The 144,179-nt window shown below is 39.7% G+C and overlaps 1 long non-coding RNA gene across 2 annotated transcripts; it reads right to left on the reverse strand.

The window, feature by feature from the left end:
* Window positions 1-27,907: 27,907 nt before the first annotated feature.
* LOC309699312 lies at window positions 27,908-107,721 on the reverse strand. 2 transcript variants are annotated; one of them, XR_014274300.1, is made up of 5 exons: window positions 107,700-107,721; window positions 33,001-33,088; window positions 32,244-32,322; window positions 31,269-31,323; window positions 27,908-29,090 (listed from the first exon to the last, which is right to left on the reverse strand). It is a non-coding gene; the product is annotated as an uncharacterized lncRNA (long non-coding RNA). The 2 variants fall into 2 exon arrangements; XR_014274301.1 differs by lacking the exon at window positions 107,700-107,721 and adding an exon at window positions 33,288-33,360.
* Between the last annotated feature and the right edge of the window lie 36,458 nt (window positions 107,722-144,179).

Here is a 144,179-nt window from a genome sequence, read left to right on the forward strand (position 1 = left end):
ATGATGAGTTCAAACAGGTGCCATTCATACAGGTAACGAGTGGGGGACAGAAAAGCTTCTTACAGAAGACGTTACAGGTCTGTGAGAGCCAGAGATTTTCCTTGTTTGAGGTGACCAAATACTTATTTTCCACCCTGATTTACGAATAAATTCTTTACAAATCCTACCATGTGGATTCATGGATTTTTTTTCACATTCTGTCTCTCACAGTTGAAGTGTACCTCTGGTGCAAATTACTGACCTCTGTCATCATTTTAAGTGGGGGAACTTGCACAATCGGTGGCTGACTAAATACTTTTTTGCCCCACTGTATATATAACAAAGCACACTCTTGTAGACAACTCACTTTGTGATATTCATAACTCTATTAGCCTAAAAGCATTATCTTTTGCCCCAACAGCAAGTGCTAATGACCTTAGAACCAAAAAACATCCGTGTGTCGTGAGGAAGTGAAAGGATTTCCCATCATATATCTCTACACATTATGTGCTAGAGTGCCTCTTGACATTAAGTCTTCTTGAGAAAGACTTTATCTGTAGTTAAAGCTTGGTACATTTTGCAGAATGGCGGCTGTACGCAGCTGCTCTTGGCCTTTTACACCCACTCTGTCACCCAAGTTTAAATGTCAAGCCAACATTAGCTTGTGAAACCCTGCAAGGATACAACTTGCTGTCAGACAGTCAGACTTCAGCCTCACTTACACACAAATACACACAAACATCACATCACATTTGCACTGTATATATTGTCTTTAAAACAATACCAGACAAAAAACATGAAATACATTTGCATTTAGGGGGTGAATTATGAAGATTTTGGTGATAAATCAAACTACATTTTGAAGTGTAGTTATTAGATTTGTTCTTTAGGTTACCAATGCAAACATGTACACCCACACATCTTGTCCTAGACCAGCCACCTGTCACGGTAAGAGCAGGCAGAAATCATGCGGAACAACAATGCAGGAGCACCATTCCTAAACACACACACACATAAATATATATACAAGGAGAAAGAGTATGAAAACACACACAAAACCACAACACAAACACTGCTTAAAACCACATGTCCTCTGCGCCAGACGAGATGCCTCACCTTGACTTGGCATATCATAAGTCAGCTGGCAAGGCTGGGGGGTCGGGGAGGAGGGGGGAGCGTGTAATGAGGGGCTGGTGAGATGAGGAAGGGAAGGCAGGTAAAGGGTAGAGGAGGCAGGGGAGGAAAAGGGGAGTGGTGGAGCATGATAACCCAATTTGTTAGTGGTGGATAAATAGAGGTCTGGGAGGTAAATCATCACGGGTAGAGCAAATGAAATAAGGATGGAGAGAAGGAAGGAGGGGGAGAAGAAGAGGAGGAATGGGGAGGAATAAACAACCTAAGCTAATGTAAATAATGCCATGCATGCTTGTTGGTGAAAGGCTATATTTCAATATTGAGTATAAAAAAGGCTACAAAGGGGAATTAGAACTCTCTCCAACCGTACTATGACTCATAAATCACTCTAGTGTAGCAGCTGACCTATTTCGAAGACACAGACAAACTTGTTGTCCATTATTTATTGGGTTGAATATTTCTTAGTCAGCTTGGTTTCATTTGTCATTAGCTGTGTGTGTTTGTGATTTACATTTTGTTGTCTGTCCCTCACTATTAATTTAAAGCCCTTTTATACCTGGCTCTAAATTGGAGCTATAAACGATCGATACAGTTTTATCCGGTGGACTGAACATTAAACAGCCTATTTAACAGTTTGCACTCACACTTATTAAGGAATCAATAACAAAATGGAAAGATCTGGATAAAGTCACTCTTTCAACTTTGTCACTGGGTGCTTCCTAATTAGCCTTCCAAAAAACATTGCTCAGCACTTTACACTTTGTTTATTGTTCATCATAGTTGTTTGCCAAAAACCTTTACTGAGAGCACTTTGTTGTGTGGAATTTGCATCCAAATAATGGCTTATAAGGGATGCACTGCTGAATTAAAAAGGACAGGGAATTTACCTCCGGCTAGCTTGCCTCAGAGCATCAGAGAAAATTGACTTTCTCTCCGTCTCTCATCTTTCACACACAAATCCAGCGTATGCCAGGAAATATTAAATATCTACTCAGCTTCAATTTGACATTTCATAAGAGAGTACTGGTCATTCGCAATGACTAGGCCGCTACTGTCCATTCAAGACTGTGATTTATATATTAAGGTTGTAAAAGGGTAGGTACTTGACTTTGACATGTGGATGTAAAGTTATGGAGTTGTGAAAACAAGAGACTATGATACATAGTATTTTGGATCTATTGTCTTTTTGTATATGATATGATCATCATAAAACAAGATGGCGGCACGCACGGGTGCAGCGGCTCTTAGCTCTCCAGTTTGGTGCTCGTTTTTACTTATAATGTGGGTATTTTTGAATGTTTGCAACGCCGCCATCTCTTACAGTCGCCAGAACCTAATTGACCTAGGTTTTAAATATAGTTTGTCCGTTTCTGGTGACTATCAGCGAACACACAACATCCTGGTGGAGATAGCGAGACCGCCAGGGTCACCTTGGATGGTCTGCCCGCCCAGCAAGCGTAGAAGGCGATGGAGGGAAAGAAAGCAGAAGAGGGGATGCCGGTCGGGCTCAGACGCTAGGCTACGCAAACATCCACACCGGCCAGCACTTCCGAGCCTTTTCCTATCGAACGCCAGATCCATCACCCACAAACTAGACGAATTGGAGCTACAGATAGCCAACACAAGCTTTGCACGTAACTGCAGCATTATTCTTATTACGGAGACGTGGCTTCACCCGCTGATTCCCGACGCTGCAGTCGAGTTAGTAGGCCGCACGCTACACCGGCATGACAGAAACAGCAACTCAGGTAAAAGCAGAGGAGGGGAGCTATGTGTTTACGTGCATAACGAGTGGTGTTGTAACAGCAGGATCATTCACACACACTGTTCTCCTGATTTGGAGGTTCTGGCAGTCTCGTGCAGACCTTTTTACATCCCGAGGGAGTTTACAGTAGTTATTGTGATAGCTGTTTATATACCGCCGGATGCTAACGTTAGCACGGCTCTCAGCCTCTTGTTCAACACCATAAACAAACAACAGCTTGCCCACCCCGATGGGGTTTTTATTGTCGCCGGCGACTTTAACAAAGCGTGCCTAAAGACTGTGCTTCCTAAATTTGTCCAGTTTGTGGACTTTGCTACGAGAGGAGAACACACTTTGGACCATGTCTATTCAAACATCAAGCATGCTTTCAGAGCGACACCCCTCCCCCACCTGGCTGGATCTGACCACCTCTGCATGTCCCTCACCCCCACCTACACCCCCCTGCTGAGAAAAACAAAGCCCCAGACAAAGACAATAGGGCTTTGGAGTTGACGTCACGCCGCAATGCATTGTGGGAGTGCGGCACCATTTTCGGGGTCTACGAGTCAAAACAAACACAGTGTGTTGGAACGACGATTACAAGATGCTTAAAAGCAGCTCAAAAGAGAATGGACTGTATAGAGACCGATTGCGTCCAGAGGCGAAGCAGCTGTACTTGCAGAAAATAGCGTGCATTGGAAATGTGGACCCGTATGACATACGAACTTGGAGTAGAAACCCTGAAGACCAAGCGCTATTGACGTAGCCTGATATGTTTCGTACCTTATCTGTGGAGTCAGCGCGTACAAGTCGTCATTCAAACAAAGGTAAGTCAGCTCGAGTACTGCGAGTGAAACGCGTTTGATTTCCCTGCAAACATTCAGATTAGTGCAGCATAAATTCATTCATGAGGGGAAATTACAGTGAGAACATGTGGAGGCTGTTAGGTGGATAACATAGTGAGTTCAGTGCATTGATGTGACATTGTCCTGAAGGATTGTTATTCTTTATGGTTAAAGAAATTGCAATGATTTATTAATGTTTATTATAAATAATTCTAATTATACATCTTGCTTCCATATTTGTATCTTGTGTCACTAAAAATACATTTCATTTTAATTTTATACATTGATTAATGACCTGCAGAATCTCCTTATCATATTAAGTGATTCATAATTGTCACTTTATGCTTTCTCCATCTTGAAAATGATTACATCCTTGCATTACATACTTTAGGTTCATTTTCTGCAGGCAGGTTTCTGACAGAACAGGCAGATTTACACTATAACATGCAGCGTTCTATAGATGGACACATAAAGAAATGCATAATTACATGTGTGTGCTGACTTTCTAGACACTTTGTTACATTTATGATAAAGTAGATTAAACACATTTACGTCGGCCTTGGCTCATAGTTCTTGTCTTTAAATGAACTTTGTGTGTGTTTCAGGTCCTGCACTCTCAAAGACTGAATGAACCAGCATTGCAGCCATGGGTCACTGTGAGCATCACAGGGAAGGTTGAAGCTGCCCACAGCACCTGTAAGGCCGGAGTCGCGGAGACCTGCAGCCATGTCGCTGCTCTTCTGTTTAATGTAGAAGCAACAGTGTTGATCTACGGCACAACGACTGTTACAGATGAACCTGCATACTGGGTTTTGCTGGATAATATGACCAAGATACAGCCAGAGGTTGGCCATAAGATAGACTTCTCCTCTTCAGCTGCCTAAAAAAAGGCTCTTGATCAAAACATAAACAGACCATCCGTATTGAAAGGTAAAAGGAGCCGTCCTCAAAAAAGAAAAATCCCACCTGCTACTGTGGAGGAGTTGTCACTGCTATAATGCCATAATGTTTTATCTAGGGGTCTAGATTTATGCCTGTAGTGCACTGCCATGTAAATAATTTGCATTTACTGAATATCTACTGACTGAGTCCCACTGTTCAAAAGTTGAATAAAGAAACAAACTAATTTTTGCCTCTTTTTTATTAAAACCACTTTATAGAACATCACATCAGTTACAGTGTAGAATCCATGTCCTTTATAGTTTACAAATGACAAAATGTTTACATAAAATCATGTGTTTACATGATATCACCCACTACTAACATTACTTTATTTACTGTATCTTTTGAAAAAATACCACTATTTATACAGCAAAAGACTTAAGAATATTTAACAGGAGCAGGTTTCATTTTCCCTGGTTTTATTATCACACTGTTCACCAAACGCAGCAAACCTTCACCATCTTATCCAGAAGGGTCACCTCTTCACCCTCACATGGAAGAAGTAATCTGATTGGCATGGTGGTATGTTTGAAGCAGGTCCCTTGTGTAGCGCTGGAACCCAGTCCCGATGTTTCATCCATTTCATTGGCTGGTTTGCTGCAATAATGCCAAATAATTAGCAACTCTATAAATAGAAGGTAGTTCTGCAAAATCACTCAATAGGATCTTTGTTCTAATTTGTTATGACCTCAGAGCGCATCGAAAATAAAACTAATAGGCTATAAAGACTGATATGAACATATTTAGAACTTACCGGAATGAAAATGTCTGGAGCACCGACAGATATTTGGAGATGGAAGAGAACTGCACGTCAGCTCGTCTCACAGCTGCTATCCAGGCTGGACGCCTTCGTTTGAGCTGCCTCATGTTGCTTCCAGGTTGGGAAAGAATGAAAAGACAAACCCTTTTCAAGCTTATTCTCTTGCCGGTTGTGCGATCGAACATTGCAGCCGACCACACAGCAAGAACGAACCATGGCTATGCTTTTGCTCCTTTTTCACTTAGACCCCCAAAATGGCGGATCAGGCCAAAATCCTTTCCACGCCCACCCCCGTGACATCACGCTCCAAAGCCCTATAAAAACCTGGCCTGAAGGAGCCCTTTCTCAACTGCAGGACTGCTTCTCAACAACTGTATGGGATTTATTCTCCAGCCACAACCTCCAGGAGTACACGGACACTGTACTCTCGTACATCAGGAACTGTGTTGACAATGTCACCGTCAACAAAAGGGTCAGGGTGTTTCCAAATCAAAAACCCTGGATGAATAGCGAAGAGCAATCCCTCCTAAAAAACACTGCCTTCAAGTCAGGGGACAGGGCTGTGTATAGGGCGGCCAGGGCAGACCTGAGTAGAGGCATCAGGAAAGCTAAGGCTGCCTATAGGAGGAGGATTGAAGATCACTTTGCTGACAACGACCCCAGAAAAATGTGGCAGGGGATCAATCACATTACCAACTACAGAAGCAATAACCAGGCAACATCTAGGACTGATGCCTCACTGGCTGAGGATCTAAACCGTTTCTTCGCCCGCTTTGAGACGACCAGGCCCTCAGCTGTCACACCACTTCCACCCGCCCCCAGCACTGGCACACTAACACTTAGGGAGCACCAAGTGAGGTGTGTTCTAAGGTCAGTGAATCCCAGGAAGGCGGCAGGTCCTGATGGAATACATGGAAAGGTTCTCAGAGCATGTGCTGACGAACTGACCGGAGTCTTCACTAAAATCTTCAACCTTTCCTTGTCATCAAACACCGTCCCGCCCTGCCTCAAAACCTCCACCATCATCCCCATCGCCAAGAAGACAGCTGTGGCCAGCCCAAATGACTACAGGCCTGTTGCACTTACGCCTGTAGTGATGAAGTGCTTTGAGAGACTGGTCTGTCAGCACATTAGGGCCGGTCTGCCTCCCACTCTGGACCCCCACCAATTTGCCTACAGGACAAATCGTTCCACCGAGGACGCTATCACCATAGCGCTCCACACTGCGCTGAGTCACCTGGAGCACCGAGGAAGCTAAAGCTAAAGCTTCCTGGACTTTAGCTCAGCATTCAATCATATCATCCCAGAGATCCTGGTCCAGAAACTGTCTCACCTGGGACTCTCCACCCCCATCTGCCTCTGGATCAAGGACTTCCTGACAAATAGACCACAGTCCGTCAGACTCGGCCCCCACCGGTCCAGCACCATCACACTCAGCACCGGGTCTCCACAAGGATGTGTTTTGAGTCTCCTCCTGTTTACGCTCTACACATCCGACTGCTCCCCTACCCATCTCTCAAACACCATCATAAAGTTCGCGGATGACACCACAGTGGTTGGACTCATCTCAAGGGGGGATGAGTCGGACTACAGAGATGAGGTCAACAGACTGACTGAGTGGTGTTCAGTTAACAACCTCCAACTGAACACCACGAAAACTAAAGAACTTATCTTGGACTTCAGGAAGGGCAGAGCAGACCCAGCCCCACTTTACATTCACGGGAGCTGTGTGGAGAGGGTACACTCCATGAGGTTTCTGGGCGTGCAGATATCTGATGACCTCTCCTGGATTGCAAATACTACAGCGGTGGTTAAAAAGGCCCAGCAGCGTCTCCACTTTCTGAGAGTGCTCAGGAGGAACAACCTGGAGGAGAGGCTGCTGGTGACATTTTACAGAGCCACCATAGAGAGCATCCTAACGTACGGCATAACAACATGGTATGCAGGGTGCTCAGCTGCGGACAGGAAAGCACTGCAGAGGGTCATCAACACAGCCCAGAAGATCACTGGCTGCTCTCTGCCCAGCCTGGAGGTCACTGCAAACTCTCGGTACCTCAGCAGAGCTGGCAATATCATCAAGGACCACTCTCACCCCAGCAACCAACTGTTTGAACTATTACCGTCAGGCCGACGGTACAGGTCACATAAAACCAGGACAAACAGATTCAGGGATAGCTTCTTTCCCAGAGCTATCACCGTAGTAAATAAGCACAAAAACAATTGAACCTATTCCATACCGTCACTGTCATTATATTATGCTGCTATTCATACTGTCATTATATTAATGCTGCTATCCTGTATATATTGCACATACTATTGTTTGAGTACTTACGATTGTGTTTTTGTACTTTTTATATTTTACATTTGTATTTATTATTGAAACTTGCACCAAGGGAGTGGCACTCCAATTTCGTTGTACTCTATACAATGACAATAAAGGCTATTCTATTCTATTCTATTCTATTCTATTCTATTCTATTTGTTTTGGGTAGTTCTTTTTCCTCGTCTTTTGTTCTTTTTTATTTCTTCATGTCTCGTGCCCACATCCAGTAATCAGTGTCCCATGTTGTGTCTCCTTTAACTACATATGTAGTCCTGTCCCTGTGTTTTCTCCCTTCAGTTTCTCATGTTCAGCCCTGCGTGTTATGTCTGTTCAACCCCAGACCCAGTGTCAACTTCACATCTTAGTCTGAATTTCAGTGTGTGTATGTGTCACTTCCTGTTTCATTGTGATAGTTTCCTGTTGCAAGTGTGATGTTCAATTTTGCTTTCCCTGTCTCAGTAGCAGAGTTGGGCAAGTTACTTTGAAAAAGTAATTAATTATAGTTACTAGTTACTTCTTCAAAAAAGTAACTGAGTTAGTAACTGAGTTACAAGATTCTAAAAGTGATTAATTATTTCAAAGTAATTATTGTGTTACTTTTTAAAAAAATGTTTAACCCTCTGGGGTCCAGGGTATAATTGGTCATTTTTGACTACTTTTGATGTTTCCTCTACATTTCACCTTTAAAAACTGTTTACTTTGCCTTGTTTGGTATCATTCTTTTCAGCACAACCTCACGTGTCTGAATTTACAGTTATGTTTTCATTTTGGCATATTGTATTAATATGATTGATCTAAAATCAGACAAAAAACATAAAATCCTAGTAGTTATATTTTTTACTGTAACAACCACAAACATGTTTATTGAATCATATTTCATAACTTTATCTGCAAATATAAATTGTCAATTTTTGTTATTTGCAGCCATTTACCTTTTACCCTTTTTTAATCAACCATTTCAAACTATTTGCATAACAATCAGCTGTTCTGTATTCAATAAGATGCCACACAAATTATTTGTGCCACTCCAAAAATTTCTGTCCACTATAAAGGAGAACATCACAGCCTGATACCTGCAGGTCTGACAGCAGCAGATGTATCACTCCTCCTGTTCTTTACCTGGAGACAGCAGTCGACTCATTGTTCGGACACACAACACAAAACTATCCACAACACTACAACATATTAACTACACACTCCAAACACGCTAAACGTCACAAATCTCTCACATCTCAAAACTCGTCTCTCTCTCTCTTTTTCCGCTGTCTCTCTCTCTCTCTCTCTCTCTCGCCATCACTCCTAAAACTTCCCCCTCTTCCTAAACAACCAAATGTCATGTTGCCAAATCATTTTTGATTGGTTGACTTGGTGCATTTTTCCACCAACATGAAAGGGCAGTTTTTTCTTTTTATTTTTTTTGCTCATAAGCAGCGAGTGCTTGTTGGCGCTGTCCTTAGACAGTAAACGTGACGAAACTATTGAGGAAAAAACGCTGTGTATATATTGTTTATGATGACTTTGGTTTTACGTGGCCTATCAACACAATTTAAAAACTGGTATATATCACCTTGTTGGTTTGTCATCTTAAAGTGGTCATGTGTTTGGCTTACCATGACTATTTTATTCTTCCTCAGTCAAACAGCAGCACTCATGCGATTGTTTTGCCCCCTTAGCTCCAGGTGTTGTGCCAAAAAGTGATCGTCAGGCAGAAAGTGATTGCCGTCCGTGGGAGCGCGCGCAGCTGCTCAAAGCTGTAGCGCCCAGATTACTTACGTAGACAGCTACTTCTGTGCAACTGATATAAGATGCAGTAAGCTGAACACAGCTTCAACCGTCTGTTTGTTAAAAAATAGTAACGCGACCGCACTGCAATTTCTTGTTAGTAATGGTAATGGCGTTGTAAGGATAGAAATAGTAATTAGTTCGATTACTTGTTACTGAAAAAAGTAACGACGTTAGTAATGCCATTACTTGTAACGCCGTTGTTCCCATCACTGCTCAGTAGTTATGATCTAGTTCAGCTGTGTTCCCATGTGTCTTCACTTCCGTTAATCACCCTCTTCTGTATATATTGTCTGTGTCTCTCCCAGTTTGTTGCTGTGTTCTCCCTTATTGTAGTTGTAGTTTCCGTTTGTCCAACACTTTGGGTTGTAGTCAGTCTGTAGTCAGTCAGCTGGTTCATTCTGGTTTTGCTTTTTTTGTCAGCTGTGATTTTAAGTTGCTCTCTCTCTGTTGAGTCCTGCCTTCTGGGTCCACTCCCTGCCTCCCTCTCTCCCCTCACAACATGACACTATTTCTGTATTTTTTGTGCAATAAGCTCAGGCTTCAAGTTACTTTTGCATGTTTTTACCTTTGTTGCTACTATGCCAGCGAAGAAGACAGGAAAGGAGGTAGAGAGAACAGGAGGAATTACATCCAAGAATTGGTCTGGATCAGACATAAGGGTCTCTGTAGTGGCCTAGACATATGGTTCACCTACTCCACCAAATGAGCTAAACCAAGCAACAAGCTGAGACCTTTAGCCTTAATATATGGAATCAGGAACCCGGCCCTGATTGTTATTCATGCCTACTGGAGTGCCTACAGCACTGGAGCCCCCCAGGGGTGTGTTCTGAGCCCCCTGCTGTACTCTTTGTACACATATGACTGTGCCACTACCAGCTCCACCACCATCATCAAGTTTGCTGACGACACCGTCTTGGTGGGCCTGATCTCTGATAACAACGAGACGGCCTACCTGAAGGAGATTAGGAATCTGGAGAACTGGTGCCAGAGGAACAACCTCCTTCTAAACGTCAGTAAGACAAAGGAGCTGATAGTGGACTTCAGCACTAAGTAGGAGAGGAACTACCAGACCCCTGTCATCAACGAGTGCCCAGTGGAGAGAGTGGACAGCTTCAAATACCTCGGAGTTCACATCACGCAGGACCTGTCATGGTCCTGTCACATCAACACCGTGGTGAAAAAGGCCCGTCAGCGTCTCTACCACCTCAGACGCTTGAGAGACATCCAACTGCCCTCCAAGGTGCTCATGAACTTTTACTCGTGCACCATAGAGAGCATCCTGACGGGAAACATCTTAACCTGGTTCAGAAACAGCACCATGCAGGACAGACGAGCTCTACAGAGGGTTGTGCGGTCAGCTGAGCGCACCATCCGCTCCGAGCTCCCTGACCTGCACTCAATCTACAGCAGGCGGTGCTGGACCAAGGCCAGGAAGATCGTGAAGGACCTCAGCCATCCCAACAACAGACTGTTCTCTCTGTTGAGGTCAGGAAAGCGATTCCGCTCCCTGAAGACCAACACAGAGAGACTGAGGAGGAGCTTCTTCCCGCAGGCGATACCGTCTCTCAATCACACCACCACACAGTAATGACCCACACATACAGTTCTTACACACACACTGGACTTTCTGGACATTGTTTTCACTTCATCACTTAAATCACTTTAAGCATATTTGCACTGCAGAAGACATAATGTGGATTGCACAACACTGGACATTATATTCTTCATTTCCAGTTAATACTTGTACAGCTGCTGTTATTGTGTATATATTTATTTATATTTCTTCATACATTCTTATATAGTTCTATATTGTGTATTTTGTTGTACAGTTATTTTATTTTCAACTTTAATTTATATATTTTATCTTATTCTTTCCCAGTTAAAGTTACCCTTCATTCTAATTTGTGTTGTACAGTTATTTTATTTTCAACTTTAATTTATATATTTTATCTTATTCTTTCCCAGTTAAAGTTACCCTTCATTCTAATTTGTGTTGTACAGTTATTTCCTTTTTAACCTTAATTTATATTTTATTCCTTCTTAGTAAAATTTACCCTTTTTAATTTTTCATATTTATTTCCTATCTTATTCATAGCCTTTTCCTTTTTTGTTTTCTTTAGGTCACGAGCAGTTGTCCAAGCATTTCACTGCATATCGTACTGTGTATGACTGTGTACGTGACAAATTGAATTTGAATTTGAATTTACTGGTTGAAGGCATTAACAGCACTCCAGGAGCACCTGGCAGCATAAATAGAAGGGCTACTAACAACAGGTACTCACCCAAACTGGTTAACATAGAGCAGAGGAATGATGATCATGAAGGATCCCCATAAGGGTATGATGTTGTCAAACTACTGACTGATTAACTGCGTAAGGTAAAGTCCAATTGGACACAGTGGAAATAGAAACTTGGCGACGTCTGTGTAACCTACAACCTATAAGACTGGCTCTATCAGATTCTAGGTATAACATCCGTGGTCGTTGTCTAAAGGACTGCATTCTTGGGAACCACTAAGATTTCCCAGAAGACCTAACCATAAAAAAAAAATACAAAGAAAAAATCACTGTAATTATATGTTGTACAAGTGGTACGCATGTATTTAAAGTTTGTGATGTAAAGGAAAGCACAGTGGGGCATGCACATTTATGTTGATTATATACTGTTAAGGTTCAAATATTGGGGAAGGAGAGTACAAACAACCATGATCCAGAACTTGGTCAGACAATTGATTTTAATGAAATACACGCGTGGGAAGACCAGCTCCGTTCGCAGACAGGGCTGATCTCCGACTTAATCAAAGCATAAACAGATATTTTATACCATCAGGGCTTAAATTTAATGACGCCCCCTCAACGTCAGATCCATTTCATACATAGGTCAGATCAAAACCACAATGACTTTTAACACAGTTTGAAGAGAACATTGTCTTTGTCTTCATAGCAGATGTTTCCTGTCAAGCTTTCTGATTAGCGCTTCTTCAAAACTGCAGACAATGTTTTGCAGTGAGCGAGCACTTTTGCAAGCCCACAATTACAAGCAAACATGATATGTCACGACCTTACGTGGCCCTCTGTGTCACCTCTCACCTACTAACGCTCACAGTCAAACAGAGGCCACTGTCAACAATTTACTAAAGCTATAGCTGTAATATAAATTGAATAAATGTTTTAACCAACTGATACTACTTACCAGTCTTCTAGCTTGCTTACTTGCCACAAGTGCACTGTGCCACCTACCAATAGAAAGGAAAAAAATTATGTGCACACTTCCGCGAGAGAAATCCCACGCCTGGACCGTCATTGACCGCCGCATGATTCTAGCCTGCTTTTTACATCCAACACAAAAACTGCTTTCGATTGTACTCAGAACTCGGAAATTCTGCCTTCTGAATAGGAAGATGTAGGTAACACCAGACTGAAGATGAGCTGCTTACAGGGCTGGACTGGGACAAAAAAAAATTGTCCCAGGGAATTTGACTAGATTATAGGAAAAATCATAAAGCCTTTGAATGAAAACAAACGCTGTTGTGACAGTGATGTACACTGTTCTGATGGTATATATGCATTAATCTATCAATCGTTTGTTGTAAGACTCGGATAATTATTTTTTTAAAAGCGAGAAATTTTAAATGAGAATAAGAAAGAAAAGTATTTCCTTGTGCCCACCTCTCCCTGTTAATGCCCTACCTGCCCCCCTGGCAACACTTTGCTAGACCCGCCCCTGCACAGTTACCAGCTGTCAGCTACATAAAAAAAGGATCCTGGTGTTATTTGTCTCTCAGAAACAGTTCATAACTTCCCTTCAACTCATTCATGTCACCTAAAAGGTGACATCATGACCAGCAGCTTTACAGCTGTGGCTCCAGCAAACATCAGCTGATAGCAAAAAGTAATATTAAATAAATTCTAACAACAGCTGATCAAGCTTAAACGTGCTGCTGTTTAGCGCGACATCCGCTGGTTTCCTCTTTCTGGCGCAAAGTGGGCGATAAATAAACAAGAGAGAAAAGCCGATCAGCTGATCATTGATCAGTTTCATGATTGAAGTAGAAACAGGAGAGGGAGGGGCAGAGAATGAGAGGAGAAGAGGCAGCTGTGCAGCAAAGACAGAATAACTCCAGCTTTGTGTCTTTTTCATTGTAGCTGAAGTCCGGGACAAAATGTTCCTTTTCACCTCAATACGAAACCCGTAATATTTTCTCTGAATACGAGACGATTCTGTTTTTTACGGGACAGTAGGCAACTCTAATAATTAACCTTATGAACAAAATAAAGTTCAACACCCACCCAGCTGTATAGAAACTCCGTCATGCTAGCTAGCACGCAGTACGAAAAAGTCAGCATAACGAAAATAAACTCCACCTAAACTTGGTTCATATCTGACTCAGATAGACTGCAGGTCATAACTTCTTACCTGAAGTTCAGTTCACCTGACACTCGGACCGGCGGCCGCTTCGGGTCTCTCCTCTTGCCTCCCTTTTCCTTCATCCACCTGCTGGCTTCCACCACTTGCTAATGTTATTGAATCTGTGGAAGCTCCGCAATAGCCACCACACGAAGTAACGAATAACGAGCCTATTCAAATCCCAGTAACGAGTAACGCGTTCCTGGTTTTGGCATAACTAGTCACCGTGCTCGTTACCACAATAATAACGTAGTTACTGTAACGCGTTACTTAATAACGCGTTAGTCCCAACACTGGTGATCAATCCAGAGAATGGATTAATTTAACATTGTTAATATGCCTCTAAACTAGTTCTAGAAAATATCAACATTAAAATGATGCAAATGAATAAGATAATGGAAAAATAAGAAATCATATCCCATGCACATCAACCCTTGCAAAAGTCAGTCCAAGGTTTGCACACCTGGATTTCAATAAGGAGATATCATTTGGAAGAACTGAGCAATAATTATTTTGATTGAGAAATTAAACTATTTAGCTTTTAGACTCCCACTGACTCTTCAGGGGAGAACGGAATCCCTACAGTGATAGGATTTCTCCCCGAGTCTAGCAGCTGGAGGTGGTGACAATCCAACACTAAGGCTTGGCTTGAGCTCAGGGTGACTCAGGTGAGGTGGAGATAGGGGAGGAAGTTTTTTGTTAAATGAATGAGAGTGTGAAAGGGGAAAATAACTCAAGAACATGGAGATTTAAAGTACGCAGAATGGAAGCTGATTGGCTCAAAGAAGGTGGGCAAGAAAATGGTTGGACTAGTGATGTAAAGGAAAAAACTAGCAGCTGAACTTATACTTTTGCAAGATCTTTATTTGGTCAGTTTAAACGATTATTAGTGGCAGATCCTCTCAAACTTTCCCAGACTGAATGGTGTCCCTAGCTTGCCATTTTCAAGTATATTGACAGATGGATTGTGGAGCTTAGTCTGAGCTTCATCGTTGAGTCCATCAAACATGGTAAAGTCTTGATTATACTCTGCTGGGGACACAATTATAGACAGTAAACACTATAGCCAATGAGTGTTCTTTGTTATACTCCTTTAAAATTTGCTTGAAGTCCATCACCTGCTTGCACAGTTGGTGTATTGTAATGTAAAGTCCCACCAAATGACTCTGCATCGTCAAAAAACATGGCAGGCATACAGATGTCCCCACAGTCTGATGCCAGAATTTACATTTCCAAAGGGACCCTAGTGGACTTGTTGAAGGGAAGGAATGAAGGCTTGAGAGACTTGTCCTAAACTCCCTCCTGTATTTGGCTGCATTCATCATTCCTTAAGCCTTGACTAGTGTTTCTGTCCATATGGATGAGAAGCAGTGCCACCATACTTCACTGCAGGAATGCTATTAACCAGCCAATGATTAGTTTGCCAGCTCAATGTGTTCTCCTCCCTGTGTGTCAAATGGGGCTCTTTTGTCAAAAGCCACTGGTGTTCAAGATGTATCCAAGGTTTCCTTAAGTAATAGTATCTGGTTGTGGCAATATTAGATGCTAACTCAAGAGTGCTGTTAGAAAAGATCATTACGTTGTAGAACACCTTTCTGACCGAGGACCTTCAGGTTACTTAGCCAGCTCCAGGAGGGGTGCTTGTGTTTCTGTACTCCTTTCATTTCTTCCATTTCTGAATACTTTAGAAACGGTTTTATACGATTGCCCTGACCTATTTTTCCAAGAGAGTTCCCTGGATTTCATCAGTTGGTTTCTTTTCTGACATACAGTTGGAACTGAGGTACCTTATTAAATAATGTTTTGGGCACATGTCATGGATAATAATGTGATCACATGTGAAAGTGCAACAAAAAACTGTATGAATGAGATTATTAGACATGTTTTAGACTGAGGGCTATTTAAATGCCTATTACAGTTTTTCTCAGTTGCTTTGGTGCATTTCTCACAACAGAATTGATCTCTGCACCACTACTAAGGCTCTTCTCAAAACAATTAGTGCAAACTGCAAAACATGGTGGATAACTTGCAAAAGTGAGTCACTTCATCAAAAAGAAAAGTCAGTTGTTCAAAATAAGTAGTCAATGCTTCAAAAGCAAGTCCCTTAATCAAAACAGATAATATATTCATCAAAAGCAAGTACTTATATCAATCAAAGTGTCAGGGCTGTCACAATTACAAGTCATTACACCAGCACCTTTGGTCACAAAATCAAATGGTTTGAACATGTTCTCATTGTGACAGATTTCTTTGTAGGTGCTTCCCAATGACATGTCAAGTCTGGACAGCATGCATGGCATGTTGAAAACCATAAATTGTAAAGGAAAATCAAGACACTTCATATGCACTCTTGATAATATTTAATTGAAACTGTTCACAGCATTGTATCTACTCTGGTCGAAAGAATCCACGCTTCGTACTGATGTCCACAATTCTTTTATTCCTCTCAAAATCATGGAGCACCGTGAAAACTAGAAACAAGTAAAATAATATCAATAGCACATACAGTGGGGCAAAAAAGTATTTAGTCAGCCACCGATTGTGCAAGTTCCCCCACTTAAAATGATGACAGAGGTCAGTAATTTGCACCAGAGGTACACTTCAACTGTGAGAGACAGAATGTGAAAAAAAATATCCATGAATCCACATGGTAGGATTTGTAAAGAATTTATTCGTAAATTAGGGTGGAAAATAAGTATTTGGTCACCTCAAACAAGGAAAATCTCTGGCTCTCACAGACCTGTAACGTCTTCTGTAAGAAGCTTTTCTGTCCCCCACTCGTTACCTGTATGAATGGCACCTGTTTGAACCCATCATCTGTATAAAAGACACCTGTCCACAGCCTCAAATAGTCAGACTCCAAACTCCGCCATGGCCAAGACCAAAGAGCTCTCGAAGGACACCAGGAAAAGTATTGTAGACCTGCACCAGACTGGGAAGAGTGAATCTATAATAGGCAAGCAGCTTGGTGTGAAAAAATCAACTGTGGGAGCAATCATCAGAAAATGGAAGACATACAAGACCACTGATAATCTCCCTCGATCTGGGGCTCCATGCAAGATCTCATCCCGTGGGGTCAAAATGATCATGAGAACGGTGAGCAAAGATCCCAGAACCACACGGGGGGACCTGGTGAATGACCTGCAGAGAGCTGGGACCAAAGTAACAAAGGTCACCATCAGTAACACACTACAACGGCAGGGAATCAAATCCCGCAGTGCCAGACGTGTTCCGCTGCTGAAGCCAGTGCATGTCCAGGCCCGTCTGAAGTTTGCCAGAGAGCACATGGATGATACAGCAGAGGATTGGGAGAATGTCATGTGGTCAGATGAAACCAAAGTAGAACTTTTTGGTATAAACTCAACTCGTCGTGTTTGGAGGAAGAAGAATACTGAGTTGCATCCCAAGAACACCATACCTACTGTGAAGCATGGGGGTGGAAACATCATGCTATGGGGCTGTTTTTCTGCCAAGGGGACAGGACGACTGATCCGTGTTAAGGACAGAATGAATGGGGCCATGTATCGTGAGATTTTGAGCCAAAACCTCCTTCCATCAGTGAGAACTTTGAAGATGAAACGAGGCTGGGTCTTCCAACATGACAATGATCCAAAACACACCGCCCGGGCAACAAAGGAGTGGCTCCGTAAGAAGCATTTGAAAGTCCTGGAGTGGCCTAGCCAGTCTCCAGACCTCAACCCCATAGAAAATCTGTGGCGGGAGTTGAAAGTCCGTGTTGCTCGGCGACAGCCCCAAAACATCACTGCTCTCGAGAAGATCTGCATGGAGGAATGGGCCAAAATACCAGCTACTGTGTGTGCAAACCTGGTAAAGACCTATAGTAAACGTTTGACCTCTGTTATTGCCAACAAAGGTTATGTTACAAAGTATTGAGTTGTATTTTTGTTATTGACCAAATACTTATTTTCCACCCTGATTTACGAATAAATTCTTTACAAATCCTACCATGTGGATTCATGGATTTCTTTTTCACATTCTGTCTCTCACAGTTGAAGTGTACCTCTGGTGCAAATTACTGACCTCTGTCATCATTTTAGGTGGGGGAACTTGCACAATCGGTGGCTGACTAAATACTTTTTTGCCCCACTGTATGATATTCATCTCAGCCACTTATTTCCTTTCACAAAGTGCACAAGTGTTAAACAAATAACAGCATAATGATTTTTACCGTGTACGCCTTGTAAAACCAGCAGTAGAAAAGTTGTACATTCCGAAAAGTCCGCCGTGTTACCGTTCTGTCTTGTCTCTCCCGCGCACAACTTCTGGTTCCCGCAACTCACAGGAAGTGACTACTTCACAATAATATTTTAACAGAAACATTTCTTATAAGAAGGATATATCACTGGATTCATAGATTATCTTTCCTACTGCAAATGTACACAAGCATGAGAAGCAAATAAAGAAAACAAATAGAAAACAATAACGATCTCAGATTCACTTTGGTGTTGTCATGGCAACCCACACAAACATTTCAGCATCAGCTACAAGCATTGTGCAACTGGGGAAATACAGTAAATCAAACATTTTACAGCAAACATAAACTCACTTAGACAGTAAACCTTACTGCAGTAGTTATGAAACAAAAAAACCCCTGAAAAACAGACACTGCTGCATATCAATCATTGATATCTAGACGCTCCCGTCTGTCTGCCCACAAATTTGCATCAACATCACAGCGAATGTCAGCTCTATCGATGCATCGGGGAAAGTATCTTCTGGAGTGTCGAATCCACCCTCTGCAGGACTCTGCTGTGATGTCATCACAAGCTGCATCCATAGCTGCTAGCAGGGTCATTTGGGTATGTGGATGCCTGTCATATACCTTCCACCACCAGGTAGAGAAAAACTCCTCAATTGGATTTAGGAATGGACTGTAAGGAGGAAGAAACTCCATAAGCATCCTGTCGTGTGCTGCAAACCACTGCCTGACTACAGCAGAGTGATGGAAGCTAACATTATCCCAAACCACTACATACATTGTCCGATTGTCACCAGGATCATCCCTTTCATTTTGTGGGATTAGGTCCCTATAAAGAGCGTCCAGAAAAGCCAACAGGTGTTGTGTATTGTATGCACCAATACGAGGAATATGGGTGTGAACGCCATTTTCTGAGATTGCTGCACACATTGTAATATTTCCTCCTCGTTGGCCTGGGACATCAATGGTGGCTCTTTCTCCAATGTGATTTCGTCCACGCCGTCTGCCTTTTGCGAGATTGAATCCCGCTTCGTCAAGATATACAGGGAGTGCAGAATTATTAGGCAAGTTGTATTTTTGAGGAATAATTTTATTATTGAACAACAACCATGTTCTCAGTGAACCCAAAAAACTCATTAATATCAAAGCTGAATGTTTTTGGAAGTAGTTTTTAGTTTGTTTTTAGTTTTAGCTATTTTAGGGGGATATCTGTGTGTGCAGGTGACTATTACTGTGCATAATTATTAGGCAACTTAACAAAAAACAAACCCATTTCAATTATTTATTTTTACCAGTGAAACCAATATAACATCTCCACATTCACAAATATACATTTCTGACATTCAAAAACAAAACAAAAACAAATCAGCGACCAATATAGCCACCTTTCTTTGCAAGGACACTCAAAAGCCTGCCATTCATGGATTCTGTCAGTGTTTTGATCTGTTCACCATCAACATTGCGTGCAGCAGCAACCACAGCCTCCCAGACACTGTTCAGAGAGGTGTACTGTTTTCCCTCCTTGTAAATCTCACATTTGATGATGGACCACAGGTTCTCAATGGGGTTCAGATCAGGTGAACAAGGTGGCCATGTCATTAGTTTTTCTTCTTTTATGCCCTTTCTTGCCAGCCATGCTGTGGAGTACTTGGATGCGTGTGATGGAGCATTGTCCTGCATGAAAATCATGTTTTTCTTGAAGGATGCAGACTTCTTCCTGTACCACTGCTTGAAGAAGGTGTCTTCCAGGAACTGGCAGTAGGACTGGGAGTTGAGCTTGACTCCATCCTCAACCCGAAAAGGCCCCACAAGCTCATCTTTGATGATACCAGCCCAAACCAGTACTCCACCTTGCTGGCGTCTGAGTCAGACTGGAGCTCTCTGCCCTTTACCAATCCAGCCACGGGCCCATCCATCTGGCCCATCAAGACTCACTCTCATTTCATCAGTCCATAAAACCTTAGAAAAACCAGTCTTGAGATATTTCTTGGCCCAGTCTTGACGTTTCAGCTTGTGTGTCTTGTTCAGTGGTGGTCGTCTTTCAGCCTTTCTTACCTTGGCCATGTCTCTGAGTATTGCACACCTTGTGCTTTTGGGCACTCCAGTGATGTTGCAGCTCTGAAATATGGCCAAACTGGTGGCAAGTGGCATCTTGGCAGCTGCACGCTTGACTTTTCTCAGTTCATGGGCAGTTATTTTGCACCTTGGTTTTTCCACACGCTTCTTGCAACCCTGTTGACTATTTTGAATGAAACGCTTGATTGGTCGATGATCACGCTTCAGAAGCTTTGCAATTTTGAGACTGCTGCATCCCTCTGCAAGATATCTCACTATTTTTGACTTTTCTGAGCCTGTCAAGTCCTTCTTTTGACCCATTTTGCCAAAGGAAAGGAAGTTGCCTAATAATTATGCACACCTGATATAGGGTGTTGATGTCATTAGACCACACCCCTTCTCATTACAGAGATGCACATCACCTAATATGCTTAATTGGTAGTAGGCTTTCGAGCCTATACAGCTTGGAGTAAGACAACATGCATGAAGAGGATGATGTGGACAAAATACTCATTTGCCTAATAATTCTGCACTCCCTGTACAAACGTGTGCAGGGGTTCCCTGGCCTCCAATTCCAGGATACGCTATACAAAGGATGAGAATACAGAAGTCTGTAATGGTGCATTTGACACAACAGATTGTACAGTTTGAATTGTAAATAGGATTACAGTAACATGCATAAATGTAAGTGCAGTACATGGCCTAAACTTTTACAGTAAACAGAGGTACATATGCAAACATGTTTTACCTGTACATACTGGTGACGGAGCTCCTTCACTCGATCACTGTTCCGTTCAAATGGTACTTTGTACAATTGCTTCATGGACACTTAATTCCGTCTGAGGACTCTGTCTATGGTGGAAGTTGATATTGACTGAATATTTCCGAAGATGGTGTCATCTTCTACGACAGTTCTTTGTATTTTTCTCAGTCTCAAAGCGTTGTTTGCAGCCACCATTGCACAAATTCTTTCCTCTTGCTGCGGAGTCAAAAGTGGACCTCTTCCACCTCTTCTAGGTTTTCTGGCAGTCCTTTTTGAGATGCAAATGAAAAAACACAAACATAAATAAGCGCAAACATGCTTACAGTAATTGTTACAGGACTATCCTTCAAAACTCCTTTCTTTACAGCATTACTGTATTGTACCACAGCACACTATGCCACACCTAGGCCAAGTCTGCGCTTCAGTTACAGTACGTCTATATGTAAAGATCTATAAGGTCATGTCCTAATGCAAGTCTCCTGTATGACTATGAAAGTGCAGAGCAAATTAGTTTGTGCTGAATAACTACATTACAGTATGCTCACCTGTTTTCCCAACGAAATGTCTGAATAATAGAACTTACAGTAGTTCTCCCAAAATTTGGCTGCACCCTTCGACCAGCCTCGGCCATTGTGAGGCCATGGTTTATCACATGATCCACAAGTGTTGCCCTGATTTCGTCAGGAACGTGTCTATGTGGTTGGCCTCTTCTTACCTGGTTTTGTCCTCGTCCTCCACCGATCCTCACCCCCTGCTATCAGGATAAACATGCTCCATCATATGATAAAGATGATCACACAGAACAATTTTATACTGAGAGACAAGTTGTTCCAAAATATGCTGGAAAAATAACCCTGCAGCAAAACAGAGTAACAAGTCCCCTCACTGTATCAAGGGTTGTGATTATACCTTTGGTTTGTCAGCTTTCTGTAAGTTTCTTGTCTTTTTTGTGTTCACACATTGCAAAAAACTTAGAAAATGACATTTCCCTCTTCAATAATATGGTGGTCAGAGGAGACTGAATGGCATTTTGACAGCATAGACTAAAGTTTCACCATAGTGAACACAGACAAGATTGACTGACATCTCAGTGTTATTTTCTTTTGTGTGTGTTGAGTCCGAGGCTGTCTGCCTTGGGGAATAAGTGACTTTGTGTCCTGTTGCTGCATTTCTGACATGGGTGATGAAGAAAGCTGGTGGGAGTTCAGCCATTTCCTGTCTTTACCAGTAGGCCAGGCATGGATGCTATAGGTTTGTGGTGCATTTAGAAGAATAAGCAGTGAATTAGAGAGTAAAGGGACAAAGAGAGGTGCTAGGATGTGTGTGTGCGTGTGTCTTTGTATGGGGCCTGGTAAGGGAATATATTACAGTACAGTGAGTACAGTTAACGTAAAGGATTTAATAGCAAGGAAAAGAAAACAGACATACAGAAACCAAAATGTATATATGTCCATACGCATGGACTCAATGGACTACACACAACTGTCCAAACACATGCACTTAAAGTATATTACCTCTGTAACAATAGGGACTGTGATGTTTAACTGAGAAGGGCTACTAAAAAGTATTTTCTACTTTATAGATGAGTCCCAGAGTCCTTAAAAGCAGCTCAGGTACACATTATGAATCACATCAGAAAAAAGCAATCTCTGACTTTTTGCTGAATGTGAAATTTAGATTATGGATGCATAGAAAATCTGGGAGCACAGACAAATAAATAACTTAATAAATAGCTTGCAGCATTTCAATGAAAAATTTAGAAGACTTCCAGCAGATTGAAATAGTGAGTTTAGCATATGCAAGATGCACAATACTAAATGCTCAGTTTCAGACAGAATTTTTACTCTTTACTCACGGATCTGTATGCGGTCAAAGACAATGGCTATATGACTGATATATATGTGACCATGATGGGTCCACCTTAAAAGACAAATGTTCATGTCTTTCTCCAAGCAACTGGGGTTTGCAAATATTTGGTATCTAATTTATTAATGGAGAATCCCATCATAAGTCCCATAATGTTGCTTTCAGTATGAGTTAGTCTGCACAGATGAGCATAACACGTTCACAATGCATCTCTTTAAAGTAGGAAACTTGAGACAGCTGCTTCCTAAGTGGTTGCGTTACAGATATATTCCTGTATAAAAACCATATGCTATTTTCCATTATAAAAAGCTGTCCTGCAACAACTGCTTCATTGTTTGTGCGAAGACATTCTGATCTTCCCATCTATGATTTTTCTGGCTGGCTAATGTGAATTTCTGTTTATGTGAATTGTATGTAAATTGCAACAAATTCCACTGATTTATTGGTGTCAACATTCATATTATTACACAAATATTAACTTCCAGATGGAACCCACTCAATTACAGCCTGATAGCATAATTGCTGTCTTTTTGCCATTTTATCACTTTAACACACTAAGTAACTTCACAGCTTCAAAACAACCATTAAAAAGGAATGAGATTACAAATTCTTTGCGCATTTTCACATTAATTTTATTCATGAGATGGTCTCCAACTACTGTTTTTCCTAGTGTGACTGTAGCATTAATAGCACTTATTAGCAGTAGGGTATATTCTGATTACAGGTTGCACCTCAAGTCAGTATTGGGCAGTTTTTAAAGCAGGTAAGTCCAAGCTAAATAAAAACAAGATTGAGACAAGTCGCAAATAATGTACAGTATGAAGAAAGTGTTGTTGCAAAGACTGGACCTCTGTAGCCCATAACTGTCAAACAAATAGTCAGTGTAGAGAAGCTCCCACGTATGAGGTAAGTTCAACACAATTGTGGAAAAAATATTTTGTAATCTCTTTACAATGATTTTATTTCGTGACACAAAGATTGACACCATAAGATTACAGAGAGGAAAACCATCAAGGATAGAGCATTATATCTGAATATTTTTAATTTAAACTGAAATAAATTTTATGGCCTAGAGATATGACATTGAAGATTTCACAAGATTCAGTATCAAGAAGACCAACTCAAGGCATAGACTTATGAAATATATCACTAAATACCAACTATCTAAAGCGTTGCCTATAACAAGAAGACACGTACACAAGGTTATTACTCACATCAATATTGATGTGAATACTGTGGTTGAACTCCCAAAGCAATAATGTAGACAAATGTGGGGAAAAAAGAAAAAGGGAAAAAAAGATGGATGAAGTGTTTCAATATCTGCGAGACATTTTTGAACAATAGTGGTCAAGCTACAATCATTCACGAAGGACATCAATGAAATTAGACCCTTCTGGATACAGTAAAATACACACATAATGTTAAGGTTAAACAACACTGTGGAACATCTTTTACAAACATTCAATATGTGTATTCAATCACTTGGCATTGGAAGGATTAAATAAAGGAGGCAAAATCATTATGTGCTGGCTTCAGAACTGCAGCCAGGATGAGGTTTGACACAAGATGCAGATATCATGTTTATCTGTCACCGGGGTTGAACCTTATTGCCTATTCCTCACTCGCTCGAACATATTATCAAAACTGAATCATCCCAGCTCTTTATAGATTGTTCTTGTTCTACCTTGAGACCAGTACGTCTTTGCAGTTTGATACCATCGCACTCAATATTTCATGACTTCATGAGTTACAGGGATAAATTTCTCTCAAAGTCCCAACAGTGTGCTATATCTTCACAATATCTCCTCCCAGATGATTTTTGGCAACAAAGCAACCTAAAGCTTTTAGCACTGCAGCCACATGTTACTGCAGTGCAGAGGCTTGTAAGTCAAAAGCTAAGCTGAATGTTGTAAATTCATTTCTGGTTATGTGGGTCAAGGTAAGGTCATTTCAGATATTTATATGTTATTTCACACAGGCCTGGATGTCGTTAGAGACTCTGTGTGTGTGTGTAGGTGTGTGTGTGTGTGTGTCCAATGACCCACTTCCCTGCAGGGATGGCACGGGTCATTTGTTCTGACCTTTCCTGTATGCACAAGCAAACAAACAGCTACAGACTGATGACATGGCAAACAGCCTCATATTCACCTGTGCACAATAAAATACCTCATTCCAATCACAGCACTGTCTCCTCCAGCGGGAAACTGCGACAGAATATCTTCAGTCTGTTGAGTTTATAAGTGAAAATGAGTCCCAAAATTCAGTAAAAACAGTATGTACTGAACACTTGCCTACAATGTACAACTTCCAGAATAGTCCAACAGAAGAGTGAGAGAAAAGAACAGAGATTGAAAAGTTGTTTTTGTTTCAGTGTTATATGGCTGATGTATTTAAAATGAATCAGTTGTATAAGTTCACCCATCCGCTTAACCTTTTCAGGGTCACGGGGGTGCTGGAGCTTATCCCTAAGGCAAGAGGCAGGATGCACCCTGGACAGGTCGCCAGTCTGTCGTAGGGCGAACACAGCGAGACGGACAACCATTCACACATGGGACATCAATTAACATAACCCCACATGTCTTTGAACTGTGGGAGGAAGCTGAAGTACCCAGGGAGAAAATATTTGTTTGATTGTTTTGGGGCCCCTCTGATGGATCATATGATATATAATAATAAATATTTACTCAAAATTTTGAAAAACAAGGTAAGTTTTGTTCAACACAAGTCAGCTAGAGGGACCCCAAGCACAGTCAAAGATTGATAAATTGCAAGTGATAAACATTCAAATCCCGGGTTTTGTGACCCACCACCATGCTGGCTATTGGTAGGTTTGCTTGATTAAATCGACAACTAGTTTCATTAACAAAGACTCAAAAGCTGTGATTGCACTGCTATAAACTCCGCCTTCCCATAAAGTCAAGGTACAGCACTGCTGAACATTATATGCTTCATAAAATATTAATATCTATTATAAAAGGTACGGTACTGGATGTTATTAAATAATGTGTTTTCATGTTTGTATCTACCAGTAAATTTCTTTCCTAGGGGTATAGCTCTGTATATGTGTGTGTGTGAGAGCGAGATTGTTCATGAAATGTAAAGTTTCAAACACCAAGTATATAAAAGGAATCCCTCTTGACAGCTAAATTTCTTTTCCCTGATTAGCTAAATAAGCCTGAAGGAAAAGATGTTTAAGCAGCTATATTTGGTTGAATTAGAGGAGAGCCTCCTTGGAGAGAAACATTTGTACCTGAAAGTTTAATGTATTCTTTATTTGGAAATAACAAGCTTACAAAGAAAGGCCCATTATACAACTAGCAGAATATACTCGGGCAGTGTAAACAACACAACCTTGGCTGTTATTGATAATGATGCACTGCAGCAACCAGGTGCCATGAACTATGTGACTCTCTCCTTTCTTAGACTACATCACCTGCATACATGTGAGCTTATGCATGAGTGTGTAACGTGATGAAGCAAGAAACCAGAGAGGAAACCAACATATAAACATGGGGGAATGACTGCATATAAAGCAGGGTGGGTGATATCAACTAGCCAACCAAGTGGAAACCTGATGTGAGCAAGCTCAGAAAACATTCAAGGAAGTCTTACACCCAGAAGGCAATGTAGATTAGACGAATCACAACATTTGGAGAAAGCATTAGTCATGTCCCAAAGTGCCCTGCTCGGGAGTGTGGTGTTTTGGTGTGGAGAGTCAGGTATCATGACTGAAATGATAAGTCAGAGATGAATAAGTGTTTGCCATGTGCACCTGGATCTTTCAACCAGCATCCTGTGGGAAGATGAAAGGACGATTGCAGACACCGAGACCAAATGGAGACCATGAGAGTCCAGAAACTGGCCTTGACCATTTAGCATCAGAGCCAAGATTTCTGCTATATTTGTTTGCCAGTTTCTACTTTTAAGGTGGAGATCGAGAGATAGACGTGGAGGATTTCAGGAATTTATAGAGAAAAGTAATTGTGCAAAGCTCTAAGGGGATAGAAAGGAAGGAGAGAGTGGAAAAAAATGAGATGGAGGGCAGACGGAGGTGTGTAGGAGGACTTTGATGGTTGGAGCGACAGCTGTGTACCCGGTGAGTGTCTTTGAAGAACAAGAGGAAGCCTAGAAATAAATGCATTAATTGCAGATGAGGGGGAAAAATGAAAGAAGAACAATGATGATGAAGGCGAAGAGAAACAGATTGTGTTTGTTGACTCAGAATACCTCCAGCTGAGACAGATGAAAGGCTCACAATTATGATGTCAGAGGTTATAAAGACACGCATGTAGATTTGGTGATATTGCCTTCTCGTGCTGATATGTGAAGAGTGATTTTTAGACTTTTTTATGGACTTTTTTACCCACTTTATTAAAATTTATGTTTTTTTTTCTTTTGTATGTGTCAAAACTAATTTGTTCTTACATAAATACCTCAGTAGGCACGCGTAAGAGAGTAGACAGTGAGTTATGCTCAAGACATCGGATAGAGATGGTTCTAAGAAATGCTGAGTAAAAATCTAAAGGAGAATTTCTTTGTGGCAAAATGGCATTGCTGTACTGGCACATGAGATCAGCATGTCATTTTGTCTTTCAACAGCTCTGTTGAGTTAAGCCAGATTTGTCGTAATTACACCAGCACTCTGTTTGAGTCTTTAGGGAGGCCTTGACACCATATAACTTTGATTTGTATATGTGCAGCAGAATTAAAGCTTTTAAAAAAATCTAAACTTTTTACCAAGCTAAATAGAAATTCAGATTTGGCTGGTGATTATACACAGGCAGTTGTTAGTCCCAGTAACAATAGACAGTTGTAGCTCTCTTCCCGTTCATTTATTTGGGGGCTTCAGTGTAACCAAATAAGTACCCAAAGGCATTACCAAGATGCAGCCTGCCAAGTGGGAACACTTGTTCCCTGAAATATTTTTGTAAACTGTACTGTGCAAAAGTATCTGCCTCTTACACAGTTCATAATCACATTATGTGAGCTTGGGTCCTTCAAGTTAGTAACAGCTGATTCTAATACTACTATAACACTCCTACAGACGGATTATTAAATCACAGTGTCTGAATAGATAAATGGAACGGCTTCAGTCTTTTGTTGTGAACTTTGTTTTCTCACTAGGGAAAGCTGTCAGTGTTTCATCAGCCTCAAAATTTCATTTCTGCGACACTGGTGCAGCTTCATCCATCTGTTCTCACAGAGAGAAAAGATGGGAGACGAGGAGGTGAGCAAGCTTTATTGGTATTAAAGACACAAAATGGGGAGAAGTGGAACTCTAAATGGGACCATTCTCTTCCTAACTCATTCGGTAGTTCTTCTCAAAGTTTTTAAAGTGCCTGGATTTGTTATTAGTGTCTACAGTTTTTAAAGCGCAGTCGGCACTTTGACATTTTTAAAAACTCTCTTCCAACAGCATAGGTGCAGCTTTATCTGCTTTTTGGGACTGCACTCTTAAAGACATTGAAACAAGTGGGAATGAAATATCCAAGATGCTCCCAGGTGCTTGCCCACAAGAGGACTATACATCTCAGATGATTTCTTAACCAACCTATCTATAGCCTTAATGCTATATTATATAAATATCTCCAACCCGCTGCACGTCTTCCTCCACATGCTGTTCCCCAAAAGGCGATCTTTTCTGTCTCTTCACTACACCTCCTTATTCCAGAGGCCCTGCACGTTCCTATCCTTTTTACCACAGACATTACCATACCTTTGATCGCACTCTCGCTACCTTCTTTCTACTTCATTACCAATGCATACATCTTCCTATCTTTTTTTTTCAAAATATCTTTGTCCTAGTCAGCAGTTAGGAATGTTCATTTAACAATTGCCTTAGATGGAATTATAACATTAAAAGGAGATGGCTTTGAAATGGAAATTGCGCGCATGGGAGACCCTAGTGAGTGCTCCGATGGTCTCCTGGATCCCGATGATGAACACCCGGCTTTCATTCTATCTGACATCAGAAGCGGAGGCGGGCACATGAAGAACAAACGTCCTGGAGAAAGGCAAAGATAAGAAAGATCGACAGACACCCCTGTCCTTGGTTGACAAACAGCTGCATCACCTCTCTTCTTTTATGTGCACTGTGGTTTCGCTTTCATCTGGCTTACAGTTTGATGTGATGGTATTATTTGCTTGTCATTAGAGGAAGAGGAAATTGGGTCTGTCATTAGGTTGATAACACCTCTGCCAGATTAAATGACTGACAAGAAGCACTGGTGGGCTTAGTGGAGGGGGAATAAACCAAGAGTATCAGACTCTGTACCTTACAGAAAGGGAATAAACACAGGAAAAATAGATGAAAAAAGACCAAAATTATATAATAATAATTATATAGCAAATAAAAGTAATATCACTAACATTAGCAAGGAAAAGAGGGTAAGCCCCAAATAAATGGGTAACAATCCCTTCATTCACTATTTCTAGTTGTGTATGTATTTACAAAAATGCACATACTTCTTTTTTCTGTAATAACTTCTTCAAATAAAATGACAAAATCGCGATAATTAGCATAATTCCAGACTTATACAGTATGGTGTGAGCTAGGGCTGCACGATTTTGCATAAAATGAGAATCACGATTTTTTGGCTTAGAATTGAGATCACGATTCTCTCACGATTTTCTTTTCCAGTATAAATATGTATTGCACTTATTAACTGGACATCAACTTCGTAACAGTTGAGACTGAACATAAAAACAATAAATAAACATAAAAACAACAAATGTCTCACGTTTTGTTGTTGCCGCAAAATGTTGTACTGCTTGAAATTCCGTCTCCACCGTTGCTCGACTCTGCGTGTATAGAGCAGGTAGTGCAACAATAGAAAAATAGTTGCGGGACGGCACTGTGTAGCGTTTGTCTAGGGTGTTGATCATTTTCCTAAATCCCTCGTTTTGCACAGTGTTGATGGGAGCCATATCTTTGGTCAGGTGATAAGTGATAGCCTCCGTAATTTCTTTGTGCCTGTGGGAGTTCGACGGGTATAGGGAAGCGCTGTATAAGGTTCCCGTTATTGATGTTTGGGTGGTTCCAGTCAATTTCTCGTCATCCCTGATGTGCTCTCCGTTGTTTTTTCCCTGCTAATTTTAGCATCACACGGCACAGCTTCTGTATCACGTGGTATAAGGCTCCGCCCTTGTCATTTGTTGAGCAGGAAGAGTGAGCGCTTGTTTTCATGCAGATTACGTCCCGGATCAAAATGCGGTACAGTCGTCGTCGTCTTTTTTTTTTTTTTTAATCGTTGTCATTTGGAAATGAGATCGCACATAAGTATGAATCGAGATCGCGATTTTCTAACGATTAATCGCGCAGCCCTAGTGTGAGCCTCAAAGTTGCTGTGAACTTTATTTTGTTTTCTTACCCCTCTCAGTTCAAGTCCATCATCGTAGCTAGACTGGTGATATTATATTGACAGCGAAACTGAGGGGAGTTTTTTTAATATCTGGAACTTTTCTTTTGGTAAAAACTTCTGGTTTTGCTTTAATTCCATGTCGGCCTCTGCTAGCGGCTGTTAGTCAGCATAAGTGAAACTTTCTTTGAAGTGAAACTAATTGTTGAACTCTGATGCTTAGTGTAACTCTCATCAGAATATAATCAAACTCTTTATCAGAGGGAAAATTTGATTTTTTATGACCCAACAAGGTATAACAAGCCTAACATTAGCTGACATAATGCTAGCTTATAACTAGGGATGGCACGATACCACTTTTTTATGTCCGATACCAATATCATAAATTTGGATATCTCCAATACCGATATGAATCCGATATAGTCAATTTTTTAAACAAAACTGTTTTTATTAATGTCGTGCTGCATTTTGTATGAGTTCATACTCACATTTAAAAAGACAAAACACTCCATAGCGGTAGCGATGGACTCTCCTGAATGTGAACCAAACTCTTTAGCAGCACTGCTTTTTGCAAAGTAAAACTTGAGTCTATCCATTGTACAGTCAGACTTAGTAATGACAATAGACAAACATCCGAGCTCCAGATATCAGTTGTTAACCTTAACGTGGGAATGCTTTCCAAACATTCAGAGATGAACTTACACACCTGCTTGTACTTCTCTGGGATAGCTTACTCAGAGATAAAATGTCTGTTTGGCAGCACGTAGCGAGGCTCCAAATGCTCCATTAAGCATCAAAAATGGACAGTATCCACAACAGAAAGGGGTTGGTCATCGAACACGACAAATTCAACAATTTTCTCCGTTATCAGCTTTGCTCTATTGCTTTCTGGAGGGAGTTTCTCACACCTCTGAATGTTTTCCAAAAGTGTTTGTTGATACGGTACACTTTTCTTCTTCTTAGTATTGGAGGCCTAGATAAGTTTTGTGTACTCCTTTCTGTGGTGTTTCTGTAAGTGTTTAATCATGTTTGTGGTGTTAAAGTTCCCAACACTGCTACCACCAAAATACTTGCACTGCATAACTTACATTCGGCAGTCTTGCTTTTTTCTTCATTCTGAAGTAACTCCACACACAGAACTTTCTGTAAGGATAAAACAGAGATAAAACATAGGTTATGAAGTTTCATACCTAAGTCTGACGGTGCAGACACAAATGAAAGGCTTTCCTCCACAGCACAGGAACACATAAGAGTTCTCTTTTCCTCCACCTTAGGCATACTATTTATGTGGCAGGTGTCACATTATATTAGGCAGAACGTTGACGCCATGATATTCAAGGTGGTGGGATAACATAGCACCTTCCACAAACCAGCACTCACTCCTATGTATTTTAATGGTAACTCTACGATCTATGATTTTGTTGGAAATTAAACAACAGACTAACCAATGTATATTCACAAATACATTATTCTTTTTTTCTATTAAATAAACTGGAAAAAAATAACTCTACCTTGAAAAAAAGGGGGGTGTTAGAAATGACTGAAAGACTAATAGGCTCTGTTTTGAGTTTTGTTAAAAAAAAATGACTTCATATAGGGAAAAATATATATCACATGTGCAGGACACCTTAAACTAGTTTTTTAATTAAGCAGCAAAGCAGAACAAAGTCGGGGCTGTATCAAGACACGAGGGTTAAACCCCAATTCAATCAGACCCAGAACTGATCCGGAATTAAAACAGGACTACAACAGTTCAAAATCAGGACTATTGAGGACTTAACCAAGACAGAACCAGAATCAGAACTAGATGATAGTAGCACTAAAAATCATCATAGACCTGCACTACACTTGTTTTTTTAATTCTACCAAAGTACACTATTTAGATTGAGAAAGGTTTATATAATTATTTAGCCTTGTTGTGCAAACAAGCCTGCATAACTTAATAAATATAGAATTTGAAAAATAGCAAACCTAAAAAGAAACACTAGGTACGAGATACATGAGTAGCTATGATACGGTGATACTTTTGGTAAACAACCATTTGACTAACATGTGTGTCTCACCTGCTCTTCCATCTCTGTTCTGTCCTCATTCTCCTCTCTCTCTCTCTTTGTGCTGACAATCATCAACACTTTACACACTCTTCAGATCAAAACACAAACACTTTTTTAATTGTAACATCAAATCAGACTAAATGTTTATTTTTTTAGATTGATAAATATAAAAAACATATTTGTTAACTTTGAGAGTAAAGAGAGAAACTATCTGTATTTCTTAATTGCAAATGGCACCAAATTGTATTCAAAATTGAGCCACACTTATGGAGCTCCACAGTTCTCTTCCTGGTGTTTTGGTTGGCATCTCTTGATTTTCCCATTTCAAAGAAACAGGCTCTGTGTTTTGCCTTATATGCATCCACAGCTGTGCCACCAATTTACTCACATGGACTCTACGAACCTATCAGAAGCTTCTTCAGCTCAGAATGGAATCCTCTGGAGTTTTCTTATTAATTAACAATAAACTTAGTGTACATGTACTCCTAAATTTGATGAAAGTGATAAAAAACAGAAAGCTCTGTCTCTCTTTATTCTGACATTTAACTAATTCAAAATATATTTCAATATTTATCTAAAACAAAAGTTTACTCTAAATTGATGTTGTACAGTAAAAATGTTTTATGTTTTCTCCCTAAAGTGTATGTAAATATCTGGTTACAAATGTGAATATCCTGCTGTGTACTGAAATCCCTCTTGTTTTGCATAGAAATATACTGAACAACATACAAATATATAAACATACAATATATAAAATAACATTTACCTGAGTTTTTTCTTTGAAAGAAGCCTCTAATGTCCATTCTTATATTTCAGTACATAACTGAAACCGATTTAGTCGGGGAGGGTAAGAACTGAAAATATGAAATAAATACACGTAAGCTAAGGCTCTAAAAAAAATAGCATTTGTTCGGCTTTTCATTTCGCCATTTGTTGACTCACTTGAAGAGCAAGTAATGTAATATTGGTCAAGTGATCAGTTTGATATCAATCTTTCGTGATTCACCGTCATATTTACATTATTTGAATGGTACAAATGATTTGCTTTGGTACCTGGTCAAACTTAAGATCTCCTTAGTATGGCTGGCTCCGTTTCTCCAACAGCGCACTCACAGGCAGCAGCTGCCCCGCCCCCTCGCTCAGTTGCTTAGTGCCTGAGCTCGGATCATACCAATATCAGGGGGGATTCACACACAGTCGTAAATTCCCACGGTGTGCACTATGTGCTTCCAATATTTGTGTGTACTTTTTGTTTTATACAGTTGTCAGCCAGGCATCTAACTATGAAAAAATTACACTCCAAAAGACCCCGGGCTTCTTACAAAACAACCCGGGCTTAAGCCCAGTAAGCCACCCCCACGCTCCGCCCCTGGCTGAGAAGCTGCATTTTTTTGGTATTTTTTGATTATTAATCTAGTAGTCAATCAGTTTTCACAGTTATTATGTATCAGTAATTTGTCTGAGGACAAATTGCCTATGTTCAAAGTAACTCGTGGAACCTTAAATGAAAAGAATTAAAGTCTCGAGCATGTGCACATGTGTGGCCCCTTTTCTTCATTCATTTTCCAGTAATTAGCGCGAGCTCGTTAATTAAGCCACAAGGCACTCAATTATATTTCTCCTTTTAAAGCTGACCCAAACCTGAGGGAAAACATGTTGAGCCGTCTAAGAAACAATGGCCCTGCTGATCTTTGAGTAATTATCAATTACTATGCTAATTCATCACTCACCATCAATCCCTTCACAAAAGCCTCATGCAGCCTGACAAATGTCCATGGTGCTGCTAAGAAACTACAGGACAACTTTAAAAATATAAATAAATAACAGGCACTTTAACTTTGAACTTTCGAACATGGGCTCTGAAATGAAACAATATGAACAAACAGATATGAAGCTGCAGAGCATGAAGAGTTACTGAATACAAGTTGTGCTTTGTTCATAACCAAGGTCAAGTTTTTGTCCTGTTTTCCAAGAAGAGTGCAGAATATTCAAAGTTCTTCTCATTGTGACACATTCGTTTGATTAAATGGCTCCTGCATGCATGCTGCAAATCACCAAGTCCCACAGACACACCCACTCAAATTAAAATGAACATAAATATACAATCACACACACTGTAGATGCAGTAGATCAAAGCTTTTAATTCACACTCCATAAAACTGGGCCAAAACACATGAAAAGTATTATATTCACAGATGTTCAATTTATGTTTTCAGCTAATAACATGAGACTTTTGTAAAACTGGTAACTGTGTTCATAATTACTGTTCATTTTTTATCATTTTAACAGTAATATATTTTAGATGTAACTGTACATAAAACTAGAATATATGTACATTTAACACATTTTTCAGTAACAATTGTTACAACTGTATACACTTCATATGCATGTGTTGGGTTTTTTTAAAGTCCAGAAAAATGTTATTGGAATTGTAATATGCTATAAAAAGAAAGCTGACACTTGTGAAACTTTATCAGAGGTGTAAGCATCACAGCAGATGCCTTTGTGTCAAAGTAACAGAGCATAAAACACAGAAAAACATGAAGGAGATTTTCCTGGCCTGTCTTTTTATAGCAGATAACCACCTTAAAAATATTCTGCAGTAGAACAAAAACAGAAGAAAACCATAAATCAACACATAAACATTACCTGATTTTTTTTTTTACTTTACACTTTTTACTTCATACTGTGTTACATTTCAACTTAACAGTTTCATTGATTAAATTAGCATTACATATTTGTGACAATATTTTACATTTGTGACTCTTAAAAAGATTTAAATGTCATGGTTATTCAGTTACTTTTAATTTCATTTTAGTTATTTTAGTTCTACATATAGTTCATGTTTTTAAAAAATAACAGGAAAATCCTGTGAAACTTGTAACAGTTTACAGTCATGTATAACCAACCTAATTTGTGAGATCAGTACCTTATATGCTGAAGGAACAGGAAAGACTTACAACATCTAACAGGAAGTTCCTAAAAGCTCTTAACTTTTCACAAACTAGTGGTCTATATCTTGGCCATGCTTCTTGGTATTGTTCTGGTAAAGAAGAGCTTTCATCTGATACACACTACAATCTGTTCCCCACAAACTCTTCTTCAGCTCTGACCTCTCATCCTTCTTATGTATTGATAAAAGCACTGCCCATGAAATATCAGGTCCTGTCCACTAGTAATTGATTGTTTGCAGTTTGATAATACGTAAACGTGTAGACTCGCGCTTGTCAGCTGTGCTCTAAAATAAATGCAGCCATAGATTTCCAATTAAAGGTGGGTGGCAGGGCTATTAGTTAGCTCTAAAGGTAGCTGTCAGTGAGTGGAATAAGCCAGGGTCTATAGCCAACATGATAAGGTAGCTCTGAGAGGTGTGTTTATCCTGCTCTGGGCAATCTCATAGTGTGAGACGCAGAATGCAACATGGGCTATTGGGTGATACTGTGATATCTACTTGAAACAACAGTGATCTTTTAACAGTATATATTATATAGTTTCTACCAAGGTATTAAAAAAGGTATCTTAAAATAGTCACACTTTAAATGTGAGAAAATTAGAAAAGAGGGACAATGAAAAGCAGGGACATGACAGGGCTTACTGCACAATATGACAGCATAAGGGCATGACAAAGCAATCTTAACTCAAACTCTATTAACTAGATTTTTTGAAAACATTTATCAACATCTTGAAATCTTTATTGGCTTATGCAGTTTGAGCAACTGAGCAAATCTCTTTCCAAATAAAGACTGAGAGATAGAGTTAAACACTTAGGAAACAGACTGTTAAGTGAACCTCGCGTAAAGTTTATTTTATCAAAATACATATCAAGATGATTTTAAATACATACTGTATGGTGATAGATACATAGAAATGGCTGTAATAATTTTGTGATTTACTAACAGGTGTGCTACCCGGTGTTTTCTTTTTGGACATTATATCAAAAACAAGATTTTTTGTTTGTTTATTTTAAGTTTTCCTTGGGTAGCAATGGTAACATGGTTCAACAGGTTCTGTCCTTGTGTACTATTGAGCACACATAACAAGATGGGTTCTGAGAAAATGTGAAATACATTTTCAAGGTTTGTCTATTAATTAACTACTCACATTTCAATAATGACAAAGATATTAGCTCGAACCCAACTTATAAATAAGGAAAAACCTGCCAGGGCAAGCCAAAGTGTAAGAAGAACCTTCAGTTTCTCTAAAGAGACATTGTATGGAGGTTTACATCTCCTGGAGCCCAGAATTGACAAGCTACAAACTAGCATGGATGGGTATTTGTTGCCCTGAAATAGCCTTTCTGCACATCTCAGTTGTACAGAGATATTATCAGCACTTTTTTAGCCTGTGTGTTAGCTTGAACACGTTTTCCCACTCTCCTGTGACCTCTCACATCAAAATGGCATTTTTATCCCCTTAGGATCCTCTACTTAACTGGATATTCTTCGGTCACTGCACTATTTTTTCGTAAACTTTATAGGGTGCTGAGTGTCAAATGCCACAAAATTAAGTATGGCTAGGATGATATCAGGCTCCAAGAATTGAAAATGTGTGACTTTTCAGAGTTGTTTATTTTGAGATTTAGATGGACAAAGACTAAATATTGTATTGGTGCGCTCCAGTTATGGAGAATTATAGAAAACACTTGGCACAGACTATCATGGTACGATGCTAAAATGAATGTGAAATTTATCATTAGATGGTGATGAGGAAAATTCAGAGACACTGTGTAATAAATAAGTTAAGACAACTTTAGACAAGAACAGTGAGCTAACCATGTAGAATCCGAAAGGAGAAAGTAAGAGATGTGTGTCTGCTATTGGGAGAACAACTGTCCCTGATCAATCTGTTCCTTAGTGTTGCCTGCCCCATTTTTGCATAATAAGGCTCTGCTAGTTTCATGTAAGCCATTCCTCAAAAAAGTGCTCTTTGAGACTTTCAAGAAGCACACTGGAAGCTGTCTGGTTATACCCGAGAAGATGGCCTTGATTGAGCAATCTGCCAAACTTAAGTCAGATGAGGTTTTTGATGTTTGTTATGTGAAGATAGACCTAATCTGAATGTTTAAGAATGCCGGAGTGTTTCTTCTTCCTAAAACGGACAGTGAAGGCCACATCAGGTCATGTGTGTTATGATTAAATTAACCAGGGCATGTTTGGGATGGGCAAAACAAGACCAAAGTCAAAAATACTTACAGCATCAACAACTAAGTTTCACAAATTACATATCCTTCATCAGACTGCTGTTGTCATGGAAACTATAAGTTTGAAGCATTAACCCATTTCATGAAATCCACACTACCCTCCAAGCTATCTCTCTCTACTACAAACACACACACACACACACACACACACACACACGCACACAGCAAAAACTAATCACCACTTTCTTCACAAATCCCTCCTCATAGATCTCTCACTGCTCTCTGGGGACTCTCCACAGCATATTAATCAATGTAATTGAAATTACATCACTTCACGCCTCATCCTAGTTTGAGGGACTTTGTGCGCAGTGAGCATTAAAGATGTAGTAAAAGAACACTGAGATGTTGTAGTGCGTTGCACATATCTGTGGCTGAAAGGCATTAGCACAGATGCCATAAAAAACTGCACTAGACATAATAACTAGAACTGTCTCCACTATATAGCCATTACTCAGAGTTCTTTTAAAGGAAAGTGCAAGGGCATTAATACTCTCACACCCACTCATATCAAAATTTACAACCTTTGTATCTTTAACAAAGGCTTCCAAAACTGGCTTTAGCAGCAAACACTTGTATAATGCTCATGTGAGCATTATAGCGTGCCATTAGCCCACAGGCAGCATAGATAACAATATGATATTTAAATTTCTTAAAACTATAAGTGATTTCTTTACTATAGGCTATCGCAAAGACCAGATCTATTTAGCTAATCCCTGTCTTCTAAATTAAACTCGACATTGGTTTTCGTTATGCGTACGTTCATGCACCTTTAGAAAGTAACTGTAAATTACAAAGGTAAGACAGTTGAAGGCCATGTTTTCATTCATGTTGTTAGTGTTGTTTATGTGATGACACTCTGCTCTGATCAGTCTCTCCAATTTGATCCAGGCTAGAATATTTCACCAGCTCGTATATATAATGACAGTTGCCAGTGTAATCCATGATTCCCAGATAATGCTCGCTCATACAATGACACGTGGTAATTTTTACAGAAAGGCAAGCAGAGACAATGACATACTCCACAGTTTAAGAAGGGAGACCAGAATAAAGCATTGTGTCACATGATGCCTGTCTTTTATTCTTTTACAACCTTGTGCAATCTATATTCACATCTTCACCACTGTGAAATCTTTATTGTCTAAAAAAATTGTAAAATAAATCTTAAAATATTTAGCATATATTTTTTCTAGTCATTTTATGTTACCTTTTTTCATCATTTTGGTTGCTAGTTTAGTTATTAGTTTAGAATAGATATGATATAATGATTGTATATTTTATATTACCTTTTTAAGTTTTTTTTGTTTTGCACTTGTTGAGGAGTGAAGGATGCTTTAAAAATGTGTGAAAACTTCATGCATGCATCAGATGTGGTAAAAACTTTATTTTTGGTGCAGTGGGCTTGAAAAATGGCTCCACTGAACCTGTCTGTTTCAGACTCGGGTATGATCGTCATGTGCCAAATTTGGCAGCAGGTGCATTCAGAGCATTCAACAGTCATACCCCGACCCTAGAGGAAGTCAGCCATGTTAAACTAAATGCTTAACGCCATTTTTGCCATTTGGAATATACTTGACTCCAACAGAATTAAGCAGAGCAAGTGCAAACTTTGTTGGTGTCATTCAAAATCCTTCGTGCAAAGGCATCAAGATTGTAAAATTCAGAATTTCACTGATATGGCCATAGAGGCACTTTTATTACTCTATATTGGGGAAGTTTGATTATCATAGCATTGTTTTATTTACCATTTACAATGTCTGATTCTTTTTCAAATGTGTTTGTATATTGTTGTTCAGTAGCACTACGTTAGATGTTGAAGAAGGACTATTAGAATAACAAAATATACCTTGACTGAAAGTGAAACTTGCAAGATGAACTGAGCTACCTTAAATTTATTTCACATATTAAAAGCTCTTCTAGTGGCATGTTTGCCGAGCCAAAAACAAACAAACTGAAAGTAATCTCTCTAGTCAAGGTGAAAAGTACTTCACTTTCCCACTTCAGTTTATCCTCCAATTTGTCTTCCTAATATTGATTTTTGGCTTCATACTATTTTTCAAAGACTGCAGCCACTCAGCCATAACCTCTTGATCTGTAATGTCTCTATGTCCCACAAATACTAAAGTACCTGCTGTGTTTTATACTTATATGCCAAAACAAGGACAAAATAAGGACTGCTTCAATCTTTTTAAAAAGTATACAAGGCAATGTACGTGCATAGTGATTAGGCACTTACGCAAAACATCAGAAATACCAAAAGACCATTCTCCATATCTCATAGTAACAAAGGTTATATGAACATGTTTTGCACACTGAGCATTGCTGCCAGAAAACCAATTTAGCCCACAGCAAACTTGGCAACATGTAAAGGAAGAAAGGTACAAAAAGAGATGTGACTGTATATTGCATGACTTGTAACTAGCATGCCTACATGTTTTTGAATCCTTCAAATGGACTATTTGTGAGACACATCACTATATCAATGTTTTGCCCTTATTTCATTATAAAGGAACCAAACAGAGATTTTGGCCAGAAATTGCTGTGTTAAAGATGCTCAAATACAAAAATGAAAGCTAGAAAAGATTAAAATAGATCATATAATCTATATAAATCTATATAAATAATTAAAAATAACACCAATAAGTACATCATGTTAATATAAATTTTCCATAGTTAAATCATATTTTCTACTGTATGGGTTTTTTTTTTTTCAAATGAATGAACAAGACTGGATGAGCTTTAAGATGTGAGATTCAAAATTCTGCTTTTGTATAGAAATAGCACCAAAGTTCTTACTAAATGATTTCATCTAATGACAGACCTGCTCAGCAAAACTCCATTGTTTTGCCAGGATTAAGAAGGAAGGAATTTGAAGCTTCGACTTATTAATGGCACTGAAACATTCATTGAGGTAGGAGAGGTTGTTTGGCTTAACAGAAAAGTACAGCTGTGTATCGTCTGCATAGCAATGACAGAAAATTTCTTAGCTGTCTTATATAGGTTGATACTTTATTGTTCCATGAAGTGAAATTACTGTTATTTTCAATAAGGTATCTTTCTATCTATACAGAGTTGTAAAGTTTGTTGGCCATGAGGTAGGAGCCTTTTCCTGTGGGATTCTGTGGTGAAATGAATCTTTTGATTGATGCGCTCCTGTGGTGGGTTTAACACATTATCCAGAGGGTGAAAAGGATTATCCACTATGGTCTGCAACCTAGATCAGTGGTTCCCAAACTTTTTTTGCTGGGCCCCCCTTTGTTTTACACGAAAAACATTTGCCCCCCCCCCATCCCCCGCGCTGGCACGCACTAACACATCCTCCAACCACACACACCCATATTTTGCTTCATTGGGGTTTATTTCACACCTCAAACATTTAGTAAACAATTAAGCAAATACAAGTAACCTGCAATAAATGACAGGTAGTAATAAAATACTATTTTACCCTACGTCCGCAACTACACGGGTATTTTTGAAAACGCAGCTGTTTCGTCCACACGTAAACGGCATTTTGAATCACCGAAAACTGAGAATTTTTAAAACTCCTTTGTGGTGGGGCGTGGTCTGCGGTGCTGTGCGGACGCACCTGCACGGCATCCGCAATCACGCCCGCCGTGTTAAAACACGGGGACTCAGGGGTTGGTGTGGTTGTGGTGTGACGTGAATTAAATAAAGATGGCTCTGAACGTTGCTCCGTGGTCCCGCCGTGCCTTATTCACGCCACATCACAACCACACCAACCCCTGAGTCCCCGTGTTTTTTTCGCGGACGAGGAATACAGAGTTCGTCTGGCAACATCAAAAGTATGTGCCTCTTTTCACGCCATGCTGTGCGCCACATTAATGTTTACATGAGATGAATTGCAGAATGGCAGAGAGAGACGAAATACTGTTACTGTTAATCTGACTATTTTCAAGTTTTACATGCAGTTACTGTCCCTCCATTTACAAAGGCAGAGGCGTCACGGTGTGATTATTTTACATGTAGCTGTTTTTTTTTCTTCTGTGTAATAATATTCAACATTGCTATCAATACATTTTTCAAAAAATGCCTCTCTGTGCAAAATAGGTTTAAAAACATAAACAGCTGTGGGAACAAATCGTGGCAGGATTCGCCTGATATTATTTGTATCCTGCTGTAACTTTATTGTATAAAGAGCAAACATCTCCAAAATGTCAGGAGTAGTTATTTATTACAACAAGTGTTTGTGAACTAAAAATCAAGAATGTGGGATACTGTTTGTCCGTGATTTGAAGAGCCCAGCACGTGCTCCCGACAAAGGGAAAACCAATTCTGCAGGGGAGACCTACCTCGGCACTTGTGCATGTGAAACCAAAGGGAAGATTTGCTTCACCATATTTTCTAGTCTTTGGCTTAGAATGAAGTTGGTTTGGAAACATATTCAGCGATGCTTCATCTCCTGCTTTGCGTTTGTGTGGGCGCCCCGTGCTAGCAGTGTCCAAGCGTTTTCTTTTTTTCCTTCTCATACTGCGCCCCCCCTGCCATGACTCTGCACCCCCCCTAGGGGATGGGCCCCACACTTTGGGAAGGTCTGACCTAGATAGGCTCCTCCTTTCTGACACCACAATCAGGGAGTCAGGGCCCATTTGTGTTTCTTGCATTGGTCACTTTGCACACAAACAGGAATGTCATCACTGCTCTTTACCATTTATACAGACACATGAAAAATTAGAGGGAACACTGATCATGTTTACTATCACTGTGTATAGACTATATTAATGCAATCACAACCCGACATTTCCTTATCTTAATAGAGAAACACAGACCATAAATGTGCTTTAATGAAAATTTTCCAAGAACTTAAAAATCAGACAACTTGCTTTTTGTCTTCTGAGCACAGAGCTATTATTATATCAAATCCAGCAATTATGGTCAAGGTCAAGGCCTCTGTGCCCTGATAACATTAAAAATAAAACTGTAAATAATCCTCTTAGACAGAAGTGCCTCAGGAAGAACAAAATAACAGCTAAGTAGAGAGTTAAAGGTTTTTAGAGTAATTAGGGTTATTAGAGGAAATAGGAAGTGATTCAGAGGGGAGATGGGGATATGATGGGCTTTTTTAAGGAGACGGGTTTCAAGCTTAAACAAGATGATGGAGAATGACTTAACTGGCTGACTAGACTAAGGTCATTTAGTACTTTAAAGACGAAACTAAGAATAGAGTGACATTAGATTTCAAATGAGGAGTATACTTTAATCAATGGACACATTTCATCATAACTAAAAAGAAAGACTTCATGAGCGGCCCGGCGCTCTCCTCAACTTAGCGGTTTTCTTTTTATTTTGTGTATTTTTGTTTCACTTTTCCTCCGACATGCAGGAGCACTGCTTGCGGTTCTAAACCACAAAAATCTGCATACCTTCATTGACAATGACTGGGACTCAATTCCCCCAGAGATCTGGAGGGTCACTGACTCTAATTTCACCATACCACCACTGAAATGGCGTAGGCGACGGAGGCACAGGAAACAGAAGCGAGGGAAGCGAGCAGGGCTGAGAGCTTGGCTACGTGCTAACCCACATGGCTATTCCGAGTCTCTTCCTCACCAACTCACGGTCACTAAATAACAAGATGGATGAGCTACGACTGTGGATCACCTCGCGCTGTGGATCACCTCACGCTGTTTGGATTACTGTGTTATGATCATCACAGAGACTTGGGTGGACTCTTTTACCCCAGACACTGCGATTGAGCTAGCGGGAAACGCATACATCTCGGACTCTCTGATCATCTCTCTCTGTCCCTGATCCCTGCTTATAGACCTCTAATTCAAAGGCAAAAAACATCGGTACGAATGTGGACCACCACCACGGCCCTACAAGACTGTTTTGATAACACGAATTGCAGTGTTTTTGCAGAAGGATCAGACTTGGAGGGCCACACATCTGCCGTACTCTCATACATCAGCTTCTATACTGAGAGTGTAACAACAACAAAGACTGTTAAAGTATTCCCAAACCAGAAGCCATGGCTCAACAGTGAGGTGAGAGCCCTACTAAGAGCACGTGACAGCGCCTTCAAATCAGGAGACCAACAAGTCTACAAAGAGGCACGCCAATCTCTGCTTAAAGGCATAAAAGAAGCCAAGCGCAAATACAAACAGCGCATCGAGAAACACTTTAACACAAAGAACTCCAGAAACATGTGGCAGGGGATCAAGACACTCACTGGCTACAAAGACATTTGCACACAAACCAACTCTCCCTACATCACCTTACCTGACACCCTAAACCATTTCTTCGCCCGCTTCGACCAAGAAAACAGGGACACCATCACCAATCCTGCCGTTACAGAGAGGGACGACGCTCCCAACCAGCTGGAGCAGCATCAGGTCAGAGACACACTGTGCAGAGTCAACATGAGGAAAGCAGCTGGTCCTGACAGTGTAGCTGGTAGAGTGCTTAAAGCATGTGCAGATCAACTAGCAGAGGTTTTCACCACCATCTTCAACCTCTCGCTGCTACAGTCTGTAGTACCATCCTGCCTTAAGTCAGCCACCATTGACAGAGGACACCATAATAACAGCTCTTCACACAGCCCTCACACACCTGGACAGTAGTAACACCTATGTTAGAATGCTGTTTGTGGACTTCAGCTCTGCCTTCAATACAGTTCAACCCCACAAACTGGTTAATAAACTAAGCAACTTAGGGCTCAGCCGCTCACTGTGCAGCTGGATATTGGACTTCTTGAGCAACAGACCCCAGAACGTCAGAATGGGAGAGCACAGCTCCTCCACTCTGATTCTGAATGTGGGTGTCCCACAGGGGTGTGTCCTCAGTCCCCTCTTATACTCACTTTTCACACATGACTTCACCAATCCACACCAGTAACACCGTTATAAAATTTGCTGATGACACCACCATCATAGGACTGATCGACAACAACAATGAATCAGCCTACAGAGAGGAGGTTCAGCATCTGAAGCAATGGTGTGACGACAACAACCTGCATCTGAACACAGCCAAGACCAAAGAGATGGTAATCGACTTCAGGAGAACAATGCGATCTGAGCACTCTACTCTCTACATTGATGGGGAGGAGGTAGAAAGGGTAGAAAGCTTTAAGTTCCTCGGAGTCCACATCTCGGCCGACCTTACCTGGTCCACAAACATCTCCCACCAGGTAGGGAAAGCACAACAAAGGCTGTACTTCCTCAGGAAACTACGTCAGGCCCAATTACCCCAAAGACCGCTAGTAAACTTCTACTGCTCCACCATCGAGAGCCTTCTGACTTACTGCTGCACACTCTGGTTCAACTGCTCCACCATCGAGAGCCTTCTGACTTACTGCTGCACACTCTGGTTCAACTGCTGCACCGCGGAGGACAAGAGGAAACTGCAGCGGGTGGTGAGGGCAGCAGAGCGGGCAATCGGCACTTCACTAACTCCCCTCAGAGACATCTGCTGCAGACTTCAGCAGAAAGCCAGAATCATCATTAAAGACCCCTCGCACCCTGGACACTCACTCCCCCCCCCCCCCCCCCTTCCCTCTGGTAAACATTACCATCAGGTCAAAGACAAACAGACTCAACAGAAGTTTTTACCCACAGGCTGTCAAACATGCCCTACCTCCACCCTGATTGGAGGATAACTGCACTGCCAACACTCATGGACATTAAACCTTATTTATAAATCGTATTTGTATTTATACTTCAATGCAACCAACACCCCTACCTCTTTAAACTGTATTTATTATAACCTTATTTAGTATAGTTGGAACAGCATCCCCCCCCCCACTCAATGTGCAATATCACTGATCACACTGCACCTCTCAATGCACCTGCTAGTTAGATGGCATGTATGTGTATGTATATAGATGTAAGCGTGTATGTGGAAATATGTGTGTGTATGTATGTACAGATGCATATATGTATGTATGTGCGTGTATGTTTGCAGGTATATAACTTGCACATATCTTTCTTGTGTAAATGTAAATTTGTCTGTTATTGTGTAAATACTTACGCTATTGTGTACTTCACACACATGAAGAAATGCCAAACTGCCTTTCAATGTTCTTGTAACAGTTACAATAAAAAGATGGCTCTATTCAAAATATCAAGTTTCATTTGTTTATTATACAGTATAAAATTAAATTGTAAAAACAGAAAGCTTTGCATTTTGTAAAGCAAGCTGAAAAAGAAGGATGTTTTCCATTCATATGCATCAAAGACATAGTAACACGACGGTTTAGGGGATTGATTCCTAAATCCAAAATATAATTCTTTATACTGAAATATTTGTTTATCATGAGCAAAGGCTTTTCTCATAGTTGAACCTACACTGTAGTGTAGTTGTGCTTTTTAACTTCTGTGCAAATATGTGAAAATCATACATAATGATAGAGGCAGATTATTTTTTTCTGCATGAATCTGTATACCTACCTGTGATTATATTGTTATTCAGACAGTCTTTGATGGCAGCTTTTGGGCCATATGTTGCACAGTGCAAACAGAAAACATGTTGATTTACAAAATATTATTTGCTATCCCCATCAAAACTGCACAGTTCCCTCTTAGCTATGATTTTTAATGCGTAATGAATCATAAAACATCATGTACTTGCAGACAAGAACACTTTGTGATTCATTTCTGTTCTTCTAATTATTTGCTGCTTCTGCTGAATCAATTAAGAAATAATCAACAAAGCAAAGTTCTAGTTTATTTTTACTCCGAGTGATTAAAAAGATTCACAGGGTCTGGGAAGCATTGGTAAATTGCTCCAGCTCACTGACATACATGACAAACTTTTTGCATGCCCACTCACCAGCCTGACTTTCCTTTTCTGTCTGGGTGTAGCATGTTTCTGTTTCTGTGATACTGCTGGAGCAATATGCCACAGGATTCCAAGGCTCCCCACAGAGTTGAAGGACTGCATCCCCAATCCATCACTTCTTGCGTCAGCCAGCACAGCAGTGGGCTTGCTCATATAGTAGTATGCAAGTATTGGTACGGTTGTCAACAGATTCCTCTAATGTGTTCACTTTACTGTGTTGTATGTTACTTCAAGCCTAGAAGCTCATCCACACAGAGGAAGGCTTTACCTGTGTTCTTCTTCAGGACAGCCATTACCCTCTGGAGCAGCAGACATACTGTGTCTATGACATGCTGTGTGTTGTCTTGCAGGTATTCTCTCAGTTTTAGTATTCAATGTTCCATGCTTACCAGGTTTCCTCTGTTGCACACCATTTCAAACACACTCCTCACTAAGACTCATTTCCACAGACAAGGACCTGCTGTAACTTGTTTACAATTGGTCTGCAGATGGCATACGCTATGAGTGGGTGAATTTTAAATTTGTCAGTCGCAATGCTTTAAATTTGTCAGTCGCAATGCTTTAGATTTGTCCTTTGCAGTACAACTTGCCACCAAAAATATCCAGTGAATATTTACAAGCTCCAGTGGACTTCTGGGGGTGAGTAAGTGGGGGTGAGTAAGTGGTAGGTTTCCTCATGAATGATGTTCACATTAGCCTCACGTGGATTTTGAGTCCACCAGCAACTCAGAGGCCCACCGGTCCGATGACCCATGTGCTATGCTCACAACACCAAGAAAGTATGACCACAGCTGCTGTGTTTGCTCTGTGCTTCATTTACTGCTTTCATGTTTGTACATAGTCTAATGTCCAGCTCTGCTGTTTGTGTTGCATTGAATTTTGGAGCAGGGCAAATTAAATGTTTATAATGCCGCATTTTTCCACACTTTCCCAATTTGTAATCCCAATTTTATATTCTCCTTTAAGATTTTCATGGTGTTTGATGTGTTTGTAGTGATTTTAAATAACTTATATGTGGAGCCTCTCTCTATTGCCTCTTTTTACAAAATACATCAGTGTCTTTCTTGTCTGGTCTATGCACTCACAGAAAGAAATATGCAGTGTATTCCCTGTTGTGACAAATTTGATAGAACTTTACATCCACACTTATACTCAGCTATGCAAAAGAACAAGTCAGACATCAATGTTCTCACTTTTCATGGTGTAGAATGCCTGCTTTCTTTAGCTAGCTTAATAGCAATTCTTAATCTCACAAATTCTCAGTTCAGATCTGACTTGCTGAAATAAAGATTTGTCAGGGGAATTATACTAATTATGACACCTCAAATTCAGTCATGACACAGAGTTACTGAGTCCTCATATAGCGCTTATGAGTTTAATGCATGGCAGTGTATAGCACTATAGACTACCTGTTAGAAAGCCCACTGTTTACACATTATTTGCTTGGTTGAAGTGTTGTGGTTTGTTTATAGATAGTGTTTGCGCTGTGGAAATTGATATGTCCTACGTCATTGAACTCACCATATCTATGCTGACGCTCCTTGAATGCACCACTCTGTGCCGTGTGCTGCTAGTCTGCCTTGTAGCTGCTGATAGCCAAGCATTGCTCCTTGTGTCCTCTCATCAGCATTTCGTGGGTTTTGGTTTATTGCTGTGTGTGAATGCCAGAAGGTGGGTTCTGTTTACATGATGTTGCGTATGTCAGATGCTATTGTGTGTATTTGTTCCCTCGTGACTATGCTAATGTTATCTTATGCTAATGCGCTAATATGCTATGTAAGCTACTAAGCTAGTTAATGCTAATTATAAATCTTGTGTAATTATTGAAGTTGTTATAGATGTGAGTGTTGAATACAGTTCCTTGTGCTATCTCTGTGCTAGAATAATGTCTGGGCATGTTGAATGTTTTATGTGTGCTGTACTGATAGTTGCCTTATGTATCATTACTACAGACCACAGCTGAATAAATCTCTTAAACTTGGAAGCTGCCTCCGTGTTCTTTAACCGGAACACACCCACCATACCTTGCCGCTCTAAATCAAATCAGCTAAACTCCCGGAGACAACATTCTCTCCATTTATGGTCCTTCGAGCCGGATTAGAGTACTGATTAAGGTATGGAACAGACAGATATCCAGGCTGACTCAGCACCCCCACGTGTTTCGCAGAGACAGCGACGGCCACCTGCTTACCTAACCGATTATGAGGTTTCAACACTCCCTCTTGAGGGACAAACTCAAACCAAGCAACCGGCTACTGCTTCCCAGTGTTCACATAGTGGTAAAACACGCTCATCCCAGAGGAGCTCCAGCTCCAGATCCACAAGGGCATCACGCTCGTCGATAGGCAGATTGATAGGTTTGTAGCTTGAACCTATTCGCTGGAACGTTGAAGGCAATATAATTACACCGCAAGCAAGACACGAAGTAAGCAAAGTTCTTCATGTTCCTCGTGCACGGGAGAGAACCGGACAAACGCCGTTCCTTCGCTTGACCCCAGTTGCTCTCGTCCGTTCTCCCGTAACACTGCTCTTTTATTGAGGTTACATGAATATGCATAGGTTCATTAACATATGACGTCTACATACACACAAAGAGTACCTTGCCTTTGTGTGTGTGTGTGTGTGTGTGTGTGTGTGTGTGTGTGTGTGTGTGTGTGTGTGTGTGGCTTGTGTGAGGTGAAGATGTGACCCTGTGAAGACTCCCCAAAGCTGGTGCCAGGAGTCTAGCGGGTCCATCTGAACAAAAGGCTCTTATACTTAAAGAGATATACGTGTGTTTGCTATGCCATATATCAACAAAGAGAAGATACGACCTCTCCTAGGAGGTGTGTGATCTATGCCAGAACACTTTGTAGAGGAGTGAACGCACCCCCCTCTTCATGCTACACAGAGTTGTTACAGACCTCCTAGGATGAGACATTCTTTCAATCTACAAATGATTATACACCTCTAAGCATACATGGTTAAATATTTCTAAGCATAAATGACAATCAACAATACAAAACCTAACACAGATTCCCTTCCCACGCCTTATCAGACCTGGAAACAGCCCAGCTCGAAGAGCGAGTAAAGCAGGTGGAACTTGAGGAATTCCAACAGCACCTAGGAGAGGATCAACAAGTCGAATATGAATGTCAACGACTTCAAGCTCAAGCCAGAGAGGCCCAGCAGCTACAGGAAGAAGCCATTAGAACTCAAGAGTCATTGAGCAGAGAGCTGGAGAGGCGATGACAGCTAAAGAAGAGGGTAAACGAGTTGGAGATAGCCAAGATGGTTACTTCTCTCCTTAAAGAGAAGGCACATGAACCCAGTGGTTCCAGAGTCTCACCATGCCCATCGGAGAATAGTAATTCGAGCACCCATGCAGCTCTACCTTCAGTCGGTCCCATGGGTCAGCCTCCTGTACCGCTAGTCGCTCCACCCTCAGCACTTACTGTGGCTCAGCCTCCAGTGCCCGTGGTAGCTCCACCTCCAGTAACCATGGCCTTGCATCCATTGCATACTGTTCCAGCTGGACCTCGGTCTACTACCTTTGCACCTGATATCTCTTACCAGGCATCTACTCCACAGAGAGGAGACTTGTCAAAGACCCACAACGTGCCGAAGTGTATTGTCAGGAGATTCAGAAGCTGGAGAAGTTGGGCTATGTAGCTGTGGTGCCACATGAGATAGCTAGAACCACTGCAGAATCCTGGTTCATACCTCACCACATGGTGCGACACAATAACAAGGACAGGATCGTCTTTAACTGCTCTTTCCAGTACGAAGGGAAGTCCCTCAACTCTATCCTCCTCCCTGGACCTGCCCTAGGTCCATCTTTGCTAGGAGTTCTTCTTCGGTTTCGACAGTTGCTGTGAGTGGCGACATCAAAGGTATGTTCCACCAGATACGCCTGTTGCCAGCAGACAAACCAGTGCTGCGCTTCCTCTGGCGGGACATGAAGAGGAATGAAGAGCCGAAGATCTATTAATGGCAAGTGCTACCATTTGGCACTATATGCAGTCTTTGCTGCACCATCTATGCACTGCAGCAGCACATCCGGGACACTTGTAGGTCCAATCATGACCTCGTCGATTGTGTAGAGCAGTCGTTCTACGTAGATAACTGTCTGATAACTCCGCAGCACCCACTCCCAAGAGGAGGCTAGTCGACAGTCTGCGCCAGCGGCTCCACACCGGGGGCTTTGAGATACGTCAATGGGCCAGCAACATCCCTGCTGTCATTGAACATCTTCCATCCAATGTCAGATCTGAGAGTAGTGACCTATGGCTCTCTCAGTCTAGCACGGACCTTTGGGAGCCAACTCTGGTATTGACATGGGATTGCCTTCGTGACTCCTTCAAATACAGACATCGACTGGGGGAGAGAACTGAACCCACACTGAGGAACGTCTACAAAACACTTGCGTGTCAGTATGATCCGCTAGGTTATATAGTACCGTTCCCCACACGGGCCAAGATTCTGGTACAGGATCTTTGGAAGGACCAGCTCGGCTGGGACGACGCGATCCAGCCACCTAGCCTTCGTGACAGATGGCTTGCCTGGGAAAAGGAGATTCCTGATCTTATCCAAATGGAAATCCCCAGATGTTATGCACCAGCGTCTGCTGATTCATCTACTTCGAGCAGAGATCTTCACATCTTTTGCGACGCTTCCGAGAGAGCATATGGGTCTGTCGCTTACCTGCGGACAGAAACTGCTCAGAAGGAAGTCTATGTTGCCTTTGTAATGGCTAGATCCCGAGTGGCTCCAAAGAAACAGTTGTCCATGCCACGGTTGGAGCTAACTGGTGCACAACTAGCTGGTCTCCTTCAAGCTGAGCTCACGCTGCCCATTTGAAAGGTTATTCTGTGGTCGGACTCTACTACCGTTCTCCACTGGATCAAGTCAGAATCTTGCACCTATAAAGTTTTTGTGGGCACGCGGGTGGCAGAGATCCAGAGTCTTACAGATGGGAGTACCTGGAGATATGTGGATAGCGCGAATAACCCCGCTGATGACATTACCCGGGGCAAGACCTTGAAGGAGCTCTCACGACCACACCGGTGGCACCAAGGCCCTGAGTTTTTACGTCAATCCGAGGAACATTGGCCGACCAGCCCACCAGTATATCCAGAGCCAGAGGATGGTGAGCTGAAGAAATCATATTTCTGTGGACAGGTTAGGGTTAACGCCTGCCCTCAACTTCCTGAAATCAGAAATGAAGACAACAGCGCGGTCTCTACATGGGGCGGCTGACCCAAATTCAAGCTCGCACAGTGAAGCAGATGATTACATCAAAGCTGAGAAACTCCTCCTGATGAAGGCCCAGTCAGAGTCATTCCCAGATGAGGCTAAGGCACTCAGGTCTGGCAGACCATTGCCAACCAACAGCCGTTTGAACTCCTTATCACCCGAATATGATAAGGATACGGAACTCATCAGAGTTGGTGGAAGGTTACGAAGAGTTGAGCAGCTGGAGCTAGACACCATCCACCCGATCATACTGGACCCAAAACATCCTCTGACTAAGCTCATCATCCAGGATTTTGATGAGACCCTCCTTCATCCTGGAACAGAAAAAGTGTTGGCTGAACTACGTCGCCGGTTCTGGATCCTCCGAGGGAGGGAAGCAGTCAGACGGTATCAGAGGGACTGCAGGCACTGTCAGGCTTGGCGTGCCAATCCTTCCATTCCAAAGATGGCAGATCTGCCACCAGCTCGTCTGCGTCTGTATAAACCACCCTTTTAATCGACTGGAGTCGATTGTTTTGGACCCTTTACTGTGAAAATTGGACGTCGAACAGAGAAGCGTTGGGGCATAGTCTTCAAATGCATGACGACCCGTTGTGTGCATCTAGACCTCCTCGAGAGCCTTGACACTGACTCCTTTCTGATGTCATTAAGGCGCTTTATTGCCAGAAGAGGCAAACCCTTTGAGCTCCTGTGTGACAACGGGACAAATTTTGTCGGTGGAGCCCGAGAGCTCCATGAGGCCTTTGAGACCATGGCGCCTCAGTTGAAGGAGCGTTTGGCAGAGCAGCAGATTGCTTTCCGTTTCAACCCTCCCAGTGCTCCTCACTTCGGTGGCGCCTGGGAGAGAGAGGTCAGGTCCGTAAAAACTGCTCTTAAGGTCGTACTCAAGGAGCAGACGGTCCCTGAAACTGTGCTTCGTACGGTCTTTGTGGAAGTGGAAGGCATTGTAAATGCTAAGCCTCTCGGCTACGTCTCATCAGACATAGCAGATCCAGACCCCATCACACCTAACATCCTGCTGATGGGACGCTATGATGCATCACTCCCTCAAGTGGTTTACAATCCCAGTAACCTTATTGGGAATCGCAGATGGAGACATAGTCAAGTTCTTGTCGACCATTTCTGGTCCCAATTCATCCGTCACTACCTGCCTAACTTGCAAGAGAGACAGAAGTGGCAGAAGGATGCGGAATGCCTCAAACCGGACCAAGTGGTGCTCATAGTTGATCCTCAGCTCCCAAGAGCTTTATGGCCTGTTGGTAAGGTAACGACTACTTACCCTGGAGCTGATGGACGCATCCGGACTGCTGCCGTTAAGGTCAAAGATCAAACGTATATTCGACCAGTAGCCCGCTTGGTCTCACTCCCTATGCTTGAAGATGATAAGGATCCACGTACCTGAGTGGCCTTCTACCTTGGATTCGGGCAGCTGTGTTAGAAAGCCCACTGTTTACACATTATTTGCTTGGTTGAAGTGTTGTGGTTTGTTTATAGATAGTGTTTGCGCTGTGGAAATTGATATGTCCTACGTCATTGAACTCACCATATCTATGCTGACGCTCCTTGAATGCACCACTCTGTGCCGTGTGCTGCTAGTCTGCCTTGTAGCTGCTGATAGCCAAGCATTGCTCCTTGTGTCCTCTCATCAGCATTTCGTGGGTTTTGGTTTATTGCTGTGTGTGAATGCCAGAAGGTGGGTTCTGTTTACATGATGTTGCGTATGTCAGATGCTATTGTGTGTATTTGTTCCCTCGTGACTATGCTAATGTTATCTTATGCTAATGCGCTAATATGCTATGTAAGCTACTAAGCTAGTTAATGCTAATTATAAATCTTGTGTAATTATTGAAGTTGTTATAGATGTGAGTGTTGAATACAGTTCCTTGTGCTATCTCTGTGCTAGAATAATGTCTGGGCATGTTGAATGTTTTATGTGTGCTGTACTGATAGTTGCCTTATGTATCATTACAACAGACCACAGCTGAATAAATCTCTTAAACTTGGAAGCTGCCTCCGTGTTCTTTAACCGGAACACACCCACCATACCTTGCCGCTCTAAATCAAATCAGCTAAACTCCCGGAGACAACATTCTCTCCATTTTACTACCGATATATAACACTGACTGGCTGCTGTCACTGAGGAAGCTTGCAGATGGAATCCCACACCATTAAGCTCCCAGCGCACAGTTTTTGTGCTGATGTTAATGCCACGGGAAGTTTAAAACTACTTATTGATTCAATGGATCACTGTCGACCATACACCTCAGCATTCATTTGGTTCCCAAGCTACTGTGGTTTCTGAACATTTTCACACTGCAGTAAGACCACTTGATGTTGATGGTGAAAAATCCAGAAGGAAAGAAATATGACAAACTTAGCTGCTTCAATTGTGACATCCCATTATAGTCCCACACTCATTCAGTACGTTCTTTACACCAAGCCACTCCTTCATTAATGCTTGCATGCTTGTAATACAGTGTAAATATTTTTCACAATTTAACTAAATCCCAAACAAGTAAAAGAAGAACTCACGTGAGACATGTGGAGATCTTGAGACATCTAAGTCATCATCTTGAGGGTTGCTAAAAAAAATTGGAAACATGTATTAAGGTGGCCATACTAGAATATTCAATTATCGCTTCTGAATTTTATTTTGCTCTTCTGACGTAATAGTTTTACAATTAAAAAAAAAAAAAACATATCACTGACAGAAATTAATTCATAAATCAATATGTTTATTTAAGGGTCCCTCTCAAAAACCCATGGCAATGGATCAGCAGGAATGATATGTTCGTTAAAAACTTTGTTAGTATGTGCACAAAAATCTCAAAACTATACAAATTTTAAACAGAATTGCAAAAGAAGAAATAGAAACCCCCAACATTATGCACAGTATAAGGCGTTCATGCAATGGCATCTTTTTTCCTGTTTGTTTCATCCTTTCAAAGTTACTTACATTGCAACCATTTATTCTTCATCCAAGGCATGAGCCAAGGTGAACGGTGAGGCCTTGGCAGAGCTATACTTTCAGTGCCGTTTGTCTGTATGTCTGCAAGATTATGCAATAACTCAGCCAAAGGAAGAAACCATTAAATTATGCGTGGATCCAGGTCACTTACTTTAAAATTACAAAACGAGGCACTGGCCTTGGTTGAGGATGTGCTAACAAAAAAGCCAGCTAAGCATAGACGGCACAGTTTTAATTGCAAAAACAAAGCTTTTGTCATGGTCCTGGGTCATTTTGGCCCAGTGTTTTGTGTTTCCTTGAAGTTCATTTTTGTGCTTTGTGTTTATTCTGATTTTGTATTGGTTTAGGGTTGAACCTGTAGTTTGGTGTGTGTATTCAGCCCTACCTGTGTCTGTCCTTGGTGCTCTGTTCATGTCCCCGTGTTGTGTTGTAAATCAGCCTGTGTGTTCCTGCTTTACTTTGAAGGCTCATGTTCTGGACTTCCTATTCTATTTTGAAGGTCTGTGTCTGTTGTCATTGTGTTCAGCTTGTGTCCTCCGGTCCTCATGTGTATTAGGTTCAGCTGTTCTTCCCTCCTGTGTGTGATTACCTGATTACCTTGTGTGTGTATATTTAGTGGGTGTCGGTCTGTGTTCATTGTCGGCTCGTCTGCGTTCTATGGTGTTCCTGTCTCTGCGTCTCTCTGCCCCGCACCCCTTTTGTATGGTCTCAGGTTTGTCATTTAGTTCTCCCAGTTTAGGTTTCTTCAGTTGTTTTGTCATGCCTCACTGCCTGTTTCTGCCATTGTCACTTTGTAAATAAACATCACTCGTATCATCAGTCACTGCTGCATTTTGGGTCCTCCCTTTCCTCCACACCACACGGCTCACTCCGCCAGCCGTGACAGCTTTTCCCCTTATCCTGGCAAAAGAAGGGAGTAACATCTGTAGCCATGGTAACAATATACAAAGACACAAATAGCTGCAGGATGGCATGAAAATTAAAAACTTCAAGATTATACAAAAATGTAATTAAGCAGCACTAGAACAAAAATGGCTTTACTTTTTATTGAAATATAGTCTAAAACGTGAAATGCTAAAATTTTAATAAAACTAAAACTTTTTTTACCCCAAAGAACTTAAACTAAATCAGTATAACTTGCTTTAATTATGACTGCTCAAATACAGGCACACAGTATTCTGTACACACTTTTCACATGATTAATTGTGGTGGAAAGCACTGCATTTTTTTTAACACGCAGCATGATGTATAATGTGTGTATTGGTGTGCAACTGTTGGTGAAAACTAGAAACAGAACGTGTTTATACTGATAGTGTCTCTTGTAATTACAAAGCACAAACACACAAACAACAACTTATCCAAAGTTTTAATTACATGACAAATGAGTGTAATTTTCAGAGTCACAGAAGAAAATAAGTGTCTGACTTCTGTAGCTTCATTAATCTTTATAAGCAAAGGTATTGTTTTTATAAACACATAATTAATACCCTGCTGATAGAAACGCCAGCACTTTGACTCTGACAATTATTTGATGCTGCTTTAAAAATGTTTTCAACCTTAAAATATTGTAAAAACGTAGTATTTTGAAAAAAGAAATCATCTGATTTCAAAGTGCTTTTTTACCAGTACAACCGAAACCTATGTTAAAAAGAGGAGATTTATGAGTTTCTGATGTGACTCCAGACATGCTCCCAAAAGTCTGGGGTGAGTTTAACTATCGTATGAAGAATATGACATGCATCTCGATGAGAAAACACTGGGCACTTGCAAAGATTCCCATATGGAAAAGATATATATAAATCTTATAAAGTTTGTATCTGTCTTGTGTGAAACTTGTATGAAAAGCATACAAGAGTGAAAAGAGATACAGTGGGGCAAAAAAAGTATTTAGTCAGCCACCGATTGTGCAAGTTCCCCCACCTAAAATGATGACAGAGGTCAGTAATTTGCACCAGATGTACACTTCAACTGTGAGAGACAGAATGTGAAAAAAAAGATCCATGAATCCACATGGTAGGATTTGTAAAGAATTTATTCGTAAATCAGGGTGGAAAATAAGTATTTGGTCAATAACAAAAATACAACTCAATACTTTGTAACATAACCTTTGTTGGCAATAACAGAGGTCAAACGTTTACTATAGGTCTTTACCAGGTTTGCACACACAGTAGCTGGTATTTTGGCCCATTCCTCCATGCAGATCTTCTCGAGAGCAGTGATGTTTTGGGGCTGTCGCCGAGCAACACGGACTTTCAACTCCCGCCACAGATTTTCTATGGGGTTGAGGTCTGGAGACTGGCTAGGCCACTCCAGGACTTTCAAATGCTTCTTACGGAGCCACTCCTTTGTTGCCCGGGCGGTGTGTTTTGGATCATTGTCATGTTGGAAGACCCAGCCTCGTTTCATCTTCAAAGTTCTCACTGATGGAAGGAGGTTTTGGCTCAAAATCTCACGATACATGGCCCCATTCATTCTGTCCTTAACACGGATCAGTCGTCCTGTCCCCTTGGCAGAAAAACAGCCCCATAGCATGATGTTTCCACCCCCATGCTTCACAGTAGGTATGGTGTTCTTGGGATGCAACTCAGTATTCTTCTTCCTCCAAACACGACGAGTTGAGTTCATACCAAAAAGTTCTACTTTGGTTTCATCTGACCACATGACATTCTCCCAATCCTCTGCTGTATCATCCATGTGCTCTCTGGCAAACTTCAGACGGGCCTGGACATGCACTGGCTTCAGCAGCGGAACACGTCTGGCACTGCGGGATTTGATTCCCTGCCGTTGTAGTGTGTTACTGATGGTGACCTTTGTTACTTTGGTCCCAGCTCTCTGCAGGTCATTCACCAGGTCCCCCCGTGTGGTTCTGGGATCTTTGCTCACCGTTCTCATGATCATTTTGACCCCACGGGATGAGATCTTACGTGGAGCCCCAGATCGAGGGAGATTATCAGTGGTCTTGTATGTCTTCCATTTTCTGATGATTGCTCCCACAGTTGATTTTTTCACACCAAGCTGCTTGCCTATTGTAGATTCACTCTTCCCAGTCTGGTGCAGGTCTACAATACTTTTCCTGGTGTCCTTCGAAAGCTCTTTGGTCTTGGCCATGGCGGAGTTTGGAGTCTGACTGTTTGAGGCTGTGGACAGGTGTCTTTTATACAGATGCCATTCATACAGGTAACGAGTGGGGGACAGAAAAGCTTCTTACAGAAGATGTTACAGGTCTGTGAGAGCCAGAGATTTTCCTTGTTTGAGGTGACCAAATACTTATTTTCCACCCTAATTTACGAATAAATTCTTTACAAATCCTACCATGTGGATTCATGGATTTTTTTTTTCACATTTTGTCTCTCACAGTTGAAGTGTACCTCTGGTGCAAATTACTGACCTCTGTCATCATTTTAAGTGGGGGAACTTGCACAATCGGTGGCTGACTAAATACTTTTTTGCCCCACTGTATAAGACCCCTTGAAAAATTATATAAATGAAACTTGTATGTTTTGGATACTTACTAAAACAATATATGAAAGTAATGAGAAAGTGGCCACTTTCATGAGTAAATCATACAAGCCTTATATGATTCAATATATGAAGTAGGCCACATCTTATGCAAGTCTCTTATAAGTTTTTTCTATTTCTTTTCCATATGGGTTGTAAGTGTTGTATGTAAAACTGTCAGGACCCGGGCTCTCCAGTGGATTCTATTTCTCTGTTCATTTCTCTCTCTCTTTGCTTTGTGTTCAAAGTCATCTGTGGACGGGACTCCTCCTGAGTCTCACCCAACTCACCTGTGGCTGGTCCCCACCTGTTGAAGATAAGCAATCATGGGCTCTTACTTAAGGTGTGGATAGACTCATTGATCTATTTTGGTAGTGAAACCCTGGCTCCTACATCTCTGTCATCTCCACAAGTGATTTCTCATTCACTCGACATGTCTGGAGACATGTCTGGAGACATGTCGAGTGAATGAGATCGGATTGTGTGGAGTGGCTGCTGGTTTGGTTTGCAAGTTGGAATCCCTCCAAGGTGATCCCCTCGAGCCCCCTTGGAACCACCTCCCTTCCTGGGTGTTTTCTCACCTGTCTTTGTTTCCCAAAAATCGTCTATCTGTACATGAACACTTTGAGCTGCCTTTGTGAGCCCTGCCTACTCACCCAGTGCCTGACGAGACAAAAACTTTATATTCAGCCATGTATTTTAAAATTTACTACAATTTTCTGTGTTCATTACTTTAAACAAAACATAACCTTTTGAAACCAGATTATTGTTTTTGACAGAACCTGACACAAGTTAACAAATGTGTATTTGCATTTATTTTGTATTTACTTATTTATATTACTTACTCGGGTTTACTAAGAGCATTGTTATGCAAAGATCCAACGAGCCAGAAAAGAAAAAAACAAATGGAATTCCCAATCCATCCAAAAAATCCAGCTCCAGTTTTGGCAATCTGTGTATCTGTGCCAGTGTGTTGCACACATAGGGTTTATGGATGCAGGCCACTAACCAAACTCCTAAGCCTTCTTATGGGCTAAATAAATATAACAAATAGGGTAGTTTCTGGCTACAGAAGATCAAGATGGAGTTACCATAAGACTAAGCTGGAGTTTTAAAATAGGATCACTTTTCAAAGAAATGTCTTCAAGCATTACTTCGGCACACCCAACAAATAATCCTTGTCCTCAATTCCTCCAACATCTTCAATTTCATAACTGCACGAGCAATCAAAATCTTAAGTGTCTCAACAGCAAATTATTGCTGCAAAAACAAGATGATTTGAGAATAACAACAGCAGTATTTTAGCAGGTGTGGTGGATGAGCGCACTCTAATTAGGGCAGGACACCAGGAGATTGATGTGGAGACAGATTGAGCCACCTGTTCGTTTCCTCAAAATTTCCCATCTCCAGTCCTTCTCAGCATCCCCTCTGCAATCACAGGCAAGGTTAAGATATTCAACTCTAATGAAAATCAGAAAGCTGACAACACGTCAAGCTGTATTTTATCAAGCTGTGTCATATTCCATCATATCAGCATAAAATCAACTGTTTTTTGACCTTTCTGGCACTGCTACAGCACGACTTTGCCAGACAAGTTAGAGGAAAAAATTAGACTTAAACTGGGGGAAACTGAGTTAGTGAGTGTATTATTTTAACTGCGGAGAAAAAATAACCTTGTCTGTTTTGACTGAAGGCAAGGAATAAAAAAAAATGTCAATATTATTAGAATAATGTTCCCAAAGGTTAAACTTTTCAGTGAAGAAAAGAACAGGTAACACTATAGCAAACAGCTCGATAACACTATGTTTAGTAACATAACCTTAGCTTAGCAGAGTCATATATGATAATGAATGAAAGTGTCACCAGCACCACCATCGTTACACTGACGGTTCTCTCTTACATTTCACAGAAGAGGTGGCCCAATAATGCAGGTGGTGAAAATTAAACTGTCACTCACGTAACACACACAGAGATTCATAGTTACACGTTTTATAAAAATAAAAAAATAAAAAGATGACAGACTACTGCAAAAACATGCTAGTTGTTTTGATGGCTTTTGAGTAATGGGAGTGGATTTTGAACTGCTGAATCCCAGGAGTGGGCACTGTACTCAGTACAACTAGGCTGCTTTGCTAGCTAGGTGAAGTAATAGTAAACTTCAAAGTAAACACAAGAAATAATGTGATGCTAATAGAAGTTTGATCATTCAAGTGTTTCCCACCCATATTTACATTTACAGAAGGCTAAACTAGTTAATCATTGATCTTTATATTTAATCATTATTATCTGCTCCACTAACCACTGTCTTTCCTTAGCTTTTCCTCTCCTACTTTTATTTTTTATTCATTTATCTTTTTTCCCCCACTGCAAATGTTTCACATATCCACTGCAATAACTTAAAGTTTGTGAGTGCTTTGAAGGCCCTCCAATGCCCTGGGCCCTGAAGCACTTGCCTGCCTCACCTGGTGTCAGTGAGCACCTCTGGTTCATGTTTTAAAGCTGATCATACATATCAAACTGATGGTAAATATATATATATATATATATATATATATATATATAGACACGCACGCACACATTTGTGCTGTCCAAATTAACGCGTTAACACAAATTGATCCGCCATCACCGTCAACTTGGTCAACGTAATTAACGCATCTGGACTGCAAAATGGCTCAAAATCCCTGAAATGTGTCCGACAACGTATTTCGGGCAGTTTGTCCAAGTAGAGTTACCTTCGCACATGCGCAAATGGGCAGTTGATCTGGTAGTGACGGGCAGCTGAATCAATCAACTCATTATGGAAGATGATAAATGCACATCTGCCCTCTAGATGGGAAATTTGAGTATTAAAAAATAACAATAGTCAGCCGACAAAGTATTATCCACATTGTGCAGGAACGAATTTTCTTTTCACCAAAGCACTTCCAGGTTAAAATATCACATTGAGGCGAAGCATACGCTAGTCGGGGATGCTGCTAGGACTTTGGCTAACGTGTCACCCAGCTTGCGACAAACCACTCGCAGAGCATCGGGGACTCAGTAAGTCTACCTCGGAAATATTGACTGACACAATTGCCAAGCGGATTGCAAAAAACTGAAGACCTATTAATATCGTTGAGAACACGCACTTTAAATAGCTTTGGTTCCTTGTTTCAAGTGCCCCCCCCCCCAAGAGTGACAGAGAGAGTGGATAAATGTTTACGTTGTTTTTTCTTAATATGAATGTTCAAGATGTTCAATAAACATGTTAAGTGCGTATATTTTCCCTTTTTTCTCGAGTCTGTTTGCTCATGCAAAATGAAATGCGATTAATATACAGTAATACATGGTTGACATCAAGCTTTATGCCAAGAGTGAACAAGACATCGATTCACTGATCCACATCACCAGAATATACAGCAATGACATCAGGATGTCATTCGGACTGGAGAAGTGTAGTCAGATGATAACAAAGAGAGGGAAGGTAGTCAGAACGGAGGGGCTCAAACTACCAGAAGGCAACATTGCAGACATAGAGGACAGCTACAAGTACCTGGGGATCCCGCAGGCAAATGGAAACCATGAAGAGGCCACTAGGAAAGCTGCAACCACCAAGTACCTGCAGAGGGTCAGGCAAGTCCTGAGGAGTCAGCTGAATGGTAAAAACAAGATCCAGCTATCAACAACTACACCCCACCCATGATCAGGTACCCTGCTGGGATAATAAGTTAGCCACAGGAGGAGAAAGAAGCCACTGACATCAAGACAAGAAAGCTCCTTACCATGCATGGAGGGTTTCACCCCAAGTCCAGCACTCTGAGGCTGTATGCTAAGTGGAAGGAAGGAGGTCGGGGACTGGTGAGTGTCAGCACCACAGTCCAGGATGAGACAACGAACCTCCACGAATACATCAGTAAGATGGCCCCAACTGACCGCGTGCTCAGTGAATACCTCAGGCAGCAGAAACCCAAGAAAGAGGAGGGAGACGAGGAACCATCATGGAAGGATAGGGCCCTGCACGGTATGTACCACCGGCAGATAGAGGAGGTGGCTGATATCCAGAAATCCTACCAGTGGCTGGACAAAGCTGGACTGAAAGACAGCACAGAGGCACTAATCATGATAGGCACTAATCATGATATACTATATACATAATATACTGAGTGGACTTCCAGGTTATATATAACCTGGAAGTCCCGAGTTCAAAATGGGAGATGCCCCCAAGGGTGGTGGAGAATGACCGAGCTAAGATCCTGTGGGACTTCCAGATACAGACGGACAAAATGGTGGTGGCTAACCAACCGGACATAGTGGTGGTAGACAAACAGAAGAAGACAGCCGTAGTGATCGATGTAGCAGTTCCGAATGACAGCAAGCTTGAGAAATACCAAGGGCTCAGAGAAGAGCTTGAGATATATATACATATATATATATATATTTTAGAGGTGCAACGATACTCGTATCGATATTGAACCGTTCGATACAGTGCTTTCGGTTCGGTACGCATATGTATCGAACAATACAAAATTTGTAATTTATTTTATCAACTTTCATTTTGACGATGCTATCTGTGTTGAACGCTCAGTGAATCTGCGTTCGACTACTCCGCCTAGGCTGCACTGTCAAGCGCAGATCCACTGAGGGCTCAACACAGACAGCATCATCAGAAGGAAGAGCGCAGGGCAAGCTAGCGAGACAGAAGTTAAGCTCTCCTTGCAACATGGCAAATTGAACCTCCCCCACCCTCATTCAGATCTGGCGTTTGGAATTATTTTGGTTTTCATATCTAGCCCCACGCACGGGGCGATCAGGGGTAGCTCGTTAACGGAGATTTGCCATGTTGTGGCTTTAACGTCATTTCAACGAGATTAACGCTGACAGCACTAGTGGGAACACAACGAATATGACTGCACGTTTACGCCGACATCATCCTAGTGCAAAGACAAGTGGAAGCAGACAAAAACAACAAGCATGTATGCTACAAACTTTACCCGAGTCATTTAGACAGCCGTTAGCACATGATTCTCCTTATGGGGACCTGATATGTTTAATATTGTGGCGAGCTTAGACAAGGTGGAGACGGAGGTATCGTTTGGTCTTGCTTCCCGTGAGCTAGCCAGGGAGCACAGCTGTTTATTGACATCTGCAGAAGAACACTGCCGCTAGCTAACTGCTCAGCGCGGCAACCGCACAGCAACAACAACAACACACAGGGCGCCCTCTGACCCCGGAAGGACACACCGTCGCAGCGAGAGGGCGTCACCCGTCACTATGGCAACATAAACAAAACATAACTGTACAAACAGAACCCCGAACAGCCCTGACCCGCTACATAGCCCCCACCTAAGGGGTCAGTCGTCCCCGACGACCCCATTACCCCACACAAAGTCCTGCAAATGTCCAGGTGCCTTCTTTTGGCGCACCGGCCGGTCACGACCGGCGGGGGAAAAGTCACTCGGGTCAGAACATGGGGTGCCACCATCATCCCACTTCTGACACCAATGTGGCGAGCTCAGACAAGGAGGAGACGGAGGTGTCGTTTGGTCTTGCTTCCCGTTTGAATTTGCGCTTGTTTTTTGCTTTCACTTTGCAATCGCACGAACTGTGTATAGAGAGCGACAGTACTAATTGGTGAGTGATGATAATTTGCGCACCAATTCCTCTGACATCGTCTTATCAATTGTTAGCTTACTATGCAAACATGACAAGTGAAATCTCCCGCAGCAAGCTTAAACATATGAGAGGTTGATCGCACAGAGAATCGCTGACCGTTATGTGTGTGTGTGTGTAAAAGCAGCAGGATATATATTTTAGTTCTGCTGAGCCAAATAAGACAGGTCAGGGTGAAGAAGTGACAGCCAAAGAAAAGCTTACCACAAAATGGAAAAGTTATGACAAATCAGACTATAAGGCAAAAAGAAAGTGCAGCTTTATGGTTTCATGGACAAAATAATTTCTGTGGCTGCAATATGACGAGCTATATAACCGCGGCTGCACATAAGTGGTCCGCAGGTGCGCATTCGCTGTCAAAATAAAAAAAAACGCGCACAAGATATGAAGTTGCAACGCGTGTTTGCATACATAAGATTTTCTGGAGGAGGACAGACATTTGTTTAGAACTCTTAAAGATGTCGAAGAAGCAAGCTCCTTTAAGCAATTACTTTGGTCTTCCTCCACCTCCAAACAAATGTCAGAAGGAGTCCGAACCACAAAAGAAGCGCGTATTCTCGGAAAAGTGGTTGCAGGAGGTGAGCTGGCTTCAAACAAATGATGAACGCACAGAGATGTGGTGTGGAATGTGCCGTGAAAATCCCACTCTAGCGGACAAAAACAGTGCTTTGCAACTTCCTATCTGGTGCGCGTCTTTTATTTTGACAGCGAATGCGCACATGCGGACCACTTATGTGCACCCGTGTAAATAACATAATGTTCTGCCAGGTGTGTTGTTGGTTTTCTCTCGATTTCTGAGTCGACAAGCGCCTTTGTTACTGGGACCAGTCATTTTAAGAAAGGCCCCCATTAGAACCCATGAGAAATGCAAGAAATGCATTATTGCTCAGTCTGCAGAATCTTTCCCAGAACAAACACCAATTGCAAATAACATACTAAAAATAAACCTGAAAAATCTGTTTAGAACAGCGTACTATGTTGCAAAGAGTGAACTACCACTGGCAAAATTTAGCAGTCTTTGCAAACTTCAAAAAGCAAATGGCCTAGATCTTGGTTCCACTTGTCTCTTACCCGTGACTTCAGTGGAAATTTCAAATTCAGGATCTGATACAGACTGATTCATGTCCTACACAGTTCTTACAAGTTCATAGAAATTTCTGTTCAATTAGAACCAAGTATTTGAGTTGATGATTGTAACTTTTATACAATGTTGTAATTTGTTTTTCAACAATTTTTTGATTAATGTTTTGTTTCCTTTACAATATTATACTTTAATGTATAATATTGTAAAAGGAAACAAAACATCAATCAAAAAATTGCTCTCTTTTTTATTCGGGCTACTTAAATTTATTTTGGGCTACCAAAAACTGAAGAGTCCCTGCCCAAAGGGCTACCAGGGATTTTGAAATTTTGAGAGCCCTGAGATATATTTATTTTTTTAATTACTTTTGTTTCAGCAACATTAAATTTAAAAACTGTACTTTTGAGTTAAAATATATATTTATAATTTTAATAAATGACAAATTAAAAAGGCATGAACATTTTTTTTGTATCGAAAAAATATCGAACCGTGACACCAAAGTATCGAACCGAACCGTGAATTTTGTGTATCGTTGCACCCCTAATATATAGAATATATATATATATATATATATATATATATATATATATATATATATATATATATATATATTCTATCTCCTCCTTTGGCCAGCCTATTATCCCAGCAGGGTACCTGCAGGGGACCGAGTGCTCAGTGAATACCTCAGGCAGCAGAAACCCAAGAAAGAGGAGGGAGACGAGGAACCATCATGGAAGGATAGGGCCCTGCACGGTATGTACCACCGGCAGATAGAGGAGGTGGCTGATATCCAGAAATCCTACCAGTGGCTGGACAAAGCTGGACTGAAAGACAGCACAGAGGCACTAATCATGGCAGCACAAGAACAAGCTCTGAGCACAAGATCCATAGAGGCTGGGGTCTATCACACCAGGCAAGACCCCAGGTGCAGGCTGTGTAAAGATGCCCCAGAGACAATCCAGCACATAACAGCAGGGTGCAAGATGCTAGCAGGCAAGGCATACATGGAACGCCATAACCAAGTGGCCGGCATAGTGTACAGGAACATCTGTGCCGAGTATAATCTGGAAGTCCCGAGGTCAAAATGAGAGATGCCCCCAAGGGTGGTGGAGAATGACCGAGCTAAGATCCTGTGGGGCTTCCAGATACAGACGGACAAAATGGTGGTGGCTAACCAACCGGACATAGTGGTGGTAGACAAACAGAAGAAGACGGCCGTAGTGATCGATGTAGCGGTTCCGAATGACAGCAATATCAGGAAGAAGGAACACGAGAAGCTGGAGAAATACCAAGGGCTCAGAGAAGAGCTCGAGAGGATGTGGAGGGTGAAGGTAACGGTGGTCCCCGTGGTAATCGGAGCACTAGGTGCGGTGACTCCCAAGCTAGGCAAGTGGCTCCAGCAGATCCCGGGAACAACATCGGAGATCTCTGTCCAGAAGAGCGCAGTCCTGGGAACAGCTAAGATACTGCGCAGGACCCTCAAGCTCCCAGGCCTCTGGTAGAGGACCCGAGCTTGAAGGATAAACCGCCCGCAGGGGCGTGCTGGGTGGTTTTTTTTATATATATATCCTTTTTCTTTACTGGCAGGGTATATTTGAGATTCTATGGTTTGCCCTTTGATTTGGGATTCTCCTTGACAAAGAAGATGATCATCTCCGTACTCTAAGCAGTTGCATTAACTTCGCATTGTTCCCAAGAAAGAAACTGTTAACCTCTTCATTAACTGAGTTTGCCTGTGTGGTAGAACTCTTGAAGCACTATATCGAACTCCATTAAATATAGGAGAGTGCTTTGGAACTGAAACTGACTTGACACTCATGTGAAGAAGAGTAGCTAACTAACTATAACCCAAAGCCCATAAGCGTGTATCGAAATAATTTGTTACTTATTTACTCAGACTTTCCAAATCCATCACTCAGTAACAGCTAGCGCTTAAAGAACTGGTTTGGACTTGATGTCATATTTGATTTGCTAAAGGTTAATCAGTCATTTATGAAATATGAAAATACTATCATTAAAAATGTTACACATATAAGAAAAGAAAGTTTACATCTGTGTATACCATTATTATTTATTTAATTTGAGCCTATCACCTCTTTTCACTCCTATTTATTAAAGAAAATCTAGCAAGTGGCTTTAGTTGAAGTGTAGACTATTTCAGTTATTTTTGTTCCCTTTTATTATTCTGATTGACTGTGTATTACACTGCCTATAGTTGGGCTCTGGTTAAGCTTAGTTTGGCTTAGCACAGGACATCATATAAGTACATAATGCTAGCCTCACTATACTAGTAAAATCCAGCTAATAACATGTCTGACGCTTATCAATAAAAACCTGCTCTTTTCAACCAAAATAAATAAAATGTTACCACTGCACCTTAGAAAATTAACAGTGAACAATTAACACATTATTTGTAACTGAAAAGCTTATATTAGTCAAGAATAATATAGCATAAGTACAAACAATCATATGACACATTCTCCACTTTGACACCAGCGCCATGGAGAATGCTACCTGGGATAGAGTGAAGAGTGAGTTTAGCCCAGACCCCATCTGGAGTACTCTAACTATTAACAACAATTCCTTTTTTTTCTGTCTTCTCTCAGTCATAGCCACCTCTAGTACCTTGGTACTGTGCAGAAACTGCACGGTAAACTTTATATCTCTGTTGAATTCTTAAGTGCCTATTACAGAGTTCAAGAGCTTAGCGCAAGATGAAGTGGGATAGGATTCAATATGAGCCTATGTGTTCTTTTTCACAGAGAGCCATGCAGAGAGAATGTGTGTGGCATGTGTGCTCATGAAAGCATTTGTATCTATTTGTGTTAAGCACAAAAAAATAAACCACCGACAAAATAAAAAGAGCAATGAGATCAGATGCCTCATGGAAGAATGGTGGGAGGAGACAGAGGAAAGCGAACGTTCATATTCTCTAGTTATCTGAACTTGAACTCTATGAACCTCCCTTTCATATGCAAATGTAGCAATATTCAAAGCAAGGTCAACTTGTTCATCCCGTGTTCCACTCTCTGCGTCCCAATGAATAAACATGTGGTTCAAACTTCTATTGCTCTGAGCATGTACTGTAAATGGTGATAGACATGACAGTGCACAGAAAGAGGAAGGGAATAGAATTTGCATTAAAAAAACACTGACTGGATAAACATATTTCTAATGCTAATAGCTTTCATATTGCAATGTCAGATAATACAGTAACTCCACACTTTCCCAGTGACTCTAACATGGGTCTTTTTATACCCTTATCGTAATCATGAGACCATAATTGGCTCTGCTTCCATTATGGAAGGCGTGTCAGTGAGACTGAGGAGATCCTCAGTGTTCTTTCCACAACCTAACTATATCCTCAGTTTATGTCAGCAGCACCCCATCCTCACTATACTATAGTAGAGCAGCGCTTTCCTCTCCTGCGCTGAATGAAAGTCTTGTTCCATGGTCTCAACAAACCTCTAAGCCATATCTTGGAATGATGTGCTGTGAGCCATGCAGAAAATGGAGGGAAAAAAAGAAACTTGGAGGACAGAAGAGGTGGCACGCCTGCTGAAGCCTCATGGTCTCAGTGGAATGGTGACTGTGAAGGAAGGGAGGGAAACAGGTGAAAAAGGCTGAGGATTATGGCCAGATTATGCAATGGAATGGTATCACTCATGGATTGGCCTCTTCAAAGCTCGGATCTTGGCACTGCTAAAGTAGTATGGGATCCTCCTGACAAAGAATGGGCCAACACCCCCACCCAAAAAAATGTTGACTTAAAAACTACTGGAGAACTATTCCTGATAATACTGCTTAAAGAAATGATAAGAAGAATAAATGTAGTCTTACCAAATATTCACTATTAAGCTTGTTAGAATTCTCCGAACTCTGCTTCTGCCTTCTATACTTTCTTTAACTTTATCTTTGCACATGCTTCATTAAATTGCTTCACCTATTTCCCATTTTCTGCATGACATACAGAGAAATGAGTAGTGGCTCAAACACAGTGTAAACTGGACAGCACTGTACATTTAAAGAGATAACTTACCCTAAGAGACAAAGAAAATTGGGGATTAAATCATGCCTTTTCATAGTCTTCAGTCACATAATAAACACCTACTCTGAGACCTCCATAAAACTGGAACACAAACCTATAGGTTAGGTTTGTATATTGATGTGGCCTTGCATGAAAATTATAAAAATATGTTTTTGCAAACCAAGGATCATATTAAATCAGAGAGGCTTTCCCCAGGGAGGAAAATACATACATTGTCACGGTCCTGGGTCGGGTCGACCCAGTATTTTGAGTTTCTTATGTTTTGGTTTATTTTGCATTATGGATTAGTTATTCTCTGGTGATACTGTTTTGATTACAATTATATTCTGATTCTTTAGTTATCTGATGATGATGTTGATGATGATTATTTCTGGTTTAGGTTTTGTTATCTTGCCCTTATGTTTGGTTTAGGTTGCCTGTGCTTAGTCTTCTCTGCCCGTATGTCCCTCTGTTTGTCCATGACGTCATTATGCCTGTTTACGAGTCTGTCTCTGTCTGGCGTGTGCTTCCTGTTTTATTTTGTAGGTCTGTGCCCTTTGTCAGTGCGTTCAGCTTTGTGCTCTCCCTGTCTCGTCAGTGTAATCAACGTCAGCCGTGTCTCCCAGCTGTTTCCTCTTTGCTCCGTTCACCTCTTGTATTTAGTGTCTGTGTCTTCCCCTACTCGGTGTCGCATCGTTAACGTCTGTTTACCCTCGCTTCCTCCGTGTGCTCCGTTTGCCAGCCAGCCTTCCTGCCTACTCATTCCGTTCTTCCAGTTTAGTTAGTGTTTTTCTGTTCTGCTTCTTACCAGCAATAAAGCTGTGTGTTTTGAATTACTTCCGCCTCAGTGAGTCCTGCATTTTGGGTCCTCTCTTCCTGCCTGCCCACACTCAGACATGACATACATGTATTTGTATGAAAGCACGGATTGCATGTGGGCTGTATTCTGTTATATTCCACTATGTTTAGAATCCACTGGTACCTGATTTTGTATTTTCCTTTACATATATAGAGTCAAAACAAAATAATTTCCATAATAAATTGATGCAGAGAACCAGAAATTGCATAAAATTCAACTACAATGCATGAAATGAAGTGTCTTATGGCCAAAATGTCCTAGGGGAGAACCCCAGATCCCCAAGTTAATGTCTTCCCTTCAATGTGCAAATCAACTCTATACCCAATTTTCCTTTTTCTAAGCCTCGGCAATTTCAAACTCAAATAATGTAATAGTTTGGTTGCATTTGGAAATATTGCTATAATTATTTTCTCTACAACATGATATAACAATTGTGTGTTCAGTTCAACAATTTGTTTGCAAAGAGGCATCACTTCGTCTTTACAGAACTGCCAAATACAACAAACACACAATCCCAGGCTAATATGCAGAGCATACTGATGTGTGTGATAACCATCATTTTGTTGTCTTCACTTCTCCAGTCAGTAGTCATCATCTCAAACACTGTAATCATTTGTTGTCTTTGGATTTCTCTGGCACCACATTATATTCCAAAGGACCCTCCAACTTGCAAAACCAACCCACATCTCCTTTTGATCAGAGCCACTCAAGATTAATTAAGCCATGATTTACTTTAAATAGATGTGATTAGCATGCTGAATTACATTTTGTCTTCTTAGGAATGCTTCATCAAAACCACACCTGGTCATTTTGCGCATAAGTCCAAATGGACTACAGAAAAAAAAAACTTGACTAATGAGCACGCATTGCAATTAAGAGCTTTTGCATTCACATAACAATTACCCCTAATCCAGGCTGGTGTTCCATGCATCTGATTTTAACACTGGACTGTTTGCATCCATATGAACAAACAAAACAAAAGCTGGGTATTGCACAAAATAGAAACTCACATTGCTGTTAATTATACTTCTTATCCAGAGTTTTGGAAAGAAATATAAAGATATTATATCCTTTTATGGCTGCCACCCAAGTATTAATAAAAACAATATAATTCATTATTTTCTTCTAATGGTGAATGGTTATTTATCTCACATTTTTGTGATATCTAAACCCCAAATCTTAAGCACGACTCTAAAACTGTTACTACTGTATTAATATCTAATATCTAATTTTCCGCTTATGTGCAGCGCAGTTGTGTACAGGTGTTTGACAAGGGACTCTTTCTCAACCATCTATTAAAAAGTTATAGCGTGCTTAGGCATTAGTAATAAGTTGTCTTAATATTAATATTCTCCTCAATATTTACTTTCTTCCTGTTCTTATTCTGACAGTGAATCCCATTCACGTTTTTGTCTGACATAATAATTGGCCTTTGAAGACAGTTGTTGTTTTTGAAGCCCTTCAGTCTCAGATGCCATCGGATGACTATGGGGCTGCAGTCGGCACCAGTAATGGCCTTAATTTGGGTCGAGGATCGTCCAGTGTCTTGATGGACAGCCAATTGGATTCTCCGACTCAGTGCTGGTAAAATTTTAGGGGGGGTCTTCCACTTGACTGTTTTGTTCTATAACCCTCAAGATCATTTAAGAAATTCTGCATGACTGGAACGCTGCGAGAGACTCTGCTTATGCAGTTCAACAACCCACATTTGACTTTGCCATCAGAACGTCATGACAGTGTGACTACTAGTTACTAGATTATTAACAGATTATAAATAAAAATGAAATGATGATAAAATGCAGGAACTGCCACTAAAGAGTTAAGTAAAAATGTGTCTTACTAGGTACAATTTTGGGAATAAGTTGATATATATATAGATATAGGAATCACGGCTGTATACTTGACATCAACCTAGAGTCAGCAGTGTCATTGTAATTAGATGGGTCACTCTGTTCACCAGAACAGCTTTCAGTGTACTTGTTATACAAGATAATTTCCCAAGAAAAGCCATGTAAGTCAATGTCTTGATGAACATAAAGCACAATTCTGTTTAATACTAATTGTTCAGGAGTCAAAGTGGGCTATGAAAGCCTAGTATATTAATTGCTGGTATTGGTGAAATGCATACAGAATAATTGTGAATTTTAACTAAAGTTAAAAACTTAATGACTTTAAAAATAATATTTTAGCCTTGTGCTTTGTTCTTTTTTCTGTGGTAATATTGGATGTAATCAAACAAACAACAAATTAGTTAATCTCAAAATGCAGCAACATACTGACAATCAAGTTAGCCATGGATGTCCATGCATATGCACAGATATGCTTCACCAGCTTTATGTGCCTACATGTCTAATTTTGTCAGACTAAGAATGTCTGCCTTCTTTTTCTGTTTGCTATGAAAGGGTCATCTGCAGGGTGTCATTTTTTTTCTCTTTATCGCTCTGCAAATCTACAGTCAGGGAAGGAGAAAACTCCTATCCCATTTACTGAGATGGGCAGCAGACTTTTAGACTTTGCAAGAAAAATTAAGGAAAATATCCAACTATTACGCTAGTCTGTACAGTATCACGAGTCACAAGTTGTATTTTGTGTTTCGTGCAGTGAATGATCTTCAGGTTAGGTTAGCTGCTCCTTTGGATCAGACCACTACAGCAGCTGTGCCATCAGTCTCAAAGCCAACAACCCGCAAGCGGAACAGTTCTTTAGAGATGTCCAGTTTATCAAGGCTGTCGATGTAACAGACAGCAGCTCCAGCGCAAGACACTCAAACTCACTAAGGGTTTTTTATATTCCATTTTGTGCAAGAATTTTGTAAAGTATGAATCTTCTTTTTTTTTCATTCAGTAATATCAAACTTCAGGTTTTCATTGCTACCACTATGCAATGGTGCTTGATGGTGATTTTATTTTCTTATAGAATCCTTCAAGTTACAATGCTAAAACAAATGTTCAAGGAAGTGCATTGTAGATAAAAAAAAAAAAAAACTCATATGATGTAAGAACACATACGTAGCTTGCATCCAGGACATTTCCCAGAACAATTTCTTATAAGGCTGTATTAAAAAAATATTAAAGAAGTGTTCCTGTTTAACATATATGAACACATTTTATCCAGTCATTCAAGAAAAGTAAAAAACTAAAGTTTAAATCAAGAAAAAAATTCTGTCATGTTTTGAGGCAGAAAGGATTGTCAGCACATTTCTGAGAAATCTAATTGTGAACCTGGTAAATTAAATACCAGCTGATGATGAACGTTCTGCACTAACCCTGACCTACAGCTTTCAAGAACACTGAACTTTTTTTGCAAAGTTTTGATTTTATACTTTGACCCTTGGATGCACAACCTACCAATACCTACACTCTTCCACGAGTGGGGTCAAAAATGACCCCAAAGAGAAACAATACATTTTGCTATAAAATTGGATTGTTATTCTTCAAAATCTTTAAAACAAAGAGATGTAATATTTTCATATTTGAGGTATTCCTCATAAAACATGTTTGTGTCATGAGGCCCTTTGCATTTTTATTTATTTTTTCATTAATTTTAAGAATTTTTTGTATCACTTGCATCACTTTTGTATGCTTGCTCTGCATATACTGCAGAAGCTGGGTCTTCCCTCTGAAAGGCACAAGTTGTTCACCCACTGTAACACAATCACTGAGGATGAATTTCTGCCTGCAGTTGACCAGGAACAGGCCCCATATGTAGCAGAAAGGTGCCATGTGGTTTGTTTTCAGTGGGTAGGCTCTGGTCCTCTTGTCATCAAAGTGCAAGAAACGGCGAATATCTTTAAATCTTTGAATTGACATAGTGGCCTTGTACAATGGGTTATGCAGAGGACTCCCAAAAAGCACACCAACTTGTACATCCCAGTTCTTCTCACTTCCTGCAAGAATGGTCAGTCAAATGAAGGCCAGGAGCTTATGTTTGATTACATTTTTCCACTCTTTTCCCCTGTCTGTGGCTACTCTTCATGCCTCCATGTTTGTGCATGTCAGCACCTCTTCTATTATCGGACATGAACAGCTTCCATGCATCTATTGGGGAGCCAGTACTAAACCCAGGTGCAAGCCCTGGCCGACTAATTCAGAATATTGTGGCTAGAGCAGTAAGATGGGCTCATTCTCATTCAGTGGGGGGGACAATAGTCTGGGTCCTCTATATCTGAGATGTCAGATTCTGAGTCAAAGCCTCCAATGGGCTCTTCATCCCATCCCCCCTGGATCATTTGTAGGGCAAGGTCCACAGGGATCCTTGCTGGCCTCATAGCAGCCATGTTACTTTAAATATTAAAAAAAAAAAAAAAACATCAGAAAGGACAATGTTTGAAATGCACAGGAAAACAGGGCTGCACATAAATAGTCCGCAGGTGCGCATTTGCTGTCAAAATAAAAGACGCATACCAGATAAGAAGTTGGAATGCTTGTTTGCGTACATTAGATGTTCTGGAGGAGGACAGACATTTGTTCAGAACTGTTAAAGATGTTGAATAAGCAAGATCCGTAAGCAATTACTTTGGTGTTCCTCCACCGCAAAAGAAGCACGTATTCTCTGAATTGATGATAATATGAATGATAATATACACGTATATATGACATAATGGCTTTTGCATGTTCTTCAAAGGAATTAGTGATTTGAGAGAGTGGAGGGCGAGTTAGCTTTTCACAGGAGGTAAAGCTCTTGTGAACTTTAATAATAGGGCTGACAAGTAGAAGAAGAATGGAATGACCATTTGTCTTCAAACAGTTTGCTTTCTCAGTGACACAGCGGGGTATGTAATGAAGATGGTGTGAGAGTGGACATCCTGTTTCATTCTCTCAGCTATGTATGTGACTCGGTGGTAATGAGATTTTTGGGGAGCTTGTGCCATTCCTGGGCCCCAGCATGTGTCTGTCAGCAGCTCAGAGGAGCCGGTAATGACATTCAGTGGTCCCGCTAAGGACCAGCGATTAAGGGACAGAAGAAGCACTAGAGCATGGATGTAGTGCAGAAAGCTTTGTGAAGATTGCAGAATGGGAGAACATATAGTGGCTGGCAGCTCTGTCTGTATCATAATGTCTTCATATTTACTAAAATGACTGCAGAAATCATCTGATGAGGCTGAAATATGGACAAAAATTGAAGCAGAGTAGTGATGAGAGTGGTGAACCGGTAGTAGCATAAAGGTTGCATTTGGAGTCTGCAAGGCTTTGGCCTGGGAATAGAATATGACTTTATTGTCTTTTCCTAAGGCGGAAAAAATGTCCTTTGCTCACCAAGATTTTGAAAGACCACAAAAACAAAATAAGATACATCTGTTCAGCTAAGGCACATTGTTGGACTGCATAGATGATATATGCTTTCATTACCCTGACCATGGATAGTGTATCTTATTTTGAATGCATCTTACCTTGGGTAGTCCCCATAAAAAATATACTGTTCACTATTATTTAAGTAGCATTTAATACTTACTTCCTTTTCAAGAAAATTGATTTCCTTAATCCTTTCTTTAGCTTTTGGAGACTGGAACAGGTGCAATGAGCTTGTAATCTCATTGGTAATGAAATGTTTGCTACAAACTGGGACCAAGTCTGAAAGCAACTTTGGTGTGTCAGAGATAAAATGGCAACAAGATAGAGCCAGTCTGTTATCAGTTGGTAGTTGAATGGGGTAAAGTTGGCAATTACATACAATCTGTTTGTGATAACACAGCAATTAACTGTGATAAATCAGTGAAAATTGCATATCTTTTGTAAACTGTTTCAAATCTGTTGCTATGTACATCCACAGAAATCCATGCGACTACTAACATTCAGAGTCCAAACAGAACCTCAAAAATTTGAAACAGAAATTATTCCACAAATGGTGATGTAATACCTGAAGAGTCATTTAAAAGACTCATCAAAAGAGACGAGTCGCAGACTGACTGAGATATCCTGCAACAAGCTTACAATCTGTTTGCTTCCCATTAAGCATAACTGTAGAGTTGCCTTGTCACTGAAAGTGGTAGCCCAGATGCTCAGGGCATTGTATGATCAATCAGCCAGTTGTCACAATTTGTCACCAAATGGAAAAAAGTTGAATGCAATAACTGGAAAATCACAGATTTTTCTATTTGCAAGGAGGTTGATATCCTATTTTTACTCTAGTGTAACTGCACTACAATTAAGAAATATATATATATAAATCTTTTTTAAAGATCCACATCCTCAATATAAAGATATAGGGCTAACAGCAACAAAGAAGTGTAACACTGATTTCTCATTGAGATAGCATGGCCGGTTATGGTTTCTCTTAAAAATATTTTCTATAATAAACACCAACATTAAACATTTTTACACTTTTTACTCATGTTGCAATCCATAACAGTCCCACAAAAACACCATTAGAAAGTGTCAAAACCTGAGTCATCAGCTGCTGTGTCCCTTAGAATTTTATCTGGGACTTTATCCTCACCTTCTGCCAAGGAAACAAAACCATCCCTAATAAAAGGGATATAGTCATCCAAAACAGCAGGAATGGACAAATCATTATTAGGCTTTTTGCATTCACCAAATGTAACAGGTGCAGATTTAATTCCTTTGGTTTTAGCCTGCAACCCAGGACATTCTGCCTTCCAGTGACCCCCTTCATGACAGTAATTGCAGACATCCATTTTAATCAGACTTCTGTCAGTGCCTGGGATCTAATTTAAACCAGTCAACCTTACTTGGTCGTATGTGATTAACCAAAAAAAACCAAAACAAACTAGAACCTCTCCTCTCCGCTGTTAGTTTGCGCTCCCGATAATCACTCTTATGGAACAGCGCAAACTCATCTGCTGACACAGCAGTTTCAGTACCAGTTGTGTCTTTTTTGTCAGTGATATATGTTGCTACTTGAACCACAACATGTTTTTAAACTGCTCCAAAATCATTAACTAACACAAGTGATTAAATGTGGAAATTTCAAGTGCGCCTAGCCACCGTTTAAAATTACTTATTAAGTCTCAGGCAAACTCAAACATATGTTCTTTTCCCTTTGTTTATCTCTTTTCTTTTATGTTCTGAACCTCTGCCTGTATGCATCCGGAATGACCTCATGAGCTTTAAGCACAGCTGTCTTTATTTTGGCGTAAAATAGAGCTATCGTTAAAGTTCAAAGATCACCTTTGACTTACCATTGAGGGCACACTGAAGCAACAGCGCACACTCTGCATCCAACCAGTCTCTTGCTTTAGAAACACACTTAAATTAAAAAAAAAGAAAAAAAGAATCTGTGTCCTTTTTGTTAAATTGAGGAACTAAACATTATTGTCCAAAGGATGCACAGTGGACAATTTCCCACTAAATCAGCATCCTATTTTTCCAAGGACAAACGAGAAATGTCCAGCCTTGTTGTTTTTTGTTTCCTGACGAATCATCTCAACTTCAATTTGCTTTTTAACTTCCAATTCATGTGTCCAATTGAATTAAAAGGAGCTCTTCTTGTTGCTCAAAAGTTAGTCCAGAAAACTGAAGTGAAGCACTTCCTCTGGAATTGGATGAAACACAGACGAAAACCCTTCTTGGCCAGCCTTAATAAGACCCATTTCCAATAACTTTAATTTCAAAGACGCTTTGATCGGTTCTTTGAGATGTTTATCTGTCACAGGAACAGAATAATGCTCAACAAATGTCAACAACTGCTCCTTGGTGCATTTTTCCAACAACTCCTCTGATGGATAAGCAGTAAATGTTTTAAGTTGCACTTCTTAAAACAGACAGATTCTCATGTACACATATAAATAACTGCAACTTCCCCTAACTAATCTATTGCAAATCTCCTCCCTAATTGTCATACAGCACTTGTGGTGGGTATCGATGTACCAGAGCCCAATGGACTAGGGGGCAAGAGACACCAGCAACTCTACTGATATCCACAGATGTACTCCCAAGCAAAGCTTTAACCACAGTTGGCTGTAACGCAACAGTGCCCTTCACACTGATCCTAAAGAGGAACATCACTAAACCTACTGGGGAAACGTTCACACTGCTTTAGAAAAACAATATGCATGAAAAGGAGAAAAAAAAACTATGCTCAACTCAGAAACGCACCAAGATTGAGCCCAAAACTCCCAATTATTTCAAGCAAAATCACCAAATCTTCTCCAAACACAACCACCAAAGAGAGAAAAAAACTCACTCAAGTCAGATTGGTCTTGTCCCGTCCTTTCCCTCTTGAACAACTTATGTGATCAGAGAGGTTCAAACCTGTGTGACACTAAACAAAAGCACACCAAAATGGAGGTGCTACAACAAATTCCAGACTATGAACCGAAACAGGTGTTGCACTTTTGTTTACTGTGATCAATAAAAAATAACAGGTTGACAGGTTCAACGGTAGCACGACACTTATAAAATAATTGTAAAATTTACAAAAAATTTAAACACCAACCAAAACAGACAGAACAGTGCTGTGCAAAATTCAAATATTAACCAAATCAACAAAATATCACAAAACCATCTCTAAACAGCCCAGATTTTGTCACAACCTGGCTCATGGGCTATGACAAAAAATGGGAAAGGACACAAGAGAACAATTTACAAATATTTATTTAAAAACAATAACAAAACACTAATAACAGTCTGATGTATGAAATCAGTAAAATTAGTCATGTCAGTATGAATGGGTGTACTATAATTCCACACAAAGTAAATGTGACCAAAAACAAATACATGTGATGTAACTAGTTACAGAGGGAAGAGGTAAGAAGTAACTGTCATGGTCCGCGGCCCGGTGTCCAAGGAGCTGATGGGATGCCCACGCCCACGGGTGTGCTCCACGCCAGTCCGTTAGTCGCCTCTCAGCGGTAACATGCTTCCACATGAAGGCGATTGCGAAATTCTCTTTTGCTGGAACAAACGCTAACCCTTTCCTTGTGCGCTTAGGTAACAGCTCGGCGTGTTTGGAGCCCTCTCCTGCCTGTCTTCCTGCCCGCCTGGAGTTTTTGGATCACTACCGGCACTCGTCTTCTCTATTCACCTGGAGCTTCCCCACAGACCCTCACCCCTCCCTCTGGTTCCCACGGCCCCATCTGGACCGTAAGATTAATTCTCTACCCACGTATGCTGTTATTTCTCCGTTCCCCAGTAACCCTCTTCCTCTTTCTGTTGCAGCCTCCCACAGTCCCGATTACGGCGTTCCTCAGTTATTTCCCGGTCCCTTGGTTTTCTAGTTACCTGGCGTGTTTTCCTTTGACCCTTCCGGGACACCCTTAGTTAAAATAAAGTTTATTTTGCGTGCACCTTGGCATGTTGTCTCTGCTTCTGGGTCCAGCTTGTGTGCTGAACTACGGTTCATGACAGTGAAAACCTACAAGTAAACATAAAAATACACTTTACTGACAGCTGAATCATGTAAGTTGAAGTGGATTTGCCAAAACTTGGAAAAACTGGTGGTACAGTAAAATTGTTAAATTCACATGTAATATTCTGACAATCACCTGCAAGAGAGAGAATCATTTTGGAGCAAATATAGACAACACATTTGTCAGCCTGTACTTTTTAAATTATTTTGTCATGTCACCCTGACCTCTTCCCAAAGTGCTTTAATCTTTCTGCACTGCTAAAATATAGCAAAATGGTTTTCCTTTTGCATTTAGTGTAAATTCCTGGTATAATGCTTTATCATAACAACTTAAGCAATTTAAATAACTGTGATGTTTTAATCTGAGGTAGTTAGCCACAGTTTGACCTCGAGCACACACTGATTTCCAGTCCTTAGCTAATGTTTCAGTTTCAAACTTTTCATTTCATGTGTTTATCTTACGTGAAGTCTCCGGCGAGAGGAATTTCTAATGTAATGCCCTTCATTAAACAGTCCTTTGTCATGATTTTTTAAAGTGTTTTGGGCTTCTAGGTTTAGATGATTTTCTTTTCAGATTAAATGTGTCCCATTCTTTTAAAGTTTATAATAACAAAAGAGTTTACAAGATACAGACCTTGAATTTTTGTATTTGTTTTCTAAATGTGTGTTCTACATAACCTCTGCTTTACTAACTACATGAAAAGCATAAAGTACAACCCTTTTTGTATCAATGGGAAATATTTTGTTTTTCTTTCAAGTTTTTCTGACAGTAATAATTTTGCCACGATAAGCACCCATCACATTTACCTAAATAGCCCATAAATCCTCTAGACAGGCAGTAATGGCTCTCTGTGCCCTTGCTGTCAGATCTACTTTAAGTTGGTGCAATGCCAATGCGTTATTACCCACAATGTCCCATGGCAGGTAGTCTCCCTTGTCTAAACAGCAGTGCCCACCAAAGTAGAAAACCAACACTGTCATCCGGGGAAATTAGGGCCACTCAGGAACATTCTAATTTTAACTTCTTTTTTTTTTTTTAACTGCCAAATTCAATATCAAACGACAGGCCAGTTAAGTGGCTCAGTCGGGTCTTTGAGAACAAGTGGCAGTGCAGGTTGAAGCATCTATCTAATACGTTGGACTGTGAAAAAACCCTCTGACGTGATTTGGAAGAAGCCCATAGGTGACTAACACGTTCTTTGATTTAGATTTACTTGGTTTCACAAGGCAGTACTATTCCAAGCACAGAACTCATTTTGCCAATTCGCAGGGATGCCAGGGTTTATTAGACCTTTTGCTATATGCTGTGTGCATTAGCATAAACATATGTGGCCACTTTCTTCCGTATGCAGGTGGGTGATTTAATTAACAGAGAACCCTTAGGGCTGCTGTCAGTGATTTCATGGTGTTGGGCAGGCTCGTACCCAATTCTCACTTCAACAAGAGTCATGTTTCCAATTGTTAAGACAAATATGAATTAATAGCAGTATCCCGCTTACAGTGGTTTATGTCAAATGAGGGAATGAATTCAGCCCACCTCTTCTCTCTTGCGCGTGAATTTATGACTCAGGATGAGGCCATTAGCTGAATGACACATCCCTACAATGTCAAAGGTCATCCACCCTATTATAAGTGAATAATTTCCACAAGAAAAAAATGCAATGTCGCAAGCCTCCAGCCAGGATTCTATTCAGTTTTGACAGGGCATTTCAACAAGAGGCAAAACTCAAAATCTATTCAGCAGTCAATTTGCCTCCCTGGCTCTGATTATGAGCACTGCTGCAGCAGCAGGGTTTGATAGCTGCTATAATACTGCCAGACAGTCCAATTTCTCCCCTCGCCTCTCAATGCCATTCACACACACTCACACACACATAGAGTCCAGCTCTGTATACATCCCCTCAACTAACTGCTATGATACACCATTAAGTCAATAACACACTGAGGGGAAAAAAGTAAATCATTTTCCCACATATATTGGGTATCACAAGAAATCCAAATGCATTTCACTTCATCTGATGACAAACAAAGGTTTCAAAATGTAGTCAGCCATGACAGTTTGAACAAATTAAAAGTTCTCAATGGTGGTGGCAGGATTTGTGATAGACTGATATCATCTCCTTCGGTTTCCTTTCTTTGGTTTTTCTCCTTCTCTTTGAGACTCCCTATCAGTAATTTGTCTGCATTGCCAGCCATGGACTGATTGTAATAACGCTTCCATTGAATAGCACAATCAGCCCTCAGCCCTCGTGTGATTTTTCCTTAGTGATCGCTTGCTCTGTCTTCACAAAATAGAAAAGAAGGGAGAGATTTGTATCAAGGGAGCATGCGCAGAGAAAAATTCATTATCTCCCACTGAATTCAAACTAATATGCATAATATGTGCTTTCTTATAAAGCACTGAAACCATGAGAAAGGACACTGTTACGGAAAGTTGAAGTCAAAATATAGCAAACCGATTTTAATCCACACCATACTTTACGCCGTCTTTGTTTTATGTTGCTGAGTTATTGGCGTATCAAATGAGGAGAAACAACTATTCTCTTGCAAATTTGTGATATTTATACATGTTTTATAGTTTTCTAATTAAAAAAAAAAAGCCACAAAGACCCAAGCCACCCCCATCCTCGTGAATAGCGGACGTAGACAATTACACAATCTGCTATCCTGGCTGCTGTTTGCACAAGAAACACTTCCCTCTGGACACAAGCCACCAAAACAGCAATGCTTGAAATTGAAAATTGGAATTCATCATCTAATGGCATCCAGAGAGTGGGTCCTAAGTGATGATTGAAAGTATTGGCATAATGCCCACTGGAGTTCTTACATGAGCCCTTTAAGGGGTTTTAAGGTCTAAAGCATTTAACACTTAGCCTGGGGGAAGAACTCTTTGCACAGTGAGAAGGATTTCGTTGTTGGCTCTGTCATCCTCAACTGTAGTGCGGTGATTGTAACTGGTGAAGTAGTGAAGAAGCAAATTGAAAAGTGTTGTTTTGAACTATGTTGTTTTGATCACTCAGTCTGTTGAGAGATGTTTGCCTTTATAGTAACATATCCTTGATTTTTCTTTAAAGGATAAGTGAAAACTAAAACTAAAGCAGCTTCTGCTGTTTTTTGGAGTTGAACTTTTAAACAAATTCAGTCAAATCCAATGTTTTCTTTCTTCTTCTTGTATCATGTTTTTTCTGTTTAAATCAGATATTAGTTGTAGTTTATGTAATTTTCCATAAATATTGATTTTTTTAGCAGTTGATAAAAACCTGCAGTGTAATTTTTCTTTTTTCAGGTATTTAGAATTCGGTAGTGACATTCTGCCATATGATGTAATAGAGTTACACATAAAATTTAGAATCAGATTTTAAGCTATTAGACCAAATGTGAAAATCACTGCCAGGGAATGTGAGGCACAGATTTAACATTTCACAAAATCCTGAGAACAGGGTCTTTTTCCAAAGAAAAAGACACCTACATACTTGACATAGACTTACAAAGTAAAAGCAAAAAGTTGTAATTTATTATGACATTTCTTTTCTCTTTCTTTCTTTTTTTCTCTCTTTCTTCAGATTTCAAAATATTTAATAGTTTGGGTTGTTTTTGTTTTTTTAAATAAATTCACGTTTTAAAGATTTTCTGTTCTTGGCTGCCCCTTTTCCCATTTACCAGCAGAAAAAACTAAAATTGCTCTTCCTGGCTCTAGCGACCAAAACCAATTTATAGCCAAAGGCTGTAAAAAACTGTAAAAAAAAAAGATTGATAGACCGGCTGTTATGGGTTTCTCTTGTTTTGATTTTTGTATATTTAATTAAAATTGAGATTTAAAAAAAAGTTGAAAACTTGAAACTATAAACAAATCTGGGCATAGACAGATTGTCAGTTTGTATGGCCACTTGCATAAGATACCAATATCAGTTTAATGTAGAATGTCTGCCCATATTTGAATTGCCTGGCTATAGTGCCTAAAGAGTTGGCACAGAAGTAAAACAAAAGCAAAAAAACTGCAGCAGCAATTGGCAATCTGACATCAAAGCCCCCAAAACAGTCTTTCAGAGACTAGAGACAGTCCCGCTGCATTCTACTTTGGTCTTCTGCATTTGGATTTGCAGGTTGCTTCAAATCCCTGTAACAGTGATGATTCATATAGATCATACCTTGAGCTTCAAAACTGACAGAATGTGTGCAGGTTCCTGAAAACTGGACTCATTCCCAATCCATTACACCTCAACGCCTTCCATAGAATCCTTCCATACACTTTCTGTGGAGTTAATTAAATGTTTTATTTTTTTTAACCATAGATGTAATGGCGGGAGGCTACCAATCACATTTGTTCTCCACTTATTGGACTTCTGCTCAGCTACTGACACGTTTTAAATAATGCAGTTCCTATGAGGTGCCCCTGTGATTTTACATGAATTTTTAAAGTTCAATAAACGTTTTTTATCCACTGGCCATACCTAATGGAACCCATTACTTTTTAATGCTTAAGTATTTTCTACAGTGTTAAATTCTGCTTCATTATTGAGCATTACTGCAGCAGCCTCTTTGTTATACTGTTTAAAATGAGAATAAGGCCTTTAAATCTTTACAAATGTACAAACCAAAATCATCAGTGCAAGCTAATGTGCATTATTTAACATTTAAAAGCTGGTTATTTTAAAGCTAACAACTTCTGTTGTGAAAAAGTTTGAAGTAAATAACAACATGCCACAGATGAGTTACCCAAGATGCGAGTTTAACCTAAACTAGATAACTATCCGAAGACCAGGGCCCTGTGCTTCGTACGTCGCTTACTACATCCAAGATCAAATGAAACATCCAAGACCAAATCATCGCGCTCACTCTGAGCTCGCTATTCCGGTTCCCCGAACACACCTGTTGTTGACGATTAGTATAGCTGGATGAAGTAATGTGAGATCACTGGGTGGCCCAACAGGGGCTACGCATCGATAGTAGAAACATTGATCGGCAACCCTTTGATTGGTCGGCGAAAATGTCGAAGGAGCGCGCTCGGTATTTTTCGGCAGCAGAGCAAGAACTCTTGAGTGAGGGATTTCAGGAGTTTCAGAGTTTAATTAAAACGCAAGGGAACACTGCAAAGGCTGCAAAAGCAAGGAGAGAGGGCTGGCAGAAAGTTGCTGACAAATCAAACTCGTAAGTAATTCAATAATAACAATAATAATGGAGTGGATTTATATAGCGCTTTTCAAGGCACCCAAAGCGCTTTACAATGCCACTATTCATTCACTCTCACATTCACACACTGGTGGAGGCAGCTACAGTTGTAGCCACAGCTGCCCTGGGGCAGACTGACAGAAGCCAGGCTGCCATATTGCGCCATCGGCCCCTCTGGCCAACACCAGTAGGCGGTAGGGTAGATTTATCATATCACACCATATTATCCAATATTATATTACATTATATTATATTATAATATGTTATATTATATCCCCTTTCACATTAGAGCCACAACAGGACCCACTAGAACATGGGAACAAGTAAAAGTGAAATATAAGAATATTCTACAGAATGGTAATATTTATCACTTATATTGCTTTTCGTCTCTTGGAAAGAGACCCTGGAATAATCTGTTTGTTTGTTCATAACAGCAACCAAGAAAAGGGCAGAGCAAAAAAAAAGACAGGTGGTGGTCCTGCACCCCCTCGTCAACAAGTTGGTTAAGTGAATAATACCCTCACGGGAAAATCGATATCTCTCTATGAGCACACTGTCGCGCTGAGCTAAAGGATCCTGTCTGTCCCGCAATATACGCTGAATTCTGAGGACTCTCCTTATCAATCTTGCACCTTCCGCAATGGGTTGCTCGCGTAAACGGACAGGATATGACTGCGACAGACTTCCCAAATCCACCTTCGCTTTTATAGCCGTGGTCTCTCATCTTGATTACACAAAGTAATTTACAATTACTACTCTGAAATATGAATTACATCTGTAATAATCACATACATGTAATAGAATGTTAATAGTACATTTCCCTTTTTTAGGGAATGACCTGTATGTATCTGTGTGACATCAATAAAAGGATCAAGTGCTGCATTATCTTTAGTTACATTGATGTTATTTATTTATGGTGAAACAGTGGTGGAATATCGCTGTTGCTTTCGTATGAATGACGCGGACATACCTGCGTGGCCGCGATCTAATCCTGTTTACATAAAGTAAACCTGCTCCCCAGCAGGTTTACGCTTACGGCTCTGTTGCTATGACAGCAAGTCGGGGAACCGAACGATCCAGGATCACGCGAAATCGTCAACAATCTCATCCAGCTAACTCACTTAGCGCGGTACGAAGAACAGGCCCCTGATGGCAGAAAAGTATACGACAGTATTACAACATCCCTGATTGACCCCTGAGTGCAATTTTTCAATAAATGCAAAACCTGAAAGCAAAACTTATATTTAGTTTAGATTTCATAACTAACATTTTGCATTGAGTGTTTAGCAGTATGTTGAAGTAGAAAAGGTGCATTTCAAAAAGTTGTTTGCAAGCTATCGGGTCACCAATATGGAAAAGAAATAGAAAAAACTTATAAAAGACTTGCATAAGATTTGGCTTGCTTCATATAGTTAATCACATAAGGCTTATATGATTTACTCGTGAAAGTGGCCACTTTCTCATTACTTACATATATTGTTTTAGTAAGTATCCAAAACATACAAGTTTCATTTATATAATTTTTCAAGGGATCTTATATCTGTTTTCACTCTTGTATGCTTTTCATACAAGTTTCACACAAGACAGATACAAACTTTATAAGATTTATATAGATGTTTTTCATATGGGCAATTACGTAGTCATTTTCAGCGAGAGAGATGGGGGCTACAATTTGAATATTAAAGTGCACATGGTGAGAACTACTTGGAAAAATTTCTGTGTGTCTGCGTGTGGGGTTAAATTGTGGAATGGGTTAGGGTCTAAGCACAAGCAACGTGAAATCTCCCAAAATTTAAATCAATGTACCTGCTGTACAGGGATGAGGGCAGCATTAAGCTACAAGAGATGTTTTCAATATAGATATGTCCAATGTGATAAGTTATCATTGTTAGAAAACATATTACTCAGGAAGAAGCTGCCCGACTACATGACTGATCTATGAATATGTGAATATGTGTATAACTTCTTCCCACTCCTTTTCGAGCACCTGTTGTACCAGAAGACAATATTTTCCTTCCTACATGCTCTATCGTGTATATATGTAAACATATGCTCAAAATAAATGATCAATAAATCAGTCAATCAATATGTAACATGCCTGTGAATGTCAGAGTCGATTAACTGCAGCGCTAAATGATATGCTCACAGGCCCAGTTGGATCAGATGCAGTTTTACACAAATGTTTGAGCCATGATAAGGCTTAATGACTTTTGTAATTCTCTGGATTTCTTATAAAGGACTCTCAGTAAGTCAGACATGGTTTAAAGCCTGAGCCCCTGCCTGCTTCTTTTAACTGAACATCTACTTGATAGACTAATACACAATTTTGGCACTACACTACACTACAGTCACAGTTTAACTTGACTCCAATTTTTAATTTGTTATACCTATTGTTATATGTGAATATCCAAAAATGAAAATACATGGCATTTCCATTACTTTAAGATGTACTTTCTTTAACATTAACTGGTAGATGTTAAAATGGTAACAGCTGCGAAAATCAGTTGCTGCACATCAAGTGCTTAATTCAAAAGTTCAGCATTGAGGTTTATTTTTTTAAACCTCTGTTTGGCAAGATGCGCCAATCTTGAAAGCAATTCTATTTGGGAAATCATTATTTTCAAAAGCCACTTTCACATCAGCTGCTGTGCACGTTGTCTCTAGCACAGACATGTTTACCATACACCCTCCCTACATTCATTCTTACTGGTGTTTTTCTGCTGTTGCCAACTGGCTGACTGGTAGCAAGTGTAGCCTACAGGAGATCTATTTTGTGACTAATGATGCCTTCACAGCAAAACAACATTGAATAACAACAAGTTTCACAATTAATAATAGACAAAGGGGCAAGTATTTAATGCTAGGAGCCACACTTACCCCAGAACATGACATTAAGGCACACATAATTTGTTCAATTATCTAAAAAATCTGAGGAGTGTAGCAGCCATATCCCAGGGCAAGAGCTGGCACAGAGAACTGTGATTATCCCTGGCAGTATGTGTGTGTCTGTGTGTGAATGGGCACTCTGTGCCTCAGAGAGACAACAAGAAAGGTACGGTTCACATGAATGCACTGTTGTGCATAAATCACAGAATATTTTTACCTGAGGTGCTATGATAGTGTGAATGAATATAGAATTCATACCATAAAAAATAATATGCAAACTCCCACCCACCCCCTTTTGAGGGATTCAGTAAACTCAGTTATGTGGGGTTGTTGCAATTTGTCCGTGGACACTAGTGTTTTGGAATGAGATAAAGACACTGCTGTTTTTGTACTATGAATTGTTTCTGTGTAGTCTAGGCTCTCTTTCCAGTTGATAGTCACCAGGCATCATTTTCTAACAGTGCATATGCACAAATCTGTGCATAGGAAGGTTTGGACAAATCAGTGATTTATCAATATTTTTATACTTTTAATTTACAAACACATTAGAATAGCCTCTAACCATGATCACGTGCTCCTTGTCCTCCATCCGTTTTAATATGTCCAAACTGATTTTTTTAACTTCATTTACACAAATGTATTCTGTGTGCAAATGAAACTTTCTACTGACTTTGATTCCTCTCTCTAAAACATACCTCTACCTCTCCAGACTCTCTTCCACTTGCTTCCCACAATACTACAGATCACAATGTCATCTGCAAACATCATATCCATGGATTCTCCTGCCTGACCCCATTTGTCAACCTGTCTATCACCATTACAAACAAGAGGGGGCAGAGCTGATCTCTGATATAGTTGAACACCCATCTCAAACCCATCTGTCACTTCTACCACACACCTCAACTCTATTTTGCTGTCCTTATACATGTCCTGCACCCCTCACATACTTCTCTATTACTCATGCAGCCAAACATTTCCTCTCTTAACTTTTATTTTACGCTTTCCCCAGCAAAGTTTGGCCATTTTAGTCAGCACACTACAATTATATTTTCAAAGTCATCTGAGAATACTTCCCTACCAACCAGAATTTGTCTCAACTCCTACCTGAATTCCATCTTCCTTCTTCAACTTTATCCATGTAATACTTGGCTCTGCCTTCACTTGCTTCCTCTTCTTGGTTTCCAGCGTCATCCTACAGACTAGCTGATGCTGCCTGAGTACATTCTTACGACTCGACCTCGCCGTCTCCAATTGCTTTCCAATTGGACCTTCCTCCACTCTTATATGTACATGTTCCACCTTCTTCTTGGTACACATGTTCACTACAGCCATTTCCATCCTTTTCTCAAAATCCATTACCAGCAGTCCTTCTGCATTCCTCTCCTTGACACCATACCTACCCAACACCTCCTCATCATCTCTGTTTCTTTCTTTGACCTAGATACCATTAAAGTCCAATCAATCTCTCTCACCTGGGCACACTCTCTATTGATTCTTTCTCCTCTGACATTCAACCTGTGGGGAACATTCAACATCACACCTTCGATTTCCAGCTTCAAACTCGTGGTCCTGTCTGACACTATCTTCACCTCCACAACACTATTTACACATTCCTTCTTCAAGATTACCCCTACTCCATATGTTTTCCTATCAACGGTAGAACAGCTTGAATTCAACTCTAATGCTCCTGGCCTTGCTTCCCTTCTACATGGTCTCCTGCACACAAAATATATCTGACCTGCTTCCGTTCGTCATATCAGCCAATTCTCTCCCTTTACCAACCATACTCGCTACATTTAAAGTCACTACTATTACCTCCAAACTTTGGCTTGGCTTTTGCTGCTTCCTAAGAGGTCTTATCAGTTTTTTCTTCAGTTGCCTTTGCCAACAGCAGCACAGTTGTACTCTGTTGGGGAACAGCATGAGAGATGGTCATTGTTATCTCAGGCCCAAACTTATCTGGTATGGAAATCTCATTTGTTATGATCCAAATATTTGATTTGGCCAAGATTTTACATTGGATGCTCTTCTTGACTCAGCCCTTTCCATTTACATAAGCTTTGGACAGATACTAAGAGTACAGTGAACCTCCCCACCCCCATGGCCGGGTTTCTTTGTGCCCTCTATATCGGTGCATTAAAGATTTTTAAAAAACAAAAATCCTCAAACATTTCATTAAAATTCATCCCATTACTTTTCAATACTTTATCCTATCTCTATAATGAAATGCAAAACCCAAGAGACAAGAGAAACAAATGTTGTTATTAAATTATAAGCAAAAGTTTTCCAGCCATTTTGGGTCTTATCAGCTGTTCAGGTGAACTAATCCTTTGCACTTCTTCTTTCCTTCTTCCTTCCCTCCTTCTCCACTTACCATTTCTCTCCCCTGTGCCCAAATCTGTACTGTTATCCTTTTGTAGTCTGCCCAAGGCTAAGTTCATATGCAGAGAGGTATCTGTGGAAGATAAGGTCTATGCATTACTCTGACAGTGTGCAGAAGTGCAGAGATGCTACAAGTAAAAATAATCAGGGCACAACTCCATTCTGCAGAGCTGCAGGGCTATGCAAGCCAAGAAGAGAGATAGGAAGCGACCTAAAGGGAACTTCAAACTTTGCCACACAGAAACACACACCTATACACACACACACACACACACACACACTCACACAAATGAGAAAATAAGATACGAACAGAAGTACAAGAGCAGAGTTCTCCTTTCTATCTCTTTTGCTTGAGTATTTGCAGAAGATCAGCTGCTAAATATTTTATTCAGCAGAACACGGTTCAATCTCTGAGCCCCTTTGATAACAGTACTACAAAGGCCTAAAGAGCAGCACAGCACAATAACAAAATCAAAAGAAAATGACCAGAGAACACTGCAAGGGCAACAAAGTCCAAACAAAACTTGAACAGTTGATGATAAATCAGGAACACTCTTCCAAGAAGATAAACTACGACTTTGTAAAACTATAAATTTGAAGTGCTTCTTGTGATACTTTTAGAGAGTAGTCGGGTTATGATGCCAGAAAAGTAATGTACTTCTGTCAGCAAGTTGCCAGCAATAGTACTGGCAAACACTGCAGTAAAATCAAATCAAAGTTCCTCTCATTTAAGGCCAAAGAGCTGTTTTGTCTTTTAAATTTGTGCAGTTTTTGTGTTGTGGCTTCTAGGCCACATCAAAGAATCTAGTCACCCCATTAACTGAATAAAAATGATAAAAAAAAAAATCCATTACATTAGAGAAACTGCAATATGTTTTTGATAACTGGCAATCAGTGTTTCACATCACATCACTTCATTGCAAAGTTATTTTAATTTGGCCGTGTTGGAGGGTTTTTGAGAGTGAACAATTTGCTTAAGGTCATGCCAGTGTCTTCTTACATAACCCGAGTGCAAGCTTCAGAGCATGAACTGATGGCTTGACTTTTTCCTTCAGGATATTTTGATAAAGAGCGGAATTCATGGTTCCATCAATTATGGCAATTCTTCCAGGTCCAAAAGAACACTATCACTACTATGTTTGACTGCTGGTATAATGTTTTTTTAGGATGTTTTTTTCTTGTTAGTCCAAAGAATAGGCAGCACGGTGGCATGGTGGTTAGCACTGTTGCCGCACAGCAAGAAGGTCCTGAGTTCAATTGCAATATCAGGCCGGAGTCTTTCTGTGTGGAGTTTGCATGTTCTCCCCGTGTTTGCGTGGGTTCCCTCCGGGTACTCTGGCTTTCTCCCACCGTCCAAAGACATGCAGCTTGTGGGGATAGGTTAATTGGATAATCCAAATTGTCACTAGGTGTGAATGTGAGCGCGAATGGTTGTCTGTCCCTGTGTGTTGGCCCTGCAACAGACTGGCGACCTGTCCAGGGTGTACCCCGCCTTTCGCCCTATGACAGCTGGGATAGGCTCCAGCGCCCCCCCGCGACCCTGAAAAGGATAAGCGGAAGCGAATGGATGGATAGTTCAAAGAATACGGTACTGTACCAAAAGTCTTGGAGATTATCCAGATGTTTTTTGGTAAATGTGAGGCAAGTCTTTGTGCTCTTTTTCCATTTGTGGATAATGGCTCTCACCATGGTTTTTTGGAGACCTAAAGCCTTTGGTGGTGGCTAAATCAACAAGTTGGTTCATTCTTGAATCAATGAATACACTGACCAGCTCTAACAAGTCAGACAAAACATAAGGGGGTAGAAGTATCATATTTCCAATACCAAGAGACCCTTTATGAAAAGAAATAGAGGGGATGGTTTAATTGTCACTACTGTACCAGAAAGTATCTTAAGCACCTTCAAAGTTCTGAATAATAATAATAATTCTTTGGATAGATTAAACAATTTGTATCAGAATAGTAGGAAGAGGAAAATGTGTAGGAGAGAAACATCTCATAATACAACACATGCCACATTATATGTCAAACGTGGTGGAGGCACTATGTATGTATGACTGTCAGTGGAGTGAAGGTAGTCTGGTACTGACTGGAAGAGAATTTTACACAAGTAATAAAAGTCATTCTTATGTTTAAAATTACACTTCCAGTTTAAGAAAACCCAAATGTTTTCAGTTATTTATTGTAATTCAAGTCGTTCAAGTCCAATGAATAGCTTGAAAGGGTACAAAGGTAATTGGTGAACTGCCAAAAAAAAGGTAAGGTCACCCAAAACTGAAAAATAATGTACATTTCAGACTTACACAAAAAAATGCCTTTTTCAGGGAACACAAAATGAGTTAACAATTTAAAGATGTTCTGCAGCAATGGAGATTGATCAAGTCTTGAAAGCTGTTGCTACTAATTACTACAGGTGTTCCAGCTTTTCTGCATTACTTATAACCCTCTCTGTCTGCATGAAAGCAGTGTTGGAACACACCCTGGTACCATACCCTCGTGACCATCAGTTGAACAGTATTGTACTGCAGAAAGTAGTGTGTTGATACAAAAATGGCGAGAAAAAGGCAACTAACAGGAAGAGAGACGGACCATGATAACACTTAAAAATGTATGTCTTCCCTACAGGGATATTGCAAGGAAAGTCAAGGTGTCAGTGAGTGCAGTTGACTTAACCATCAAAAGGCACTCAGAAACTGGGTCAAACTCTGACAGGAAGAGGTCTGGAAGACCCAAAGCCACAACTGAATCAGAGGACAAGTTTCTGAGAGTTAACAGCTTGTGTCATAGGCAGCTCACAGGAAAACTGCTTCAAGCAGAGCTTAAAAGTGGTCATAGTAAGCAAGTCTCAGGTTCGACTGTGAACAGAGAAGACTTTGAGCTACAGGTTTAACAGGACTAGTTGCAGCAAGAAAGTCATTGGTAAGACATCAGAATAAGACAAAGAGGCTTGCCTGGGCCATGAAACACCACCATTGAACTACTGAAGACTGGTATTTTGGACTGATGAATCAAAATTTTAACCCTTGTGTGGTGTTCATATTTTTGTTACTCAGCCAGTGTTCATGGGTCTGGTGGACCCGCTAGAGTTTTGGCTTTCCAAATTAACTCTATCAAACAATTTTATGTTAAATTACTCAACAGATGTTTACTTCATCCCAATTACAAGCCATATGAACAGCAAACATGGTTAATTTTTTCCCTTTACCTTTGTTAGATCACATTTATGAATTAATGTGCTTCTCGTTTTTTTTTTTTTTTTTATAAAATGTTATAAAAAAATTAATCAGTTATAATCAAGTGGAGTGAGTGGAAAGACACAACACATTTACACGTGAAGCAACATGTGTCACAACTAAATGACATCAGCCGCTCATCAATGGTGACATTAGGCCCAGGGTTGTAAAACAGGGGGAGGTGGTGCACCCACTTATCCCACACTGTCCTGATGGCAGCTAGCTTGTCTCTCTGCCGTTGAGCTGGTCTGTTGTCTCGGTTATCAAAATGGATAATCCTGGAAATTTTGTTGAAGTTTTCCAGAGACATTGATGCATGGAAAGGTTCGTGCCGGTTTCTGCATCCCACAAGATTCTGTGGATTCCCCTTTGGACCTGAAAACTCCTGCAAGGATAAGAACCCCAAAGTAGGCCTGTAGATCAATTTGGTCCATCTCCTTCCACCTCTCTCCAAAAACACACCTTCATTCTAGATTACTGCAAACTAGAGATGGACCGATCCGATATTACGTATCGGTATCGGTCTGCAAACCAGACCAGAATAATTTTCTGGATGGAATCTGGGATGAAAAGCTCAAATGAAGACTTGATGTCCTGCACATGAATAACTGTCAGCCGTGTTGGCCTTGGCTTATCACAGTAACAGCTCTGTAGGGTGGCTCATTTCTTGGGCAAGAAGACCATTCAATTTCACCAGTTATTGACGTCCATATTTCTTCACTTGCTGTCTGGTGGGCTTGTTCTGGTCCTGGAGCTGGCTGCTGATGGGGTACTCGTCTTCGTTTTGTTACTAAATGGTGCTCAACCTCATCCTCTTCTTCAAAGTCACTGTCAGACTCTGAATTTTCAGAAATGTGAAATATTCTGAAACCTCTTTGTCAACATCATCATCCAAAGCTCCTCTCTCTTCCAAAATCAATTGGACGGCCCTCGCAGCAGATAATCTTTTGCCATCTTGATCAGTTGTGATAAAGAACCACACTGGCAAAGTCTTATTTATAGTATTATGCCCCTAATTTGCAGGAGGGACAGGGTATGAGAAAATAAAATTTGGATCCCTCAAGAAAGAGGGTAAAATGTGTGGGAATGTAAGAGCAGACGGTGTTGATAGTTGAATTTTCAACAATGTTGCAACTTTGTGCGAGAGCAGGAGGGGAAGAAAACACTATCAGCAGCACCAGAAAGGAGGAAGACAGAGTGTGGGAACACAGGACCTACACTTTCAACACTTTTATTAGACCTGGGTCCAGTGGACCCGAACACCTTGTATGTAATGTAAATGCGTGGGGGGAGGTACAGTATGCGGTCATCGAAAATTTGTTCAGATTTATGTTCTTCACAGAAAATAAGCCAAAGCCAATGAATTTCAGGTTGAAAAAATAATTAATTGTTTCATTTTTCTTTTGAGAAAAACTGAAAACGGGTCTCACAGACCCGAACACCATACAAGGGTTAAATCTTCGCTTCATCACGCAGGATCTTTGTACGGTGTTGTTGTACAGTTTGTGGCCTCAACTGTCAAAATTGTACGAGGAAGTGTAATGGTCTGGGGCTGTTTTGCTGGATCGGTGACTTGTACAGAGCGAGAGGCACCCTGAACCAAAACGGCTGCCATAGGATTCTGCAGCACCATGTAATACCCTCTGGTATGTGACTAGTTGGTCTGGGGTTCATCCTACAGCAAGAAAATGGCTCAAAACATAAGTCCAAGCTATGCCAGAACTACCTCAGGAAAGAAAAAACAAGATGGCAAGCTTGAAAACATGGAGTGGCCGGCACAGTCTCCAGACTTAAACCCCATCGAGCTGGTTTCGGATGAACTGGATGGAAGAGTGAAAGCAAAGCAATCTATAAGTGCCACACATTAATCATTATCATTTATTTATATAGCACTTTAAAAACACACCCGGTAGACCAAAGTGCTGTACAATACAAATATAAATATAGTAATAAAATAGCCAAAATCAGACATAGCAATAAAATTAATAAAATGTCAGTTATCCACAGAGTTAAAAGCCAGGGAATAAAAATTGGTTTTTAATAAGGACTTAATGATAACTGGCACTGATGTAGCCTGTCTAATATTGAGAGGATGGTTATTCCAAAGCATCGGCGCTGCAACAGAGAACGCTCGGTCTCCTCTAAGTTTCAGCTATGATTTTGGGACCGAAAGCAGCAACTGCTCAGCTGACCAAAGGGAACGAGTGGGGACATGGAGCTTCAACAAGTTAGACAAATAAGTAGGTTCCAGACCATTTAGAGATTTAAACACCAATAAAAGGACTTTAAAACGGATCCTAAAATCAATTGGAAGCCAATGTAGGGAGTGATGTGGTCGAATTTCCTTCTGCCAGTTAAAAATCGTGCCGCGGCATTTTGCACTAGTTGCAAGCGTGACAAAGTGCCCTGCCCAACCCTTATTAAAAGAGAATTGCAATAATCTAAGCGTGAAGTGATAAAGGCATGAATAACACTTTCCAAGTCACACTTGTAAAGAAAGGGCTTAACCTTCATCAAACATCTGACGTGATAGAATGCTGATTTTGCCACCCTGTTTACGTGACTATCAACGGTAAGTGCAGAATCAATTTTTACTCTGAGATTTGTGATCGAACTCTTTAAATGGGAAGTCAAAGCTGCAAGATCAACATCTGGAGAGTGAGAAAAACGATTTGGGCCAAATAAGATCACTTCCGTCTTCCGATCATTAAAATTTAAAAAGTTTTTTGCCATCCATGCTTTAACATCACTAAGGCAGTCAAGCAGAGGTCGACTTGGGAGACTATCAGAATGACTAAAAGGTAAATAAAGCTGGAAGTTATCTGCATATAAATGGAATGACACTTTATGTTTTTGTAAAATCACGCCAAGAGGCAAAAGGTACAGTGAAAACAATAATGGCCCAAGAATAGATCCCTGTGGCACACCCCAAAGCAGAGGGGCCACAGAGGATGAAGCCGACCCCAACTTTATACAAAAAGGATGGCAACTTCTGTAACAGATATGGGAAGAACTTTATGAAAACTATTTGATTTCTGTTGTATGACGAATGCCAAGGGTGTGTTCAGCTGTTATGACAGCCAAAAGTGGCAACTTTGATGAGACAAAACTTTAGAATACATTTTGATCTATAAATTGATTTCATCGCTAATAAACTGTTATATTTATTCTATTTAATTCTTTTTGATATCCACAAAGAGTTATCTTGAAATGGAAATGAGGTGGTTTCTGCTGAAATAACCGATGACTAATACCTGAGACACCACTAACACCTTAAGGTTATCCTTTGTTAATTTAGTGCTTGAGGTAAGCTCCGTTCTGTTCCCTCCTGTATGCTTGACACTCGCACAATTACAGCTTTATTTCCAGCACTGGCTGTTGCCGTTACTCCCTCCCCCACATATTCACCCTCCCTTTTGCTTTTCAATTAACTGTGATCAATATGCGTTGTAGTCGTTCCAGAAATGACACACCACCACCACTATCAGCCCACCTGTAGAGCACGACTGTGTTAAATAAGAGTAATACAATAGATGTAGTTTCAGCCAAGCAGTCTGAATAATCTCAGACTCATCCTGCCTCTTCTGATCATTCCCATGATGCAACACACTACGCCAAACGTGGGAAATGGGACTTCTCCTTTACTGTCCTTTCTTCAGAGAAGAAACTCTTCTGACATGGCACATAATGTGGTAACAGTTTTAAAGAAACAAAAATACCTAAAAAGGACTTTCTAAACCGTGACTCAGCTAGGACTCCTGCGTAACCATATCATTGTTTTGTGCACCTATGCAAACTCTCTCTTCTTTGTTTATGTGTATGTTTGAGAGAGGGGCAAAGTTTCACAGCCAAAGGCATCACTATTATCCAAGCTGACTTATTCAGGGACATGGTGAGGTGTGTGTGTACGCGAAAGAGAGGCTGACATGGTGAGCGTGTCATTCTGTAGTGTGGCGACCTCATTCTGTCATAGTGCCAGAGCGCCTGCCTCACGAGCAACCCTGTCACCATGACTCACTCATGCATAAACAAACACACAGACACACACACACACACGTATATTGTACACACAAAAAACAGTATACAGCTCACACATCTGTTGTGACTGATAGAACTATACATTTTGGAGGCAACAAGAGCACTAATTCACAGTTACATCTCTGCAACAGTGTATACTTTTAGTACTTTGATACTCAAAATGACAATTGAAGTTCACGGAAAACTAACTGCACTCCAGGAGTATTCAATCATTCATTCAAAGATACTAAAACTATAAATGTAACACAACTTTTTACAACATTTCAAAAATGCAAAACAAAACTTCCCATTATTCAATTCTTTCCTTCTACCATACTCAGATGGTTACAGATATATGAAAGGAGTTATTTAGTACAACGTGACAGCACAAGATTGCATATGAGTGGAATGTTCAGTCAGTTTTCTGCTGTCAGTTCTGCACATTATAATCAATGTTAGATTTGGGTTAAGGTCAATTATACTATTCACATGTTATTCAGGATAACTGGCTAGTGATTGTTATTCCACCCAGAGCCCTTAAGTACACTGTTAGCCTTTGCAGTAATTTCCATAGCTTAGTACTGCAAAATCAACAGTAAAAAACTCTAAAGGATGTTAGCAGTTTAATACTGTAATTTGCATGTAATTGTGATAAAATTCCATGAGATTACATTATTTTTACAGTAACTCACCGTACTCATGGAAACAGCTGTAAAATACAGCAAATGTAAAAATTGGTGATGTTACTGAGATTATACTATTACACCATCCGGATTTCTGTTGTTTTCTACTGTAGATCTAAGAGTAATTACTTAAATCCTCATTCAGAGTGTATTACTATAAAATGTGATTCACCGTGAAAGTAGTATAACATATAAACTACAATATACAGCACAATTTTTAACTTAAGGTGTAAGTTGCAGCCACACTAAAATTTAATTCCTTGAACTGAATAGAACCTCATATATTAATAAATGTATTTGTTTATTCAAACAATGTGAAACATTATTAATACTATTAATTAATAGTATACTTGTAAGGTTAGTATTGTGATAGAGTCGAGTATATTTTAATTATACTCTTGTAGACATTATGACATTATGCTAGTACAATTATGGTGAACAAAAAGTACATTTAAAAGTTAATTTCAAGAATACTGTTATGTAGTAAAACGGGGGCCAATATAATCCCAAGAAGCATTATTAGTATACGTACTAGGTAAGGTATACTTGGGAAATATAATTGAAGTATACTTATTTTTTGTATGGCCAGCAACAAAAACTAATGGCTACATTTGGAGTAATGTTTAAAAATGACTTCATTTAGCACTTTTTTCTCTTCTTATTCTTTCTTATACTGGACCTTCATTTGTTTTGTATAAGGTAGTACTTTTTAAGACACCTCTGCCTAACTACAGTGAACTAACCTAATAATATGCTCTGGTCGTCATTTTACACAAGTTAAGGTGTCACATCCATGAAACCTACACCACTAACCAGCATCAGTCCTACAACTTCACTCTCAAAATTAATAAATTCTGGGACAAGCAGAAAATTGTATTTTTAGCGGTGCATTTTGTTGCAGGCCAGACTGCTATTAAATGCACTGTCCTAAAGAAATAATTCCTTTGTAGCACCACTTCGTCTTGGTTCAGAAGAGATGTCCTGATATACGTGATAATGTAACACATTATCACAGTTTAGCGCGTTGGGTTGTGTTTTTAAAGCGATTGTTACGTTTTTAAAGCTTTTTAATGCGACAGGTGCGATAGCCGACACCACACCTTCACCTGACGTACAACGTGACGTGTGACGCACACGTCGGGTATTCACTTTCTAAACAACAATGGGGATAGAAAATATTGCTCGAGTGGTTAATGCTTCTTTCGCTGGTTGCCAACCACCATTAAATAACAACAAGAAGAAAATATTGATCTGCTTCTCTTAGTTTTGCACGTTTAAGCCGCAATTCAGACTCAAACAAAGCTGCAAAGCAGGAGAACAACATGGCCATCAACTATTCTGTGCCACAGATCCAGTTCGCTGCAGCACAGAGTGATGATGAGACCGTTAACATGTGCAACTAGAAGTTGTCAGAGGTAACTGGATGTTCAGTCGGGTTAAATGCAAGGTTGATTGGATTATATCTGAAGATCATATGCTATGCGTTCCTATTACTGTTTGTTTTGACTTTTAAGCTACCCTACCAGGATATTTTCATTCAAATGCTAAGACAAAATGTCAATATCTATGAATGTGGAGACTCAAAAGACTAGTTTGGTAATAGTTGCCGATGGATTTATGAGACTTGATATAGAAACTTGGATGTTTGCAACAGGTGAATCGGTGAACTACCGAGGTTGCGCCCAAATGCTTAAAGCTGTTAGCTGGTCAGTGTTTTCAGGTGTGCTTGTACTACCGGTGCGGAGTGCTGACTGAGTCATGTTAAACCCATTAAAGCACTGAGCTCAAATATCTTTTCATTTTTGTGCACTGCTCTCTTGTCGGCACACATTTTCTGTTTATTGAAGCCTTTTGTGAATAATTTTGATCATGTAAAAACTGGGAATTGGTCCCTATTGACAATACTCTTATTTTTTGCATTGCATATGTCATTTAGAAAAGGTAATTGGTCACTGAACTTCTTGCAACTATGTGTATTTCTAAATTTTGTGGCTTCAGTGCATGCAAATTTATATTGTTCAGTTTGCAAGTTAAAAGCCTGCCAAGCACCCCAAGGCTGATTATGCTTGGTAAGAAGTCATTTATGAAATAGAGCTGATTAGACCATATTAAAATTTCTGTTTGGCACAGGAGCTTTTCGTGGACACAGGTATCCAGTCTCTGTTTTGTTAGCTCAAATTTCTGTAATTTCCTTTATAAACCAAGGTTGTTGGACATGTGTCTCAGTGAATCCAGCAAAGTAACAATATAAAATTTCACATTACATATTACTGATCAACATATAGTCTAGCTACACCAACAGCAGATATACTGAAGTCAATACTGTAAAGTTTAAGAGCAGCACAAACTATAAACTCCAAAATAACCATACAGTTGATTCATCTCCGGTAATTTAATTGGGCTGACTATTGTGTTTAATGTGCAGAATAATTCCCAATTTTGTACAATTATAATATGTTAAAATGGACTTATGTACATAAGGCCATTAATAATTAACTGTACATAGCTATTTGCTTTATGACTATCTAGACAGTGTGAAGAAGTGAAGTATTGAAATTATTTTATGTTGCATAATGACAACATGTTGCCCTGGGACCACTGTGAAGTGAAAGGTTGTTCACATTAACCCTCATGTCACAACTTTCCTCCAGCGGCTTACTGAATTTGAGTGGAGAACTTCAAATTAGGTAACTGTTTTTGCCATTTTTTGTGAATTTCTTGTATAATTTAAGTGTCCAATGTGTTGTTACCTGTGTCTCCACAGATGATCCATGGCTCATGCTTTCTGGACATTTACACAAGACGAACAACAATGAAGACAAGCTCTCTTGCCATCTTGCAAGACGCTGTCTCTGTCCAATAGGTTTTTTGAGTGCAACAGTTTTGATTTTTTTTCCTTCTTTTACCTGTTTGTTAAAAATTATTTCAGCTACTTACACTTTAATTGTCACATGTATTGGCTCACCCTACAAATCAATGAACTCAGTCCACAAAGCAAGATCAGGGTTTAGTGCAGGTCAGTCAAGTTCCTTCACACCACACACGCTCATCCATGTCCTTGTGGACCCTGTTTTGTGCATTGATTTGGTGGTGTGAGCCAGTATTTTGGACAAAGTGTATATAAAGGCAGAAGTGTGGGGCTTGATATTATATTCATTACAATTCAGTTTATTTGTATGGTGCCAACAAAATGAATGCCAAGGCACTTCACACTGTAGGTTTAAGACCCTACAAAATATAACTAAGAAAACCCAACACTTGAACATATGTTGTCTGCCATGATATGGATATGACATAATATCGTTACTGTTTGTACAACCATCTGAGAAAATAATGGATTGCTTCCTCAATGAAAATGTTTTCAGTTCTTTTCAGTTTTTGATTTTGGAAATGTGTATTTCAGCAGGGAAAAATCAGAATTGAAATAAAGTGGTGTAAAGCACATGAATTATATTTTGTGTGTGTGTGTCTATCCATCCATCCATCCAATTTTTTTGGAACCCTCCAGTCTCTTACAGTATGTTACTGTTAACTGAAATTACGGTAAATTGCGTCCTGTTAAACAGTAAATGACCGCCTGTTGGGACACGGTATCCTCTAGCAGAGATGAATATTTTTGGTACTGATGATGTGTGATGACAGTAAGTTACTGGTTAATATATTGCAGTTTATTACCTTGCAGCGGGCTTACAGTGACATACCGTGAATAAACGGTAGTATACCAATCACAGTATGATGTTACTATGTTGACGTAATTTACGACATAACGGTATCTCACTGGCGTCACTGTTGCCAGTGAGATACCGTAAAAAAGGCTACGGTGCGTTACCATAATTTGTCCAAGAGTATTATACCACACCAGCAAAAAACGGTATCATCCTGCAGAACGGTAAGCTACTGTAACACGGCGTCACGGTATGACGCTGGCAACAGTGACGCCAGTATGTTACCGTAAAGTGGCGATGAAAAGTCTAACAGTGTAAGTCAGAGTTGTCTCAGCAGGTGTTAGAATTCAGTGTTGTCACGTGGGTCATGTAGCCTTCAGAAAGTTCCGGGCAGTTGAAATGTGTGCTGATATATCTTTATAGCGTGGCTAGCACATGTTGAAAACTTCTGGATCTAATGCAAAACTCAATGATCCACCATTGCTGCAAAAAAATGGTCCACTGGAGTGAAAGGCGATGACGTGACTCTTCCATTCAGCGGCTCTGATTCCACCATTCCATGAAGTTACGGCACTAAAACCAACCTAACAGAGACAAATCCTCAGTCCCTTCACTGCAGCTCAGCACGAAAAGCTGTGTGTGTGGTCAACCAGCAACTTGTCACGGATGGTGATCCCTGATGCATTTAGCAAAATAGCTGTTCCAGATGGCTAATTTCTGTGTGTACTTTCAGTCAGACTGGCAAACAAACGTTTAAATAATTCATGTAATGATTCATGTTTGGTTGTGTAAAGCCCAAAGTTAACATTCATCATAGGCCACAAGAGCCACATTAATGGGGGATTTGCAGGGTTGCTAAGATCAAACAGCTACTACTGCACTGAAGTGACGATTTTATGAAGTGCCCAAAAAAAAAACAAGCAAACATTTTAAGGCCACATTTTTCTTCATGTTTGTTTGTATTGAAATATTAACTCTTTTTTTCAGGTGTTATTAAAAACTAGAGTATTAACTTAACAGCATGCAAAAAAATGTTACTCAGAAAAGCTGCTAAAATAGAATGACCTCAAATTCTTCCCACTTCACTTTGATAGCTGTTTATACAATCTGTCTCTATATTCAATTATTTATGTAGTATTAATAACAAGTTCTTAAGATTGCAGCTCAGTAAGAAGTGAGGCAGATTATGGGTTTTAATGGGAGAAAAGGTCTGTAAACTTAGTGGAAAAACTAACTGAAGTACTCTTACTGTCACATTTCTTAAAACACTTGAATGCAGCATCTACTTAAAGAAGCTTTTAGCTCCCATGCAAACAGAAAAAAACACTAAGTTGTTTTTTGTTTTGTTTTTTAATCACACCATATTGCTCCATATCAAACAGTTTGCAGTCTATACCATTTTAATCCTCTCTGTCCCACCACAACGCCATCTTCAGCATTATTGAGACTGTTTATAGACTGTGTGGGGAAATTTGAAGTTGGACTTTTAATGTTTTAATCTCTGTAACCAGCTGCAGATTGACAGTAGAAATTAAAAATGTTACTAACATTTCTGTGAGGTGTGGGGACTCTGTGTTGTATGGAGGAAATATAGTATCATCAGAATTCAACTATTTTTAGAAGTATACTGTACATAAATACTTTATGCACCACTGCTTAAATGTTCTGTCATGTCCCCTGATTTACGAAATTTAAGTCCAGACAAGCTTACATGATGAGCAAAAGTCATGAGCCACCCCTTATTTCTTTACATTTTATTAGGAACTGGGAAATAAGTCTAATGATTTATTGAAAAATGTGCAAACATATTCTAAAATATTCTATTCTAGAATTATAGCAAACTTGAAAGTCAGTATTTGGTATCACCACTGATATTCTTCAACACATTCTGAAATTCCTGTAATTTCTTCAAGTAGTCTGGGCTGGCGTTTGGGATCATCTTCAGAGAAAACAGAACACACTGCTCCATGATGTTGAGGTGGGCTGTGGGGAGGCCAGCCCATGGCTGATAGTGTTCTCATTGTGTGTTTTTCTGTGCAGATATGGACAGCCATTGCCAGATGAAAATCTGATGGTACTTTTCTGTGTTTATAATGCCATCAATTTTGACAATATACCCAACACCAATGACTGAAATGCAAACCCAAACCATGAAAGAGCCTGCACCATGTTTTACAGATAGCTATAGCCACTCACTGTTGTATCTCTATTCTGACTGATCACAATCAGAATTTTGACCATTTTTTTTTTTTTAAATTTGGATTCATTACGCTATAGCACCCATTGTCACTCTTTTTTTAAGTCTAGTTGTGTAATTTGGCTCAGCCTTTTCTCCACGTGTCTCTTCCTTGGCAGCCTTCCACTGAGACTATGACAGATGATAAACTGAATGACCAGATGCATCTCCCAGGTCCCATGTCAGGTCTGTTTTTTCCTGAAGGACATAACTTTCACATACTGTTCATCTGCTGTAGACAGTTCTTTTTTTGCCTCCTCTCCAATTCCTCCTCTTCTTTGTCCACGACTTTTCCTATTGCTGCAGGCTTTAGGCAACATTGTGCTTATAAAAAAATATTATTTTTTGTCTGTCAAAATGTGTTATCTTTAGAATTATTTATACATTCAGCTAAAGAAATGAAAAAAGTGTGTTTTTTGTGACATGCAAAGGCAAAGTGGAAAATGAGTAAAAAGCAGTTAATATCTAAAGAAAAACTCTTGGACAGAAAGAAAATCTTTGACAACGATTGCTCAAGGCCACTGTAAAATATATGCTTCAACATTATTCATTTTAGAAGCAAAATACAAAGAAATACGAAGGCTCAAGCCTTTTGCACAATATCATAAATGTTTACAATAAACTAATGGGTAAAACTGTTTGTATAACCAAAGCAAACAACAAAAAAACAACTTAAAATCAAGCCTCTTTCAGGGATTAAGAAATTGCCTTACTACCAGCTTTAATGTTGTGTAACTGAAACTTTAAAGTTTGCTACCTATGTCCCACTTGTTGTAGATAACTTACAAACCTCAGTTTAAATGAAGTCCTGGAAGGACGCAAGGAAGGGACCATAATGGGTAGAGTTTGTCACTTCTCCCTATGCCCATGGGTTCTATCCAGGTACTCTAACTTCCCTCTGCAATCCAAAGGCCTACTTAAGTAAATGGAAAAGTTATTTTCACAGAAAAGTCTTGTCCTCCACACATAACTGTTCACTTTTTATTGCAACATTGACCGATATTAAATCAATCAAAATCGAATTAAACATTGATTACAGTTAGATAGTGTTCGCGTATCTTTGCATGAAGTTTTCACTTTGAGGTATTCATTTCAATTTGAAAATGATGCCACAAAAAAGCAAGCAACATAGGCCCATCAAAGGAGGTCGATTTAATAAAGCCTAATGACCACATTTGAACAACAAAAGTACTTGATTTAAACTCTTTTTGACTATATGGGAACATTCAAATCAGTAGGCCATGCAAATTTAACAAACTGCCTGCAGGACTGGTGGGTATCTTAGACTGAGCTCATAATGAGCTCAAATCACATCCCAAATCAACCAGTTTCTGTCATAGCATGCATGTCACTGTGGAAATTGCTGACAAAAAAAGTAAAGCTGAATATTTTTCAGTAAATGTTCATCATAAATGGTCTGCCTCACATTTTAATAACCCTTCAGAGTGTGATAAATTGCAGATCTGTGTAATCTAATCAATCATCAGATGAAAATAGCAATGTACCATATGAATGTAATGTGCCTTTTATGAGCTGTTGCGTCCCATAAAACAGAGAACAGGTAACATCATCACTAACAGTGACTCCTGAGCAGATAATATGTATGAACATCAATTGTTGATAGAGATGATAACCACACTCCAGCGCATCCCAGCATTCCAGTCAATCTCCTCCCAGTAGGGTAAAATATGAGTCATTTGAGCATGATGCATTGAGCAATGTAATCGCTATGACCACAAGAAGAGCCTAAAGCACTCAATGTAACACCTCAGGGGTGTCTTCAGCCACCCACTTCCTCATAGGGCAGACAGTTGGGAGGTATTGTCCAGGATGGAGTTCACTTTAACCCTGATATCCCCATCTGCTCTTGCCTCCGGGGTGTTCAGCCTTCACAAGACAACCATGCTTTTTCCTCACCAGGATTATTAATCTTTCCTGCAGTGACTGTCTTGATGTTTTCTACCCAGCTCATGCTGCAGAGAACAGTGTACTGACCTCTGACTGGTAGAACATGTCGAGCAGACTATTACAAGGATCCAACGCTTTAGGGGAGCTAAAGTTTACTTGGTCTTCTTTGTCAAGTGCTACTAGTTTTATTGCATTACTTTCCCATTGCACTAGTTTTGTTTTATTGCACAAACACAAATGAAATGAAATTTACAAGAAGGATTCTTGTAATTATATAGCTGTGACATTCATTTTGGCTGTTATGGCTTTTGTTTTGAAGCTATAGATTTTTAATAAAAGACCAAAATAACCATCATAACATTCTATAACGTTGCTTGGCAAAGTCTTGTTTGGAAGCTTTAGTAATTTGGCCACCACAATCTATTTTTTTCTTTTAGACACTTTGTCATTAGTACAGTGTGGACTCTACTGTGAAAAAAAAGCCACTTCTTAAAATATACACTGCCTGTTTTACTCTACACAAGACCGCAAATTATAAAATTCTCACTATTTTGCACTAAAGAAGACTTAAACTAGCAATTGAGACCATAGGCCCATCAGGAAGGTGTTTACTGAGGTTATGAATCATGTAAGGTAGGAGGTAATTTGCCCCTAGACTTTAATAAAATGCGATTTATTTTGCAAACACAACAATCCCCTACTGGCCATTCCAAAGAATGCACTTTTACACATTCACGTGAGCCTGCTATGTACATCTTTAGTACACATTTTTGGAATAAAACAGATAAAATATGTTAACAGTGCACAGTAGATGCACCTGTATCCCCTTTCTTCCCTTTATTTTTCTGTAAAGACAATCTATTGTTTTCTGAGGGGGCTCTAATTATTAACATAATCATTTCCCAATTGACAAATAAGCCTACGGTACCTGTTCCACTCTTTGTTATGCATTTTCACAAAATTTCACACCAGCCAGGCTCAAGCTCCAACAATAATACTTGTGTGTGTGTGTGTGTGTGTGTGTGTGTGTGTGTGTGTGTGTGTGTGTGTGTGTGTGTGTGTGTGTGTGTGTGTGTGTATATATATATATATATTTTTTTTTTTTAAAGCAATTATTAACCTGCCAATGCCATGACACCTGTGAAATAAAGTACCATGACACACACAGTAGTGGCCTTTTGAGGGGACGTGACAGTCACTGATATTGACAATACTGTGGAAGATGTTAAATAGTACAAAAATCTAAAGAAGAAGAACCCTTCACAGCAACCTGCAGCAACATTTAAGAAGAAATAAATACACAAAACACCTAACAGCTACTTATCTATGTCTTCGCTCCGGTGTATTAAAAAGACTTTTGCATGATATTTGTATAATATGTTCTCAATTATAGCAGTGTAATTTAAAAGGTATGCTATATTTATCTTAGTATTTTCTTTTCTTTTCTTGGTTTTTGCATATGCATTTTATTGCCGAAATGCACAAATGTTATTATATTTTTTTAACTTAAAAAATAATTTATATTAGGCTCAATTATTAATCTTATCGTGATTTTGGATTCTCATCATTAAATCAGTGTGACTGAGTGATAATTTAAAAGCGAGTTCCACCATCTAAGACGGAAGCGAAGGCAAAGCAAGCTGTTCCTAAATCAGCGTCAGACCACAAGCCTGCATGTGTTAATCATAGCTGTTCCCTGCACCACGCAAATTCATGTCCTAGACTAGCCTGGAAGAGGAACTGTACATTCAAAGACAGATATACAATGAAAATGTCTGCCACAGCAGAATCTGATGAGCTCATCCTTCAACATGGCTCATCCTTTGTGGTTTTAAAATACTTTGGATTTAGCACAAGTGATGTTGACATCAAGAAGAAATCATAAGCAGTTTTGGTTGCGTCACAAAGCAACTAAATTATTTATCAAAGCCCAGCTACTAGTGTGAATGATACAGCATGGCTGAATTTAGTAGAAGTAGGGACCATTTTGGTTATCAGCGTGCAACCCAATATTTATTCACTAATAAAATATATTTAGTGACTATTTTATGATTACATCATGTGATAAAACTACCATTAAATAAACATTAGGGCTAATTTTTCTTTTTTTTTTAATTTTTACTTTTTCACTTGGGGAAAATGTTATCTTCTAATGTTTTAGCACCATGTATTAGACACAGTGTTGGTCAAGTTACTTGAAAAAAGTAATCAGTAACTAATTACTGATTACTTCCCCCAAAAAAGTAATCCCGTTACTTTACTGATTACTTATTTTCAAAAGTAATTAATTACTTAGTTACTTAGTTACTTTTTAAAAACACGATTTACAACCTGAAGAGGTGATAAAGCGATAGATCTTTCAGCCCAATTCTACTTTTTCTGCATAATCCATCATACAAAATGTAATCAAATGGAAAAGTCTCTTTTTTTTTTAACTTGTTTTATCAGTTTTAATCTTTTAACTTTATGCATCAAGCAAAAATTTAATTATATGCAACATTCTCTGACTTGAATAAATTTGTTTAACATTTAAACCTATTTTCTGCACATTCCAGCACATAAAATAAAATATTTTTTGTGTTTACACTCAATCTTTCAAATAGATGCAAGTAAAACACAGCAGAAAATAAATAAAGTCAAAGACTCAGTGGTCCTGTTGCTCTATTTTCACCTGTAAAGCAGGACTAGGGTAGGCGGAGGTTTACCCTGGTGCAGGTGTGCCGCGGTCAGTTGAAGAATCCGCGAGTTTCTCTGTGAGTTTCCCATTACGTGGTAGCTCACTCGGTGCTTGCTTGGAAGTTTAGGGGTTTTTTTCGCTGTAAAAAGAAGTTTTCTTCCCACGCACAACGGACGCTAATGTTTTTGTCACTTTTTATGGAATCAAACTCAAAGTAAGGTCAGTACTTCCACGCTTTAAACGCTGCACGTTCATACTCTCTCCCACAATCGATATATGATCCATTGTTGATCTGCACACAGCTGTTGTCACCAACGGCGCACTCGCTTACGTCACTGTCATGAGACATTCTCGCAAAAAAAATCACGGTTTTAGTAACGCAGTAACGCAGCGTTCCTATGGGAAAGTAACGGTAATCTAATTACCGATTTTGCAATAGTAATCCCTTACTTTACTCGTTACTTGAAAAAAGTAATCAGATTACGCGTTACTGCCCATCTCTGATTAGACATTCTTCTCAAATCAAGAATGTATGCATTTAATAAACAGGGAAAAAAAAGAAAATTCTGATTGGTAAAAGCAAAGATGAGACTTTAAATCTTTATTTAAATCTTATTATCAGTCGTAAATTTCTTCAACATGCTTCTGCTGCATTCATTTATTTATCAGCAAGAAGTCCATCTACAAATACAAGAGTACAGACATCATGTGGTGCGTTAATGGAATTCACAATGAGATGAAGTTCCTCAATGCAGAAGCACTCTCGGCAGACTCAGATTTAAGTTGTAAAATATTTTATCGTGTTTACTTTCTTCCAAGGAGAACAGGGCAACCACAGCCCTTGCAGGTCATATAATCAATTCCAAGGTTATCCTTCCACTGTGAGCGTTTTTACCCCTCAGACAAATTAGATTTTTTTCCTGTATTCAGGTAAGTTACTTTGTAATGTTTTGCCTACAGCTCAGGTTTCTGACCTTCACATGACTGAAGACACAAATAAGCATAATACAGGGAGATGGTAAAGAAGGATTTTGGGGCCATTAGGACAGACAAGTGGTGAAGACGGTCCTCAAGGCCAGTTATCCTGTAATAGAACAGAGTGCCTGACTTTGACTTATATACATAGGATGGGTGTTGAAAACCCCCTCTTGTAGCTGGTGACCAGGTTTGCACATCTCAGGAGGGACTTTGGCTCACTCCTCTTTATACAAACTCTCTAAATCATTTAAGGTGATTGGCTGCCACTTGCCTAGTCGAAGTTTCAGCTCCTTCCACATAATTTCCAGAGGATTGAGGTCTGGAGACTGGTTAGGCCACTAGCCTACCTTAGTGTACTTCTTCTTTAACTACTTTGTTGCCTTGGTGGTATGTTTGGGTCACTGTCATGTTAGATAACCCATCTACAGTGTTCTGGCTGAGGGAAGGAGTATCTTGCCTAAGGTTTTACAGTACATGGCCCTATCCATTTGACCCTCAATGCAGTGAAGTTGCCCCGTACCAATAGCAAAAAACAGCTGAAAGCATAATTTTTCCACCTCCATGCTTGATGATGTACATGGTGTTCTTTGGATCATACTTAGCAGTTCTCTTCTTCTAAACACGATGGTTTGAGATGATGCCAGAAGCTTGATTTTGGTTTCATTTGACCACATCACTGACCACCCACACCTTCTCTGAATCACTTAGATGTTCATGAGCCTGTGCAAGTGCCTTCTTGACCAGGGGGACCTTGCAGGTGCTTTAAGATTTTGGTCCTTTATAGCATAGTGTGTTACCAATGGTGTTCTTGGTGACTGTGGTCCTAGCTGTCTTCAGATCATTAAAAAGCTCCTCCTTTGTAGCTTTGGGCTGATCCACTACCTTTCTCATGATCATCTCATGATCAGCCACACACTTCCATGGGACTCCTGACCAAAGGCAAATCATGGTCATTTCTTCTATTTCTGAATAACTGCACCAGCTGTTGTCATCTTCTCATCAAGTTTCTTGCTGATGTTTTTGTACTTCATCCCAGCCTTATGAAGGTCTATAGTCTTGTCCCTAACATCCTTTGACAGCTCTATGGTGGTGGTTAGAATGGAAGAAATTAATTCTATGGACTGTTGTATGTTATACACAAAATGAGTTCAGATCAGGGGTATATGTGCGAGACATAATGTGGATTGCACAACACTGGACATTATATTCTTCATTTCCAGTTAATACTTGTACAGCTGCTGTTATTGTGTATATATTTATTTATATTTCTTCATACATTCTTATATAGTTCTATATTGTGTATTTTGTTGTACAGTTATTTTATTTTCAACTTTAATTTATATATTTTATCTTATTCTTTCCCAGTTAAATTTAACCTTCATTCTAATTTGTGTTGTACAGTTATTTCATTTTTAACCTTAATTTATATTTTATTCCTTCCTAGTTAAATTTACCCTTTTTAATTTTTCATATTTATTTCCTATCTTATTCATAGTCTTTTCCTTTTTTGTTTTCTTTAGGTCACGAGCAGTTGTCCAAGCATTTCACTACATATCGTACTGTGTATGACTGTGTACGTGACAAATAAAAATTTGAAATTTGAAATTTGAGACTGACTGATTGGCTTATTGACTCATTGTAATATATGTCAGTGCATTTTTATTCTGGATTTTTTGGCGAATAGTCTCTCTTTCCATTAAAATGAAACTAGCATAAAAATAAGAGACTGCTCACTTATAAAGAAATGAACAAACGTATAAATTCAGCGGGGGATCAAGTAATTATTTCCCCCACTGTAGGGCCTTTCTTTTTTAGTATATCTTTTGGTGCTTTTTAGCCTTTATTGCAATAAAACAATGGAAAGAAGACAGGAAAGCTGGAAGAAAGACCAAGGGAGTGGCAGTGTAAAAGGCCTGAGAGCAGACTCAAACTCGAGGCTCGTCATTAATGTCACAGCATATGAGTCACCTACTCTAGTGGTTCTCTAGTTCTAAAACAGAAAGAGAGAAATTGTATAAAAGTCAGTATTACTGTGCGTATGTCTTGGCTTTTATTGCAAAAGTCAAGGACAAGGAGAAGCCATTTTTTGCATCGCTTGGTTTCCTCTAAGGCTCAGGCAGACACCGTTGTTTATTTGTGTTCGGTACAGTATGTTGTCAGTATTTAAATACCGCAATCATCGGAATTAAAGTTCTTTCATTTTCAAGTGCCTGCCCCCTTTCCCAACTCTCTGATGTGCTTGAGAAAACACATTGCAGCTCTGCTAGGCAGACAGTTGTTAATCCTACAGAACATTTTCCACGTGTCATATTTTGTCATTTAAAGACAAACTACAACTGAACAGATGCAAAATAAATAAATAAAAGAAATACATTTAAAACCAACACAAAAAAACCCCAGAAAGATTTTAAATACAAGAATGAGACATAAGTGCAGGATGATATTTTTTCTTCATTGTGCTATTCAGTATATCATATGGTTAAAACCTTTAAAAAAATCACTTCATCTTGCAGTCTTGTTTGTAAAGGTTCCCTCTCACTGTCTTGAAGGATGGTGGCCATAGTCCCAATATGCACTTGCCCCCTCCTTCAGCCCCTGTGTGCTTTATTGCCTTTTTGGCTATATACCATTTCTTTAATTCTTTTTGTTCCCCAAAATGACATGATTAGCTGCATCAGTGACCCTCTACTGCTCATTTCTTTCTTTTGTTTCAAATACGAAGTCCCAGACCTTCAAACCATATCTTTTCATTCCTCTACTTTTTTTTTTTTTTTTTTTTTTAATTCTGCTGTTTCAATTTCACAGTCAGTGAAACTGAAGCTGCTTTAGGGTCTTTTCCTTCAACTCCAGTGACTTCTACTTATTCTACTTATACTTCTACTTATTGCCTAAATGATAATGTCAGAAAAATTAGGCTACTATTAATGGGTTTTATATTAATATTTCACAAAGCATTTTAGGGTAAATGTGTTGGCGATAGTTTTATGCGCACACACAATTTCACAATCGCTTTTTTACATTTTGATGAGAAACAATTAGATTTCTATTGCTTTGATTTCACATGAAGATATCAAAGCAACAGAAGCCTTCCTAGTTTTCTTTGTGCAAAATAGATTATTGTAGTTATCAGATAGCAATAAGCAGTATTCCATTTACGTATGGAAAATACACATAAGTTACAGTAACACTCTGTCTAACATGTGGCAGCCTGCAAAAGACATTGACTGCTGTTTATTCAAATCTAAAAGAAATAAGATGTGATTGCATCTGTGGAGCAGTAATGAAAAACAGGTGTCAAGTCTAGTGCTTAAAATCTTCCATCTGCACTGGGCTAAAAAAGCACAACAAATTTAGAATGTCCAATGCAATGCATCAATTACTGCATCCAGTGCCTTCAGGGCTTTTCGCTCTCTGAATGTGGAATGAGGAAGCACAACAACTCTCCCTCTGTGACGCATTGTTCACTCATCTTTTTGCCCATGTGTTACCTTTAAATTCATTAAACGGAAAAAGGGGGAAACTATACCAAAAAAATGCTAAGATCAAAGTGCACTTGAAACATGACAAAGAGAGGGGAATCATGTCTTGAGTCAGCAGTCCTGCTGTGGATCACATCCAGATACATTTGCTACACCTTTCCTGTGCACGGCAGCAGTAATGGTGCCCCCTGGCCAGGACTGTGTGCTCAACTCACTGTGATGTGGAAAGCACCGAGGACAGGAGGCAGGAACACATTTTAACCCACGCTCCTGACATCCATCTAGCCCTTGACACCGCAGGCGCAGACCTGTCTCCTCTGCTCAACAACAACATGGTGGATCACAATCACAGTGCCCGACTTAGCTCTCAAACCACACACAAACAAGGATAGGTGCTACACAAAGCTAAGCGTACTACACAAAGTTACCTCATATGACAAATTTATGCACGGCTCTTATGTTGGTAAAAAAATAAAGAAATAATCCAAAACACATGTGAGAAAAGTCATAAAAATTTAAAGATGCACTTGGATTAGGTCTCTACATTTCTTTATGTCTTTGATTTGTTTTCTTTATGTCTTGCTGTTAGAATAGCAACCACATATATATGACTTGCACTGACTAGTAAACAGTAAGTAACAGTTATTAATAAAAAAAAAATTTAGCTAAACAAAATGACACACTATAAATGCTTCAGAAAGGTATTCATTTCACAAGGTCATGGGAAATTTAATGTTGGGTATAAAGTTCATACAAGGATGGATTACATGCAAATTAAAGAGACTCTTAGAAAACTGTACATTGAGCTATCCTGACACACTCACTGATCCTGCCACACTGCTGATGAGGTAAAAACACTACTTAAAAGATCCAAAACTAACTCCAGTGTTGATTGTCTTCCTCTTTCCTTAGCTGTTCACAAAAAATCTATTCGGAGAGCAAAGTGTATGTGCAGGCGATTAACTCCAGCTAATGATAATGAATTACTGCTAGCTGCCCACCAAAACTATGGGTCCCTATATAACTCCCAAACTGGCTAAAGATTGGACGAAGAATCTCGGCCTTACATCATTAATGGTTCTTGGTGACTTATTTTAAAATCAAAAACTTGTTAAGGGTCTCAATTATGTCATTATTGCAATATCATACTAACTAGCCTAATGTGCAATACAAAGAAAAAAGAAACGTTCTTCCTTTTGACAATGCCTCCTTTTTTCTAACATGACTCTGACAAGCTTGCATAACACAAGGACAAATAAGCCAAAGTTAGGTATGCTTCAATCTTCTGAATTTTTAACCTTCAATCTAATACAGCAGGAACTGCACATGGCTTCATGCTATTACACAGTGGATGTGCTGTTGTGAAGGATTTCCTAATTTGGAAATTGTGAAATTATAGGTTAACATTAGGAGCTCACATATATCTTTAAAAAAGCCAGAATAACCCAATAATTATACTGTTTCTCTTCATGTCGTGTAAATATGAAATATCATTCCTAGTATATTGTGTATACAAAATAAAGTGATGGAAATCTTTTTCATGAAGGCTGGTGAAAATGCAGTAAAAATAGACATAACACATAAAGCATCCATTGATCAGGTACTACAGCTCCTAGATGTTTTAAATATCCATTAGTTATATGATATCATCAGTTATTATGCAGCACTCATTGATCGCCTGTTGATTAAACTTAATGAGATAAAGGCTGTGGGCCTCTGGGGATTCTGCCTACCACTGACCAGCTCTGTGTGTGTGAGAAAGAGGGTGTGTGGGAGTAGGAGTAAGATGACCTGGCCTGACCTCCCACTTGCCACATAATGAAAAGCTGTCTTTTCTCAGGCAGAAACTCCATGACCTCAATATCCTTCAAACTTAGAATGCTGGAAACAGCCGACCCTCTTTGCAGGACTCTCTTTCTTCTCCATCTTCCTCTCCCTTTTTTTGCACAGACAAATAGACACATATGATATCACAAAGGATATTACATTGAGCGGTTGATCAAGCAACTTCCTAAGGGTGCATTTACCTTAATCTTAATTATGTAAGTAATTTACTCCCCTTTCCTTGCTCAATTTCACATGGCTGATGTTGCTGGATGGTTGCAGGTAACATAAACTCTTGGCATGTGTCACCTTTTTATTACTAATTACCACAACAGCCAGAGTTGGCAAAAGTACAGGCATTCTGTACTTAAGTAGAAGTAGAAATACTAGTGCTAAAAAATTGGAGGAGGAGAGGACTTTGGTGGTTTTAGTGCGCAGGAAGAAGAGAAAGATGGTGGTGAATGACTGACTTTTCTTCTTGTTGAAGCCGTGTCACTGCACCTGAGCCTAAAAGGTAGGCCGAATCAATTTTTCTGGTGTGCTGTAGGTTATTGTTATGTACTACATTTGTTACTCATTTATGAAGCACAGTACATGTTTTGTACTTGTAATTACCGGTACTTGTACATATACCCTAAAAAGTTGTGCAAATATGTACCCATAACTTGTTTTTCAAAATATTAATAAAGGTGATGTTTCAAGCTCCCAGGCCTCTGGTAGAGGACCCGAGCTTGAAGGATAAACCGCCCGCAGGGGCGTGCTGGATGTTATATATATATATATATATATATATATATATATATATATATATATACACACACACACACACACACACACACACACACACAATGGGTCAATGTGGGGAAATACAACTCACAATAATTTCTTTTTAGAGCTTTAGTAGATTTTCTTAGTGTACAAGCAGTGATTAGCTGAACCGCTGCTCTCTGTAGATGTACACAATTTAATTCAAGCAGAAGTCTGCAGATGTTTCATGAGTTCTCCTGGCTGATTTCCATCCTCTATACTGAGAGTACGCTGTTTATGCTGTCTTTTTTCTAGATGGTATAAAGTTGGTATGAAGGTTGGAATTCAGTAAATGAATGTAAGCATCATCAGCTAAAATATATGTTGATTATTGCTACAATCTAACCTCTCTTCTTTCTCTTCCGTCTTGTCTTTCTTATCTTTCTCATCTCTGAGTGAAGTTAGCTTGCTTTCTTTTCACTCCCTGTGAAATACAGCAGCTTGACCTTTAGCTAGCAACACACCGTTTGTGCTTGGGGATGTTTGTTGGGCTGATAGAAATGTTGCATTTGACGTTACCTGCCGCAACACGTTACTCCCTTTATGTTTACTCGTCTTCAGTAACTAGTATATGCTATCCAGTGTTGTGGAAAAAAAAAAGTCCCACTTTTAACTCCTGACTTTGGAACACATGATCTCTTTATAAATGATTAGGACGAATAGGACTGACATTCATGCGTTACTGTTTAGGATCAAATCGGTTTGATGTTTGGAGGCTTGCAGTGACAAGAAATGATAACTCCCCCAAATCCGTTAAATCAAAAGTGACAAGCCCATTTTGAAAATGTGAGAAGTAGAAAGTATAGATGTTTGTTTAACAATGTAGGGAGTAAAAGTAAAAAGTACTCAGAAAATAAAACTACTAGAGTAAAGTACAGATATCTGAAAATTCTACTTAAGTACAATAACAAAGAACTGATACTTTTGTCCGTTACTTCCCACCTCTGACAACAGCCATAATATCTACAATGAATTTTCAGGATGTGTTTATGTAGAGACAACGGTGAGGGAAGAAAAGATTGGTTGATTTTGCTCATACCGTTGACAATTTACGTGGAGTGGAGGATAGTATAACCAAAAGACAGAGGGGCTGTCAGGTCAGACAGCCAAGGACGTGAGGATGAAACAACGCCGTACCAAGTAAATGAGTGCTCAGAAGAGAAGCTCATGTACCATCTTTCCAACCCGCTGCATGCCTGTTTGGCGGTCTCCTCCCCTTGTCTTCCTCTCAGGAGATAAGAGAAAGAGAAAAAGACAAAAATTACTTGTGAGTGAAATGGTGTGAAAAAAGAAAGGCCTAGAGCAGTGGCAACATCCACAGAGGAAATGGCATTCCTCTGGAGGAGGCGGCCTCTGTCCTCTATTTGACGAAATAGGGAGCGAGTTAAAGAAAGGGTGAAGGAGGCAGTAATGTGAAGGTTGAAACAGGTCAAAAGAAAGATGGTGAGGGCAGAGGGATTAAGACAAATGGCAGGGACTCATTTCACACACACGGAAAAAAGATCTATATATATCCATAGATATCTATATATATATAGATATCTATATATCTATATATCTATATATATATATATATCTATATATCTATATATCTATATATATATATATATCTATATATCTATATATCTATATATATATATATATATATATATATATATCTCTATCTCACTGGCCTTCTAAAATGTAGCATCACTCTCACCCAGATACTGTTGTGGAACATCTAACAGGAATAATGAGCTACCTGAGAATAATGATACAAATACAATTAAATTTTGTAATGGAGCCCCATCAACATGGTTAATTATCTAAATTAAATATAAACCAACAAAGTCTTCAAAGTGGCCTCAGCCACACAGGGACCATGTTTCTAAAAGATGCATATCAGATGCTGTACCTTTAGCTTATTCTGATCTTTACCTTTTCCCCCCTATGTTAGCATTGTATTCAAGTAGTTTATTTAGTTCAATTTTATTTATACAGCACCAAATTAATACAACAGTTAGCTCAAGGCACTTTATATTGTAAGGTAGACCCTATAATAATACATACAGAGAAAAACCCAATAATCACATGACCCCCTATGAGCGAGCATTTTGGCGACAGTGGGAAAGAAAAACTCCTTTTTAACAGGAAGAAACCTCCACTAGAACCTGGCTCAAGGAGGAGCGGCCATCTGCCACTACCGGTTGGATTGAGGGGAGGAAGACAGGCCAAAAAGACATGCTGTAGAAGAGAGCCAGAGATTAAAAACAAGTATGATTCAATGCAGAGAGGTGTATTAACACAAAGTGAGTCAATAAGGTGACTGAAGAAGAAATACTCAATGCATCATGGGAATTCCCCAGCAGACTAAAGCTATTGCAGCATAACTAAGGTAGGATGCAGGGTCACTTGATCCAGCCCTAACTAAATGCTTTAGCAAAAAAGGAAAGTTTTATGCCCAATCTTTAAAGTAGAAGATGGTGTATGTATCCCAAATCCAAATGAAGGCTAGTTTCACAGAAGAGCTGAAGGCTCTGCCCCCTATTCTGCTTTAAATACTCTAGGAACCACAAGTAAGCCCAGAGTCCAAGATCAAAGTGCCCTAATGGGGTTATATGGTACTATAAGGTCATTAAGATGAAATGGGGCCTGATTATTCAAGACCTTCTATGTGAGGAGCTGGATTTTAAGTTCAATTCTGGGAGGCAATGAAGGGAAGACAATATAGGAGAAGTATGCTCTCTCTTTCTAGTCCCTGTCAGCTCTCTTGCTGCAGCATTTTGTATTAGCTGAGGGGTTTTCAGGGAGTTTCAGGCTAGGAGTCCAGCCGAGAAGTAACAAATCCATAAACTAGTTTTTCAGCATCACTGTGAGACAGAATCTTTCTAACTTTAGAGATATTGCTCAGACGGAAGAAAGCACTCCTACATATTTGTTTATTATGTGCTTTGAAGGACATATTCTGAAAATTTGAGTCTATTTCATAGATTCAAACCACTGTAGCAACTAGAATACTAGAAAAATTTGCATTTCCTGCGAAAATGCAGTGTGGATGCTTTAAAGCTGAAGCTGTATGCAAAAACTAGCTGAAAAAGCTGAAAAGTTGCAGAAATTGTAAAAACTTTGCAGAAGCAAAGGAACTTTGCTAAAATGGAATAACTTAGCAGAACTGCAATATCTTAGAGGAAACATAATACTTGGCAGAAATACAATAGCATAGCAGAACTTAGCAGAAATATTGTAACTTACCAGAAACATGATAACTTCTCAAAAATACAAGAATTTAGGAGAAATAGTATAAGATAACAGAAAGAATATATTTAGCCAAAAATACTTAAGCATTACAGAAACACTATGATTTAGAAAAATAGTACAACATAGCAGAAATACTGTGATTTACCAGAGACACTGTGATGAACTATGAATATTGTCATTTTAAATTAATACTATCATTTGGCAGAAATACTATGTTTCAGCACAAATATTATAACATAGCAGAAATACAATTATATAGCAGAAGTGCTGTATTTAGAAAGAAAAATATAATATAGTAGAAATAGTATGATTTAGCAGAAATACTGTAATCAGTACATATACTGTAACATGACAGAAGTTCCTCCACTTAGTAGTAATACTTTAACATAACACAAATGTTATGATTTGGCACAAAAATCATGATTTGTCAGAAATACTTTAGCAGAAATACTATGATTGAGCAGAAGTACTAAGATGTAGTAAAAGTACTTTGATTTAACAGAAATACAATTATGGAGGAGTAATACTTTAAAATGGGAGAAATATTGATACACACAAACATACACAGAGCCTAAAGGGAACAGTATTTGTGCCATGGAGTGTTAACAAGAATGTGAGGTCCATATTAGAAAAGCTGGTAAAATCATAAAAGTTTGAATTGTAATAAATAATGAATATGAATTACTGGTCTGTGATAATTTGTAGTGAAAAAAACATGTTGACCAAGGTAGAATCGAACCCACGACCTTTGGTTTGCAGACCTGTGTCATTACCAACTGCGCCACTGGGAAAGAGAGCGGTGCCTTGAAAAACAGGGTGATGAGCAGTCAGAATTAGATCGCGGTGAGAGGTGAAAAACGCCGTTTTTTGGAGTTACAAAACGTCGTGTAACTCAAAAACTAGGTGGACTAGAAACATAATTCTTGTACTGGGTGAATCAGCGGACTTTGGTGTACTTTGACTGCGATTTTCATTGCTCTCTGTACATCCGAGATATGACGAGAGAAGAAACGGCAGACCTCAGATATGATTGGCTGGCTGGGAAGCCGTGCAGGCCCTGATATGTGCATTTGAATGTCTGAGTCCTCACCTTTCAGAAATATATAGAAATAGTATGATTAAGCATAAATACTACATTTAGCAGAAATACTATATTAAGCACAAATCCTATAAAAAGCAGAAATACTATATTAAGCACAAATCCTATAAAAAGCAAAAATACTGTAATATGATTTGGTAGAAAAACTATAATTAATCAGAAATACTATATTTGGCAGAAATACTATATTTAGCACAAATTTATAAAATAGCAGAAATAGTATGATTTAGCACAATAGTAATAACTTAAACAGAAAAATTGGAAATGCTGAACATGCTGAGGGTCCCTCAAATATACTTGTTAAATGAAAAAAATCAGCAAAAAAATATATAACAGCCACACAATCACAAATATGTACATATAAGGAAACACACATGCACAGAGAGACACACACACACACAGGATCCAATTCAGTCAACCAGTCTAAATATATTGAATTTGAATCTTACAATGAGATCATCCCATTAAAAGTCTCTCTCTCTCTCTCTCTCGCTCTCTCTCTCTCTCTCTCTCTCTCTCGCTCTCTCTCTCTCTCTCTCTGTCACACACACACGCTGGGTGAGAGAAGTAAGTTTCTAGCTCAGTCAAGCAGCCTGGGAGCTGTTGAATTTGAATCCACCAATCAGTGAGCCTGTGCACTTTTTCCCGCCAAAACAGGTGCTTCTGTTTACACACGCAGCACAGAGAGACACAGGATTTTTGCAGTCTATTTCTCATAATGACGACTCCCCTCAAACAAATGACCATAATTTCCTAACCGTAGGGGCTAGAACGGTCATTCTTACACCGTTTTGTTCAGAAGAGATTGGGGAATCTTCAAGTGTTGACAATTTATCATTAAAATATGAATTTTTAGAGATATATGACATGGATGACTTGTTGACTTAGAAGCCACGAATTCCCCAATATGCAAATTTGAATGCCTCAGCCCACATATATGATTGGCTGGCTGGGAAGCCGTGCAGGCCCTGATTTGAATTCCTCAGCCCTCAGATCTGATTGGCTGGCTTAGAAGTCATGAAGGCCCCAATATGCAAATTTGAATGCCTCAGCCCACATATATGATTGGCTGGGAAGACGTGCAGGCCCTGATTTGAAAATTTGAATGTCTCAGTCCTCACAGAGGATTGGCTGCCTGGGGACCTGGCAGAAATATATAGAAATAGTATGATTAAGAATAATTCCTACATTTAGTAGAAATACTATGTTTTAGCACAAATACTATAAAAAGAAGAAATACTATAATTTAGCAGAAATACTATATTAAGCACAAATCCCATAAAAAGCAAAAATACTGTACTATGATTTGGTAGAAAAATTATAATTAATCAGAAATACTATATTTGGCACAAATCTTATAGAATAGCACAAATAGTATGATTTAGCACAATAGTAATAACTTACACAGAAAAATTGGAAAAGCAAAATGGACAGCTGAAAAAATGCTGAACATGCTGAGAGTCCCTCAAATATACTTGTTAAATGAAAAAAATCAGCAAAAAAATATATAACAGCCACACAATCACAAATATGTACACATAAGGAATCACACATGCACAGAGAGACACACACACAAGATCCAATTCAGTCAACCAGTCTAAATATATTGAATTTGAATCTTACAATGAGATTGACTCCATTGACTTTCTATGGAGAGTTTTGCGACTTTGTGTTGGTCTGAGGAGATTTGCCAAAATTCTATAAATTCCACAACAATGATAGTGACATTTCCTGAAAGCCAGCAAAAATACCTGCGTTTTGATGTATAATTTGTGGAAGTTGAGTGAAAATTGAGCAAGTAGCAAACAGTTGTTTGGACATGAAGAGAAGACTGCAAAACCTTCAGTGGCACACTGGAAGCCAAGAGCATAGCAACCATAACAACGCATGTATTTTGTGAAAAATCACAATTTTGCAACTCAAAACTTTAAGAGGCATAAAAGTAAAACGGTAAAAGATTTGAAAAAGCTGATTTATACCTGAATAGCCCAATAATTTGAGAACATTTTAAAGTTTGAATGGTTGTTCTAGGTGAAAATATGAGGAAGTAGTTAAGTTTCAAAAACAAGCAAATTTTAGCAGAATTGCAGAAGTTTCCCATTCATTTGAAATTAAAGGAAAAAAGCTTAATATTTTAAAATGTATAATGGTGAAAAATACCAAAAGACATAGTCGTCATTAGCAGAAATAGCAGAATAGTTTAAAATTTGAACGGTGAAAATAGCACAAAAATTGTGGAAATAGATCCACGGCGAAAAGTGTACGGAAACATCAAGAAGGAACTCAATAGTGTGGATGCTTAACGCATCCACACAATTATGGTCAACAGTATTGAACATTGCACTGAGGTCTAGCAGGACAACCACAGAAATGAGTCCACTGTCAGAGGCCATAAGAAGATCGTTAGTAACCTTCATTAAAGCTGTTTCTGCACTCTGATGAGCTCTGAAACCTGACTGAAACTCTTCAAATAAGCTATTCCAAGGCATCGAAGAAGATAACAGTGGGTGAATTCTATTCATAAACTTAGCAGTGGGGAATAGATTTCATCACAGTAGATGTGTTTCTGAAAGTGCTGTAACTGTGTAATCTAGTATTGTAAATGTAAATGTAAAGCTGAGCACTAAGTCAGATAAAAAGTCTGAGAAATCAGACAGAAATTGTTTGTAAGATCCAGGTGGCCGATAGATGATAACAATTAAGACAGTTTTTTTTTCCAGCTAGCTTGGACAAGACTAAGTTTCAGGCTTTAAAATTAAGTATAACTTTTTCTGGATCTTTGGTTGATTAATAAGCTGGTCTGGAAGATTGCTGCCACACCAACCTCTTGACCTTCTGATAGTGAGTATGACTCGGGGGTTTTGATTCACTTAAACTAACATAATCATCCTACTGTGACCAGGTTTCTGTAAGGTAGAGTAAACTGATTTGTTGATTAAATATTAATGTACTACCAGGGACTTGGAAGAAAAAAACCTAATGGAACAGGAAGTGATACTCTACTGCAGAGAGAGCGAACATCAAGTGACAGCGCCACTCAAAGGAGAGGGATGTAATAATGCCCAGTTAGCTGCCCAGTCCACACAGCGAATTATTCACTGTGTGGATTGGGCAGCCTATTAACTTTGGAAATTATACTGAGATGTTTTAAATAAGATATGGGGTCGGATCATAAATATAAATCTTTGTGTCTTTGTGTGTGTCCCTTTCAATCTCCCACAGTTCTCGGTCCAGTGCTGTACCAGTAAAAAATGTAAAGTTTAAAATTTGAAGTTTGCAGGTATTTGTTGATGTTATATTTGTATGTGAGGCGGCAGTTATTGATTCTTGTAAATACCACACTAACAAACACCAGAAGACAGTTTTCCCCTCTCAGTATGAATATCATCAATGGTATAAAATGAGACGAGTCTAGAATAGATTTAGTGCTTCAGTCAAACACAAGATGAAATCATCCAGACAAGGACAGAAGATGTTACAGGGGATAAAAAAAGGCAATGAGCAGAGTCCCAGCCTCCTCTCATGCTTTAATGCAACTGTTGTTTTCCTTTTGGTTTCCTTTGGCTTTTTTGTCAGTTAGTGTTGGAGCACTGAGCCTGTGTAAGCTATTTCAAAGTGAGCTTCTTGCCTTGGGCTAGTGGTGTGTACCACTCTGTGATCACCCCCCCTCCGTAACACACACATTCACACCCATCACTACTGTTAAGAGCCATCTGGGCCCAGTGATCAAAGGAGAGTAAAGCAGGGGGCTTGGAGGACATCTCTGATTACTACTGCCTAAGGCAGGCCACCTAGTCCCCGTCAGCCTTATTCCACCACCATCATCATCATCAAGCACTGCAATCAATATGCTGCTACAAGGCTATGTAAGAGTCACTGCCACCCTCACTTATCATTCATACTCGCATAATATAAGAAGATGTGAATCAGAGAATGGCACAATACTGTAAACGAGTTGGGTTGTGTAGTGCACTAAGCATACAGTAGACAATGTTAAAAGGACAGTCGTCAGACTACAACATCATTGGATTCTCGCCTTTATTAGGCAGCATAGTCCAGAAAGTGCAGGAGAGAGAGAGATTTGGGGGAAATGACACATCAGAAATTATTCTGGGGCAGACTCAAGCTACAGCAGCACTCTCAAAACTGATTATTAAATAATTCTTAACTTCTCCATTGAAGGAAATTGAAGTACATGTAATGCCATACGCTCCGCTCTGTAAGTTGATTTTTGAAAGTGTCTAAATACATAACCAATTATTTCTATTTGTTGCTGTTGTCACAGTTTTTATTTCAATTTGATCTCTTTATGATTTGGTTTGGCACAGACTTAAGGAAAATGTTGGGTTAAAACAGACATTTACCTGCATTTAGCAATGACTTGATCAAAATATTTCACATTGTTCTAAACAGAGCTCACATCAGGTGGGTAAGCCAGCTCAGCCAGCCAACAACCAGCAGTGTGCAGTGAAACATGTCATCAACAACAGCCAACCGAGCTGTCTCATTATTAACATAACTTTCCAACAGTTTGAGCTGGCAAAAAATGCAAACTGCTCTAGAAAGTGGACGAGTGCTTTTGAGAATGTAATCGCCAGAAATAATTTACCATCACAGAAGCTCCAGCTTCTTGAGAGACTCAAGCAGGGGTGCGGAAACTGTGCTGGAGATGGGGCCTCTGTGAAAATTGTAAAAACCCAGTGTCACAGAAAAGGCACGTACATGTGCAGACATGTTTGTTGTTTGCGACATTTCTGTCTGTTCTCTTTCATTTAATTCTGCTATAGATACTGAAATCCATTTTTTTCCTGTCACCTTACACGAGAACAGACAACAGATATATGTTAATAAGAGTTCATTTTAGCTTCAGGGTTTAGAGCGTTAAAATAACTGCAAACATGAAACCTGATGTAAAGACATATAAATGCTAAAAGAACGAGCGGCAGCGATAAAGGAAAACTTTTTACATACACATTAAAAACAAAAGGGAGAATTTCTTGGACTACATTACGATGCTTTACTGAGAAGTTTGGTCATTTTTTCCAGCACATTTCACGCTGTGCCCCTTAGGACGCCAACTTCAGCTGTGCCACGAACATTTTCATTACACAGCCTATATTGCCACAGCTGTACTTTCAGCTGAAATGCCATCTCATTTCCCTTTCCCTCCATCTCCCTCCAGCCCCGCCTTCTCAGTTCCGAGTTTAATGTCAGAACATCTGATTTAATGGAATAATGCAATACCAGAGAAGTACACGTGCATGCAGACAAACTCACATGGGCATGCAAACACATGTCAAAATACACTGAGGCTGTGTATAATTAATTCAGAGGCATGTTTGTTTTAACAAGATTAAAATTGTAAATCCCTGAAAGTGGCTGCAGGCAAACACAGCAACACCCCTTTTGAGAAACTGAATTGTTAACGTTTTATTTTTCCTTAATGTAAAAAGCCCACCTGCAGTTACTGTAAATTTCAAACAGGGTTTTATTGAAGAAAACAACAGGGCTCCAAATCATTATGATCATTTACTGCTGAAGCAAATAGCATTGACAATCTTGAATAAACAGCACCTGTTACAGGCTGAGATACAGTCAGATCCATATGTTTTTAAACAGTGACAAAATTTGTGTATTGTTTGCCTCTGAACACCGCATAATCCATTTTAAATGAAATAATCAAATAATCAGACTGTCACTGTTTAATTTCTCAGGGTTTAACAAAGGGATTGTGGTGGCACGAACGAGGGATAACCGGGGACGGTAACTAAGATGTTGACAACGCCACCTGGGGGAGGGAGTTACACCCCAGGAAAGATTTCTCTAGCCAATGTAAGTGTTACACTGGCTACCAAAGCCCACAGACTCGTTATTAACAGCAGAGGTGATACAGATGAATTTTACAAATCAAAAGTCAGCTGGGAAGGTGTTAATGGTGCATTCGTGGACATCACGTAAAATCCTACCCCAGAATCTACTTCACTACAGTATGCGTTACCTCATTCCAGCCATATTTATATTTATCATTGACTGGTCTCTAAGTTTGCATCACTGTGGCTTTAGCTACTGATTTTACAGCAACTTCAACACCAAACAGTTGGACAACACTTTTTTTTTTGCTCACCAGTCTCTAGACCTGTCACTGAGGCTTATGTGCTGAAAAAAACTTCACATCAAAGCACTAATTTCTGCAGGTAATCCTCTAAAAATCCACAGCATTCGAACACAGACAGTCTGTTGGCCAGTAATGGCCAAAGCAGTCTAACAAATGCAATGCAAAATCACAGAAAACAAACAAGCAGACCTAATGAGAGTACAACGAATCTACCCACAAAACAGGCACAGCTTGTTCCTCGTAGTGCTTACAAAATAAAGAACAGGGTTTTTTTTAGTAAGAATGTTCTTGCAGGAACCGCTCAAGCACATCTGTTGCTATATAGGCAATAGACAAGAGTGAGTGTCCCCAAGTAGGGTGATTGTGTAGATTTCTTTTCTACTTTTAAGATTGATTTTTCTTTTGTAAAAGCAGAAGTTTTGACCTGGAAGTGGAATTATAAAAAAAACAAATATGAAAGGTCGTCATATACCATAAATTCATATATACAATAGTATATGAAAAATTTATGCTACAAAGGAGCTCCTTTGGGAATCATGAATATTTATGCCATATTCAGTGAAAACAAAAATATCTCTCTATGGAGCAGACAGGGAAATCTGATTAGCATTTTCTTTTTTCTTTTTTACAAGAAACTAAATCAACTATCAACTATCAAAAAGAAAATCAAAGTCAAAAGATTACATTTTTACACCAAAAATATACTGAAATGCATGGTTTGACAAGAGAATCTCACGCAGCTCTGAAACGTAAGAAGACACTTTTTATTTCACTGGCAAATATCTGTCAAACTGCAAGACTGGCACAACATCCCTTTAAAGATGATCCCTTTTCACAACAAATTACACAGCTGAAAGCTGAGTTACAGCAAACAGTATACTTGAACACGAATCAAAATCACTCAAAACAAGTGCATGCATGGGTGTCTTTTTGTGTGTTCCTTTCAATAATTCAGTCCTTCCAGCTTGAACAATAGGCTCAACAGCCCTGCTATACCTGCTGCTTGTACACTGATTTGCTGTATTGATTGTTAGTCATGTCATGCAGTGCAGTTAGTTATTTGCCTATTTAGAACTTGTACACATACTGATCATGTTTAATTTTGAAGATCCGGGAGGAAAAAAAGAGAAAAGACAGAATAAAACAAAAGAAATAAACGAACATCTATCTTCACAAAATGTCCATTGCAGTTTGCCATGCATAATCTTTTTGTGGGTTTCCGTGTCTCAGAAACTTTTCCCTGGTTCCCAAATCCTTCTTTTAAGTGTGGGCTGATTTATCTCACTTGCTCTTGCCTCTATTGGAAGCACAAGCCAAATAATTACTTAAGGTTAAATGGGCACTTGATAAAGCTATGGTGTATGTCTCACATCACTCAATAGTCTATTTGTATTATTCTTTTGTTAACTTTTGTCCTCTGCCAGAGATTTGCTGGGCTGGCAGGAGAGATCAGACAGCTTCAAGCTCCGAAGATAAAAGTCGATGATAGATGATGTATTGACTGCAAGTCCAATGCTCCCTGCTATGAGGACACATTGAGACGTGATTTGAAATATACAAGATGTTAGATCCAGTGGCTGATGAGGCTTGGGAGGAAATGGTGCAGTTATTATTTATTGAAAAGAGTTGTTTACACTTTTTTATTTGGCAGTTTCCATGGCCATACAAACTCTTTAGTGAACTAGAGTGACGGTTTCCTCATCCCAACAAAATCAAAAACATAAACAAATATAAATGAATATAAACATTAACAGCCTTATGTCTGATAACCCATTTCTCATACCTAAGAGTGTTGAGGTTTTACAGAGGCACACTTGATAAATTTACAGGGGCATAATTTCCAGGGGGGTTACGGGGGGTTATGACCCCCCCCCCCCCAATAATCAGACCCAACCAATGTAATCCCCCCATTAAAATTATGAATTATCTTGCATAAATAGGTTGTTGATTTTTTTTTTACTCATTTCAGTTATTACCAGCAAAATAGTTGCATGTTTAATCATCTGGGAATATACCCAGATGTATTTATTTATTTAGACAGAGATCTTGATCCCCCCCAATGTTCAGCACAAAGTTACGCCAGTGTTAATTTGTGAACCATAGGCCGTTTAGCCTTAGTGTCCCCCTGTGAGCAGATTAAAGTGAGTCCTGTACAGAATGTTTTCACCATTATGAGAAATTATCTGCTTTATTATTATTAAGAGACAGTGATGTAATGAAGATTAATTAAGGATAGTAAGGGCGTGGAAGTGCACTGCCTGGTAAACACCGTGGAGTCAACGAACATGCCGGTGCATCTAAATCACATGACTGGTTTAAGATGACCTAGCAGCTAGACGCAAACTCGCTGAGTCTCCATTTCAACTTAAAAATATAGACCCGTTTTTCATCCTAACAGCGCAGTTATGTCAATTTTATTGATAGTGTGATCCATATCATGTCAGTCTGCCCCAGGGCAGCTGTGGCTACAACTGTAGCTTGTGTGTGAATGTGAGAGTGAATGAATAGTGGAATGGTAAAGTGCTTTGAGGGCCTTGAAAAGCGCTATATAAATGCAATCCATTATTATTATCATATAAATCCTACCCCACCAAAATAGATTAAAGCCAACAAAATAACCATGCCTGTGTTCTCAACATTGATAACACATTTATAAATAGCAGAAGTTTTTTATATATATATATTTTATGATGTGACAATGATACTGTTAAACTAAATAACACATTTAAAAAAAATGCATTATTCATATGTAGTTTTATAATTTAGATAATCTCGATAGATATTTAGGATTGAGGTATTTGTTGTAGTTTGATATTGCAAAGCAGTGTGTCTGTTCGCAATCATCCAGGTGATCGTAGTCTAAGGAGCTTGGAAAGAAACGCGTCTGGACTTCTTTACGTTTCTGGAAGATGTTTCACCTCTCATCCAAGAAGCTTCTTCATCTCTAAGAGGAATTGGTGGAGATTTCAAGTTTTTAAGCCCTATGGGAGTGTCCCCTGGAGGGTCAAGGACCCCCTACTGCTCCTCTACCTAAGCACACAAGCTAAGATCCACTTTTGAGATCCCTTCCTAGATGCCTTAACACCCACTCACATCCTAGTTTCACAATGGGTTCAACCAAATCCTTGGCTGATTGTGACCCACACACGTTTTCATACCTTGGCTTGTGTGATTAGGAGAGGATCAATAGGGGGCTCCACCAATCACTGTTAGAACCGAAAAAAGCTTCTCGGATGAGAGGTGAAATGTCTTCAAGAAACCTAAAGAAGTCCAGATGCTTTTCTTTCCAAGCTCCTTAGATTGCAAAACACTTTTTGCTAACAATGGTTGGTGTTGCTCTCCCAAATTGTGAGATACTGTTAGGGTTAGCACAAAAGATGACTTAGACTTCAGAGGATTAAGGAATTCACACAACAATTATTTTTGCCCTTTGAATTCTATTTTTCTTTTTTAGTTGCATGATAAATAACAAAGGTCTTGCAACTCTCTGAGACTGCAACCACCTGTCACCAGGGTCAGTGAATACTGTAATTAGATCCAGGCTCTAAGCTCTAAAGGCTAAAATGTCTCAGACTACGAAGAGGATTAGGGCAGTAGGTCCAAGAACTGCTCCCCGCAGAGCAGACAAGAAGCTTCTCTAAAGGGAAAGAAATCAGGTAAGGATGGATGGAGGAGAAGTCGATAGAAAATCAGAGGACATAGAGGATGCAGAGAGGATAACTGTATTGCAGTCGAGAAGGAGAAAGGGGATGGGCGCTTTGATGATGTCTTCAGCTGAATAGAGGTTGCTGATTTTCCAGACTACAGACAAAGCGTCCTGAAAAAAAAATCCACTCCTACTGTTGACTAAGGTGGAACTTTCCTTCACTTTTTATTTGCTATTTTTAACGTGAGTTACTATATAATGACAGGTTGCCAATACTGTATATCAATTTTATGTTGGCCAGAACAGAAACATTAGAAACAAATTAAGGTACAACATGACCTGGCTTCTTCTAGACAAGTACCTAATCTAGGAGAGAGCTTAAAGGTTTGTTTTTGACCTTGGAAAGAACAGCTTCGCCAATAAGAGGTCTCCGCAGAAGTCTAACTTCATCAACCTCATCTCATATTCTTTCTCAGGGGGTGCTCTGCACTGTTGTCAAAGAGTTGTTCAGTTCATAATGTCAGTCAGGTACAAATATAAACAACCCCTTGTCACATCCAAGTTCCCTACTTAGACTGCATGATAATGACTAAGCCTTGTCCACTCGATGAGGAATGTCATATGCTGTTGCTAAAAGCTTGAATTATCTGAACAGCACTCATCTCTTTTTTTTTTAATCAGCTTTGATGCAATTCTGGAGACTTCAATGTCACTGGGGCACAACAAAGACACATGTCAGAGGGTAAGAGCACATTCCCAAAGCTAGCTGTGAAAGCACCAAAGGCTGACCTTCCCATTTTGTTATTTATTTCAATTGTAACTTTTTAAAATCAGCCTGAAGCACCACATTTTCAATAATTCCTTTACTTATGATATACTTTAAATGAGATATAGATTCTCTGCTGGTAAGCCATAGCATCATTAGCAAAGTGTGGCTAATAAATTACATCTATTCAGTTGGTCACACAGAAAATGTATAAAGGTTTTTCTCTCTGTTACACTGATGGAATTGCAGTAACTAGAACACAGATTAGAAAACTGTTCAGTTACATTCTTAGGCTATTCATCACCAAAAATATATTTTCAATCAATAAAATTAATTTACTTTTATTGAGTTACAAACTAAAGTTGTTCCTGTGTCTCCTTTGTTAGGCTACAGGAATTCAGCTAACATCAATCCATTTATCAATTTTCTTCTAATTATTCATTGATGGAGGCTGGAGTCAATCCCAGAGGGGGAAAGGTGTGGCACACCAGATGGGCTGCCCTTGTATTGCAGGCACTGAGTAACATGTAATGTTTCTGCATATAGAAAGTGTTTGAGCTTGAATGTGGGGTCGTCATGTTACAAACAAATAGCAGCACCAAGAGCACACTGAATTTATACTGATCAGGCATAACATTATGACCACCTGCCTAAGATTGTGTTGGTCCCCCTTTGCTGCCAAAACAGCCCTGACCCATCAAGGCATGGACTCCACTGGACCCCCGAAGGTGAGCTTTAGCATCTGGCACCATGATGTTAGTAACAGATGCTTTAAATGGCGTAATTTGCAAGGTGGGGCCTCTGTGGATTAGACTTGTTTGGTAAGCACATCTCAAAGATCTTCGGTTGGATTGAGATCTGGAGAATTTGGAGGCTAATTGATACCTCAAAGTCGATGTGCTCATCAAAGTATTCATGAACCACTTTTGTTTTGTGGCAGGGTGAATTTTCCTGCTGAAAGAAGCCCGTTCTGATGCTCATGTGCACGTTGTTGGTGCTTCGGTGGTGGACAGGGGTCAGGAGGGGTAAACCAAACTGATTTACAGCTATGTAGTCCCATACACAAAAAACTGCAATGCATTCTGTATTTCTAAAACGTTAATTTTGAGGACAAAAACGTTAACTTGCTCCCTAACAGGTGCCATGATAAAGAGATAGATATTCAGTGTTATTCATTTCATCAGCCATTGGTCGTAATGTTATGCCTGATTGGTTTAACTTGTAATAATATTCTCTGCTGAAATTATGTGTCAGATGTCCCCATCATACGAGCACCACAGAGCCTGAAGCAGAAAGATTTGGTAAACAAAGAAAAGTGATAACCACAGTCTTGATACCTGTTATCTGTAATGGGCTTTTTAAGCTGTGCCAAGCCAGCCAACACAAAGACAGCCTGGTTTATACTATACCCCTCGTGTTTTTTGTGTGTGAACGGCTACACGATACCATTTTGGTAAAAGTAAGCAACATTCATTTTATGATTACTGTATGTGTCTGAAATTTTCAGAAACTGGCAGAGTGTTTGAAATAAAACTGTGTGAAACAGTTTGGCAATGATGAACACTTGGCTATTTCTTTCACACAAGGCTTAGTCTGAGAGTGAGAATGCCCAGAGATAAGGATGAAAACAGTCAAAACAAATAGGACAAAGATAGATTAATTAGCTATGTTTGGGGTTTTCTAAGATTTTAAAGAATTTAAATCCACTCTGCCTGGATGTATTTGGATGTGCTTTTCAATACAGTTGTTGTCCATTCTGGATCACAGCTGCTTGATTTACATATAATTTATATTTGATCTTCAATAACAGCGATAACTACAGCTGGGCTAGTTTGCCTCTTATCTAGCCGCTAATTCTTGCTGACAGACATTGTATATCTAAAGATGATCAGAGAGTTTCTAACTTGTCTAACCTGGTCATATCATCCTCATTCTCAAGAAAAGGTGTCAACCAGTCATCACCAGCTTCTGCAGACTGAGCTGGGGATAATGTTTGCTGTTCACCCTGCAGCTCTTTCACATCCCTCTCAGCGTCTCTTCCAAGTGCAAGTCTTTGTTCAAGACTGTCAGAGTGCCATGACCTGTGGTAGTCCTGTGACACACGGGAGGGATGGATATTATCAGTTGTTCTTTATGCATGTTGGGCTACAAATACTGCCAATGGGGGGTTTTTTTGGAACATGTATGTTATTTCATTATTTTGATTTTATTGTTTGTCACTCCCTAAATCCACAACTATGTGTCAGTGTTCAAGCAAACTGTTTAAGGGCTGCAGTACTTAAATGTATTAGCCCACCACCCAATGTAGGGTTTATGCCACAGCTGCCCTAAATTAACAGCACTGGTAATTACCAAAACCATTTTTTTATGTTTCTGCTAAATATTAGACCTCCATTATGACCAAGCTCTTCAATAAAAATGATATTTTAATGTTCAAATAGAATTATTATTATCCATAAATGTTTTAAGTTTCTGTTTTAAGAAACGTTACAAATCAGTAGAGGACATTATTATTTTATGATTGAGAAATTTAAAATTACAGTTATTTACTTTAATTCCTGAGCAGAAAAAAAGTAGGGTTTAGTGGATGAATGTTAATGCTTGATTATTTTGTGACTTCTCAGTGAAGTCCAGTGTGCTGGCCCAAGATTTTTGCAGAAAAACACAAGTAATGTTTAGTTTAACACATTTTTTTCCACAGATTTCTAAAATGTTTGTGATTTTTTTGTGACAAGTCACATAATAAATGTGTCTTTGTATCTGACCATGGACATTGTAATTGCAATGAAATGTCATAAAATAATATTAGTGAAATACAAATTCCTCATTTTTTCTTGTTTTGCAGATAGTATTTGTCCTTTTCTGTTAACATGGCCAGCTAGCACCAGATTAAGTAACTGCACAGTTGCTATATTAGCAAGCGTGTTGTGCTGTCAAGTACATGAAATACTATTTTACAGATTAAGGGATTATCCAATAAATTTAACACCATCAAGTCAGTTGTGCATGCCAGCCATGTAGAATTTTCATACTAAGCATACCCAGGTAGGTGTATCCAATGTTAACAAAAGATAGTCAGAAATAATCAAGGATAGCTACCAGCAATTTAGATATATAAACAAAGATTTCTGACCTTTAATCTTTAAGATGTGATTTTAGGGTTACCTTGCATTTTAACCAAAGAAATAGGAAATTAAACAATTACAGTAGATTAAACAACATCATCATTACTATGATCTTGGGACTCAACCAGTTCGTTTAATATCCTACACCCATACATACTCCCAGCTTCAGTCTAACCACGACCTAAATAATGTGAGCTGGGAAGCCTGTAAGCCTCTATTTGTTTAGTAATTTCATGAATGGCTAACTTCTTTCTCTGGGGCATGTCTCTGACTCAGAGTCCTCTTTATGTGTGTATATGTGTGCATTTGTGCACATCGAATAATAATAATATACATCACCAGTATACATATACTGAAGTGATAGTTTTTATATATAAGTTTTACACGTTTTCCTTTCTCTTCAGCCGAGGTAAGTACAACAAATCTAGCGTATCCAACATCCACAGAGTCGAAACAATTTTTGTCTATTGTGAGTCTCTAGTGTGTGCAAGCTGTCAGTATTTTTCAGTAAAATTAAAGCCAATTTAAATCCATTCATACTGACAAGCAAATGGGCATTTATCTGCACAAATAAACAAATGACTTACCTGTTTCATATTTGTGAAAAACACCAAACAGTAGAAAACATGAAATGAGCTTGTCACAGCAGAGTGAGCAGTGGCAATGCTTCTAGGGGAAATTAAGTAAGTTCTTTCCAGCTGGCAGGTTATTGCATTCTTAAACTGTGTCATGAAGCCCCATATCAAGCTTATTTGAATTTCTATTGCATCTTCTGGTATCTGGTATTATGGTATTGTCAGAGTAGTTCCCAGGTAACAAAGGTCTGTTGCTGTGTTCTGCTCTTGTATCTTCTGCAATTGCTTTACAGCTACAAGCTTTAAACTTAGTGTCTAGAGACAAACTGCTTACAAAAACTGATACACATTGTATCCAAGTTTATATTGTTTTATATATATTTCACTATGAATAAGAAGAAGAAAAAGAACTTTATTGATACCAGAGGGAAATTCATTTGAATATTTTAATCGAAATGGTTTCAAATAAGCCAACTAATGAAAATAAAAGAAACAGGTTTCACCAGCCAGAGTGCACTAGGAAAAATCAGACAGATACACTGTGATTTTATTCATCATGTGCATCTCATTACATTGGTTTGTTTCACTTCCATGATGATCACGGATTTAGGGCTTTTGGTACTCTAACGGAATTCTGAGGTTTTAGTTTTGATGATGATCATTTTTTTTTCAGTGGAAACAGAAAGATTTGAAAATGCAGAAAAGAGAGAGAGCTCGTTTTGCTTTCATATCACTGTTCCAATCTTATGTACTAATTTAGCAATCATTTTATATATACTGTTTGGCTACCGACTGAAGAATGCAAGCTTCAGTGTTTCTAAGTGTGCCCATGTACCTTCAGCTCTGTTGGCTATTGCTTATGACGTTAAAAGTTGTGTTTAAGGTAGGAAGGGTGGGGAGGGGGAGAAAAGGGACTTGTAGGGTTTGGGGTAATGTTCTCGGGAAAACCAATATATTGTATTTTTGTGGTGTGTTGTATAAGAAAGTTTCCCTTTGTTCTAAAAGAAAATAAATGTTGCATTATAAAAAAAAAAAGTTGTGTTTAGGCTACCATTTTAAGCTAAGGAGAGTGGGGGGGGGGGGGGGGGGTCATATACAGGCTATACTTCATTTTGTGTTTTCTTTGACATAAACAGAAAAAAGAACAACCTAACATGATGCAGAAAAGGTGTAAAATTTCAGATATTCAGATTTAGATTATCAATACCAGTGTTAGTACTGGAGTGATACTAGCATGAAAGGATTCATATGTTAGCTTCAGTTTTTCACCTCTGTGTTCAGTACATTGCTCTCGTTCATCAAAAACTTGACATGTCTGTGTAAACAGAGAGGAGCTCTCATCCCTGCACACTTTGTTCCTTCTCTGCTGTGCTGTGCTTTGTTGTCGTGCGTTACTTGACTTGGCATGCACGCAGCGAGCAGACGCATGTAGGCTACGGTGAGCGAGAAAGAGGTGCATCCTGCGGAGATGTTTTACGGCTGTAAATGAGAACACTGCAAACAGTGGTATGTGTAGGAGGGAAAATCTCTACTGTGGCAACACCACCATTTTATACAAACTCACAAAGAAGTGGGGAAAAGTTCTCTTTTCTTCCAGAGCGTCCAGCAAAAGAACCGAAGCGAGGAGGAGGGAAATCCCTCAGACAGGCCCAGTTCCAAAATGTGAAAACCTGTGTTTTGCTGTCTTGACTAATTACAGTAGAAAGCAAGAATGATTTCATTTTGTTTTCTAAATGTTTTCAGACTGCTCTCCCCTACATAAGCTGCCTTCAAAAGTTAAAAGTACCAGTATCAGTACTTGGTATCAGTTATACTGGCTATATATGTACTTGGTTTTTGGATTGACACCAACTTTAGCAGTATCGCAGACCCCTTCCCCCAAGATTCCTGAAATCTGCAGTGTGTAGTGTTTCATAAATCTTGCTGAAAGACAAATAAACAGACTAATGACCCTAAAAATATACCTCCACCTCATCTCTCGCCTTTGAAGAGAAAAAGAAAATTATTCAGCCTTCTCCCCTTTTGACCTCTTCTCTTCAAATCTGTCTCTTGATGACAGTAATACTCTCTGGCTGAAATGGCTGGTGGCCCAATGAATTGTCCTTTCCAGTGGGGTTCCTTCCCCAGGGGAGGCGCAGATTTTTTATTTATTTATTTTTAGATCTATGTGTTAGGTAATGATGCATGAGGATATAGATAGGGAGAGAGTTCTTCCTCTGTTGGTTCATGTTACTTTACTGACAGGTGTTAGCAACAGCATCTCGGTTTCACTCTACAGCGTTCAACAAATTCGCCAAATGACTTCGCACCGTCCTTCACTCTCTCCCCTCGCTTACTCCTTCCAGCACATAAACACTGACATGCACATTTTCAGACGTACATGCACGCCTGAGCACCTGCCTCCCTCTCATCGGTATTAAACCTTGGCTTGCTTTCAGTCGTTGTTTATATGAGTGGCAGAATTTTTTTTCTTCTATTTTGCAGTACGAAACAATGACATATGAGTCACTCATCTACCCCCCCAAGACAAACACGAGCTTTTGTCTCTCACTTCACATCAATTCAAGGCCTGCAGTCTTCACCAAATGTCTTTTTAATGAAAACTGCTTCGTCTCATCACTCAGTGAGTGTCTAATGGCTCCTGTATTGCTGCAGGTACCATGGAGAGGTAGGTATGTCTGGCACAAGAAAGTAGAACCTAGAACCAAGACAAATAACACACACAGGCTTGGCTGTATACTCCTGCAAAATGCTTTACAATCCAGCCTCGCTAGATATCCAGCACATCCAGAAGTGCATGCAATTAGTTTGGCTTCTTTTGCTCCCTTGACGAACAGGAACAGCACAGGTTGTTAGAGCAAGATATTTCTGAGTTCATTTAATCATCAGAGACTGTGAGGTGTGAAAAAAAACAGGGATAGGAACAAAGCAGTCTTCAGTAAAATGAAGTGGGTAATGAGGACTAAAAATCAGATACATGAAAGAGAGTATAATGATATATATGACCACAATCATGAATGGCAAGTGAAATCTGCATCAATGACTGATGCAGATTTCACTGACTGATTGCATTGTATATGCCAAATCAAGGCACAAAAGGTAAAATTACCGCCCTACCTCCCATTCCCTTTCCCACCCACTTCTTCTTATTTCGTTCCCTTAGCATCTCTCTCTTTTTTAATTCTTCCTCCATCTCCTTTTCTCCCTCGTGTCCTCTCCATTCATTGTCTTTCCATGACTCACCTTCCCTGCCTTCCCCTTACTCGACTCTCCTCTGCGAGTGGAGGATTTGCTTGCTGATCCTGATCCTGCACACAAAAGGAGGGTGGATAATCAGCTTCCTCTCTCAGCCGGCCTGAATCGGCCCTCTTCAGAATTCCCACGCGACAGCTGCCTTCTGAAACCGGACTGTTATCCATTATCCCTCATCTACCCAGCCACTCATTCCTAATCTTTGGCTCTCTTATCACCACTCCTTTTGAATTCATGACTTTCGTACCAGCAGTCAGAAGTTGTTTCCAAAGACCTGCCAATAGACACTAATTTCTCACAAAAAGGTTCGAGATGTTAAGAGAAGCAAGACGGGTTTTATTATTCTGCTCTATTATTGTATTTACACTTTATTTTCACTTTAGTGTGAAACATTAAAAGCATGACTAAAATAAGAAAACTCACAGTAGTTCCAGTACAATTGCACAGGAGCTCCTGAAGCAGATAATCTTTATTTCGTGAAACAAGCAATTTCCTATATTTTAATATTGCTAGAAAAAAATATAGTGACAATTTGCACACTACATTTTCAAAAGTATCTGCTTGTCTGCCTTCACACACATATGAATGTGGGTGACATCCCAAAGGGTTTAATATGATGGCAGCCCACCATTTGTAGCTAAAAACAGTTACAGTTTCAACTGTTCTGGGAAGGCCTTCCACAAGGTTTTGCAGTTAAGTGAATTTTTGACTATTCTTCAAGGGCGCGCAGTCATGTTGGAACAGGAAGGGGCCATTCCCAAACTGTTCCCATAATGTTGGGAGCATGAAATTGTCCAAAGTCTAAGGAGCTTGGAAAGAAAAGTGTCTGAACTTCTTTACATTTCTTGAAGACGTTTCATCTCTCATCCAAGAAGCTTCTTCTGTTCTAAGAGTAAATGGTGGAGAGTCCCAGATTTTAAGCCCTATGGGAGTGTCCCCAAGAGGGTCCTGGACCCTCTATTCATCCTCTACCAAAAACACACTAGCCAGGGTGTGAAAACAGGTGTGGGTCACAATCAACCAGAGAAATTTTCCAAAATGCTGAATCATTAAGAGTCCCTTTCCCTGGAGCTAATGGGCCACACACAACTCCTGAAAAAAATTAAACAAAAACAAAACACACACACATCATAATCCCCCTCCACCTTCACACTCAAGACAAGTACCCTTCTCCTGGCAACCACCAAACCCAGACTGGGCCATCAGATTGCCAAAAGGAGAAGCATAATTTGTCACTAGAGTCCTGTGGCAGCGCGCTTTACAGCACTGCATCCAACACTGCATCCGACACTTTCCATTGTGCTTAGTGATGTAAGGCTTGGAAGCAGCTGCTCAGCCATGAAAATCCATTTTATGAAGTTCTCTGTGCACTGCTCTTGAGCTAATCTGAAGGCCACGTGAAGTTTGGAGGTCTTTGGTGATTGACTCTGTGACCTCTGCTCTCTCAGCATCTGCTGACCCTGCTCTGAAATTTTACGTGACCTACCACTTTCTGCCTGAGTTGCTGGCATTCACAATCATTTCCAATTTGTCATAATATGACTAACAGTTGACTGTGGAATATTTAGTAATGAGGACATTTCACAACTGGACTTGCTGGACAGGTGGCATCCTATCACAGTACCACACTGGAATTCACACGAAAGTGACCCACTCCTGAAAGTGACCCACTCTTTCACCAATGTTTGTAGTAGCAATCTGCATGCTTAAATGTATACACCTGAGGCCTGTGGAAGTGATTTGAAGCCTGAATTCAGTGATTTGGATGGGTGACTGAATACTTTTGGCAATATACTGTATGCAATCCATCAAATCATTCAGTTGGGACTTGAAACAGAGGGCCAACAGAAATTGCCTTTTGAAAGCCCTGCTGCTAGCCTGGCTAAAACACTTCAACATCATCTTCAACACACAATCACTTCAGCTGTAAAGCATCTTGTTTATTTCGTTATACACTTATTGAAATTACTCCAAGGTTTCTTTGTGCGAGCTGAAGAAGGGATGAATTCTCCCGTTTTTCTTCCAATGCAAAAGCACAGTATTTTTTTAGGGGTTTGGTGACTACATAAATCCCCTTCGAGTTATGCTTCAGTGATGACAAATGTTGCATCGTTACAGGAAACAAAATGATGATGGAAGATCAAAGTTGGAGCTCATGCAGGAAACGACAGATCCTTCTGCCATTTAGCTTCACGACAAAACATGAACTATGGCCATTAAATTAAAACAAATGTTCTCTTTGTGAATGAGAAAGAAAGTACCGCGTGTGAGTATTGAACAAGGTTGTAATTAATTTATTCCTTAGAGTCATGGAGCGTCTGTGCAAACTGCTTTTGAAGCACAGAATTCCTGTGTATACTTCCTGCGTAGGCAACCAGCTCCCAGGAGCACTGCCTTGTGTTCTTTCTTTAAATGAGCTGTCTCGCCGACTTTTAAGCGAAACCTCCGACCTCCTGCCTGCAAGTCTCCCACTAAAGTTCCTCCCATTGTCTTCGTCCCCATCTTCATTTTCCTCCTATTTCCGCATCCAAAAAGGGAACTTTTTATTGATTACGCTTCCTCTTCACATCTCTTTTTATTCTTTTGTGTCATGCTTTTCATAAACTGCCTGCTTTTTATGGTTTTATCACTCTTTTTACTTTATCCCACACAGACACAAAGAGAGAGGAGTATATACATTGTTTTACAGCTTTACACACTGTGTGGACTAAACAGATGAGGCAAACTCTTCTGTTGCGCTTTTGAAGATACTGAGAACAAAGCAATCAAGGACAGCCAGGTCTTGATGTTTTAAATCACTGACAGCAGGATATTTCTTCTCAAAAACATTGCATTAAAACACAGCATCATGCTGGATTTGAAGGAGATAGAATGAAGTATAAAAAGCAAAATGAGAGAGAATGATGTAGTAGCAAGAAGAGTGCATGGTGTGTGTGTGTGAGTGAATGCGTGCGAGTGAAGCATTACTGATTCATACAGGCCTCTGATCCTTGGCTGTGTGAGAGTCCCGCTCTCTCCTCTCAAACTTCATATTTCAGTATTCATTGCTGAGCTCTTGGTATTCTCCAAACCAAGCTCCAAGAGGAATCATCCATCCCATTCCCCCATCAATGATTCACTGTCATACCCGCGGCTGGAATTTAACAACCAACAGCAACAGAAAGCTTGGGTGTGTGTTTGTGCTGTTGTGCTGGGAAGTGGAACACCGAGCACTCGAAACTAGCCAATTCAAGGGGTGACCAAGCCGTGAAAACATGCTCCTGAAAGGATCATTTGGAAACTAATCTTGTATGCAGTCTTCTGTCTTTGCACATTTAAAGTAGAAGAAATGAATCTAATTGTATCCCGATTAATGCGAAAGAATAAAGGCAACTAGTTTGAAGCCTTTTAAATAATTAAGAGGAATAGTTTGATATTGCTGCCAGACAGCAGGTAGATTTGATGTACGGCCAGCTCTTGCATAGACATCCCAGAAATCAAAGCACACTTTGACATGCCTAACCATGACAGAAGTCCTTGATGGGTTCATAAGAGATGGCTTACGCCCCTACTGATTTGTGATTCATTCACCAGGGACAAGATGAAATGTTTTATTGCATCATTCTTTTTTTTTTGGCCTGTTGTCCATATTCCCAGTGAAGTAATAACAAGAAAGGGTTGTACAGGTTGCACAGGGTCTCATAGCTAAAAATTACCTCAAGCAACCTCAAGAGAGAGCTTCAGTAGCTCATTAGCTTGAAACAAGCAGAACTCGTGAAAATGAGTACTTTTTGGCAATAGATTCTGCACTGAGTGTGCCATAAATAAGTCATTCAAGGGCATGTAACACTGTCTTCAGTGAAGCAGCAGTTAGCATGACATCAAACCTGCCACTCTGGCGCACTCCCTGCTTGTCTTGATCTAAGGTGTATATGTCAGCTCTGTTGGTGAGACGAGATCAGACAAGTCGATATCTCCCCTCCTGACACTTCATACTGAAATCTGCAGGAAAATCAATCATTTATTTCTATTCTCTAATCTTACTTCTTTCCTCGTTTTTCTTCCGTCTTTCTTTTCTTCTTTCTTTTGTAATTATAAAGGGCTACTTGACTTAAAAGGGCCACTGCTCTGCAATCATGTATCTATGTATGCTCGCAATTATCAACATTTTGATAATTGTTGCCATCCCTCTCTTTTAATGGCTGTTGTACAATTTCATCAGTTTTGTAAAAATATCAATCCAGGCACATATACGCTGTGTAAACAACAACCTTGATGGCAGAGGAGACACAGGGACCTGACCAACAAGTTATGGATTTTCCTTCAAAAAGCAATGTTTTTGTCAAAAATGCTGAAAAACAATGTCAAATTCCTGTTCAATAATAAATATTCAAAATCATCCAAATAAACCTGTCAGCTCACAGTCAGAGCTTTCATACAGGGCAGTGCCATGACCAGGTTGTGCAGATCATTCTTTCTGATTGATTGGCAATCGTCTGTCCATTATGTTTATGAGTATAGCGCCAATCAACCAGGAACGTGTTGGCTGTTCAGCTGAGTTTATGTTCTTTTCTTATTCATCACATTTGTTGTCAGTGTTTTTGACTGTCAAAATGACTGAAAAGTGGAAGGAGGACTGGCAGTTTATCAAGCACAGTTGGGTTCACTCATTGGTTACTTTGTTAGATACACCTGTTGAACTGATTGATAATGTAAACATTGAATCAAGCGATCAGATACAATGCACGCACTGCATTATATGATAAAGACACTGCTGACGTTCTCTTGTTCGTGCCAGAGGTGTTGGTATGAGTATTTCAGAAACTGATGATCTACTGGGATTTTAAGGGTTTACAAACAAAGGTCCCAGTGAGTGGCACTTCTCTGGTTGAAAATGCCTTGATGATGCCAGAGGTCATAGGCAGATTGCTTTGAGCTGATAGAAAGGCAAAAGTAACTCAAATAATCACTTGGCATACAGAATTGAATGCACAACACGCTGAACCTTGAAACAGAATGATTATAGCAGCAGAACACAACACCGGGTGCTACTCTTGCCAGCTAAGAACAGGAAACTGAAGCTGAAATTTGCACCAGAATACAACAGAGGATCTGATGATTCTCGATTTCTGCTTTCGGATCAAAATTTCACATAAAAACATGAAAGCATAGATCCATCTGGACTTGTGACAATGGTTCATGGTATTATTAGATAGAAAATATAGAAACAGCCTACCCGAGTGTTGTTGACCATCCCTTTATGACCACAGTGTACCATCTTCTGATGTCTACATCCAGCTGGAAAATACACCAAATTGGTTTCTTTGGTTTCTTGAAGATTACAGTGAGTTCACTATACTCAGTAGCATCTAAAGGCACCTGATCTCAGTTGTGTGATGCTATAATGTCATTATGACCCAGAATCTAAGATGAATGTTTCTAGACTTAAGGTGGATCTGAAGCCAAAGGGGGGCCTAACTCAGTACTAGCTAGGTGTACCTAGTGAGTATATATGGGTGTAGTTCTAGTTTTTTGTTTGTTTTTTTATTTTTAAACTGTCTCTTTGGCCATTTTGTCTGTTAATAAAAGATTAATGTTAGAAAAAAACATCATACGTTCTCTATTATGCAGTCGAATTATCGATCAGAAAGTATATAAGCTCATCTCATGGGGGGCGATCGTGGCTCAAGAGTTAGGAGTTCGCCTTGTAATTGGAAGGTTGCCGGTTCGAGCCCCGGCTTAGACAGTCTCGGTCGTTGCGTCCTTGGGCAAGACGCTTCACCTGTTGCCTACTGGTGGTGGTCAGAGGGCCCGGTGGCGCCAGTGTCGGCAGCCTCGCCTCTGTCAGTGCGCCCCAGGGTGGCTGTGGTTACAATGTAGCTTGCCATCACCAGTGTGCGAATGTGTGTGTGAATGGGTGGGTGACTGGATATGTAAAGCGCTTTGGGGTCCTTAGGGACTAGTAAAGCGCTATATAAATACAGGCCATTTACCATCTATATGGCACACATTTTATTCCAAATGCCTAAAAGTGTTTGCCTAATGCTGCTATGACTTAAAGGGGTGAACCGTTGTAGTTCTTCAAGGTTTTAGCATTAAATTTGTCACATTTTAAGTCTGAGATTCAAAACCATCAATGCTAAATAATGCAACGTTATCAGTCTTTTAAGGTGGTAGTTATTAACTATAAACAGCCGCTTGAAGGCAATATAAAAAAATAAACAAAAAATATAATAAAATGACTCCAGTCACTCAATATTCAGGGTACATGGCAAGCAATGTGTGCATTTAACATATGACTACATTATTAGACATAACTGCATGAGTAACATCTTTGACAGGCTCCAATTATTTTCCTCTGTGCAGTTTTATTTTCTGGAAGCGAGGGATATTGATTTTTCCAAGCTGACTGCCAATCCTAGATTGAAATGAATACTGCCATGCTGTTGTCAGCTCTGTTGCATACTCTGGATGAGGTAAACATGTGTTGGCTGTTTTCTTTTTAATTGCATAACCTACATCATTTCAGAATCTATGTTTGTGCTGAGGGCAGAGAGATGAGGAAAGAAAAGAACTGCGGGGGAAAAAAGAGAAATTTAGTGATTAGGAGAACACGAAGTTAGGTTAAATGCAATCTCTTAAAAGGCGATTTTGAGACTGATTTTGTGGAAAATTAGTTTCTTTAAATTACACTTTTACCTCATCTGTAACAAAAACATGAACAAAAAAATGGTACACAAGAGGTAACGTTTTATTAGGCTTATTTAAAAAAAAAAAGCAGCTCATACTCCACCGCAGAAGATGAATAAAACATAAATAGAAACTGTAGGCAGAAGGTTGTCAGAGTTATATTGGATCCATATTTCTAGTGCGAAAAAACCACCAAAGGCAGCCCGTTCAACCACTTGATTATTCTGAGTCGAGTAAGGTTGCAGCACTTAAGTGATACTGGTTTTTTCGTGTGAAAGCCATCCACAGATCTGTCCCGTATGTCAGCATTGATGCTCTGATGAGATAAACCTCACTGGATTTCTGCCTTTGCTTATTTTTACTTCCCTCCAACATGTCCCCTGCCCCAAGCGAGCAACACTAACACCACCTAACTATCTGTCACTGCAAGCTAACAAAGCTTTGCATCCATACTCTCCGTTCCGTACCATCACCCCCGAAGGCCCTCCAGCCCTGTTGTTGGCTCCAAAGGCTCGTCTGCTGGTCTGTGTGATCTTCCCCACAGGCGGTGCTCACTCCACTCCCGAGCTGACAGGTGCGTGATAAAAATACTTCATGCTCTAAAACGCAGACTCTAAGCTAAGGTCTAATTCCAAGAAAGCACGGGACTAACCCTTCTTCTCGCCTTTCTTTCTCTTGCTTTCCGACTCGCTCCTGTATTTAATATGAACAGACAGAAAGATAGCGATGACTCTGGAAACAAGAAAAGAAAATGTGTAAAACTCCTAAAGAGTGAGTGGGTCTAAGCCCTGGGGCAGAGACAAATCACCTGAGGCAGAGAACAATTCTACTTTGTACTTTAAGGCTTTTTTCCCCCTTCAATGTCTATTTTAGTCATGAATAGGTATGAGAGGAAAATGAGG

The sequence above is a fragment of the Aulonocara stuartgranti genome (genome assembly GCF_965226115.1).
Source record: "Aulonocara stuartgranti genome assembly, chromosome: 22".
Lineage (NCBI taxonomy): Eukaryota > Metazoa > Chordata > Actinopteri > Cichliformes > Cichlidae > Aulonocara > Aulonocara stuartgranti.